Source organism: Hyperoodon ampullatus, assembly GCF_949752795.1.
Source record: "Hyperoodon ampullatus genome assembly, chromosome: 14".
Classification (NCBI taxonomy): Eukaryota; Metazoa; Chordata; class Mammalia; order Artiodactyla; family Ziphiidae; genus Hyperoodon; species Hyperoodon ampullatus.
In genome coordinates, this window is record NC_136927.1 from 83,382,116 (window position 1) to 83,524,228 (window position 142,113).

Consider the following 142,113-nt stretch of genomic DNA (forward strand, 5'->3'; position numbering starts at 1 on the left):
GGACCGTTTTCACCATGTCCAGCCCCTGGCAGTTCCCTTAGATGTCCCCCGTCCAAAGTCAGAATCAGCCAGAAACATCAGTGCTTAAGCCGGGGACTCTGACAGGGACGTCGGCCACGATGTCAGTGCTGGGAGCGAGCCCTGGGTCTCCGTAACTACCCCAGCCAGGAGCGAAGTCCCAGCCCAAAGTCCCAGCCCGCCATGGGATTCAACCCCACACGGCTGACTCTGCATGTGGGTGCTTGGCAGCTGGAGCCCGAAGGGAAGTGGGCGCAGAGACTGTGGGGTTCCCAGGGCACCCGATCTTCCTGGAGCCTGACCGGGGCCCCCAAGGAATCCAAGGTGCAGCCCCGCTGTGATGGCCTCATCGGGGGGTCACAGACTCCCTTCACAGGCGCGAGGGCACAGGACCGTCTGGGAACATGGACAGGGATGCGGGAGGAGGCAGGACCACCTGGGACCACGCACGGTGACGGGGCCGTGGGCTTTAGGAGCTCACTGTCCAGTGGAGGGAGCAGGTGCTGAGCTGAGTCCCTCTCTTCCATCCAGGGGGGAGGTCGGATGGATGAGGGACCCTGTTACAGACAAGGGAAGCACCTCGGAGGGTCACCAGCACACTCGCCGCTCTGCCTTATGCGTCATACAGGGCCTCGAGGAGCAGCCTGCTCTCTGCTTCTGGACTGACTTTTCCTTCTTCAATAAACAAACAGCTGTCACTTCTCTGTGTCAGGCCTGTTCGGGCACATCAGGTGTCTGGGACCCCTGGACCCACACAGCGGCCTGCGAGGCTGGTGCAGGCGGGAAACCAGACACAGAGAGGCTGTGTGCTTGCCCACAGCTGCCCAGCCTGGGAGAGGGTTTGAACTGCCGAGGCAGCTCCGGGGCAAAGCCCCTGCCCTTGGGTCAAGGTGGAGAAGGAGGCCTCAATTTATCTTGCTGCCCTGGGTCCTGCAGAAGGCAGAGGGCAGAGGGCAGGAGCTGCTTATTCTGGGTTCTGGGCCCCTGGCTTAGTAAGACGCGAGTCATCGAGTCCAGCCAACCACAGCTCGCGTCAGCTCCCAGGGAGGAGGCTGCTGAATGCTGATTCCCGGGGCCACACTCATCCTACACCTCTTGGTTGGGGGCTCTGGAGCCAGCACTTCTGTGGAGTCCACACTGGGGTCTGAGGATGGTCGATACAGCCCGGGCCCCTGGTGGGGTTGCCCCTGGGGAAAACAGCAAATGCCTTGGGCGAAACCCCTAGAAACCCATAAAGTGTGGGGTGGAGTTTATAAGACAGAGAAATAAATATTGACTCAGGGAACAACCCAGGAAGGCTTCCTGGTGGAGTTGGAGGTTGGGTGGGACCTTAACAGTTGAGTTTAGTGGGCAGAGTTGAAGGAGGGCATCCAGGTGGAAGGCACTGCCCAGGCAAAGCCTTGGCGGCTGGAAAGGGTGACCCTACACTGGAGTAATCAGGTCTGGGGAGCCCATGAGGGAGGCGGTGTAGGAAGTGAAGCCTAGTGGTGAGGCCATATCTTGAGAGGCCCTGAAGGGCAGGCTAATCGTCCAGGTTTCCAGCCACACTGGACATCAGTCACCTGCGGGAGTTCATTCATTCATTTATGAAATACATACACATTGTGTCCCTACTCGAAAGCCAGACATAGTTCTTGAAACTGAGGGGACAGCGGACAAACTGACAGACGAGACCTCTGCCCTGGTGGGGTGAAAGAGTTGTCCAGGGAGAGAGACTGAAATGAAAGGAACAGGGAAGTAAAATGATGGCCGATTACTCTGGGTGCTTAAATGGAAATTGCTCAGTGGGTGTGACAGAGAGGGCCTGGGTGACAGGGAGGGGGCCTCTCTGAAGAGGGGACCCTCTAAGACCTGGAAGATGAGCCAGCCAGAAGAGACAGAGAAAGGAAGCCAGAGGGAGTGTGTGTGCAAAGTCCCTGAGGCAGGAGGACTGCAGTTAATTCGAGGCTGGTGAGATTGGGGCTAGGGAGGGAGACAGGAGGACGTCAGGAGATGAAGCTAAGGGGCGGACAGGGCCAGATTCCGAGGCCCCGCCCAGACCTGCTGGCCTAAATTCTCATAGGTGGGGGGCTGGGAGGCTACCTGTGCGGACACATGGACTTTGCTGGACCATAAGATGTCATGTGAGCGGGAGACAGAGACACAGAGACAGAGAGAGGAAATCAGAAGGATACAGAGAGAGACGGGCAGAGAGAGACAAGAGCTCTTAGGGCTCTAGGCGCGCATATGATATGATACCTACAAGAATGAGGGGGTCGGAGAGGGCTGGGAAGGGGCCAGAGCAGATGGGGCCCCCTGCAGGAACTGAACACAAAGGCACCCGAAGGTCACTTTGAGGACACACACCTCTGGGCGGATGGGATAGATGTGCAGGGTTGTCACCCTTGCTCTGCAGAAGAACTGCCCAACTTGGGGGTGGCGGGTCCACAGAGATGAGGTGGGGATCTTAGAGTCTGAGCTCTGGACCTCAGGAACCAGTCCTGACCCTAGGCGTCCCAGCTTAGTTGAGGCAGAGAAGTGGGTCCCATGACCCCCTGTCTCACTGCCCAGTTAATTCCAAACTTGGGCTCATTTTGCAGAAAAAAGATCGGGGGTGCCACCTGGTGGCCAGAGCCATGGCCATGGCCCGCGTCAGGGCCTACAGTGTCCGGGGGCCCAGGAGTCTCTATGACAGATGTTTATAGTTACGCAATTAATGCACGTGCCCTGCAGGTAAAGTCGAAGACCCAGACAAAGTCAAAAGAAACTGACCACCTGGGATTTCAGCCAGAGAGAGCCTTTCTTCACATGTACACTGACTTCCTTCAATCTCTTTCCCATGCATCCAGACATTTTTTAATCCAAAAAGTGCATCACACCCCACCCAGAGCTCTGGGACCTGCTGGGATTGTCCCTATGCACCACTAGATGCTGGATCTCTTTCCATGTCACTGAAGGTTCTTTCACAACATAACTTGAGCTGCTGTACACACCCTCTGGGTGTGGCCAGGGCGTGACTCAGGCTGGCTGAGCACTGTAGGTTGGATTTATTGGAGCAAAGTGAGTTTTCCAGAGTTTTTTGGTTTTGTTGTTGCTTCCCTTGAGGGAGATTGAAACTTCAAAGCCCTCGGCTCTGTGATGAGAAGGGGGTTTTGACAAATCCACATTCGGATACAAACCTCATGGCTCTGGGGACCAGGCCCACCCAGCCTCCCAGCGTCACTCCGAGTTACCTCACGACCCACCCCAGGCTCCTCGCAGAGTTGGAGGGTCCTGACGCACAATGGGACCAGTCTGGGCCAGTCAGACCTGGATTTGATCTTGCTTTCCTGGACCTCAGTTTCCTCATCTGTGCAATGGGCAAAATCTCAGTTTGTCCATTTCATAGAGCTGTTGTGAGTGTTAAACAGCCTTCGTCTGTGTGGAGGGACAGTTCCTAGGCCTGTGTTCAAATGTAGATTCACGGGCTGTGGGTCGGGCAAACTCTGGGACAGCCCAGCCTGTCCTCTCCCTCTGCAGAGGGGTCGGATACCTCCTACCCCTGAGTGACAGATGTCATTAAGTCACAGCAGGTTAGACCCACTGTTTGCCGTCACTGTGGCCGTGGCCTTGTGGGGAGCCGTGAGCACAGGGATGACAGCAGCCACTTCCACGGATGTCCACGGAATGCTCACTGCGTGCTAGGCCCTGCCACGGATTCTCTGTTAACCCCCTGCTTTGCAGATGGGGAAACGAGGCTCAGGGAGCCTGCACAACAGTTCCAGGGCCAAGCCTCTGGTGAGAGTCTGAGCCCTGACGGGGCCCAGGCCTGGCTGTCCCTCGCTGGGCAGGAGGAGGTGATGCTGCCCAGTGGCCCCGAGGTGTGGTGTGTGTGTGTGTGTGTGTGTGATGTGTGTGTGAGTGATGTGTGTGTGATGTGTATATGTGTGTGTGTGATGTGTGTGTGTGTGATGTGTGTGTGTGATGTGTGTGTATGTGAAGTGTGTGTGTGATGTGTGTGTGTGATGTGTGTGTGTGATGTGTGTGTGTGATGTGTGTGTATGTGAAGTGTGTGTGTGATGTGTGTGTGTGATGTGTGTGTGTGATGTGTATGTGTGTGTGTGTGTGATGGTGGGCAGGGGCTGCCCTGTCAGGAGGTCCCCCCTCTGTCCTGGACACTGAGCTGTGTGTGCACTGGAGGGTCAGGCTGCTGAGGTCACAGTTCAGAGGGTGAAGCCGCTGCCTGCTGGGCCTGAGCAGGACTCAGTAGGGGCAGTTCAGGTTCTGACCATCCTATCCAAACTGATGTCAGATTAAAACTAGGGAGTCAGAGAGGGAAGATGGGGTCTGGGGGGGGCAACATGGCAGGGGGGCGGCCTTTGAGATGTGGGCAGCTCCGGAGGTCGTGTGGCAAAGGGCACCGTTACCAACGGCACTGACACAGGGACTCCTGGTTCCTGTGAGGCAGACACTGATTTCATCCTGCAAACCATCTTGAGAGCGGGGAACTATGATCATCCCATTTTACACATGTGGAAACTGAGGCACAGGCAGACTAGATATCTGCCCAGAGTCACACAGCAGGAAATGGTGGGACTGAACTTCGAACTGGGGTGGCCCTGAGCTTGTTCTCTTCAGCCCTACACTGTCGCAGAGACCCGGGGGGCATCCACCTGCGTGGTGGGCCTGCGTGAGGACAGGGGGTCTGACTGCGCTCAGATGGGGTCCTGTTCCACTCGCCATCGGGGGCCCCCAACCCCATACACCCTCCCAGATCAAGACATTGCCCAAACATGATGTGGGCCTTCCACGCATGAAGGTTTTCTTTTACATCCAAAGGGAATATCTTATCCCATTTTGTCCCCTGGATTCAATCCTGGCTGTATGACCTTAGGCAAGTAGCTTAACCTCTCTGTGCCTCAGTATTTTCACCATGTGAAATGGGTTGAGAATCCCTTTCTTCACAGGCTGGATGGAAGGATGAAGTGACTTAGTACAAGTGGGAGTTCCACAAACATCAGGGCTCAGGGCTGCAATGCTGCAGGCAAGGTCCCTGGGACTCCTGCAGGAGCTGGTCTGGGGTCTTCTGGGGGTGGGTCCCAGCTTACAGGGGGTGTTCCTCTTGAGGGAAGAAAATCAGCTCTTGTGGACACTGGGTTTCTGACTTTGGGTTGCTGGCATCCGTGGGAAGGGAGGGCAGTGCAGGAACTTGACCTGGGGTCTGTGGACAGGCTTAGGGTGCAGTGCAGAGCCCCAGAACCCTAGGGGAAATGCCGTAGGTCTGGCCACTTTGGTGGGAGGGAATGGTCCCATCCTGCCTGGCCCCAGACTGGGACCCTGGAAGTTCACAAGCCCTGCCTGGTGAAGGGCTATATCCAGCCAGCAGGTGGCGCTCGGACCAAAGCTGTGAGAGGCTAAGCCCCGAATCCTCCACTGCAGGCTCACAGGCTGAGGTCGGCTGGGACCTGGGACCTGGGACCTGGGACCTGGCTGGGAACGGGCTTGGGGCTCCTCTCCCCACAGACGCTCTCCTGCCACAGAGACCAGCCAGAAGGTGGTGCTGGGTGGGGGGTTTCTGGGGTCCCAGCTATGGCTGTGGTCCATTGGTGTCCTGGGTGTGTCCACCTGGAGCCAGGCAGGGACATCTCAGCCCCCAGGGGGCTCCTTGGGATCATGGAGGAGCTTTAAAAAATACCGCTGCCCAGGCCCCTCTCCCAGAGACTGTCATCAATCGATCTGGGCTGGACCAGGACTTAGCATTTGTCAGACGCTCTGAGGGCTGAGAATCACTGTGCCAGATACCCTTTCATCCTCCCGAGGAACTTCATGGAGAGGGTGCTGTCCTTATCTCTGCCCATCTCACAGAGGAGGAAACTGAGGCTCAGGGGTGATGGGACTTACCTGAGGTTACGCTCAGGTTACACCCAGGGCTGCAATGCTAAGCCCCACTCATCACCGATGCAGGCTTTCTCAACCTGGCACCGCTGACATTGGGGTCCTGACAATTCTTTGCTGTGGGGCGGTGCTGCCTAGCGGAGGGGGAGGCAGAATACAGTCCCACCCCCACCCCACAATGATGTCCAAGCCCTAATCCCCAGAAGCTATGAGTATGTCACCTTTCATAGTGAACCAGGCTTTGTGGTCGTGATTACGGATTTGAGGGGAGATTATCCTAGATTGGCGGGGTAGGCGGAGAGGAGAGTAATCACAAGCGTTCTTAGAAGAGGGAGGAAAGAGGACGGGGGTGGAGGGGAGATTGGAAGATGTGATGCTGCTCAGTCTGGGGACAGAGGAAGGGGCCACGAGCTGGGAAATCAGGTGCCTCTGGAAGCTGGAAAAGGCAGGGGAGCAATTCTCTGCTGCACCTCCGGAGGAACCAGCTCTGACCACACCTTGATTTTAGCCTGCTGAGGTCGTGTGGGACTTCCGACCTCCAGGACTGGAAGATGCTAAGTTTATGTTGTTTTAAACCACTCATGTGCAGCAATTTGTTACAGCAGCAACAGGAGACTACTTCCCCTGCCCGGTAACAACCAAGTCTCCAGACATGCCACTTGTCTGCAGGATGGGAGCATGTGGGTAGAATGGGCCCCAGTGGGGAACCACTGAACTACTTATTCTTTACTGAGTTCTTCCCACGTGTGGCCCAGCCTTCGGAGGCCCCCATACCGTCTAGCACTCTCGCACACCTGAGCTGTGTGCCCTTAATCGCCTCCCTGGCCCATTCTGCAGATGAAATGGCTGAGGCTCAGAGCCTTTAAATGGGCAGTGAGGGATGGGGGTCGCACAGATAGGACAGTGAAACAGATTCCCCTTTAGAATCTCGCAGCCTCCTTCCCAGACTCTGCGTCCCTGCACCCTCATGCCTCCCACCAGTGGGCGGAGCTGGGTCTGTCTCCCCGAGGCGATGCCAGGCCTTTCGGGGGCTCTGCAGCCCAGGTAAGGGGCAGCCCGGCCCTCACGCCCACTGTCTGACACCCCTGATCTCTGGGCTTTGTGGCCTTTTCCCAGCTGGGCCGCTTCTCCAGCAGCTGGTGGAGACTCAGATGAAGGAGGCAAAGGCCATAGAGTCTCAGGTCGGGGTGGGAAAGAGAATGTGCAGGTGGGTCAAAAAATGTGGGCCAGGCAGTGAGAGCCAGGATGCCTTCACCTCTCCCACCATGGACGTGAGCACATTTGACTCCACATTAGCCAATCAGAGCACTCCATTCTCCCTGATTGGTCCAAGGATCAGCTTGTGATCCATGCTCATCGGCGTTTGATCCATGCTCAACCAATCAGAATCCTCCCTGGGACATTCTACCTGTTGTGTCTGGCTTGAAGAATTCTCTTTCTGCTGGGGTTGCTAAGCTGACAGGCTGTAAGTCTTGGGTGGCTGGCAGCCATCTGGAAAGAGTCTCTCAGAGAGATGGAGAGAAAAGGCCTGAAAATACTGCTTGGGCCCCTGGATCCAGCCATTCCTGAAGCTAGTTATCTCTTGATTTCCCAGTTGCATGAGTAAATAGATTCCCCTTTTAGGTTTCTGTCATTTGCAGCCCAAATGCTCCTGGATTTCTCCCTAGACTCTTTTTCTTGCTCTAAGCCTCTAACCTTGGCTGTCTGCTAAAGCCCCACAGGTGAGGGGTCCTGTCTAAGCTTACTCTGAGAGGAGTAGAGAGGCTGGGATAAGAAAATAGAATTGCAGGGTGTGGAGAAAAGGGAGCCCTCTTGCACTGTTGGTGGGAATGTAAATTGGTACAGCCACTATGGAGAACAGTATGGAGGTTCCTTAAGAAACTAAACATAGAGCTACCATATGATCCAGCAAACCCACTCCTGGGTATATACCTGGAGAAAACCATAATTCAAAAAGATACATGCACCCCAATGTTCATTGCAGCACTATTTACAATAGCCAGGACTTGGAAACAACTTAAATGTCCATCAACAAAGGAATGGATAAAGAAGATGTGGTACACATATACAATGGAATATTACTCAGCCATTAAAAAAACTGAAATAACACCATTTACAGCAACATGGATGAATCTAGAGATTGTCATATAGAGTGAAGTAAGTCAGACAGAGAAAGACAAATATCATATGATATTGCTTATATGTGGAATCTAAAAAAAGGGTACAAATGAACTTATCTACAAAACAGAAATAGAGTTACAGGTGTAGAAAACAAACTTGTGGTTTCCACGGGGTAAGAGGGGGGAATGGATAAACTGGGAGGTTGGGATGGACATATACACACGACTGTATAGAAAATACATAACTAATAAGGACCTACTGTACAGCACAGGGAACTCTACTCAATATTCTTTAATGGCCTATATGGGAAAAGAATCTAAAAAAGAGTGGAGATATATATGTACATATATAAACTGATTCATTTTGATGTATACCTGAAACTAACACAACATTGTAAATCAACTATACTCCAATAAAAATTTTTTTAAAAAGAAAAAGAAAATAGAATTGCATTTGTGAGCAGGTCATGGTGCTTTTGGAAAATCACTTCCAACTCATGTAGCAAATTCCTCCTCCCCCATCCCCACCCCGACCCCATCCAACTCCAGGGATGGCAAGTTCTGTGTGCACAGGTATCAGTGCAGAAAGGGGGGACGGTGGATGAGCTAGTGAGGGCAAAATATTGGGGGGATGGATGGACTTAATCATTCTTTGCTTTTAATGGTAGCTAGTTAATTTCCTTCCTGAAGAGACCAGCTTTGACCTTCACCTCCAGCCCCTATTAACTGCCAGCAATGCTTTGTCAGTGTGTTTATGACAAATTAATTATACAGAGAGGGGAAATCTCGCAGGAAAATTGAGTGTTCTGGCTTGGGCTGCAGGTGGGAGCTGAAGCTGCGTTCTGAGATGCATTTTGATGGCCCACTGATACGGGCCTGGTTAACCACAGACCTTGGGCAAACTTTGAGGCAAGCAGTTAGTTTTCGGCTCACCCCAGAGGGCAGACAATGCCAGAAGCAAGGAGTCAAACCTGATTTCAAGCCCCTTACACCATGTGGCACGTCTGCGAACTGGATATCCCAGGCAGGAGGGATTTGGGGGCCCCAGGTCACGGTGGCGGCCGAGATAACTTTGCCTCCTGTAGGCTGGGCCATTCCAGCCCATTGGACAAAACCCTTCCTTCTCTGTAATGAACCCAACTTCCTCGTTGCATGGACTTGCCCAGTTTCTCCTGGAATATTTGCGCAGGTGGAGCCGTGCTTGTCCAGAGCTCAGCATCAAGTCCAAACTCCTCGCCAGCCAAACTCTCACTTGCATTTTCTTTGCATTGGGCTTTCTAGCAACACCCAAACTGCTGTGCTGCTATAAGTCTTCTTGTTCTGACCATCATGCCTTTGACCAGGCGGAGCCCCTGCCTAGAACACCATTCCCAGTCCAACTTCCTCCCTCTGCCAGATGTTGAAGAATGAGCTCAAGAGCTTTCTCCTTCCCCGGGAAGCCTCCTGGGCCCTCGGGACAGTGTCTGCGTTGCTGTTCTGCACTCCTTTAATTCCCCGTGATCGTTCCTGCTCAGGACTCACTGCCCACATCCCAGGCCGCCTCTCCCGCTGACTGAACCGCTCCCCAAGGGCAGGGCTTGGCCTTCCTCTCTCTGTAGCCCAAGGGCATGGTACTCAGGAGGTGGTCAGTGGAGGGGCTGGTCCAGCGTACACTGGAGGTTCAAGAGTGAAAGGACAGGGCCTCTGTGCCTAGTGAACTCACTGGCCAGTGCTTGGGGAGATGCAGCCGACTTCTGAGGTTCTTACCTGTCTGGTGGTATCCCTTTTCTGGCAACTTTAGAGAATGACCCATCCCTAGCCCTCCAGGACGAGGTAGGAAGGTTCTAGAAAGGTCAGGTGGTAAAGTGGTCAGGTGGCCAAGATGGGCCTTGAGGAAGTCAGGTCCTGAGTGACGGGCAGGGAATGGGTGGCCCTGATAGACGGTGGGCCCGGGAAGGTGACCCCCTGGCAGGCAGCTCCTGCCACCAGCAGCCCTGCCCTGGCCCCATGCCGGGCCCAGCCCAAATGTGGATGCACGCTGGCCACGTGTCAGGAGGCGAGAAGGTCATAAACGGCCCTGAAGGCAGCAGGGAGCTCCCTGGCTCCCAGGCCCTTCCTGCGCGAGTCCGCCTACAGGCTGCTTTTGCTCTGAGTCCCACCCTCCAGGGACACTGGCTCTGCGATGCTGTCGCTCAGCAGGTGTCTTCTGCACTTCTGGGACCCCTGCTTTTCGAGCGTCATAGCCGCTAGCTCTTCTGAGATGAGCGTCTCAGCGTTGACGGGGGCAGCCTGACTGCTGCCGGGAGGGACCTCGCTTCTGGATCGTGCAGCTCTGGAGGGAGGCTCTAGGGAAGAGATGGGGCCCCAGGAACACGTGAGCCGCCTCCCCTCGAATTACCGAATAGCCAAGGCGATTTGCTTCACCGGGACTGAGGCTGCTGCCCCGGACGCAGGCTTCCCCGGTGGGTGACCTTGTGTCCCCATCTCCGTGGCCCCGTCCTTTCTCCCCTGGACCGTTGCTCCCGCTTCCTCAGCCCCCTTTGCTTTCCCCCGATTGTCTTCAGCCAGACCTTTAAATCGTGCCCCACATGAAGTTGCCCCTGGTTGAACCCTCCAGGCCTCGCCAGGTCACTTCAGGTAAGATCTGGACCTTTCTTCTGGGCTTCCCGGCACAGAGAGGCCCGGCCTTGCCCACCAGACCTACTCCCTGCCGCTCCCTGGGCTCGTGTGTGTGTGTGATTCTGGACGTCACCCTTCTTCCCACTGCGGGGCCTTTGCACTTGCTGTTCCCTCCTCTGGCAATGCTGTTCCCACATCTGTGCTTGGCCGGCTTCTCCTTCCCCACAGGCCTGGGCTTAGATGTCACCTCCTCCTGGAGCTTCTCTGGCGGCCTGGCTAAGGCAGCTCCTCTCCGTCACGGCACTGCCCAGCCACCGCCCCAGGTTTTATAGTTTTTTATAGTGTTGGTCTTAAAAGCCTCAAAAGGCTTGGTTTGTCACTGTCTCTATTCCCTATACTGGACTCTGGCCCCTGTGAGTGGGGAGTATTTGTCTGTCTGTGCTCTTAGCTGTATCTCCGGGGGAGGGAGCGTTTGAGGGCGGGAGTGTGGCCTGAGTGGGTGCATGAATGAATGGACGACTTCTTCCTAATCATTGAAACGGGGAAGAAGCGTAAGGTGGCTACAGCATTATTCTTTTTTTTTTTTTGCGGTATGCGGGCCTCTCACTGCTGTGGCCTCTCCCGTTGCGGAGCACAGGCTCCGGACGTGCAGGCTCAGCGGCCATGGCTCACGGGCCCAGCCGCTCCACGGCATGTGGGATCTTCCCGGACCGGGGCACGAACCCGTGTCCCCTGCATCGGCAGGCGGACTCTCAACCACTGCGCCACCAGGGAAGCCCTACAGCATTATTTGGGGGAAAGAATCAGTGAAGCGGGTGACTGAGAATCGAGGGGGGATCATGTTCCAGAAGTTTCCAGGGAGGCCCAGCTTCACGGGCATGTGGCCTGGGCAGTCACACAGGCCCGTTCTGAGGGGCCTGTGCTCAGTTCACTGCTCTGCTGTCTTTGTCTTGAAATTCTTACTAAGTTTTGAACAAGGAGCCTTGCTTTTTCTGGTTGCACTGGGCACCACAAGTCACGTCACTGGTCCGGTCCAGGTGTCCCAGCAGTGAGGGGAGCGCATCCAGGCCTCACTCCAACTCGGGAGCCACAGGCTAGTCTAATCACCCTCATTTTACAAACGGGGAAACAGAGGCTCCAAGCTGAGTGAAAGGTTAGGAGGACCCCACACGTTCTACCCTAGAGCCCCCGCTCCTGCTACGACCCTCTCCTGTCTCCCCGACTCCAGAAATGGGAGGCTCGTGACTGTTGAATAAATGAATGAATGAGGGAGGGAAAGAGGACACACAGGGGTGTCCCAGGCTCACCTGCGCTCCCTCCTGGCTCGCCAGCCCTTGCGACTCCTGTGGGATCAGCCGCCCCTGGGTTGACAGTCATCTTGTTGTTGTTGCCTACGGTGGTGTCCTCCAGGAAGTACGAGCGAATGTGGACTCTCTGGGCCGTGCTCCCTTCGGAGTGAGGTCCTGGTTCGGGGATTTGAAGTTTGATGGAAGCTTCCGGGCCGGTACCCAGGACAGAGACTGCAGGTCAGCCAAAGAGAGATGCCGGGGGGGCGGGGGGGGAGGTGGACGGTGAGAGCAGCTGGACGGTGGGTCTGGCCCCCAGCCTGGTTCTCAGGTCCTCCATGGCTGACTGTCCCCCTGGAACCTCCCCTCAGTGGCCCGTGCCGTGCTCTGTCGCCGGCGGACGCGTGGCCTCACACGGCGTCTCTGCACGTGCCTTTCACCTGCTGGGGCCGCCGGCTCCCTCGGCCCCCGGCTCTGCCAGCTTGGGTGGCCCTCCTCCTGCAGCCCAGCCCAGCTGACCTGGTCCTCTGGGCCTCCCCTGGGACTCAGCCCCTCCCCCCACTGCCTCCTGCTTCCCGCCTCTCTGCTGCCTTCTTCCTGGCAGCTCTGGAACACCCTCTCCATCTTTGGTTAGAATCTCCCTGTGGCCCCCAGCCCGGCCCCCAGCCGCAGCTGTCTCGCCCTTGCCTCTCCCGGCCAAACGTCAGGAAAGAAATGCCCGCGCTCCGTCCCCCTCCTTCCATTCCCCGTGCCCCTTCTGTCCCCTTAGGTCACCACTGACCCCTTGTTGCTGGACCCTGCAGCCCTCCCTTGATCTCACCAGCCTCGCCTCCTCTGGAAACCCGTCCCCTGGCGTCCCTGCTTCTCCTCCTCTCTCTCAGGCCTCTCTGCTGTGATCCCACCCCCCAGCCTGTCTCTCGATGACCAGTGCCAGGGAAGACGCGGCCTGGGAGCTCTGGTCACTGGTGACAGCACCTAGGTGGCTCCTTAGATGCCTGTCCAGTTCCAGTCCAGTCGTCTCCTTTGTCCCCGTTTCAGCTGGCCCAGGAAATGATCCCTGCCCATTGTACAGATGAGGAAACTGAGGTTTCCTGAAGGGGGTAGTAGGGAATGGGAACCCAGGTGCTAACTCTAAAAGAGCCCCCTGCTCTAGAGCCTCCTGGTGGGAGGGAAAGAATTTCCCATCATGCCTCGCTCCCCACAAGGACTGGCTCAAGTTCCATCTATAGCGAGGAGCTGAATGCAGTGGGGTGGGGGTGGGGTGGCAGCCTGTTCTCCAGTTACCTGGGGGGCTGCCACAGGCGCTGTGGGCAGGGCCCTTGGCTGGGTTGCCGTGAAGACTCATCTCGTTGCCGTGTCCCATCTGTACATGTCTGAGCACAGAATTCGCCATCCGGATGTCCTGGGGCCCCCAGGATCCAGCCAGGGGACCCTGAGTTGAGGGATCAGTGGGTGCCACTGGAGGGGGGTAGAGGGGAGCCGTGGAGCCTGGCAGGGGACACAGAAGTATGACCCCTGACCCCCATCCTCTGACCCACCCCACCTCCTACCCCGCCCCCCCCAACACACACACACTAAGTCCTGGCTGCACAGAGGAGACAGGCTTCTGGAGTCTTTCTGGACACCATCAGACTGGGAGTGATTACTTCAGGGTCTGGATTGGAGAGCAGGTGGACCGGCAGAACAGGTAGCGTGGGGTTCCGGGGTTTTTACCATTGGTGCCTGGGGTGTCACTGGGGCATTGAAAACCCAGACAATGAGCACATCCTCTGCTTCCTAGCTGTTCTCAATCCTCTGGGCCCATCAGGAGAAGGTCTCCTTTGGGGTTAACTTGCTGTTGACATGGAGCCCTCAGAGCTTCTGACATTGTTTTATTTTCTCAGCATTTATTTTTAAGGTAACCTTCGTAGTTTTCAAGGTAATGCTGTAAAAGTTTACTTCAAAGTTAATTTGAGTAGAATAAAAAGTAAACCATCTAGCAACATGGCGTAAAGAATCAGCCATGGGCGTGGCCAAAATTAGGGAGGTGGAGCTCAGAGGACCAAAGCTGGGGAAAGGTTGATCTAGATTCTAGAATGAAGTTCCTCATTTCACAGTTGGGGAAACTGAGGCCTGGAGCAGGGAAGGGCTCTCTCGAGGTCACAGGGAGCGTTCCAACTTTGGGGCCAGCGCTCTCACTCACGCCCCATGGCTGGACTGATGGGTGACCCTGTGCCCTCTCCCTACAGTGCCCGCCACAGAGCAGCCACCATTTGCTTACTGTATTTCACCAAAGCTTGGATGCACCCATACGATGCATCCCAGTTTCTGAGATGTTAACACATGGGAAAAAAGAGTGTCTCGGGACAAACAGAATGCTACAACGACCCCTTGTGACATCCTAGTGAGGAAGAGTGAACTGAGTTTTTTCTTGTGGGAAAATATTGGGTCCCCATGAAAATGAGGCAAAAGATGTCGGCAGGAAGGGAAAGCAGGAGAGGTTTGATCCAGGCACAGGGAGGGACATCCTTATTCCTGAGAAAGCCAGAAAGGACCTTGGAGATCTGAAAGCTGCCCTTTCTCCCTGGAAGGTTGAATGCCCCCCACTCCCTGCCCCCACCCAGATGGAGCAGATGCCCCGACAGGTCCCTTCTCCTGGACATTTCAGAGGACTCACCATTTTCCCCAGAGGCCATTCGTCTCACTATGACATTCTCGTGTCCAATCTGGATGCCTTTGGAGTTCTTAATGGAAATGCGGCTGTTTGGTCCATTATGACTGATCACGTTGATTGGATTTTGCTGGTAAATAACTGGGGTGGACGGATTTCCAGAACCTTCTGCAAAATAGCATTCCACTCAATCCCTTTGTATCTCTCTAGGAGTCAGAAGTTCCAAATTCTACTTGGCAGCATCAAAATCTCCTGGGGAGCTGGTTAAAATACAGATTCCCAGGGGCCCACCCTGGGGTTCTGAGTCAGTAGGTCCAAGGCTGGCCCCAGGGAGTGGAGTGTTTACCAAACACTGCAGGTATCATAGACGAGCCTTGCTTGGACTTTGTCCCGCAGGCCACCCTACCCCTGTGTCCTCTGCCACCCTGGGAGGATGGCAGGTGCCTTGCTGCTTGCCCACCCTCTGTACCTCTCACTGCGAGGAACCCACAGCCCTAACCATTGCTTCAGGGTCCTCTCTTCCTTTAGGGAAGGATGCAAGGTGGCCGTCCACAGGCTGTTTCTGGCCATGGGATAAGCTTTGCTCGACTCACAAGGCATTTTTAAGAATTTGGATTTGTCACCAGTGTTTAACATCCAGCCTAGGATGCTGAGACCCTCCTTGGGTACCATAAGCAGGCGTGTCAGCCCCACGTGGGCTCCACACACGGGTCCACATTCCCACCTTCGTGAGCCCTTGGCTCTTGTGCCTTTGTGAGCCCCTACATCCATAAAAAATATTTAAAATTACATTTTATGACTGCGTTGGGATACAGACAAATATAATCTCGGCTAGAGTCATGATTAGCTGTTCATTGTTACTATAATGCTCATTTATTTCTTCTGATTTTAAGAGAAACTAGAGCATTTTTGTGACCCCCTAAAAGCACCCTGGGCTCTAGGCCCGGTACCTGCTGCATGTAATGGGTACGTCGGTTCTGGGACGCTACCCTGTGGGTATCTGGGCTCAGCCTGGCCCACCCCTTCAGCAGCCTTAAAAATCCAAGGCGGGCAAAGTGCTTACAGAAGACTGTCAGCAAACTCAGGCTGAGACCTGCGCCCCAGGACTGCTACAGTCAGGGGTGGGCCACACCTCCAGGAAGCCCTCCCTGGTTACTCCTGCCAGCACGCCCCTCCCTCCTGGAGCCCTCTTCCGGGGATGGGTCAGCAAGACCACAGCAAGCTTCTGACGGGGTGGGGCAGGCCAAGAGCTTAGCGGGAGCCCAGCCAGGACCCGGTGTTGGGCGTTACGCTTTCTCTTCACAGCTCTGCCCTCTGCCCTGTCCAGGTGTGGGCGGCAGGTAAAGGGCCTACCTGGTCGATAAATAGCCCAAGAGTTTGATTTCTGGTCTAAGTCCAGGAGGTGCTTGTTCCTCATCGCGTACAAGTCTGGGTTGACTTCCTTCGCCGTCTTCATGCCCAGGGCCTGGGCAATGATCAGGGCTCTATGGGGCCCATGGGCTTCCAGAAACTGGAAGATCTCTTCCTCTGGGAGGCAGGACAGCAAGTAGTTAAGGAGGACCCTGGAGGCTGAATCTGCTCCCCTGCTTACCAGCTGTGTGACCTGGGACAGACGCAGCTTCTGTGCCCATTTTCCTCATCTGTAAAATGGGCATAATTATAATGGACCACAGAGGTTGTTCTGGGGGTTGGGGATGTTCGTCAAGGGCTCTGAACAGTGTCTGGCACATGCTAGGTGCACAGTGATTGCCAACTACCCATCAAATGGTTTCTCAGCCGTTCAGCTTCTTTCACCGAAAGACAGAGTCTTGCCCCCGAACACTTTGTGGGGACCTGTTAGTGGGTGGCCCATGGCCCCTGAACAATTGTAACTTCTCGAGTGGCCAAGGAGAGTTTGGGGTCAGAGGGAACAGGAGCTGAAAGGAAACGAGATGCTTACGCCGCTGACTGAGCTCAGGGCCAGGCTTCCGGGGAATTGCAACTGCATCTTTCTTCGGCCTCTCTGCTGGGAAGAAAGACGGTCGGGGTCAGCCGAGCAGGAGAGGGGGTGGGGACCCTACCAGACAGAGGTGGGCTGCTCCGCAGAACGCCCTAGCGCATGGACGCTCCAAACTCGGAAGGAACTCAGCTTCAAAGCCCGCCCCGCTCCCTTCCAGCTGTGTGACTTGGGGCTGTGGGGGAGACTATCTACTCCCTCTGGGGTTGCGTGCGGGCTAGGGGACCCCCGGGCACCGCAGCAGAACTAGAAACGCGGATCTCGTGTGATGCTACGGCTCTTCTATTATTATCATATCGTTACTGCCATCCTCATCATTATTAATGTTTTGCTGAGCACCTACTACATACTGGCACCAGGCTCAGCCCTTTGCATCAAATCCTCTCGCAACCCTACAAAGCAGCCCTACTGTTACCTCCATCGGCCAGAAAAAGAAATCAAGATGCAGTGAGGATACATCATGTGTCCCCAAGGGCAGAGCCTATATTTGAACCCAGGCCCAAATCTGGGCTAGGCCGTTGCCAGGACTGCTCGTGCTGGGTCCAACACCTGCCCCCTCCAACTGCCTCTGTCCCGGGATGGCAGGTTACCCAGCTCTGCGGGAAGCACTTCTTTGGTCCCACCATCGGCCAAGCACCACGTCGCGGGGCCTACGAGCCGGACTCCCTTTGACTCCTTCTTCATCTTGTGGAGGACCTGGTTGAGTGTCTTCTTGGGCACTTGGCATTTCTTTACCAGCTGGGCAGTCTTCACAGGGGAGCCAGAGTCCCTCAGCACCTCCAAGATCCTCTGCTCAAGGTCTGGGGGAGGGAGACAGGGACAGAGAGAGAACTGAGTCCCCCAGCTACCCAGCCCGGGCTGGCGGCCCCCCAGGAGAGGGATCCTGGGCAGAGGCAGGGACTGAGGTCTGAGCAGACATCCACCAGCATCTCTGTTCAGGGAGGGGCATGTGGGCTGCTCAGAAATGACCTTGGCTGGACAGCCTGGTGGCCAGAGGCGGTGCCAAGCCTTCCGAGCGTCCCCCACCTGAGTGAGTGCCGGAGGGCAGGTGGGAACACTCAGCTCTCAGACATCCTCAGAGAGAGGGGAGTGGAGGCGGCAGGATGCTGGAGGGGGGGAGCAGAGCACAGGAGGGAGGGGAGGGGTGAGGAGTGAGACCCACTCCGGTGTTCTCCATCCCCCATCCTCCTCCTCCCAGTGGAATCTGCCCCCGCTCTTGGGCTCACAATCCACTTGGGCGATGTTACTATTCATCCCCAGCAGAAACCCAACATCCGCTCAGAAACGGATCTTTCACCCTGATGCCCAATCCCGGAGTCCTAGCAACACTGTCCCTGGCTGTCTCGAATCCTCTCTTCTCCTTTCGCTGCCTCTGCCTCCTAGTCCTTGTCACCACCATCTCCCGGATGACAGCAACGCCACCAACTCCCGGTTCTGCCAGCCTCATCTTCACCCACCCTCAGCTTCCCTTCAAGGGCCAACCTGTCTGCATTCCCTTCAGACGCACTCACCCCTGGGCCTTTGCACATGCTCTTCCCTCTGTTAGGAGCAATATTCCCTCCCTCCACCTGTCCAACGGATACTTCACCTCAGGTCTTGCTCAGACTCCATCGTTGGGAGGCTGTCCTGGATGCCCTGAGTGGGTGGGGTGCTGGTTGTGTGTGGGTCCCCTGCAGAGTGTCCCCAAGGATCTCCTGCTGTGATTGCCAGGTTCAGTGTAGTGGTTCAGTGTCTAGCATGGGGCCGGGCACACAGTAGGGTCTCAGGAAATAGCATTTGAATGAAGGACTGATGGAGTGAAAAAGTGAGTGTACACTACTGGGTAGGTGTTTGCCCAGATGACCTGGGCAAGGGATGAGTAGCTCCTCCGGGGTCTCTGTTTCCCCACCTGAGTTAATGGTCCTAAGCAGGATGCCTCGAGGCTCAACGAGGAACTTTCCAAACGGCCCCTACTCCTCCCAGACAGGCTCCCATAAACCCAAGCCAGATGCCCTGCGGGGAGTGAGAGAACTGGTCAGACACAGGGCCTGCAGCGCCAGGAGCTGGGGAGAGGAAATGTCTGCCCTGAGAACCCTGAGGGAAATGCAAAGCAGGGCCCTTCTTGGGAAGACCTAGGTCCCCTTCCAGGGCAGCAACCCAATCCTTTACCTTCTGGATTTTTCCTGGATTCCTAGTGGGCGGCACTAGCGGGGGAAGGGACAACCCATTTGCCAACTCTGCGCTGGGCACTGTGGCCTTGCCCTTGTGGTCGGAATGTTTGCATCCTTCTGGGCGCAGGTGATGTGCAATTAGAACACGTGGGGTCACCCACCCCTTCACCCACCAAACTACCCCTCAACCGGGATACCCGTCCAACCCACTGTGGCTTTGCCTAGTTTTAAAAAGAGTTTTGATTCTTAAAAAACCTGCCCCAGGGGGAGCCTCTTCCTCCTCCTCCAGTGCCCTGACCCCAAAGGGGAAATGGGGTCCATGCAGTGAAGGCGGGGCTGGCGTCACCTGCTGAGTCTTCAGGCTGGTGAACTGGAAGTTGTGAAACGGATGAGATGTAAGTGACACGTCGGTTAAAAGGAAAATCTGCCGGGGGGCAAGTTAAATTCAGTTACCGAGTGCCCCTGACATGTCTCACTGGGGAAGTACAACAGGAGCTTGGGAACCAGCCTGGGGTCCTGGGTCACACCCAGTCGGCACCCCTCCCCAGCACACCCTATTTTCCTGGTTTTGAGCCCCAGCTCTGCCACCTACTAGCTATGTGACCTCTCTGGGCCTCAGTTTCTCAATCTGTGAAATGGTGATAATAGTAGCTACTTCAGAGATTGTGGTGAGGATTAACTAGCTCACAATCACAAAACAAAGACAAACAAAAAGCGTCCCAGCCCACAGCCCTCATGCTTTCAGTGGGGACCCTAGAAAAGAGCACTGCTCAATAACAGTTAACTTGCATCATGTGCTTCCAGGAACAGAGTGCTATGCGAGGAACGAATGCAGCAGGAGGAAAACCACATACATGCACTTGCCCCTCTTAGCAGACAACTTCTGTTGTTCCTCAAAATGAGTGTGAAGACGGGTGTTAAGGCCCCAGGCTCTGCCGTGGTCCCCTGAGTCATTTCACCTGCAAGCCTCAGTGAGCTCACACGTAAGATGGAAACCTCATCGGGCTTGCACCTGCGGGTTATTGCAAAATGCACACGAAGCATGTTGCAAGAGCGGGTTATTGCAAAATGCACACGAAGCATGTTGCAAGATGCCTGGGCTGAGCAAGGCTCTGAACCTGATGCAATGCCCTCTCTCCCTCTTTCTTACTACTTTTGTGCTTTCAGATACTGTCCTCTCGTGGCTGTAATCTGGACCAAGAAAAAGAACCAGAAAAAAGGTGCAAGTCCCACCCGGGCACTCCCACTGTTCCTTAGAAGGAAGAACGTACCTGCGTCTCCTGGGTTGGCAGGGGCCTCAGCCATGCTGGAAGCAGCTGCTGGGAGCCCAGGTGACCTGAGGGCAGCGGCAGGCTCCCCGACCCCGTGGCCTGGAGAAGGTGGGCCCGGTCGAGGCTGGGTGTGCTTTTGTGGTCCTGGCGGTGCTTCTGGCAGCTGTGGAGTTATTCCAGCTTCACCCAGCCGGCTGTCAGCTGTTCACACCCACCGGAAACAGATGCCTAGTCACCCCAAGCTGATCAGATTCTGGAGAAAAAGAAAATGAAACTTCTGTGTGTGGCTTTTGAAGGAAACGAAATCGAAAACGGAATGATAAACAAGATACAGTTAGGCCTCCAGCTAGATGTTAGCAGGGAACGGCTGAGCTGGGCAAGACCAGTGCTTGCTCTGGGGCCAGGGGACTTCCCACCGCTGCCCGCCCTGAGCCCCACACTCAGGCCAAGACACCTGGGTGGGTGGATGGGTGGGTGCCTGCGTTTGTGCATATCAAAACAACAACCCTCTTTGATGAGTACTTACTATGTGCTCTCCAATCTCGTGTGCCCCTGAATCATGTCCAGGGTAGGGGCTAGTACTGGCCTCTTTTCTTAGGAAACTGAAGCTTGGGTCAGTGAGGTCACTTGTCCAAGGCCACAGAGATGCTTGAGTTCTAACTCAGCCCCACCATTTACTGTCTGTGGCGCCTTGAGCAAGGTATTTAACCTAGTTATGCCTCAGTTTTCTCATCTGTGAAATGGGCTAATACAAGTAGCAACCTCAGGAGGTGGCAGAGAGGACTAAAAGGGTTAATTCATGCCTTCTACAGCCATGAACACAGCTGGACACCCACTTACCTGTTTCTGGAAGAAGGATGCATCACTTTTGTAAATTCTCAAAGGGGCCATTGACACCCCCCCTGCCCCAAGCAGTTCAGAGCCACTGTTCTGGTCCAGGTAATAGAACGGTAAACTGAGGTCTACAGAGGTGAACGGCTTTGTGTGAGGCAGCCCAGAGTGTCAAGATCTCAACCCTGGAAGCCCCTGGGCCTGGGGTTCCAGCTGCAGAAGCTGGGGAGGGGGTGCCAGGCCCAGGCTCCCAGGGGGACACCATCCCTAGCATTTCTGCAAAGGGAGGAGCTCAGGAACAAGTATAGCCATGGAAAGGGCCCCGGAGACTTGACTCAAAGCTGTCCTCGCAGAGCAAGCAGGAAAAATCCTGATGCCCAGTCCACACGCAGACCACTTAAACCCCAATCTCGGGAGGCAGGGCCGAGAGTCCCAGGTGATTTCATTCCAACCAAAGGGGGAGTGTTGGACAACTCAATAAAAACAGGAAGCCACGATGATGCTTTTGTTCCTTCTTTAATGTAAAACCAAAGAAACGTGTATCTCTATGTAAACTGACAGTCTTAATTTTAAATGCGAAGTAATTGGCTGTGTTGAGGGAGATTGTGGGGCGCCCTCCGGGCTCTTGCGGAGCCCCTGCGGGAGGCTGGGAGGCGCCGTGCCTGGACTAGCCACTAGGTGGCGCCCGCTCACCAGCCTGCGCCCCGGCTTCCCTCGTCCGTTCCCTCTGATTTAGGGGGGGCCTTTCACCCGTCCCCCACCCTAGAAAAAACCCAACTCCATCTGTCTGTACCCGAGCTTCTCCCCATTCCCCATGCCTCTCCTACACGTCTTAGTATGGACACCCCGACCTAGGCCTTGACTTGGGTGCCTGGTGGGCTTGCAGGTCCGGCTGAGGAACTCAAGCTCGATCTGGGGGTCAACTTTGCTTCTGGCCCGTGTCTGTCTGGACATGTTTGGATGGCCCTTTCCGGTGCCCCTCTGTCCCCATCACCCCCTCCCTAGCTGTGTGTCACTACGTCCCTGAGCCTTGGTTTCTTTAATTATAAAACAAAGATAATAGATAAGAAAAAGCATGTTTATCTGACCTTTAGTTGGTGTTCACAAAATTTGCAACATTTAGAAAATGTGATGTGATGGATCTCCATAACTCCATAATATAACTTTTAGACATTAGGGGGGAAAAAAAAGCAAGAGAGAAAGAGAAAGAAAAAACAATTTAATGTGGGTGGGCTCCATCTTCCATAGCATTCTGTGGCACATTTGGAATTCATGGAAGCCATGAACCTGCTGTGAGCAAGCATCTCACCACACTGAGTGGGGTTCTCACTTTTAAAGTTTTAATTAGCTTGTATTTCCTCTTCTCAGTTTAACAGACTTTCAAGATAATTTTTTTTTTTTTTTTGCAGTATGCGGGCCTCTCATTGTTGCGGCCTCTCCCGTTGCGGAGCACAGGCTCCGGACGCGCAGGCCCAGCGGCCATGGCTCACAGGCCCAGCCACTCCGCGGCATGTGGGATCCTCCCAGACCGGGGCATGAACCCGTGTCCCCTGCATCGGCAGGCGGACTCTTAACCACTGCGCCACCAGGGAAGCCCTCAAGATAATTTTGACCATGAGGTTTGTCTTTAACGGCAATATCAGTGGCTTAAACGATACAGAAACTTGTGCCTCTCTCCTAAAACAGTCTGGTAGGCAGTCCAGGTGTGGTGTGGCACACCATAGTGTTGAGACCCAGGCCCCTTCTATCTTGTTGCTCTGCCATTTGTGGCCTTACGTTCTAAGATGGCTGCTCAAGCTCCAGCCATCACAACTGCATTCCTTACAGCAGGAAGGAGGCAAGGGAAGAAGAGTAGGTACCTCTCCTTTAAGAATACTCACAAGTTGCACAGACATTCCCCTGACATCCATCAGTCCCATGGCCCAGCAAGGGAGGCTAGGAAAGATCTTTATTCTGGACCACCATGCACCGAGCTAAAATTAGGGGATCAATTAACTTCCAAATAGGTGACAACAGTTATCAGAGGATACTTAGCTGTCCCTGCCATTGCAAGGCTCTGTTTTCCCCCCAAGAATGGAACAAGGAAACCTCCTCTATGCCTTGAATTATATCTGTTCTCCGGAGCTTATGTATTGAGCAGGTCCGGGGCTGAGTTCAAAGATAGTTCCCACACTCTCAGAGACTCCCGTCCAGCATGCAAGACAAAAGGGGAGGGCTTCCCTGGTGGCACAGTGGTTGAGAATCTGCCTGCCAATGCAGGGGACACAGGTTCGAGCCCTGGTCTGGGAAGATCCCACATGCCGTGGAGCAACTAGGCCCGTGAGCCACAACTACTGAGCCTGCGCGTCTGGAGCTTGTGTTCCACAACGAGAGGCCACAACAGTGAGAGGCCTGCGCACTGCGATGAAGAGTGGCCCCTGCTCACCGCAACTAGAGAAAGTCCACGCACAGAAACGAAGACCCAACACAGCCAAAATTAAATAAATAAAAAAAAAAAAAAAAAAAAAAAAGACAAAAGGAGAGAGGAAGGGAGACAGGGACTCTGGTGACCCCCGACTCTGCCTGGGAAGGACCTCAAAGCCCCCAGGAGTTCCAAGATGGCGCTACTGCCTGCTGGGGCTCAGATCCCTTTTTGCCTTGGAAAGCACACTCCTTTTTCATGGCTTGTGTTTTTCTGGAAACTATTAGAACTCTCCGCCCAAACCAGATGATAATTACACGTTACTGATCTCTAGTCTTTAAATTTCTCTCTCTCTCTCTTTTACAAGAGAGATATTTTTACTGCACATTGTGTTGGCAAAACCCAGTCTCCTTTCTACCCGACAGCCTGGATGTTATGATTACGGTTCCTCTGCGAATTCACCTCGGGGGGGGGAGGGAGTGGAAAGGTCTGAAGGCACCAGATGGGGACAATAATGTGTCTTTGGCCAGGGGCAAAGGGCAGAGAACCACAGATGGCCAGAGACAGGGACTGCACAAGGTCACAAGAGCTACCAGCGGAGGGTGAGGGGCAAAGACCCAACCAGGGGCTGGAGTGGGCAGCGGGTCCTCAGTGCAGCCCCCAAAGGCATCTGCCTGGGCTCCGTTCACTGACCAGGGCAGAGCTCAGGGAGCCTCCTTGGGTCATCACGCCGGGTAGACCTGGGGTTCTGATCCCTGGGCCCCGATCTCGTACCTCTGAGCCTTGAGCCGGTCACTACTCTTTCTGAGCCTCCCTTTCTCCTTTTGTAAAAGGGGATCACAGCAGCTCCACCCTGGGTTTGTGGCAAAGCGAATCCGAGATCTTGCTCCGGAAGGTCCCAGCAGAGCACCGCGCACGTAGCATGTGCTCAATAAACAGGAGCTCTCGTATCTTCATGGTGTGACCCACCTGCCCCTCTCTGAGTGACAAGCAGTCCCATTCACTCATCTGGTCTTGCACTAACTCATTCCTTGTGCTCCTTTATCCCAGGCGAAGTGCTGGAGCCAGTGGGGGGGGCGGGGTGGGTTGAAGGCGCTGGGGGGGAGAAAGCCTCGACCCCCCCGCTAGTTCCTTTTCTGTCGGCTGCAGAAAAGGCCACACTACCCAGTCGAGGGATTGACGGGTGACTCAGGCCAAGTCCTGGGTCCCCTCCCCCAACTCCCAGCAGTGCTGGCTGTTAAAGGGGAGCTGGGCAGGGGTCACGTGAGTCGGGGAGCTGGGCAGGGGCCAGGGCATCGAAGGCCGTGATCGAAACTTGTGATCTTCCCTCGGGGCAAAGGAAGAGTTCTTGGAAGATTTTCACCCAAGGTGGGTTGGGGATTGGGAGAGGTCACCAGGGGTGCCAGAGAGCGTTGGCAGGAGGTTGACGGGGGAGAGCGGCTGTGGCCACAAGGAGGCTGTGTGGAGTCCAGGGGAGGGACCTGTGGCCAGCATCAGGCTGCTTTCACACCCTTCCTTCCCCCACTAACTCTTTTTAGAAGTCCTTCCCCACATCCCCCAAAATAGATGGAAATGAATTCACAACTAACTTTTATTTTTATAATCAAAAGATTTTTTGATAGTGCTGCTTCCAAAATTCTTTGCTTACAAGAAATTCATTTAATTACAATTGGCCACAATTCCTCCACCGAGGGTCCAGTATTCTTGGGAATTCTTGCACAATGAAGAGATCTCACCTATAAATTTGTTTCAAATATAATGAAGTATAACGAAAACATTTTGATGACTAAATGGAACAGTTAATGAACTTGACATAATGTTATGTCTTCTAGATGTTTAATTAAACATTTATGGATTCTGATTTTGCAAGGCTTTTCCCCCATATTTTGGAGTTCATTTTCAAAAGCTCTTGAAGCATCTGTAGGCCTGAGGTGCTAAGACTATCTACACCTAGAAGATAAAATGGGGAAAGGAAGAGAGACAGATTGCGAGGGCAGGATTCCTGGTCTTTTGGGGATCGTGGCCCAAGGTGAGTTGTGGCCAGGGTGTTGTCAAGTATGGGGTAGAAGATGGGGCACCAGCAGAATACTTTTATGAGTTAATTCGTGATTTCTTTTAATTTTAAATGGGTAACGTCCTCTAAAATTTGACCCGAAGATGTTTCTTAAAAGACTTATCAACTGGATAGCAACTGTTTTATTTAGAGCTTACTATGGACCCTAATTCCAGTGCTTTACATTATTTTATTCACTTCTTCCAACAATCCGACAAGTAATATTAAATCTACATTTTAATATTAAATCTGAAGAAAACTGAGGTACAGAAAGATTACTAAGTAAACTGGGCAAGATCATGGAGCCAGTGGGTGAAATTGATGGAGTTGAAACCCACGCTATCAAGCCCTAGAAGCCAAGCTCTTAGCAATTATTTCTATTGTTATGAACAGGTATGTTGTCATCCTGCCACAGGATAAGGAGCAGCGCTTTCTATGCTGGACAACTTAGTGCTGCCTGCTGTGACGTACCAGATCTAGCAGGAAAAAGGTTGATACTTTATTCTTTTTTCTAAAGTTTCTTTGACTGAGTGTGCCTGTCTTAGTCAGCTTAGCTGCTGTAACAAAATACCATAGACCAAGTGGCTTAAACGACAAATATGTATCTCTCAGTTCTGGAGGCTGGAAGTCCAAGGTCATTGGAAGATTTGGTGTCTGGTGAGATCCACCTCCTGGTTCTTAGATGCCTGTCTTCTCTCTGTGTCCTCAGATGGTGGGGATGAGGGGGAGCGAGCCCTCTCATGACTCTTATAAGGTGCCGAATCCCATCACGGTGGCTCCACCCTCACGACCTCATTTAATCCTAATCACCTCCCAAAGGCCCCACCTCCTAACACCGTCTCGTTGTGGGGTAGGGTTTCAACACTGAATTTGCTGGCGGGGGGACCCAAATATTCAGTTCCTAACAGTGTCCATATGAGCAGAGCCCTGTCCTAAGTCCTCTGAGACACAGAAACCTAAGTTAGTAGAAAAGAGTCCAATGTTTAAGATTTTTGTTCTCATTAACGATTTTTATATTGATTGACTGAAATGCTATTTTGGCTATATTGAGTTAAAAACAGGACTTGGTGACTGTATGTCCACACCTGAGCGGACACACAGGAGCCCCTCCGTGCCTTCCTCACAGGGAGCTCTTCTCTCCAAGGTGCTCTGATCTCTCACTTCACCCACCACCACTTTAGAGTTTGTTGTCTGAGGCTGGGTGCCCCAGAAGAACACTCTGAGGCACAGAGTTGAGTGCGAGTAGTTATTTGGGAGGTGATGCTAGGAAACCCTGGGGGTGGGGTGGGGACCTGGGACAGGGGAAGGATGGGCTAATCGAGGGCTTCGCCATCAAGCAAGCCCCCTGGCGGCACCTGGGGTTCAGTGCCGCAGGGAGTGCTAGGAATGCTGGGAGCATGGGGAACATCTTCTCAGGGCTCCCCACTGAGGCTGAGGGAGCTGGGGTGCTTACCCTCCACTCCCATCACTGAAGGAGGCTGTTCCCAACTGTGTCAATCCCCCAGCCTCTCTGGCCTGCAGCATGGTGGGCAGCTGGACCCACATGAAAGAAATGGAAAAGGCCAAGGAGATGTGATGGGGATAGCGATGGCATTTGCTATAGTTCTCTGCACAAGTAACTTCTCGTGGGACTGAGGCCCAAGGGTTAACTAGCTGGAGAGGGACAAGGGGTGGATTTGAATCCAGATCAAATGATCACAGAGCTGGGCCCTGAGTCCATCCTTTGCAGCTTCCCCTGCATTTGCCCACACCTGTAAAGAGCAGGAAGGAATCTAACTCCATGAATTTTAAAAATTCATTTTTACATTTGCTCACTCAATCAAGTTAGATGCTTTTAAAGGCAAATTTAATTATTTTGAGCTCAATAAAAGCCTTTTAATAAGCTGAACATCATGGTTTCAGTGTTTTGCTTTCAGGGTTATCAGTCATGGCAAGGAGGGGCCACAGAGGGGAAGGGAGAGTGGGGGTTGGGGGCGTGCGGCAGGGGGAGGGGCAGCCCGCACACATGGGCCTGAACACACACATACTCACACACACACATGCATGGGTGGATATTTATTTTAAACTTTTATTTGCACATTTAAACCCATCATTTATTCCAAATCGTTTAATTGTGAAGATTTTATAATATTTTGTTTTATTTTTAGAAACAGTTCTTTTACTTCGAGACAACTGTACAACGTGTTAAAGAAAATGCGATGCTGATTTGGCACAGACTTCCTGTGTGTTCTGTCTCCCCCGTTTGGCTCACACATCCTTCCTCACTCTGAACGTTCCATCTATGCCCGCAACTGAGACAGGAAGCCAGACACACATGCTGAAATAATTTCAACAAATATCAACTTTAAACCAACTTAAAGTAGTCAAAATGGCAGGGCTGGTTCAGGCACCACGGCCTTCCCCAGCTTGGTGCAAAGGAGGCAGCGCAGACTACACATGGCAAAAGTGTTGCTGTGTTTATAAAAAGCTTTCTGTTTTCATTATTAATGCCTTTATTGTCCAGTGTATTGGCACCTTCTGGTTTTGGCTGTCCAGCACCCAGCCCCCTTCTTCTGGCACAGTCACTCCAATTTTCCTTTGGTGAGCCACCTCACCCTCTTCTCAATCCACATGGATGGGAGGAAGCTGACCCCACCCCTAGGTCCAAAGCAGGCATGAGACTCAAACCAGGCCAATCAGAGCACTCTCTTCTTTTGGCTGTAGTGATTGGCTCAGGGATGGGCACATGACCTGAGCCAGCCAAAGGGATTCTATTCTGGGACTTGTGATAGAAGATTGAGAGCTAATTTCTTCCCACTTGACTTAGAGCTGTCAGGAAATGAACCTGGAGAAAAGGTGGCGGGAGAGGAGGATCTGCTTGAAAGGGAAATCAGTAGAGATGAGCAGTTTGATGGAGACAGACACCTTCCTAACATCATGGTGTGCACATCTGGACCTGGAGGGCATGTGATCTGGCCCAGCTCCCAACCAGTTACAAGAGTCAATGATTCCCTTTTCTGCTGAAGTCAGTCTCAGTTGGTTTGGGTCATTTGTTATATAAAGAATTAACAAGAACATACACTTTTATCAGACAAAAGACTAAAATCTGGATGAATTGATTCAAGGCTACTTGGTGGACATCTAGGAATGGAAAGCATTTTTGAGGAGGATAGAGAGGGAGAGAATCCTTTTGCCATGTGCTTGGCATGTGGCCTCTGCTTTTTCACCCTCAGTTTGAACCACTGTGTTCTGTAAAAACATTAATGTTAGGAGCTTCTTTCTTTTATCCTGATGAAATAATATCACCTGTGTACTGAGACGTATGCCTGAGCTGTTCATCACAAGATAGTTTATAAAGGTGAAGGAATTATAAACAACCTGGATGTCCAACCAAAGGGGACCAGTTAAGTAAATTAGGAAATCTGTACAATAGAATTCTCTGAAGCTATGAAAAAAATGCCATACAGAACTGTATTTATGGATAAAGAAAAGTGTTTATAGTATATTAAGGAAAGATGTTTATAAAGCTAGAGGATGATTCCATTTTTAAACATATGTGATTACCTATAACATAGAAAAATGCCTAGAGAGAGTATGGATTATCTCTTAGCAATACATAGGTGATTTGTATTCTATATTTTCTACAATATAATTTGTATAACTTGTATTCTATAATTTTCTACATTTTCTACAATAAATGTAGATTACCTGTGTATCTTGTCTGATGGGGCTGCCATAACAAAATACCACAGAAGACAGGGGGCTGGGGGCTTAAAGAACAGAAACTAATTTTGTCACAGTTCTGGAGGCTGGAAGTCTGAGATCAGTATACCAACCTGGTTGGGTTCTGGTGGGAACTGTCTTCTTGACTTACACATGGCTGATTTTCAACTGTGTCTTCTGATGGTTGAGAGAGAGAAAGAGAGAGAGAAAGAGGGAGAGAGAGCATGGGGTGGGGGCTTGGGAGAGTTCTCTGGTATCTTTTCTTCTAAGGGCACTAATCCCATCATGGGGGCTGCACCCTCATGATCTCACCTAAACTTAATTACCTCTCAAAGGCCCCATTTCCAAATACCAACACATTGGGGGTTAGAGATTCAACATATGAATTTGGGGGACACAATTCAGTCCATAGAACAGTGTAATAAAAAATAATAACAAAACTCAGTTCTTTATATTGAATGGGACTTTGCATGCAATGAACAATATCCACATAGTCACAACAATGTAAACAGCATTTACTGAATTTCAGTTTTAGGATCAACTCACAGATAACGCACAGAGGACTGAATTATGCTATGGGCAGAATAGAAATGTCACTCACCTTGATAAGTTGGAAGTAAAAACGGAGAGAACACAGGTAGAAAGGAAGTGGAAGGAGGTTGGGAAGAGGGGGTGAGCTGAAGACCAGCCAGGCCAGGGGTACAGTCTCCTCAACTTGCCAGGTGGGGAGTCCAGAAACACTGTCCCCATAGAGGGAACACAAAACAGAGGTGTAGATAACAGTATTGAAGTCATAAAGACAATCATAAAAGGAACCCAAGTAAGAACATTTCTATATTGGGAAGTAGGGAGGCGTGTCAATGTGCTAAATCCTTGTCTGTCAAAGCAGGAAGTCAGTAGGTAACATCTTGACTTTGGGAAACCGCAGGCTAGAGGTAGAAGATTATTGTTTTGGAGATGAAGTAGTCATTCTCAGAAGGAAGAGGTATAAGAACGGTTGTTGCCTCCAAGGACTGGGCTGTGGGTTTGGAAAAGACGGGGCAAGAGGCTGTTGCTTTGGACCTGCTGTTTTACTTTGATAAGAATGTAAAATATACACAATAAAAAAACAAAAAACAAAAAAACAACCACCTCCCAGCCTGTTACAGACTATGAGGGACAGCGTCCTGCTGATCTTAGTGGGCCTCTCAGCAAGAACCACGGGGCAGGACTCACCTCCCAGGCCTGTTTCCCGGAAGAAACCAGGACTCAGGTTGGTACAACAATCCATGTTTGCAGGACCTTGAAGGGAGGGGAGGTGGAACAGGTGAAGCCCAGGGGAGTTTTTCAGGACAGTGAATCTCTTGTGTATGATACTGTAATGGTGGATACATGACACTATGCATTTGTCAAAACTTTACAACACAAAGGATGAACCTTGGTGTATGTAAATTAAAAAACATTTAGGAGGTCAGAGGATCCCAGGATGGAAAGCAGAATGTGACAAGACACTGTAACTGTCTTACAAACATGTGTCACTGCCTCAGGGAAAGGGGTTGGGGGAAAGGGTACTGACCTAAGTATCTTTGGAAATATATGACCCTTGATATGATGTGATGAGAAGGGCACTTTACCTCTGGGTTCTTCTCCCCAAAACCCATCACCCCAGTCTAAGCTATGAGAAAAACCTCAGACAAATTCCAATACAGGGACATCCTACAAAATAAATACCTGACTAGGGCTCCCAACTGTCAAGGTCATCAAAAACAAGGAAAGTCTGAGGAACTGTCAGAGCCCAGAGAAGCCTCAGGAGTTGTGATGACTAAATGTCATGTGGTGTCCTGGATGGGGTCCTGGACCAGGAAAAGGATGTTAGGGAAAAGCTAAGGAAATCTGAATAAAGTTTAGACTTTAGTTAATGATACTATATCAACATTGATTAATTCATTGTAACAAATATATCACACTGGTATAAGATGTTAATAATGGGTGAAACTGGGTGGATGGAAAGCCCACTATTTTCTCAATTTTTCCATAAACATAAAAATGTTCTAAAACTAAAGCTTATTTTTTAAGGTTTATTTTTTTTAAAAAAAGATACAAAGAAGAATGAGATTCTTTTTTATCTTTGAGTGTGATGCCTGGAGCTGCAGCAGCCATCTTGCAGCCACGTGGGGTTCTAAAGCAGAGATCAGAAAACTTTTCTGTAATGGGCCAAAGAGTAAATATTTTAGGCTTCGTGGACCATTTGGTCTCTGTCGCAACTGCTCAACTTTATCGTTATTGCACAAAAGTAGCCGTAGATGATGTGTAACTAAGCTGGTGGGGCTCTGTGCCAATAAAACTTTATTTACAAAACCAGACAGCTGGGGATTTGGTCCATGGGTCCTAGGAGAGTACAGGAGGCACTGGCTCTGGGTGATGGGGATGGTGGGTGATGGGGAAGACCAGTTGGCCTGTTGATTTTTAGGTAACTGCTGAGGCCCTGGGCTCACAAAGAGCTACCTAAGGCTGCCCCCCGCTACTCCATCTCAGTGTCAGACCTGCGGGAGGCCAGTCAGGGGCTCTTCCCATCACCTGCAGCACACACCAGCCTGGAGGCTGCGGAGGGAGGACGGGGTCTTTCCTGTCAGCCTGTGTCCCTGGCACGGGCGTACAGAGGATGTGAAATACCTGCTCATCAGATCGGCTCTAAAGGAAACTTACGCCCTTCTCTTGGTCACATGATTATCTTCCTGGTGTTTCTAACCGCGCTGGGCTTCTCCGTGCCCCCACTCCCACCCAGCCAGGGGCTCAACCTCCCCTCCAGGGCATGGTTTTGCCAGGCTGCGCAGGTGCCCTGCCGAGCGCCCTCGCGGCCTCTGCTCACACAAGCGCCTGGTTCGGACTCTGCTGTCCTCGCCTTCCTTCCTCACAACCTTGAGCTCCAAATCCAGCCTTCACAAACCTCTCCCAGCTCCTGACAGCACACTCTCCTTGCTCTCACCATACTGGGCTGTGGTCCCAGGCTGCGAGTCTGTCTCTAGAACCAGAAGATGAGTTCTTTGAGGTCAGGGTTGGGTCTGATGCGCCAGCATCCCTCAGCAAGGCTCAGAAAATGTCGGGGGAGTGAGTGCAAAGTGAGGCCTCCTGAAAGGAGATGCCACCTTCGTTCAGAATTTAGCATTGTGCTTGGAACCTAGTAGATGCTCAATAAGTATTAGCTGTAGCGATGTCAGTTGTTATTCTGGACCCATATGGCGATTTCTGCTTGAGCTAAACTCAAAGTGGGGCAGGGGTGTCATCTTTTTGGTGAGAACCGCAACTCCCCTCTCCAGTGGGGAAAAGCTCTGTTCCGACCGACCCCACCACCTGGGGAGGTGGTGTAGTCTGTGTGCTCAGCCCAGGACCTGCAAACTCATCCAGAATCTTCGAGGGACATTCAGTTATATGAAAACTGTCCCAGGGAGCCTGTTACTAATGAGAGTGGCTAATATTTGTGTCTGCCCCTTTGGCACCCTTTGGCATTATTGAATCAGACATCACCTCACAGGCACTGCTGTCAACCCATTCTACAGACCAGGTGACTGAGGGTCAGCAAGGGGAGTGACTGCCGGTAAGAGGCACTCAGGTCCTGGAGCCAGGCCAGGGCAGAACACCACGGTCCCTGCTCTCACCAGCCAAGAGCAATGAGCTCTTCTGGTGTCTCCCCAGTTCTCTGTAACCTTTTCACCAGAGAGGGGAGCAGGTAAGGCAGACGTGTGTCAGGTTCTGCCCCAATCACAGGGCTCTATGGTCCAGAAGCTTACAAGACCCAGGAATGAGGCCAAACAGTGTTCATCCCTGGGCATCAGCTCTGTTTTGGCTGATTTGAAAAAAAAAAAAAAAATCCTTGACCAGACATGAAAAATGGTTCAATTTAGAGAAACAAGAATTTCTGTAGCGGGCACTGTGAGTGTCCCACCCAGACCCTCGGGATCCCGTTCCCTGCTTCCATGTGGGTCACTGCTAAGGGCTGGCATCTGGGGATGTTTTCAGAGGGACACCCTGGGGCCTGGGGAACCCCTCTCTGCCCCGCTCTCAGGCAGGAAGAGCCAGGAGCCTGCCTCTCCCGGGTGCAATCTGCATCCCAGAGCTTCCCACAGACTCCCTGAGGATCAGCCTGAGGCTGGGACTTGGCCTAAAACAGTCCCCCTCGCACTTCTCCTCCTCTGTCCTTTTCCCAGCTCCCTTCACTGTCTCCCCTGGGAGCAGAACTTTGATACATCCCTTCACACAAGTCCACGTCTCTGAAAGGGCCCCATTTAAGAGAGTTTCTTGCAGCCCTTACCAGAGCTTTCATCATGCCACGGTGGATGATATCCCAAGTGGGGGGAGAAGTATGCAGTATTTTGCAAACTCTTTTACCCCAATGTCACCCAATGCACCCCCTGCCTGTGCAAGTGTTTTCACTGGGCTCCCTGAATGCTGCCTGAATTAAAACAGAGAGGTTGATGGAATTGCTCAAGGCCACACAGCAGCTCCGAGGGATTGCTTCCCTCCCACTAAAGGCATCCAAGTGTTGGTGCTGAGGGCGGTGGGGTGGTAGGGGGAAAGCAACGCAGCCCAAGAAAGCGAAAGAGCCTCGTTCCAAAGAATTGTAAAATTTATTGTATAAGTATTGCAGCTTTTCAGAATGTCATCATTGCCACTAATGATTATTGATACACAACAAGCGATTTCATCAGGCCTGTGGATTGGCATCCAAATACAGAGTCTTATGCAGCAGCAACGCGGGCGCCGCACCCAGCGTGCCACGGAGAGTTTACATACGTGTAACTTGAACAAAAATTGGGAAACAGGGCTGCGAAAGAGAGCGGTTCCAACGCCAAGGGAGCAACGTGAAAGCGTCACCATCAGCACAACCACCATGGAACCAGGCAGGCAAACGAGAACGCAGCAGGTCCTTCTGAGCTCTATGGTACAGCAGAATTTGAAGCGCAGTTTCCGGAAAACCAAACAAAACGAAACATTTTCTCTCCTTTGTCATCAGGATGTTTTATGGATCTGGAAGCTTGGTGTTGCATGTCGAAACGAAAATTCTCTGAAAAGTACAATTCACAGAGCAGACAGACAAGGACTGGGAATGGTTCGGTCCTTGCCCTGCCCCGGTGTTTGCTAGCCGTGGGGAGGTGTCGCTCTCAGCTCCTGGCCCAAACACGGGGACGTGGACGGCTCTTAGGGCACTTTGCTAAGTCCGCCTGTGTAGACCTGGGCTTGGCGGGGGAAGGAGTTTTCCTCCGGAGGAAATGTGATGATGGACAAGCAGGGAAACAATGAGAGGCTTCGAGGAAGCCAAGCTCTGCCACCTCCTCTGAGCCCAGCCTGGTCCCCCTCCAACCAGCCACTGCCAAGGGCCGCCCCCACCAACCAACTTTCTACTGAAAAAAGGGGGCCTCCCGAGGGATGCTCAAAGGCTTTTCGAAGGTAAGGACACGACAGCCAACACCTAGAGGAAGGAGTGTACCCTCAGGGCTCTGGGTCCAGCAGAGAAACCAAGAGCTTTGCAGAAACACACCCCATGGTTTTCTTGGGAGGTGCCCTGGCCTTGACGAGCTGCTCCACCATGGACTTCTGCAACTGTCATCCGCTAGGCAAGGAACGCAGGGACGATGCGGCGGCCTTGAGGCCTGGACTGCCACCCTGGGGCGTAATGGGGGCCTGGGGAGCGTGCTCTGCCCTCAAGCCAGCTGAGGTCAGTAACCCCCTCACCAGCTTCCTTCTTCTACCTCGCTGCTCATATGGCAAAGGCAGACCGCACCACCCAGCAATGAGACTCAAGGTTTGGTTCGAGGACCCCGGGAACACTTAGGCCTGGCTTTCGTCTGCTGCTATGCTACTCACACAAACAAGGTCCACGTCTAGGTTTGTGACTCAGGTGGGAGATAAACGAGTACTGACAAGAGGCTGGAGGGGCAGGAGGGGTGGCCTGACCCAAGGGAGGCACATCCAGGGTGGAGGGCGGGTGGGCGGGACACGGCACGAGGCGATGGGGATGTTTTTAAAGAAGCAGTAGCCCTCTGTCCACCACGAGCGGGAAGGCCGGGCCCGGGTGAGCAGGGCGCTGTCCAGGAACGCCGCTGCCGGGGGACAAAAGGGGTCAACCGCTTTCTCAGTAAGGCACTAGGGAGACGCTTCGCATAAAGGAACGATACTTTTTTTTTTTTTTTAAGAACTTTATCTATAAATGTGTCCCTGTACCTTTCAGGACAAACTCTATGATGTCTCTGCATGAATGACCTTTTCAAAGGATCTTTGAGAGAGAAGCAAAGGTTAGGCTGAAGACCCCACGGAGAGGCAGGTTTTATTGTCAAGGTACCAGAACTTCCTGCCAGGCTGGTGAGCGGACACTCAGACACCTCGGTCATCTATTGGTCACCATGGTCTTAAAAGGTACGTATAGAAATAGAGCTCAAATGATCAGAACTTCAAAACTATTTTCGAGTTTTTTTCAAGTAATAAAAAAGCTGTTTAAAATCAATACTTATTGCCTCTTATACCTTTCTCTTATGTTAACCAGCTAGTTGGCATTCTGCCGAAGATGAAAAGACACCTCCGTGGGACGCAGGGGGCAGGGTGGCCTGCTCTCCTGCTAAGGGCGTCACCCCATGGAGTATTAGCCCACCCTTGGTGGGAGGGAGGACTCCGACTCCACTCTCTCCCCGCCTTCTCTACTTGCACACACACACGCCACCAGCAAGGGGTCCCGCCGACATCTACTCAGTAAAACCCTGGTAAACAAGAGTTGTGTCTGATGAAGACGCTTATGAAAACACAGATACATAAACACATCAAAAACGATGGTTTCCACGGGGAAGGGAATGAAATGCGAAAGAGAGGAGAAGGGAAAGAATTCTGCTTCTACAACCTAAAGCTCGAGTTCGCGTTGGTTTGACTGTCTTTCTCATTTTAACCCTTTTGCAGTGTCCTGGGAGAAACCTGGGCATGTCACTTTTTCATCTCTGGTCTTCTGGTTATGGGCCTGTTACGTGAGAATCAATACATAAAGACAGGGATGAGGTCACATTGCTAGTCCTTTGGGCCTTTCCTATATGCCAGTGGGCTGCACCCACCTCAGCCGGTAGAGCCTGGAGCCAGCTGAATCACCAAAGCATCCTGCACGCACGAGCCACCTAACCGCCTCTGGTGTGGCCCTGGCAAGGCAGGCAGGGGGCAGGGAGCACCTTAGCGAGCCCCTTCCTACAGGGACCTTCGTGGTTCAGAAAAGAGGAGAAAATACTAAGATTCCTTCAGTAACAGTTTATCTTCATTTTGGGAAGAGCAAAGCCCACCTCCTGGAACTTGGGGCCTCGAGTAACTTTCCTATTTTCTTTGCGATCCAAAGGCTGTCCTGGCCCAGAGGGGAAAAAATGCGTCTCCTTCGGGAGGGAATGTATAACGAGGTAATAACCTATCACTAGACAGAAGCTTCCACTCTGCAGGAAATCAGCCCCTCTGGGAGCCTCTCTCCAGACTCAGCGTGGAGCCCACCCTCTGCCTGACGTCCACCGTGAAATTCCAACATTTCTCCCTTAAAAGTCTCGACAGACGTTGATAGAAGTTTCCATCAAACAAGCACTGACATATTTATATTAAAAAATAGTGCAAAAGCTCAACATTTATATAAATAACTCTAAACCCCTGCTTTGTAGTTTTTTTTCTTTACAAGGTAATAACACACTTTCTGAGTTGGCACTCAAAAATGGCCATTTTTTTTTCTCTTCTAGTTCAGAAAACAACTTTTTTTTTTGTAATAGGCCTCTTCTAATACAAAAATACTCCTGCCCTCGCACATACAGTTTCTCTTATTTTATATATATTTATATTTATATAATATTGCAGATCTTTAAACAAAGGTTTTGTGCAAATATGTCTTTAAAGTTAAGTGAAATCATCATAAACAAACAAAAGAAAGTAAGCATTCACGCACGCAGCTCAACTAGAAACAGAAAAGACTAGTGTAGAATTTTTTTTCCTCTTTTGCCTTCAAGACACAGCTCAACAAAGAAACATGGTTTTTTTTGCAAGCTTTTTTAGCTTGTGCATTCAGACCAGACAGAACATGTAAATATTTATACACAGAGAGGTGGGGAGAGGATGGTCATGCGTCGCAGTTTCCTGTGTGTCGCCCCATCCTCCTCTCTCTTTTCTTTCAAGAAGTGCGGAGTGTTTTGCTGTTTTACCTACTGCGGCCCCGGCCCTGGCCCCCCGGGACTCCTAGAGGGGGTGTCCCTTCTGTTTATCCTTCTCTTTGCTCCAGGCCGCTGTGCTCTCCAGGGGGGCGATGTGTGCGGGGTGCAGCCGGGTCCCCTCCAGCAAGGAGGCCGGCCCGCTGCTCTGCTGGTGCTGGAAGGTGGAGGCCCCGGGGTAGTGGCCGATGACCTCGCTGTAGGTGGGGGGCGGCCCCTCCATGCGCCCACCGCCCCCGTAGCACGTGGCGCTGATGCCCGAGTTACTGCTGGGAGGGCAGGGGCCGCCCAGCATGGCACTGTCCATCAGGTCGCTGTCGAAGATGGTTCTGTTTGGGGGCGCGCGCACCGACTCCCGGTTCAGCTCCAGCTGCTGCTCGGGGTCCCGCAGCTGGAGAGTGCAGGGGCCCTGGTAGGGCGGGGGCTCCTCCCCGTCCGACAGCGAGATGGTGGGCGGCAGGTCGATCTCGTGCTGCAGGTATGGGTAGGTGGGCTGGAAGCGGTGGAAGCGGTCCCGCTGGGCGAAGGCGGGCACGGCCAGGCGGTCGGTGGGCCGGGGCGGGGCGTAGACCTGCGGCTGGAGGGGAAGAGCAGAGTGAGGGTCCCCCAGCGGCAGGGCCCTTGTGACTCTGCTCTCTGGGGAAAGGGAGAGACAGCCGCCGGGTGGCGGGGGGAAGGAGCCAAGCCCAGGGTCCAGCCCCCTGATGACTGGCGAGCCCTGGTGTGTGAACATCGTCACACAGTTGGAAGAGGGCAGCCTTTGTCCTTCGGTGTCGCAGATACTGAGGGCTGCTCCCTGGGGGTGGGGAGCGTATGATGTCCCAGTAGGGACGATCCCAGCAACCAAGGAGGATTCTTCAGAGAAGGGAAGGTGTGGGCTTCCTGTAGCCACTCTACTAGCAGGGGAGGAGCCTCCGGTCCGGATTAGGGGAGATACTGGGCAGGGGGCCTTCGGCGTCCACTACAGCAGCCTTGCGGGGGCAGGCGGGTGGGGGGAGGGTAGCGGTGGAGGGGAGGCGGCGCCGGGTCTCACCTCCGGGATTCCACTGCCTGACACCGTGCTCTCCGAGGGCCAGAGGCATCCTTCCTGTATGGGGAGGAAGAGGACAGGGTCAGCGGGACGGGCAGAGGTGGGAGAGCCTGGCGTGGACTCTGAGAGCCTCCGCTCGGCATGAGATGCTGCACCCATCCCCCTCTTCAGCCCCACTGCAGTGACCCCAGCCCGGGCCTGGACGTTTCTCTTGGACATGACACAATCGCCTAGTCGCTGATCTCCCGGCTCCCGAGGCTGCCCCCCGAAAATGCATCCTCCGAACTCACACTTTCCAAAACATACATCTGATTCGTGGGTCCCTCCTTCTCAAAACCCTCCAGCAGGCTTCCGTGGGCCTTAGAACACATCCAAATGAACTGGTGAACCGGCTCCTAAGAAAGCCTAGGTACTTGCTGTGCGACCTCGGTCAAGTTACTGCATCTGAAAACGTGCATAACTGCAGTATCTGTCGAAGAACTGAAGGAGGCGAACATGCAAAGCCCCTGGGGTGCACGCGACCCTCGGTGAGCCTAGGACAGTGCTGGGTGCCACCACCACTCTCCCTCCTGTCACGCTGACCCGCAATTTAGTGCATGGAAGTGCTAACTGTGCACCACAGGGCCTTTGCATTGGCTGCCCCACTGCACAGCTGGCTCCTTCTCGCTTTTCAAGTCCAGTGCCCACCGCAGGCTTTCTCTAGCACCATTATCTAAAGGGCCTTCTCCCATTAAACATCCCGTCATCTGCTTATTTCCTTCAAAGCATCTGTCATATCTGTAATCACCTTGTCCGTGTATTTACTTAGTACTTACTATAGTCTGTCTTGCCCCCGTTATTGGGGACCCAGTTTATAGATGAAGAAATACAGGAGAGTTAATCATGCAATCATGCAGCACCACTTCTGTTCCCGTGATACGCATGGATAGGCCCGGGCCTATGGGGAGGGATGCCTTCCTTCCTTTAATTTTATAATTTTATTGAGATGTAACTGACATATAATCAACTGTACATATTCAAAGCATACAATTTGGTTGTTTTGGCATAGGTATATAGCAGGAGTCCATCACCACAATCAAGATAATGAACATATCTATCACCCCAGAGTTTTTTGGGGGACATGTTTTCTTGAGGGTTCCCTTGTAAGGTGATTCTCACCAGCAGTCTGGGGAGGAATTGCCTGGAGGGCTGCAATTTCCTACACGGCCACTAGGGGAGCTCTGTGTCTCTCAAAACTGTTCCATCAGGAAAGCACTTAGCCCCACAAAGACTCACTGGGGTCTAGTTTATTCCAGGCGTGGGGATACAGCGGGCAGACATACACTATTACTGTTAAAATGGTCATCAAGGACCATTCTGTTACTGATATTAGGAACGCCTTGGTGCCAGGCACTGTGCTATGCTCTTTAAAGCACTAACTCAACTCTTCCGACAAAACCTGCAAGGCTGAGGTCGGGTGGCTAAGCCGAGCTGGTCCAGCTGGTAGGGGGCAGTGCTGGGATCCAAACCCTGCCCACCTCCTCCAGAATCATTCGGGCTCAAGCCGACCCTGGCAGGCTCTGTGACCCCCAGTCGGGCCCCTGGCACAGTCCATGTGAGCACCAGGAAGCAGATGGGGGGACATCCACCTGCTCCCCATTCAAGTCGGGAGTCCTGGGGAGGGGTGCAAGCAGCCAAGGTCAGCTGGGATACATGTGACCCAGACGGGCCCCTGCCTAAAACCCCCCTAGGAGGCCCTCTGTTCGAGGTCCCCACAACGTCTTCCCACCACTGCCCACCCCCCAGCCCTCCGTCGAGCCCTAGCCCGGGGAGTCTCTACCCACAGTGCTTAGGAAAATACCAGTCACTGCTTGGGAGGCCCCACCGTAGACCCCAGAATCACTTCCATCCTTGTCACCTGACTACCCCCAACTTGTGCACCTGGAGGTCACCTCCTCCAGGGAGGCCTCCAGGAACCTCTCAGCTGCCGGATGCCCCTCCCCAGGCTCCCACAGCATCTCAGCTCCTGTATCAGCCTGGTCCTGCTGTGAGGAACCCGCAGTCCAGCTGGCTGCACTGCATCTGCCCACAGGCCATGTCTTAACTCACCTTGTTCTCTAATTCAGTGAATGGCCCTGACGCCTTTCCAGGTGCCAGTGCCCACAGGGCTGTCCCTGGCAGCTCCTTCTCTCACCCCCGCTCCACTCCCCGACACCTCCTTCTCTTTCTGAAAGCTTCCTTGGAGAGTTCGTCCAGCTGCCCATGGCTTCCCCATCTAGATCAGGGGTCCGCAAACTGGCTCCATACAGGGCCAGACGGTCTGTGACACCACCCAGAAGGCTGCTGCAGGGCAACTGCAGCCACGGAAGAGACCATGGGAATGAGACCAGAAACCTGATTCACAGAGTGGGGACCCAGCCCTGGTCTATCTAGACCTGGATGACTCCCGCCCTGCCTTCAGCTGCAGACGCCGAGCCACAGTCTGAACCCCTGCAGTATTTTCTAGCTTCTCTGGGAGCAGCATCAGGCGGGGAAGTGAGGTCCCAGGGCCACAGGGCTTTACCTGCACCTGAGCCCCACCCTCTGACAGATGAGGAAATGAACTCCCAGAGGTTCTCCCTGAAAAGGGGCCACGGCAGGACAGCCATGCCAGGGGTGGGCCCAGCCCCAAGCAGAGGAGGCTGCGTTTGGGTCTCTCTGGGAGGTCATGGGCCCCCGAGACTCCTCAGACACGCCCTGTCTGGCAGGGGCCCCAGGGGAGCCACCACACGTACTTCAGGTCTAATAAGCCTCCATGTTTACCCAGCTGGGCATCCCCGGGGCCCGTGCAGGTGGCTGGTAGAAGTCGGCTGGGGGCAGGGGGGACTTTCTTTTAACCTCAGATGTTCAGGAACCAGAGCCCAAATCGTGACCTCCATCTGGGCATGAAGTCCCAGTGCTGCCCACAGGGCTGTCCCCCCTATGGTGGCAAGGGTCCTTCACACCGGAACCTCTGCCATCTCCCCAGCTCCCTCAGCTAACTTCACCCTCCCTGTGACCATGCAGGGTAAGAAGGAGAAAGGCTCGCTCCACCCATTTTACAGACGCACACACTGAGGCTCAGAGGGGGTAGGATGCCCCACCCTGGAGCACGGCTACCAGGCTGATGTCTTCTCATTTGTCCAAAGCTTGCCCCAGCATCCGAGGTGGGACAAAACGGGTCATGGGCTCTTCAAGCTGTCGCTTAGAAGCTGTGTGGCCCTAGGCAAATGTTCCCACCTCTCTGAGCCCCAGTTTCTCCTCTGTAAAATGTGGGAGGGATTACTGAGCATGGATGTGGCAGTGCAGCTGGTGGCACTGTCACTCAGGCAACAGCGACAGCAAATAAACACGCAGGTAAGCCCTGCAGGAAGCTGCCAAGTGTCCTCCGGACACACTGGGCCTCGGGTTTGGGCCACCCAGTGTTCCCGTCAGAGGGACCAGAGCGGATGCTCCTTGCCCTGGCAACCTGGTGACATACTGAGGCCTGACGCAAGCGGAGATGCCCAAATTTGCTAGGGACAGGCCTGCCAGCCTGACTCAGCTCAGTCCCACAGACTCTGGGCACCAGCGCCGGCCCCAGGCGTCCCCCAGAGCCGGGAGGCCATGCCCGCTGCCGCTTCCCCCCAGCGCCCAGTGAACACGGGCTCAGAGAGGTGCTCCCTGCCCAGCCCCGGGGCCGCCCACGGGCCCCCCCTCTCCATGTCACCTGCAGCCCGTCCCTCAGACAGCTACTCCCGTCCAGGTTGTTAAATTACACCTCACAGGCGTGGAGATGGAAACTGTTTAGTGATGGACTCTGCACCGCCCCTGGTCCATCTGCTGAGGAACACGGAGCGGCAGGCAGGGGCGGCACCGAAGGTGCAGGTGAATGAGGGGAACGTGGGTGCTCAGGTCCGGAGGAGGGCGAGGTCCCAAACCGCTGGGAGCTGCTCCATCCGCCCCAGTTTGTGGAGCTTTGTGGGGAGATGCCTGGGTTTCCAGAACGGCCAACAGGGCACACAATTCTAGTAACACATCAAACTGCAGTTCTGTAGGGACAGCAAGGACCGTGCCGCCTCTGTCGTTCTCACCCTTCCGCACTCACCCCCTCTGCACCCCACCCTTGTTTCTCCCTTCAGAGCTCGGCCTCAGGGGCTCACCTCGACTGTCCTGGGTTAACCAGCCACTCCGGGATTCCCGGTGATTCCTTTCAGCTTCCTTTGGAGCAACCGGCACTCCTGTCTGTCTACATCCAGCCCATCAGGCAGCAACCCCCTGCAACCTGCTCGAAGCTATCTACCCCCCAATGCCTGGGAGGGTTCTAGACACACAGAGGGTGCTCAGTAGATGTCTGTCCAATGGATGGATGGATGGATGGATCTGGGGACCAAAGCCCCACCGCATGGACTGGTCCACGGGCGCCCTTCCATCTGGGTCACTGCCTATACCTAGAAGCCCTCCCCCTCCCCCTCCCCCCAGACTGTCTCCCTGCCGTCCGTTCCTGTGAGCACCCGACCCTGACACTGTGGGCACTTGATCAGGGGCGTCCGCGGGCCCCCCGGAAGCTCAGGGAGGGCAGACACTCACCGAGGACAGGGCGTCTTCCCTCCTCCTGCCCTGGCTGTGCCGGCCAATGAAGGAGCGAGCGGACAGTTTGTAATGGCTCAGCAGACACGTGATCACCACCACCATCACCATCACCACCACCACGATGATGGTGATCTCAACGAACTCCAGCTCCGCTGCAAGACCAAGGGGACACGTGAGACCAAGGGGACACGTGAGACCAAGGGGACACGTGAGACCTCGGGGCCCCGGTGCAGGCGGAGGCTCAGGGCATCTGAGCATCCACACACCCCCCGACACATGCACACCTGATACACAAAACCCCCAGCACCCCTACACACCCACACACACCCCAACACAAACGAACACAGATAACACACCCACGTACAGACACATCTATCACACACACGAGACGCACGAAGACACACCACCCTCCACGGGACAGAGTGTGTGCCGGCCACCGCCGGGAAGAGGCCTCAGAAAAACCACATTCCGGGCGGCTGCAAACACTGCAGCTCTCATTTCTTTTTTTCGGGTTTGTTTTGTTTTTCCCCCAGAAGGCGGAAAAACCCTCAAGTGCTGGAAAAGGAAGGAGGTTATTTTGATCCTGCCGGAGTCGGGTGGTTTCTGCTGACTCGAGCGGGTCCGTGTCGGGCGGCGCGGCAGCTGGCCGTGCCCGGTGCCAGCAGAGTCCCCAGCAGCGGCGGGCGAGATGCCGGGGCCCTGGGCAGGGACAGGGCGGCAGAGGGGGCGCAGCCGGCCTCCCCCCGCCTGAGGCCGCCCACGGACGACCCGGAAGGCCCCCCCTCCCCCGCTAACAAGCAATTAGCGGAGGGCTCCCCGGGGCCACAGGTTCAAGCTCAGGGCCACTGACTCAGCTCTTCTTCGCCCCGGAGAGACGCAAGGAAGCTGGGGAGCGGGGGCGGGCCGCAGGTGGGGACTGGAAGGCGGGCGGAGCGCGGCGGGCCGTGTCGCTCGTGGGTCGCTCAAGCGGGGCCCTGCCAAACCCGGCGAGGGCCAGCCCTCCTGCCCCCAGCCTCGGTGTCCCGCGGGAGATCGGTGCATCCCGGTGGGCGTCCGTGCTGGTACAGCCGCGGAAGCTCCTCCACATGCAGCCCGCCCGCACGTCCTCTCCGACGCCCCGGCCACCCCTACTCTCCCCCTGGGCTCTGCAGGACGCCCACCTTCCTCCACCACGTCAAGCCTTTGCCCAGCTGTGCCAATGTCTGCCTGAGGCCATCAGTGAGTCGGGTTAGTCTAACCCCCAGGGGACACGTGGCAATGTCTGGGGACACTAGTGGCTTGTTACAAATGGGGGCGCTCCTGGAACCGAGAGGGCGGGGCCAGGGTGCTGCTTAATATCCTACAGGGCACAGGGAACCCCGCGACAAAGAGTGTGCCGGGGCTGAGGACCTCTGTTCGGGGCTGAGCGTACACACGGGTACTTTGTATCATCCCGTCTTGCAGGTGGGGGGACTCAGGTTCAGGCCTAGTGACAGACTCGTGTAGCCCCAGGGCCCAGCGCTGGTGGCTGCCCCCGCTCGACCACCCACTGGACGGCCGCCTCTGCACCCGGGAATTCGATCTGGAGCCTGGGCCCTGGCTCCGGCCCGTGTGGAGCTGCATCCCTCCCTCGCCTTGGGGGGCCCAGGAAGGAGGAGGCAGTAGCCAGGGACTTTGGTGAGACCTTCCCGGGCCCCAGAAGGCCGTGCCCCACCTAGCGGGGAATCGGACAAGCCTCAAACCCTCTGAGGGGCTCCTTCGCTTTCCCGCCAGGAGGACGGCAGGGCCTGGGTTGGGCAAAGGCCAGGTCTCTGGCATCAGCCCTGATCACTGCGGCCACACCTCTCGCCTCCCCAGACGGGCTGGTCCAGGGCCCGTCCGCTAGGGCCCGGGATAAAGCTGCCCATTCAGGAGACACAGAGGCTGGCTTTGTGCAACACCCACGGCCCCCCTCAGAGAGGCCTGCACCCGCTCCCCCCAGGCCGTGCACTCTTCACCCTGCCGGGGACCTGGGGGGGCACCTCTCTGCCCCTCCCCCTGCCATCTCCAGGCGCCCTGCCCGCCCGGGCCTGCAGGAAAGGAGGTGTGCGTTGCCTCTGTCTCTGTCCCCGGCCCCGGCGGCCTGCAGGGCCCTGGCCAGACCTCTGCCCTCCTCCCGGTGTTGCCCAGCAGCAGAGGCAACAGGGCTGGTAGGGCCTGAAAGAGAGCCATGGATGAGGCCCCAGCAGGCTGAGCAGGTGTGAACAAACCTCACAGCTCTCCCGACCCCAAAAGGGCAGGAGGACCTGATTTCTGGGGGTCGGGGCCCAGAGTGAAGCGTCACCCCCAGGAAGGAGCCAAGGGTGCTGAAAGCGCCAATGTGACCCCCCTGGTCCCTGGGACACAGCCTTGTGCACATCCACCTGGGAGAAGAGAGGGGAAAACGCTCAGAAAAAGAGAAACCACGCATCATTTCTAGGCTCTATTCTGGAAGCCAAAGGCCTGGGGTCTTGGCCAGAGGAGGAGGGAGACTCCTGCAGGCTCCCAAGACCCCTCGGCAGGTCCCCAAGGGGACCCCCAGGCTGGCTCTGGGACCCTGACTCGCTGAACCCATCCCAACTTCCCTGTGTGGAGGAGGAGGTGGTGCGAGGGTGACATGCCCGGCACGCAGGGAGCACTCCCTCAAGGTGACCACGGATAGTGGGGGGCTCTGCAGCACTCCAGCCACGGCAAAACAAGGACGGCCCGAACCCGTAAACCTGAATAGAGAGGGTCGAGCAGGACCGAGCTGGGTATTCCGGGCCGTGCAGACACGGACTTGGGGGGGGGAATGAGGGGTGCAGGAGAGGCCCCCCCCGGTTGGCAGGTGATTCACCCCAACCCATGAGGCAGAGAACACCCTGGGCTGGGTGTTTTGACCTTGGCCATGAGGTGAGGGGACTCTGGTCCCGCCCACAGCACCACAGTGAACTTTCACCCTCAGGGTGCTCCTTCCGGGAGACACTGCCTCGGGTGACAGGAATCCACCTCTCCGGGAAGTGCATTGGAAAGGACCTGCTGGGAACGGTGGCAAACTGGGGACCTGAGGGCACTCGCATGCACAGTCCCCTGCCCCCACTCAAAGGAACGGAGCTGCAGGCAGCCACCCTCACTACACAGGCTGTACTGTCTACTTGGCCCCAAGCTCCACCTGGGCCCCCATTCTGCTTGACAGCATCTGCCTGGCCCCTGTGGGCAGCCTGGGTTTCAGCATTCGTACCCGACTCCTCCATCCTGCTCCCACAGCAGGCATCACTAATCGAGCAGGAGCTCCTCCTCACCAGGTCCACAGGGCACTCTAGACAGGCACTGCTAGTTGAAAGCCCAGCGGACCAAACAGGACAGCCCCCAGGCAGGCTGGCCCAGTGCGGTCACACCTCCCCATCTCCCCAGAACTGCCTGGGCCTTAACACCGGCAACACATTCTAGAGTTCTGAAAGTACCGAGCAGGCCAAAGCCTGCAGGATGGGCAGCTTCGGGAGTTCCAGCCAAGAGAGGAGCCCCCAAGATGTGGAGCCACACCGATCCTGCTGGACATGCGGCCAAGTGCCCAGCACAGTGGTGGAAAGCGTGGGTCCAACCACTGCCCCCCACTCAGCTCAAGTCTCCTGTGACCATGGGACTCACAGCAAAGCCTGGTCACAGACAAAGGGAGACTAGAGCAAGAGGAGATGGCGGGCTGGTCCACAGCCCAAGCTCCCCGTTGCCGTGGCGACTACTCACTGGGACGACAGTCAGGATGCTAATGTGTACGACACACGCACGGCCCTGCTTGGAGCCCGCCTCCCCCAAGTCTGTGAGGTGCCAGCCATCACCACTGCCATTTTGCAGATGGGCAAACCGAGGCATAGGGAGAAATTGCTCTAGATCAAAGGGCAGGGCCGGTCCCTCAGGGAGCAAGAAGGGGAGACTCTGCTAAATTCTCCCAGCGTTCCCAAAGCACCTGTTAGTTTCCCCTTCCCACACTGGGAATACCTCTGAGGATGCCCAGTCCTGTCTTCCTGCATCTGCCAGCTACTAGCTGTGTGACCCTGGGCATATGCACCCCTGTGAGTCCCGGGGGGATGAAATAATAGATGTCAAGAGCTCAGGACGGGGCAGAAAACAGCATGTGATCCTGTCACAATTCCCAACATGCCTTTGGGGACAACAGGCACCCCTCACCCAGGCCGATGCCCTGGAAACGCTGAGCACGCCTCACGGGCCTCTGCCCCAGGGTCAGTCCAGAAAGATCACCCAGGGTGGCGGCTGGACTTCTGGGCACCGGTCTCTGCTCCAAGGACCTGCGCCGAGGACAGGAGCCTTTGGGGAGGAAACATCACATTTCCCTCATTCTGTTCTGGGCATCAAGTCCGCGCGCTGTTGGGGGGTGGGGGTGGGGGAGAGGTCCTGCCATTTTTCTTCATAACCTCCCCCTTGGGGTGGGTGATGGATGCGGCAGGCTCTTGGGGGTGGCCAAGCCCATCTTCCACGTGCAAAGTAAGGTCATTCTAATTTGAGTGTCTTCTTTCCTCGTGAATAATTTCAAATTAACAGGTTCGTCTGCCTCATTGGAGCGGCCTGACCCTCCTTTTGTCTTCTCCTCCAGAGACAGACGCAGTCACGTCGAGACATGTGCATGGGCATCTCTGATCCTCTCCCAGCCCCTGTGACACTAGTGAGAGAGGCAGCATCGCCGAGAGCCCCCTCAAGGCCAGGCACAGCCCGAATACCTATGGGCATCATCTTACTGAACCCTCACCAGCGTTCTGTGAAGTAGATACTAACATGACCCCCGCCGTCAACTTTACAGATGGGGAAACTGAGGCTGGGGGAGGGGAGGTGACTGGTCAGAGGCCACACAGCCCAAGAGAGCCCAGGCCCCCAAGCCCATACTTTCAGGGCCAGGTTAGGCTGATGCCCCACACCCAGCGGTCCTGAGTGCCATGGCCCCAGAATGTCGGGAACAGTGTGGGTTCAAGCCAGGCACTTGTGTGGAGTGGGCCTGGTCGCCAGGCCGGATCAGGACTGCTGGAGCATCACTTGTCACGTGTCCTCGAAGCCAGTATCATGGCCAGCAGTAACCACCTCCCCACCAGCATGGAGGAAAGTCACAGGATGGTTAGAAGGACCTCGTGCCAGGCACTCAGGGCGGCTCTGGGCACCTCCCACGAAACTGCATAAAGATACAGCTGCGTTCTCCTCTGCTGCTACCTGAGCGCCAAGCACCCGCCCAGGACAGGCCCTTCCCTCTTCCTTCCCACAAACCCCCAAGGGGCAGCATCGTCGGTCAGACCAAGAGTCAGAGAACAGTCCTGACTCCGAGGCTTCCTCCTCCGGCACCTGGGGGAGCCAGGACGCGCTCTTAGAATGAGATTTTTAAAATAAAATTAAACTGAATAAAAATTCAAGTCAGGCTTTGAAAGGAAGCCAACTGTATCAAAATAGTCCTCAAACTCTCAACCAGACTTGTGACATAGGAAGAATATACAGGATCACACGTGTGACCCGGGGATACTATCACATTAAATATAACCCGGCAGGTTTCGATGCGATAGGCAGCCTGTGGTTTCCACTGGCGACCACATCGCAGGTGCTGCTGATGCCCTGTGGTTTGGTGTCCGCGGTCCTGTTCGGGCTGGTTAAGGTAAAGATGCAGTTCTTTTGCATCCAAGCTGACGGTCCCCTGTTCTTGGTGATGGAGCCACAACGTGAACCAAACGCAGGAGCCTTGGTTCAAACCCCTGTCCGGCCACTTCCCAGCTGTAAGTGGGGCTGGTGGAGAATTCACCATGTGATGTGGGCACGACTGTCACTGGGTTCCCAGTTAATAATCGGGGCGGCAGCCCGGTGCTGGAGCTCTTTTCTCCTCCCTTGGCTGGAGAGCTGGGCCAGAGTCCACCCAACTCCTGCCAGCCCACGGGAGGTCTCCAGACCAGACGGCTCTCCCCCCTCCCCCGCCGCCTGCCCCCATCACGTCTGCTCCGGGCGGCGGGGCAGCCAGCGTGCTTCCTGGTTAACAAGCAGCCCGTGCAGGCAGCCCTGTCTGGCCTCCCGGCCGTACGCCGAGGAATTAGGAATTGGCACTGTCTGAAATTTATGAAAATCTAATCTCGTTAGGCCTGCCTGGATGCGACGGGCCGGGGCAGGGCTCATTGTCATTCAGAGGAGCCCTAGCCTGCCTGGGGTTCCTGCCACATCATGTGCGGCCCCTTCTCCACCACTGCATTTGAATAAGAACCCAGCTCCTTCCCCCGCTGGAATTTCAAATAAAATTGAACCAGACGTCAAAGGAATAACTTTCTGATCGCTCCTGGTGCCGTTTCAAACACCCCTGACGCACCTTTATGTCTTAGGGTAAGACCATCTGTAAGTAAAAAATGGATCTTTCTCTTAAGGTTTGGCAGGTGGGCAGCAAATCTAGGCCAGTTTTCTCTTTTTTAAAGACAGACCACACCGCTTACCCAGCACCTACTCTGGGCCAAGCACACGGCCGGGCTCTGGGCACCCGATACCGGAACACATAACCGTGAGATACTATCTGCTGTTGTCTGGTGTTGCGGGTTAGGGGCAAACAAGTTCTAGGCTGGCTGGGGCGGGGGGACCCGGCCTTGCACAGGGGCCTGGGGCTCCCCGCATTGCTGCTCATGGAAGAATTTAGGGTACAGACTCAGAACACGAGGTCTGCCCCCAAGATTCCTGGGTCCGCATCCCAACTTTACCACTTACACTGTGACCTTCAGTATATCACTAGTGTCCTCATCTGGTGGCGGCGGGGGGGAGAGGGATCACCCAGTCCCCACTTCACGTGGCTGTGGTGAGAACTACATGAGTTAATTGGAGCCACAGACTCAGGATGACAGCACCTCTGCAGGAAGACCACCTGGGAAGCCTCATTACGGGGAACCAAGAACTCCAGGCCCTGGGCCACACCTATCCCCTGCCCCTAGCAGACCTGAGCTGTGGAATCCACAGTAGCTGGAGAAGGCCCATCAAAGCGGGCCCCTCTGCCAGTGCGGTAGCTGATGGGCGGTGCAAGCTGGGGGCATCTCCGCAGAGCAAAATAACAATCTCTCAGAACTTCCAAGAGAGAACCTTTGAGCAAGCAAATCACTTCCTGGGTATTTATCTCCAGTGCATTTCTCCTGGGACTCTCTCCCTTTCGCTGTCTCTGCTCTAATAAGAGTTCTGTTCTGTGTTCTGTAAAAGGTCCCAACACAGCCCACCTGAGGGCCTTTGCATGTGCCTCTCCCTCTGCCTGGAATGATCTTTCCCCACATCCATGTGCTTGCTCCCTCCTTGCCTTCTGGTCCCTGTTCCAATGTCACTTCCTCAGGAAGCACCCCTGAGCATCCTGTCTGAACCAGTGCCTGCCCCAGTCCCCAGGACCCCGTGTCCCGTGCCGGCTTCACTCTTCTCTGCAGCTCTAATCAGAGGCCACATGTGGCCTGTCTAACCGCTTATTTCCTGCCTCTCCCTCCTCGAATGCCAGTGTCCAGTGACCCTGTGAGCATTCTGTGTCCCCAGCACCTTTCCCAGAGCAGACGCACAATAAATGTGTGGAATAAAGGATCGCAGTGCTCTCAGGTAAACAGAGGAGGGTCAGGAAGGCCCACTGCAGGTTTGCACGAGAAGGGAGAATCACTGGGAATCACTTAAACGTCCCTCCAAGGGGTCGACGCAACCAGGAAGGCACGGCCAGCAGATCTGTGGGCACTGACACGAAAAGATGCCCCACGAGAAAGAGGAGAAGCCACCAGATAGGACGAGCCCATCTTTGTTTAGAAAAGCACAAACGTGTATTTTAAAACAAAAGCGAATCTTGCGATAAATACACATGCCCGTGATTACATGCGTCTACACAGACCAGGGGACAGGTGTGGTTACCCTGGTGGGTGCCCGAGAGGGGACGGCCCCTTCCTTGTAACACACACTCCTGCATACTCAGCACTGTTGAGCATGTGTAATTACATTCATAATAAAAGAGAAAAACAAAGATGTAAGAAGCATCTGTCAGTATCCAAACAGGCAGCCGCTCCCCGTAATGGGGCTTCCCAGGTGTCTCCTGGCAGAGGTGCTGTCATCCTGGGTCTGGCAGCAGGTCTGGGTCAAGCCTCTCAGCCTGGGATTGAGGGCCGTGGAGCCCAGGCATCGGGTAGCCTCTGACTGTTACTGGGAGAGTAGGTGCTGCACTGAGATTGCCCTTGGTGGGGCAGGGAAGGGCCTGATGGCCCCTCCAGGTGGCCCCGGCTGAGGAGCCCAAGGTGATACCCAGGTGCCAGGTGGTCATCTAGTCCCCGGGCCTGGCCTCCCCTCACCTGGAGAGGGGAGATGCACGTGGATGAATGCGCAGCTTGCCCTGTGAGACTGTGGCTCCCTGTCTCTCCCCAACACTGGCTGGACTGACGGCCTCTCCAGGGATGAAAGTGTGTGGTGTTGTAGAGCGAATGGGACGACAGGGGATGGTCCACGCTCCCACCTGAGCCACACCCTCTGCCCGACCACTTCCAGCCTTTCCCCGCCCAGCTGACCCTTTCCCCCACTTCCCTCTCCCCACCTGGATTGCACCTGTGCACACGTGCATGCATGAACACGCACGCGCGCACACACACACACACACACACACACACACGCACCTCCCTGCTGGGCTTCCCCCCCACGCCCCGCCCCCCGAGCTCCCAAGCATGTGGGCATCAGTCTCTCAACTCTTACACTCATCTCCTCTAGTCTAGAGCATCACAGGATGGGAGAACCGGATGCAGCTCTACAGCCCCTCACAGCTGCAGCCTAACAGAGAAGGTCCACTCTAGTCACTCCCAGTGGCGGTGGAAGCATCCGGAAGCCCAGGGGACCCTACAGTCAAGGTTCATTAATTAGACAATAAATACAGGGCCAGGTTTAAAGGGTGTTGATGGTAAATCATTAGCCCCACATATCCTGCTTATGTGTGCGTCTCCTTTTAACTAGTAAGACACCTTGTCCTGGTTACAGGCGAACTGCCTTCTTGTACCCGAGTGGCAGAAGCGTGCGGAGCCTCACTCATTTCTGGGGCTTCACCCCACACATCCCAAAGTCACCTTTTGGGAGGTGGCCTGGGAAGGGGCTGCAGCTGGGCGATGGGTGAGCCCCGGGTCTCAAAGTACATGTGGGAACGGGGTGGTGAAATCAACTCCAGGGAGAGCAGAAGGCCTGTATAATCACTTTAGAACCTCGTGATTAAATGCTCCTTCAATAAGAAGAGACAAAGCAGTGCCTTTTACCTTTCTTGCTATTATCCAAATGGAAAGAACTAATGGGACTTGCTTTTTTCTATTGTCACTGATATCGAACGTCTTTAAACACTCACTGTCAGCAAAATAGCAATCACCGTTCGCGAGTTATCGGCAGGATGGAGTGAAGCTGCGGAGAGAGAGCCGTTTCTGTCAATGGACAAGGAGGTGCAGTGGAAAGTTATTTGAAATAAATGAAATGCGTTTTGCTAATTGAGGGGAGGAGGCGTGGGTGAGTGAGCTGTCCATGGTGGCAGTGTCAATGGCCATAATCACTTCGGAGGGCACCATGGCAGTGCCTACCAAAATCTGAAATGCATACTACCTTTCCGCCCAGCAATCTTAACTTCCAGGATGGTATCCAACAGAAAAATGCGCAGAAGGACCTGAGAGCATATACGTATAAGGACACCTCTGCAGGGTTTTTGGTAAACGTGAACAACCAGAGACCATCCAATCCCACTAGACAAACACTGGTGTGTGTATAAATATATAAATATATATATATATCACTATCGAATACAATGGGGCCACTAGAAAGATACATAAATCTATAGTGGGGTTTCCCAACCTTGATACTACTGACGTTTTGAGCTGGATAATTCTCTGTGGTGTGGTCTGTGCATTGTAGGATATTTAGCCACATCCGTGGCCTCTACCCACTAGATACCAGTAGCACCATCACTGCCAAGTTGTGACAACCAAAACGTCTGCAGACATAGCCCAATGTCCCCTGGGGGGGGCAGAATCACCCCTGGCTGAGAACGGCTGATCTATAGGTCAGATGGTGGCTGGCTGTTTGCAATTACTGCTGAGCAGAAATAATGAAGCTGGAACAGTATATATAACATGGACCCATTTTTATAGCAAAAATGAGGATAAAAATCAAATTGTTCGCGATGGCTACTTCTGAAAGAGGGAGTCTATCCTTTTTACTTTTTGTATGCCTATATTGCTTGTATCTTTATAACAAGCATTTAATTTAATCAATCTTAATTAACATACGAAAGAGACTCAGGCGCGTGTGTGCCCGTGTGTGCCCGTGTGTGTGTGTGTGTGTGTGTGTGTGTGTGAGAGAGTTTCAGCATGCGGTGACAACGCGACGCACGCTTGCCCTCACCACTCAGGAGTCACCGTGTGCTCCTTGGAAACCAGCAGATGTTTCTCTCAATTACCAATTTTCAAGGGCCTGGTGTTTCCCAACATGAGCTCCTAGGGGCTTGGAGGGCAGCGCCAGGAGAGGGGAAGTGAATGCGGCTCCGTTTCCAAGCCTCTCGGACAAAGAGTTCAGCTCTGAATCAGCCTACAATGCGGCCGGTATTGAGCCGCTTCTCAATAGCTCCTCCATCAACCCGACCCCGTGCTGGAGGCTTCAGGGTCGGCGAGGTCCGCTCCGTCAGGAGGGAGCTCAGTGCTGGCCGTGGGTGCCCCTTCCTTTAGGACCGTGAAGGGCCCAGCCATTCTGGGTCTCCACCAGGGCAGCGGCAGGAGATGCGGTGATGGCCAAGGTCAGACGTCAGGAGAGGCTGGAGAAGCGATAAGAGCAGGACAGGCTCCCCTGTACCCTCGGGCTCCCAGGAACTGAGTTTGATTCCGCAGACACCTAGAGTGGCATCAGCAGGAGCCCTGGAGCTGGCCTGCCTAGATCCAAACCCCAGCTCTACCTATGGCCAAACACGTGACCTGAGGACGTAATTTCATCTTCTGCGCCTCAGTTTCCTCATCTAGAGAAGCAGGGCACCAGCAGCATCCAGCCTAAGCCATGCAGGTGAATGGGGTGGCTGAATCTGTATCCAGTGCCCGGAGCGTGTCAAGTGGCCCGTAAACATCAGTTGTCATTCACGAGGGCTACTTGCTCCGCTCTCCTACTTACATTGCTAATTGCCTCCTGATTGCCTACAAGATCCTCTCAGCCAACAGCATCCCTGCTGCCCTATGAGCAGAATCTCCGCTTCCCTTCTGCTGGGCCTTTGCCCAGGGTGGTCCACCTTCCTGGGATGCCCCCTCTCCTCCTCCTAATCCGGCTTCTGAGCCCAGTTCCAACTACCCCAGCCCCCGCGGTCCCTTCCTTCTCTGGTTTTCTCTGGCAGTTTTAAGCTCTCCCATATCACTGGTGGTTAATTTTATAAATAGCAACCAGGACATCCGCTATGACTTCCAAGAAAATGTATGTCATGACTTAGGCTTCCCTTGGTCTGTGTCTTATGGCCACTGGCAGTCTGTCCACACCACCAGGATGCTGTCTCCTTGTCCTGCAGCTTCCTCACAGCCAGCATAAGACTGGCAAGCAGGAGCCTTTCTGCCCAGTCTTTGGTGGTGGTGGGGGGCGCACTCCTCTTCAACCCTCAAAGCCCACCTGTGGCTGTCCCAGAGCAACTTTTACATCCTATTATGGTGCCAGGCCCAGGCCATTGCCCTGTGGGATTCCCAGCTCCAAGGAAGAGGGAATCCCCTTTTCTGGTCTCTCACTGGTGTCTGGCCCACCACGGTGCTCAGGCAGCAAAGAAACTTGTATTGGTCAATACATAGCCAAAAAGCAAGGAGACTGGAACCTCCAGAGCAGTGCAGGGGCTTGCGGTGTAGACCTGGATGTACCAGGCTCATAGCAAACCCTAAAGTGATAGCTACTATGGGGGCTGGTGCTAATAGATCAACTTACAAGGAGTGGCCGTTCTCACCTGCCTTCCCAAATCCTCTGCTTGGAGCAGAAGGGTACCTTGTGTTACGGACTGAATGTGTGTTCCCCAAAAATACTATGTTAAAGTCCTAACCCCCCAAGTGTGGCTATATTTGGGGATGGGGCCTCCGAAAAAGCAATTAAGGATAAATGGTACCATACGGGTGGGGCCCTGGTCCTATAGGATTAGTGTTCTTATAAGACACACCAGTGGGGATTCCCTGGTGGTCCAGGGGTTAGGACTCGGAGCTTTCACTGCTGGGGCCTGGGGTCAATCCCTGGCCAGGGAACTAGGATCCTGCAAGCCGTGCAGTGTGGCCAAAAAAAAAGAGACACCAGAGAGCTCACCTTCTCTCTCCGCACACACACACCAAGGAAAGGCCATGTGAGGACACAGCAAGAAGGTGGCCCGTCTACCAGCAAGGAAGGAAGCCCTCACCAGAACCCAATTTACTGGCACCTTGAATAGTAGGAGCTGATGTAGGGAAACCAACTACAAGCCGTGGAGGCAGGGAACCTGCCCTGGGTGGGGAGGTGGGGACGGGCCTATGGAGACACAAGTGCACCCACGGGGACAGAAGCACAGCCAGCAGCCTGCCCACAATCCCCCAGGGCGCGTGGGATTTTATTTTCCAGGAGGGACGTTCTCTTCTGTCATCTACATCCAACCCCAGGGACTCTTCAGTCCCACTCGTTCATTCCAGGGCGCACGTTCACTGTGCACCTACTATGTGCCAGGCCCTGCGCCAGGCCCCGGGGATTCAGAGCCAGGCCCCGGGAGCTGAGGATATCCAGGGCGGTAAATAAATCCTGCTCTCTGTGGCGAAAGGATTCGAACCTGTGCCCTCAGGAACCTGGGTGGATTTATTTCTGGGACAGGAAATCAATGGTCTGGATTCTCCCAAGGCCGTTCTAACAACACACGCATACAACAGGTGTGGCCCCCACTCCCCGTGTTTCCTGGGTCCGAGTTTTCATCTCATGGAGCTTTCCCAGCAGTTCCAGGCTTAGTCTTATGGTCCCCCTATTACAGGGACAGGGAATCTGAGGCTCAGGGAGGGACATGCCCACACTCACACAGGTTTCCACGCGGGGACTGGTGTCCTAACCGTCACCTTCTCCCGACAAGAAGCTCAACACAAAGCCACACCACACACCGCTGCCTCCTGGCAGCCCCAGGCTGAAGTGGTCCCTCACTCTCTCTCACCTCCTCTTGTCTCGTAGAAGGAGTGGCAGCCGGCAGAGGCCGAGTCCGTCAGGAGCCAGACTGGGCTGCAAGGTGACACGCGTGCCAACGTGCTGGCCTGGTGCCTCACCTCGATGTGGGCCTCGGGTCCCGAGAAAGAGCCCTGGCCCAGGAGTTTATTTACAGGTTTCAGGGGGCGGGGGCGGGGGCTCTAGGAAACAAGGCTGGACACACTGACAGTCGGCCACTGCATGGATTCCCTGGCTGAGCAGGGCCCACGGCCAGGAAGAGCTCGGGTGGGGGAAGTGACGTCACCACGGCAGGACCCCCCTTCCCCCAGCAGGTGGGAGCCCCAGCGTCTGTCTCCGCCTCTCTCCGAGGGCCTGCGAGTCTGGGTCTGTCTGAGGGCGTCTGTGTGTCTGTCTCGCATCGTTGACTGTCTGCTTTCGTATGGCCTTCTCTCGGGCTGTTTGTCTTTCTGGGTGTCTCACGCACGCGCACGTGTGTGTGTGTGACTGTCTGGGGTCTAAATCTGTCCAGTCTTTCCCTGCGACTCTTCTGAGTCCCTTCCTCTCTCCTTTTCAGGAGACAAGCAAAGCAAATTCCCAGAGGGCAGTTACAAGCCTCCCAGACGCCAGCTGCCTCTCCCGGTCCCCACCCCACGGGTGAGGCTATTCCAGCACTTGGTATCATTTCCTTTTGAACATCTTCCAGCAGCAGAAAATCCCAAACAATGGAAAGACCAAGGTTCCGGTATCATTTCCTTTTGAACATCTTCCAGCAGCAGAAAATCCCAAACAATGGAAAGACCAAGGTTCCGAACAGCTGTTCTCTGAGGGAAGCAGAGCTCACGATGGGGACCGAGATGGGGACATAGCAAAGCCGTGGGAGACAAGCGGCCCGGCTCTGGATTTGAGTCCGGGAGCTACCACTTCCCGTATGTGTGACCTTGGGTGGCTACGTGGCCCCCTTTGCTCTGTTTCCCCATCGTAAAGCATGGATCAGTAACAGTATCACCTCCCAGGATCGCGGAGGATGAACTGAGCTAGTAGATGTGGACCTACTATGTGCCAGGCCCTGCGCCAGGCCCCGGGAATTCAGAGCCAGGCCCTCCCAACACGAACCGGTACACAGCAAGTGCATACTAAATGGTGGCCGTCATTAGATTAAAAGGCAGGCAGCCCCACCTGACCAGGTGTGAGGGACACGAGAGCGTCCGCACATGCTCGTCAGCGATCCGGAGTGACGGATGCTGAGCAGACAAGTTCACGCTGTGGGACAACAACGAGCGTGGACAGAGGGAGGAGAGCAGAAGGCAGGAAGGACAGAGAAACCAGGAAAGTCACCAGGAGACGGACCCCCAGGGGAGCCCAAGGCCCAGGTCCAGAGGCTCGAGGGGGTGGCCGCCGGGGGTCCTCTTCCTGCCCTCACGGCGCATCAGATGCAGATCCAGCCACGGGGAGACTCCGCCCTACACTGTGCTCCACAGGGAGCCCACCACCCTCACGGGGAGCCTGCGGGGGTCTCCCCAGGCTGAGGCTGGAGGAGACTTAGGGGTCCTCCCTCAAGAGCAAAGGGTTTGCCTATGGGTTCTCTCTCATCTCCCTGCTTCCTCCACTGCACGCTGACACCCCTCCCCAGTCTACTCTGTGCCCAGCAGCCAGAGCAATCTTTAAAAAACACCAACTGAATCCCTGACTCACGCTCAGATTAAAGCCCCGCAACGCCCACTCAACCTCATTTCTGAACCTCTGGTCTCCTTCCCGTGCTCACCACACTCCAGCCATGCTGGCCTTTTTCCTATTCTCACCCCAGGACCTTTGCATGTGCAATTCTGTCCTGGGATGTTTCATGTTCCCACTTCAGGGAGGCCTCCCGGTCATCCTATCCCCAATGCACTCACCTCCCACCACACTCTGCATCTCCTGATGGCCTGTCTTGGCCATGAGGGGCAACATAGTGCACAGTTAGGAGCCCGGATTATCCACTCTGTCCCACGGCTCTCTGTGGCTCTTTATCTGCATCTGCAGTGAGGGGCGTTGCAAAGGATAGCCCCCTCTCACTGGCCTGCTTGAGGACTGTAATGTACCTGGAGAGTGCCTGGCATGTAGCATAGCACCGTGTAAGAGTAACTATCTTCTTTATTGATTTGATGGCTGTTTATTGCTGATTTCACCTCAGCAGCAAGAAAGCTCCATGCAAAGGCCCTTGTTTACCCTGCCCTCACTGAATCCCTGGAGGGTAACACCATGCTTGGCACCATACACTGCCTTCAATTAATATTTGAAGGAGGAAGGAATTCATGTCCAAGGTCCACTTGCCGGGACTCACATCTCTCCCCACAGGCCAGAGGATGGATGGGTGTTGCTGAAAAGTGGAGGGTCTTTCACAAAACGAAATATGCAACTACCATACGACCCAGCAATTACGCTCCTGGGCTCTTAGCCCAGAGAAACGAAAACTTACGTTCACACAAAAACCTGTGCGTGAATGTTCACAGGGGCTTTATTTGTAACAGCCCCAAACTGGAAGCAGCCCAGATGCTCTTCGGCAGGTGAGTGGTCAAACGAACTGGGGTACCTCCGTGGCACAGAAACAACGGAAAGGAATGAACTGCTGATACACAAAATGACCTGGGTGGCTCTTCGGAGTCATGTCAAGGGAAAAAAAGCCCATCTCAAAAGGTTACATACTGTATGATTCCATTTATCTAACAGTCTCAAAATGACAAAATTATAGAGATGAACAGACTACTGGTTGCCAGTGGTTCATCTGATAAAATTGCATAGAACTAAGCATGCACACAGGTACACACAAACGCACGTGCACAAACACACTCACTCAAATGAGTGCATGAGAATGGGGAAAATGGGAGCAAGGTCAATGGATGGTCCTGAATGCCGATTCCTGGCTGGGATACTGGGCCATCGCCATAGAAGACGTTAGCACTGGGGGAAGCCGGGGGACGTGTATAAGAGCTCTCCCTGTATCATTTCTTACAACTGCATGCGAATCTATGATTATCTCAAAATAAAAAGTTTAAAAAGAAAAGTGAGGCGTATGGGGGGGCCCTGTCTCTTGGGGCCCTACATCACCCTGGCAGAGGGCAATGCCAGCTGCTTCAAGCGATCCCTGGGGCACGCACGGCCCAGGTCTGGTGCTGGGAGGATGGCTTGCTTCGGGGGGAGGGTAAGAGCCGAAACAGAAGCCCCCCCGCCCCCCTGCCCCGGCCTCCCTCCGTCTCCCGCTCACAGCATCTGCCATCTGGCTGCTGCAGCCAGCCAAACGAAACCATCTCTCGGCTGTCATCTCTCAACTTGCAGGTCTGGCTCCCAGGTTTGAAGATTAAATTCTAAACATGCCGTTTAAAATTTAGAAGTGAAGAAAGAAGATTTTAAGTAACCTCTAATCATTGTCTTCCCCCACCCCGCAGCAGAGAGCAAAGCACCACCTACATCTGTCCCAGAGGGAGAGAGAGCAGCTTGGTTTCCCCAAAGTATCACCACATCCCCAATACAACCCAATAACCCCAATACGACAGGTCAAAGCATCAGGTATCCCCAAGGTAAAGCATCATTGTTAAGTATCAACATGTCGCCGATGACGAAGTGACTGCAAACTGCTGCCAGTCTCCATCTAGGGCACAGAAGAGTCAGGAGCCGCAGGGATCTTCAAACAACACGGGCATCTTGGGAGACACCTGAGCGTCCTCTCAAATACTGCTCACCTGTCTTCTCAGGAAACCTGACCGGAACCGGAATTGACCTGTGATGAGCGCTGGTCCCTCCGCATCTGGGGGTCCAGGCCAGCCCTGTGCTAGCTCAGGAGAAGCAATGCCTGCTCCCACGGGGCTCAAGTCGACTGGGGAGGGACCAAAGCTGAGCTATAAATATGCAGATAAGCACCAACAGCTAAGGGTGTTTAGGAAGACAGCACGAGAGGGTGATGAGGGAGTGCCCAGGAAGGTGGGGCTCCTTGGATGGGGAGTCAGGGACCCATCTCTGAGGAGGTGGCCTTCAAGCCAAGACCTGAGAGATGAGGCGAGCTGGGGGAAGAACACTCCTGGCTTAATGAATGTCCAGTGCAAATGCCCTGAGGCAGGAACGTCTGCCACATTCCAGGGGAAGAAAGAAGACTGATGCCTCTGGGCCACGGAGTGAGGGCATGAAGTGGAGTGAGCTGCTCTGGGGCCTCGCAAAGTACATGAGACTCTCTGGGGTGCCTGGGTGTGTGTGTGCAAGCAGAAGCAGCACAGAATGTGTGAGTTTTGAAACGATTCACTTTCCAGCGTGATTTTCCGAACATGGTCACACATCAGAATCGCCGTGGAAGCTCCTTAAACGCAGCACACGGCCCCCACGTCCACGACGGAGTTGACATCTTCCAGTGCTGCGTTCAGGGACCTGCAGGATTTGGTGTGTTTTACAATCACCCTGCTGTGGATTAGTCGATTTCTATCAGGCTTTTCACTCCTTTAGTGGAGGATCCACTTGTTCACATAAACTCTTACACTCAAGTCCCGGATGTAAAAGCAAATGCCGGAGCCTAATATTTAAACTAATTAAGGTGAAAAGGAGAGGAAGGGGTGGACACCTGGGACCTTGAGGGGTTCAGAGAACCCTGAAGTGACTGGGGTCAGGAACGAGGCTCGGCAGAATACAAGCCTGCGAGAGGCTGGGCCTCTGGGGAAGGCAGCAGCGTGGAAACCCCCAACATGGGTCAGAAACAAAAAGGATGGACCAGAGAGGGCAAGACACTTGCTCAGAGTCACAGAGCTACCTGGGCAAGGCCGGAGGGGCCGGCGCCAGCCTCCCAATCCCTTGGATACCAGCCGCCCACACCGGCATTACCTGGTGGGGGTCAGCACAACGCACCATGACCCTGCCTGTCTTTTCCAGGTGGCATGTGGAGACTGCCTCACGGTCACCGAAAGCCCCAGGGAGCCTGGTTGGACGAGTGAACGGGAGGCATGACTTCTGCCCATCAGACACACCAGTTACGATGGCTTGGCTGGGCTGTGCTACAAGCTCTAAGTGCATTCTATCGTTCAAGGCTCCCAACCAGCCACCGACAGGATGCCCTGTCAGCGCCTAATCTGACAGATGAGGAGACGGACTGCCAGCCTGCCCACACTCACACGGCCTCCTCAAGGGCAGGCCCTGAGGGTACAGGTAGCGGTTCTCCCTGGGGACGGTTTTGTCCACCGGGGGACACCTGGTAATGCCTGCAGACATTGTGGTCGTCCCACCTGGAAGGGGGTCCTGCTAGCATCTAGTGGGTAAAGGGACCAGGGATGCAGCTAAACATCCTACAACACACAGGACAGCGCCCACAGAAAGGGATTATCCTGCTCCAGTGCCACTAGTGCCGAGGTTGAGAAAGTCTGGACGATAGGTAATATGTCAAGCACGGTGCCTGGTACATAAAACCTGCTCCCTAAACAGCAGTCAGGCAACACGAGAGTCCTCATTAGGCTCAGGACGGAGACAGCGGCAAGGACTTAAGTTACACACGGCTGTTTTAAAGAGGATCAACAGCCCAGTCTAAACCTCTGATGTGAAAGCAGACAAATGAGGGAAAAGCACTTGTTCACTGAACACTTGGATTGTAAATTTCTGAAGGTTGGAGCTGCAGCAGCTCCCTGATCACAGATACATCTCCTGTCCCAGGCACACAGTAGGTGCTTCAAAAATGCTTGTGAAAGGAGTAAATGAGTGAAAATGAGGGAAAGCAGCCCCTGCGTTGTTTACAGGCCCTTCTCTGGAGGAATGAGAAGGAACCAACCATGGGCGGGGCCCAGACCAGTGATAAAGGGCATTTCTGGAACGGGATGTCAATCTGCAGGAAAAACAGGGTTCTATGACAACTTCTGGCTTCTGAGTTTCGTGCAAACAGCAGTCACTATCTGAGAGCCCTTTTGCCCAAACACAAAGACCATAAGCTTAGGGGCCTCAAAGAAACACAGTGTCTTCACTCAGTCTTTACAGGCAGCTGCAATGTCCCGGGTGACCTGGGGGGTAGCCTCCAGATGCAAAGCGGGGCCCTCTGACTGGCTGGGAAGATGGCCCTGTGCATGGCCACCTTCACGACCAGTTCTCCTGGGCCTCGAGACCCTACTCATCCACCCCAGGTTCTACCACCGACAGGGGTAAGGCTGTGTCCAGGCCCACAGCAAAGGGTGCTGTGAGTGATTAATGATGTCTGCCCCAGGTGCCGGCAGGACAGACAAGCGATGTGTGTGTTTCCACTTCTGGTGGTTACGAGAAAGCCTGCCTCACTGGGTTCCACCATGCCCTCCAAACCAGCTGCCTGTGTGAGGCCCAGAAGTCACCCTGACCCTTGCATGGGCCTCCTTTCTGCCAGGGCAACAAGGGGCAGTGTGCAAGCTGCCCAGAGCCCCCACCCGACAGTTTGCAGGTGAGCACGAGAGAGAAGCTATCCACGTTTTCTCTTCCTGGGCTACAATGGTAGGAATACTAAGGGACCCGCCGCACCAGGGTGGTCCCAGCAACGAGAAGGGAAGGGGTCCTGCCAGATCTTCCGCTTTTTAGAACACAATTTTTATTCTGAGATAACTACAGATTCACATACTATAGACAGGTCTGCCTACACCTTCGTCCAGGTGTCCCCAGTGGTTACCATCCTGCAGAAATGCATCATTTGTGGCTCTCCCAGGTGAATCAGAAACTTCCCCACTTTTTGGTCAACGCTCGTTTTTCAGGCGAGGGGACTGAACCCCATCTCTCCCTCCACCAGGTGCCACGGCCAGCAGACCCCCCATTTTTTTTTTTTTCGGTACGCGGGTCTCTCACTGCTGTGGCCTCTCCCGTTGCGGAGCACAGGCTCCGGACGCGCAGGCTCAGCGGCCATGGCTCACGGGCCCAGCCGCTCCGCGGCATGTGGGATCCTCCCGGACCGGGGCACGAACCCGCGTCCCCTGCATCGGCAGGCGGGCTCCCAACCACTGCGCCACCAGGGAAGCCCCCCCCCCCCACATCTTCCCATTGCTGGCTGGGTCTCATCCCTCAAATCTCAGCATGTGTGTCAGCCCCTCTGAGAGGCCTCTCAGCTCCCACCCAGCACACGCCCCCAGGCACAGTCACGTGACCCTGGCATTACCAGCGCCTGAAACTACTGTCTGCTCCCCCGTGAGCGCCTGAGCTCCGCGAGGACTGGCACAGATCCGTTTTGGTCACCACTGTCCCTCACCAGCTGCCTCAGTGGCGCACAGTAGGAGCTCGACCATCTGATGGATGAACACACACAGCCAATTCCCCAAACCCTGGGACCACCCTCTTTCCCTCCATGAACTGCAGGTACGCAGACACCGTGTCATGTTTAGCTGGGGGTTACGGTACCCGGAAGGCTGCAGTTGGGAATGAATGCTTGAGCAGAATCTGAACAAACCGGGTCACTTCTGTACCCTGCCCCTGAGCCAGGAGACCAGCGCCACCATCAATGCATCACATGATCTTGGGCAAGCTGTTTCTCTCTGAGCCTCAGTGTTCTCATCCATAAAATGGGGAAATGATACCCAAGTTACCCTGCAAACCTAAGCACGAACTCCCCACTGATAGAGGCCCAGGTCCTGGGTCTTCCTGGAGTGTCGGAGGTGCCAGCTGCCTGCCCAGAGGGGTCCCCCAAGACCAGCCTCCAACTGCCCCTCCTGACAAAGAGGTGCAAACAGTGACAGGAAAGCAGGGCTCCTCAGCGAACAGCCCGCTCTGAGAAGACCCGCTGATGGGGTGAAGCACAGCTGCTCCGACTGGCTGGCACCCCCAATCCTCCATTAAAAAAATCCCTGCCAAGCACCCACTGCCTGCAAGAGTCAGTGTTCCCAGTCGCCAGCAGAAACCAACTTCTCCTGGAAGAAGAAAGGTTCAATTGATGAGCTATAAATATTTCTGCTAAATGCTGCCGGGGAGTTGGGCCCTCTGGATGAGCAGGCCCCACTGAAAAGGAAGGCGGCCACCAGATTTGTTTCGAATTATGAAAATAGATGTTGTCTCCCTACCACATCTGTTTTGCCTGACAAATGAGCAGCAAATCGCCTCCTAAATAAGGCAGCACACCAAGGCCGTCTTGAAACTGCAGCTTCCCCAAGAAGAAAAAAACAAGGCCAGGCCTCCCAGATCTGAGACTGAGACACGAGACTCTTTTCAATCTCATCTCTCAAGCTGCAGGCTCTTGGGGCATCTGTGCCACGCACATCCTTAAGCTCGGCTTTCAAAGCTCACATCTCCCTGTGTGAACTGAAGCTGCTTGTATTAGAGGGAATGGGGATCCCGCTGCTCTTTAAAAGGAAAAAGAAGACCAGGAGACATATGATCAAGTATAAAAAAAAAATGCAAAAAAAAAAAAAAGTCCCCCCAAACTCAAGCCAAGAGTGCATTTTTGATGTGCTGAAAAAGGCCAATTTTTGGAGTGAACATCAATACGGGTGGCACACGTTTCTCTGTGCCACGATGGCTTGGTGACTGGGTTAATATAATCATTTTCCTTTAATTACTCCAAGACAGACCCAATTACAGCACAGACACGTCTGCCAGCCTGAGGATATTTAATAGCCCATCCTTCTTAAGGACCATTCCTGCTCCGGAGCTTGGAGCAGGGAGCACGGTCAGCAGTGCATCTGCACGCAGTACAAACCTGGCGATGCTGTCCTGGGCTCTCTCTTTTCATTTTAAAAAAGGTCCCTGACCTTCACTTTGGACTTTTCTCCTTCAAGACGTACGTTATAGTAATGTGGGAGCGGGGAGAGACCCCAATGACTGTGGAACTCAAAATATTACAATTCAGTCACAAATCAGAACTGATAGATCTGGACTTAACAGAATTTCAGGTTAAGGTGATGACCAGGACAGGCTTGGAAGCCCCCAGTACTCCAGTTCTCCTTCGCCCGTCGTTCAGCTGCCCGCACAAAGCCGGTAATAAACCAGTGCCGGGGTACAATGGGAGTAGCAGTGTCACAGGCCCCTCTGCCTGTGGGTTTTGTCTGTTTGGGGGAAGAAATGAAAGGATCGGGCCGAGAAGCCCGGAGTGTTTTGAGTACTTTATCTCCCATCTCCTGCGGATGAAATGTCCAGTCCCCCCACCACTCAAGGAAGTAGATGGATATGCTGGATTTGCTTGGCCTGGCAGAAATGAGATGCAGTTCAGGGATCCCAAGAGGCATCTGGTCAGCCGGACACCTCCACCCCCTCCCCACCTTTTGTGCCCCCTACCATGTAAAACCCAGAGGGCCGATTGATGACCGCGGGGCGGAGGGTGGAAATTTATGGCTTTGCAGCCAGGTCAACAGCGATGACGATAGTTTTTTGGGGGGCACGCTGTGGCGTTTGGCTGGGGAGGCAGGCAGGGAGGCAGCGCAGCCCTGTCTCCGTCCTACATTCCCCGGCTCCAGACGGGAGGTCTGGTGTCTGCTTCCCTCCGGGCCGAAGCCTAACGTATAGCTGGACTGCAACGCAACTCGGACTTCCTAACGCCAGGGCCTCGCGGCTGCCCCCAAGGGGAGGGGAGTTTGAGAAGGACCAACCCCCGCGCCCCGCCTCCAAGCCCAACTTGCACTGCAGGGTCGGGAAACTGCCCAGAGCACCCACTCTCCCGTCCTGGCAGGACAACGCCTGTTTGCAGGTTCAGGTCCTGCAGGGCTGGCGATGGGTGTCTGGGGGCCGGGGACCCTCCAGCCGCACAGGCTGTTCACTGAGGCAACAATCACCTAGTTGCTATGTAAAGGAGATTAATGAATGCATCTATTTCGAATAACTAAAACCTAGGACCCCATTCAAGTTGCCCTGATATTTTCATCCTTAAAAAGCTAACTTCTGGTGTTTCGTTTTATTAGTCTATGCCTGTATGTTTCCTTTTGTTAGTCTATGCCCCGGGGGCGGGGGAAGGAATGCCGAAGAGTGATAAGAAGAGGGGAAAGTTGGGGGAAGGGATGGGAGGGGTCTCGGCCCACCCTTCCGAGAGGAGAAAACCTGGATGCCACTTTCTCTCTTTTTTTTTGGTGGCGGTATAAAATTAGCACAGTCAAGTAAATGTGTTATAAACACAAAGACGCTGCCAGAAGGCGAAGTGCCTTAAGTTAAGGGAGGGAAGATGGCGGGAGAAGGTTCTGGGCAGGGGGAGGGCAGTCAGATGGTGGGGGGCGGGGAGCTCTGCAACCTTGCTACTCAGTGTCCCGTAACCAGAGGGAAAAGCCATTTCCCTGCGAACGTACATCTGCAGGGCGTCTAGACAGTCATAAAGAGGACAATTAAAGAAAGAAAAAAGCCGCAAGCTCCCGTCACCCCTCACCTCCCCTCGCCAGGGCACCGGCTGCAACCCGCTCACTGCCCAAACCGGCGAAAAATTATAAAAACAAGAAGAGCCAGCGTGGGTGCCGGGGAGGCCGGGGCAGTCTGGGCCGAAAACAGTTTATGAGCAAGTGTTTGGAAATTCTGCTTTAAATAAGCCGGTAAATGAATTCAACCTTGTCAGATCTCTCTCCCTCACGCAGACCAAATATCCCGCTGGCGTGCTGTCTAGACACAGATAACAAAGGACTTTTTACGGCGGCCCAGAGACGCGCTGACAAAGTCGCCATTTAAAGACGCAGTATTGCTTTCTCCGTCGAAACCATTTGTCAGATGGACTTCAATGAAAATGCTAAGTTAATGGTCTGTTTGGGGGTCTGCCGGTGGACGGGGCGGGGAGGGGCTTGGGCCGCCCCGGAGAAATAGAAAACACATCACCTCTGATTGGGCCGCCCTCCAGGTTGCCTGGAGAAGAGGACGGTACGGGGCCCACCGGCACAGAATTCTCGCTCTTCCTGTTCTAAGCAGCCGGCGGCTAAAATGTTGCTAACACCCAGGCTGGGCAGGGTTACATTAAAAAGCATGGGCGGGGGCTGTGGGTGGGATGAGAACTCGTCTCCACCTGCCTCTGGGTGGGGGGAGACACCGAGAATAAACGGGGAGGAGGAATTTGGGGAGGAGGAATTTGGGGAGGAGGAATTTGGTGTCACCTCCAACCGTGCGTTTTGCAGGAGCGGCCCTTGCCTCTGTTGTAGAGTCGCGGCAAAACAGGCAAAACGTCCTCCCTTCCCAGGCAGGGACGGTGTCGGGGGTGGGCCGGCCTCAGGGGTGCCTCCTTTGGACGCGTTCGGTGTACCCCAAGCGCCCCCAAAACCAGAGGATGTGCCTCTACTCGGCCAGGTCAGGTCAGAGGGAGGAGAAACCGCACCCAAGCTCGTGGGCTCCAGCCCAGGGCGTGTGCAGGACCTGGGGCGCCCAGGCGGGGCGGGTCCCCGACATGGGGTCTCCGGTCTCTTCAATTCAGATTTGCCAACTTCTAGAGGAAGGCCTGGTGCCCACTGGTGCCCACTGGTGCCCAGCGCGGGGTCATTCTTTCCATCCACCCTCACTGCCTTCTCTGCCAGGGTGCTGGGTTTCTGTGCCCTCTCTCAAACGTGCGGAGTCCAGACCCAGGAGCCAGACGGACACAGAGCAAACCCCAGCTCCACCGCTTTCAGGCTACGCGGCCCAAAGCAGGTTGCCTCTCTGAGCCTGTTTCCCCACCTGTGCAGCGGGGTCCTGGCCACCTGCCCAGAAGGGCTGTCGTGAGGATTAAATGCCCCCGCCACTGGCCCAGCATCCTGCAGGCCCAGTCCCAGGTGCGGGCCTCGCTGCCCTCACCTGTGAAGTGGGTACCGGCCTCCTTCACACGCCGGGAGGAGGAGAAAGTGAGGACACAAGGCACACGGTCCGTAAACAAAACACCGCCAGGACTGGGAGGCTCACCAATGAAAGCTGTCCACACTGTCCACTGGGGAGGTCAGCGTGCCGATGCCATAACGCCTCAGCAGCCTCCCACGCTGGTCCTTACAGGGACCCCGATTCCCTCAAATAAAGGGGGGATTGATTGTGGGCTATATGTCAGAGGACTAATGAATGGAGTGTTTCCTCCCTTTTTTGGTTTTGGTTTCCAGACTCATTTTTAAGAACTGCTTTTCCAGAGGCTGCTTCTCCCACAGTGAACAGCCCACAGGCTCCGCCGTCTGTAGGCAGAATCTCTGGTTTCACCCAGACACACGGATGTGGAGGTTCTGCAAGACATCCACTGCCGCGGGGGATATGACGCCGGGGTTTAGAACGGTATTCTCTTTGGTCAAGGGGTTCAACCGAGACAACGGGAAATGGGAGCCCATGGTCTCTTGTGCCTGGGACAGGCCTGAAGCTCTGGAAGGATGGCAGAGGCCGGCTGGGTCAGCACGGCCATTTAACAGCTGGACCCCAAGGCCAGGGCCACTGGGGATGCGACTTGCCCAGGTGACCCAGCCAGGACTAGAAAGAACCCAGATACTTCTGCACTGGTGAGTCCCTCCTACACACACCTGCTTCCACTCTCATCTGGCAACCACAGCAGACATTACTAATCAATGATGGCACATTCCCCGAGCCCAGTGCAGGCCTCTGGGAGCCTCCTGTCCCCAGTGTCCCAGGAAGTAAGTGAAATGTTTTCTGCCAACTCTTTTCCAAACACAGTCGTGGGGAGTCTTTGACCTGAAAGGAAATGATAAAATACGGGCAGGAACTAGGAGACCTCCTGCAGGACCAGGTCCAGGGCAGCTGGGAGGACCACTGATGGGCTGGGCCCCCAGGATCATCACAAACACCCACAGAGATGTCCAGCCTCTCTCCACACCTTTGCCCACACGGGCTCCTACTCTGCCTACCTCTCTCCACCCTGTTCTGCTTTCCCAAACTCATCTCAGACCCCCAGGGCCTCCTAGAAGGCTCCTGAGAGGCTGGAGCAGCTCTCTCCACCAGTGGAGGAAAAGTGTCCAGGGGCGGAAACCAAGTTCTCCTCACCAGGCTCAGGGACAGCCTCTGTCCCTGACCATCCCGGGTCCTGCGTCCCTCTGTCTTGCCCTCAGCTCTGAGCACCTTGAGGTCAGCCTAGTGGTCCAGGTCCTTCTGTAACCTCTGTCTTCACCATAAACTTGAGCCCATCCTCCCTCTCTTTACACCCGGTCCGACCGTCATCCCTGGTATCATGGACCTCGGCAGGACCGCCCCTCGCTGCCCCCGCTGCCTCAAGCCCGTTCTCCACTCTGCAGCTGGAGATGGGCGTCCACTGGACCCTGTCACCCGCCCCCCTCCCCTGCTCTAAACCCTTGCAGGGCTCCCCAGTACCCAAACTCCCCTGGAACCAGGCGAGATCAGACCCCATCCTCCCCGCTCTAACGGCACCCCCTTCACCCATCAGCTCCAGCCACCATGGTGGCTTTGAAGGTCCCAAAGGCACTGCACACTTTTTCTGGCTTCAGCAGGAAATCTTCATCCCTGAGATGAAATCCTGCTTCTCCTTCCCCAAGGCTGGGCCAACAGGTACTGTGGCCTGAGTGGGTGATGAGCGCCATGTGGCACCCTGATTCTGGGGGCTTCTCCCCAGCACAGCAGAGCTGGGAGGGGACTCCTGGTGAGAACACGCCGTTCAGAGAGGGCAAGCGACTGGCGACATCACACAGCACCAAGTCCTGGCCCGAGCCGAGCCCCACTGGCCTGACTCCCATCCTGGGCATGTCGCCCCCACCCCAGCCCCAGGCCTCCACGGCTGAGGCTACCTCCCAGTGCCATCCTCCACTCAAAAATACTTCTCCTCCTAACTGCGATGGCCTCTGCCCAGGCTGCCTCCTGCCTCTGAATTCCCCAGGGGAGGGGGCTCATTCCAACAATGTCACAATCACCAACAGCAAGAGGGATGGCACTCACTTGGTGCCAGGCAGGGAATGCGGACAATCTCATGTGTGTCCCCATTTCACAGATGAGGCAACCGAGGCTCTAAGTGGTTACAGACTTCGCTAGCCAAGAACCAGGACTAGAACCTGAGCTTCAAACTGGAGGTTCTGCATCTCTCCTCAGCCAGTGCCAGCTCCCAGGCAACGAGCTTCCTGTCACCAAAGGCCACAGGACAAGGTGGCTTTGGGCTCCCATCTTAGTGATGTTTTGGTCGGCCCCACCCTTGACGAAGCACCCAGACATCGGGAGCACCCCGAGCAGGTGGCGGCTGGAGGCTGGGGGATGTGGTATGGCTGTGTCTCTTCCCACGGGGTTTCTTGGGCCCAGGCTGGGCCAAGCACTGCCCTTGGGATCTGGCTGGCAGCCTGGCCCAGATCTCCTGGCATGGGCCACAGGGCTTTATTTAGACAGCGTCCACTGGGCAGCTTCAGGCGCACAGGTCCAAGTGGGCGTAGCTCCATCGGGTTTCATGGTGCGTCTCTGCCGAGAGCTGCCCCCATCATTATAAATCGGTGCATGTTTTGCTGGGAGGCTGGTCACTGGCCGAGCAGGGGAGACAATGGGCTGCCTCCTTTGAAATGGGTGTCTCTTCACCCACCCCCACCCCTTTCTTCTTTCGGGGAAGATTTCTTCCTGCCTCGGCCCAAATCCCACTCTCTGGGGCCTCTCCCCAACCCCTGACCCTCCAGAACAAAAGGGAGCGTGAGCGTCTAGACCGCCAGTCTGAATGTGAGAAGGGGGCATTGTATGACCAGGACGGAGGCCTGGCCTCCCAGGCGGAAAGGTTGGGGCGTGGGGAGGGCCCGACACCTCTCGGGTCCCCTACGTTCGCTGCCTGTCCCTCCTGGGACGGAGATGTGGCCAGAGCCCAGCCCCGAGGATCCAGCCTGGGTGGCTGCCAAGGCTGGACACGCCATCTCCAAACTAAATGCAGGGAATTCCTTAGCCTGTCACTAAAAAATTAATTCACTCAAGGAGCTAATTCACAGGAAGGCCTCGGAGCAGTGCCTGAATCCAGGCGTGGCCATAAATGTCAGTTGTTTATCATGATCCGTTTAGAAGCTTCACGTGTATTCTGGGCTGAGGGGACCAGGGTGGAGAGTCCCCAGCAGGGACCCTGGCACCTTCCGGCATCTGGAAGGCCTTGCTCCGAGTAGGGGAGGGGACGTGTTCCTGGACACCTGGGTGGTGAACACTGGCTGTGTGACTCCAGGTTCCTGCTCACCCTCTCTGGGCCTCTGAGACACCTTGTCTGTAAAAAGAGGCTCGAATAAGATCTGTGGTTTTTCAGACCACGTTTCACCAGCAAGGACCTTCAGTTCAATGAAAGTCTGACTCAGGAGCTTTGCGATATCGAATGGATACAGAAGCAGCACTATTTGGCCGATGTGAGCCCCAGAGGTGAGAGGCTGCATCTCCCATAGCAGCTAAGGCCCACCGGGCACTGGTCCGGCCTCTCCAATGGCCATCAGCCCATTTTACAGAGGTGAAGGTGCAGGCTGCTGTCCAGGCAGCCAGCATTAGCAGGAGGTCCCCAGGCGGGCCTCAGACCCCATGTCTCAGGGGGGAGACGAGGCATAGGCAAGCTGGAGGGGACGTCTCCCTCCCCCTCGCAAAAAACGCTGCAGGGGAGGAGGCTGCACCCATCCCTCCAACCACTGCTACCTGCCCTCATCAGCCTGCAGTGCAGATGCCTGGAAACAGACCTGCAGAGTAAACTCATCTCCACGTGATGGGGCTGCGGGCATTTACACTTTTGTCTTTGTCATTTATCAAATTCTTTGAATTTTTCTTAAATAAGGAGCACATATCACTTTTTTCTATCAGAAGAACCAAGCTATTTTCACTGTGAAATCAGCATTATCTCTTTAGGGCTGGTATACATTGCTCTGGGCGTTCCGAGGGGTCCTTCTGGAAATACAAGCAGAAGCTTGAAAAACAAGCACACAGGTTAGCCCTGTGACTCCACGGCCTGGCATCTATCTGTTCTAGGAAACCTCAGAGAGGGGACAAAGGCTTCAAGGCCAGCCCTGACCCACTAGATCCCCTGGGGATGGGCCCTGGATGCCAGCATTGCTGGGGCCCCAGCTGATAAGAATCTAGGACTCTGCCTTCTTGAATCTGTATCTCCTACAAGAAAACCTATAAAAATGCTGATTCCTGGCCCACCCCAGGTTTCTGGATCAGTGCCCCAGAGGGAAAGTCGCAAAGTTCCTCTTTTTCAGCTCCATATCTGAGTTAAGAACAAATGCATGTGATAAAACGGGCTGCATTGGTCCCACAGGATAACCCCAGTTTACAAGGCTGATGGAAAAGCAGAGGAAACAGAGAAAGACGGTCCCGGCCTCCCGGCCCCCCGGCCCGCCTCTCCCTTTTCCTGTGGGACTTTGGAAAAGCTGTTACACTTGCATTGGTTTCCTTACTTCCTGTCTGCCCCACTCAAGTGAGTCTGCCTTTTTCATGGCTGTGAACTTCCAGAGCACATAGTAGGTGCTCAGTAAATGTGTCAAATGAACTCACGAATGAAGGAATGAAATACTCAGGCAAACTACCCATCCGTAAGGTTCCTAAATGCGCACGAAATTACAGATGACACACCCACCCCATCCAGCCTTCCAGCACCCCTAGGATGGGCCAAGGGCTCTTGCATCCACAGATGGATGCCCCACAGATGCCCTGAGTGGGGCACTGGTCAGGAGCCCTGGGCAGGCTCTGTAGGGGAAGGGGCGGATTCAGGAAGGTCAAGGTCCCCAGCGGTGCTGCAGGGCTGAGTCATCAAGGGTCTCTGGGCCGGTAGACGCGAAGGTGAAGGAGGTACTGGGGGAGCCCAGGCTGGCAGGCCCACGGGCAGGGTCTGGAGAGGCCCCCCTTGAGGCAGCAGCTCCTCCCATCCCCCAGAACTCCTCTCCTGGTCCCTCAGGGGTGGGGGAAGGGCGAACTTTTCCCCCAAAGAAATCACTCCTCTGCCGTGGAAAACTAAAAGGTCAGAGTGGAGATGGGCAGATGCCCACACCCTCCACCCTCCCAGAGCAGGGAAGAAACCGGCCCGAGGCTGCAGAGCAAGCTGGGGCCAGGTCCACGTCTCCTGGTCTAGGTTTTGTCCCTGACACACATACAACACAGGGGCCCAGACTCACTCACCTCGCTGGTGCCGCCCCGACTGCACGGCGGCGGACAACTGTGCCTCTCCTTCCTCTGGCGAATGGGGTGAACACAACCCTGAGTGTGCCTGGGAGGGGCTGGTACCTGTAATCTCACGGGAGAAACCTCTCCCTGGGTAGAACTCCTACTCATGCCTCAAGGTCCTGTCTAACTTTTCCCACCGGAGCCAAGGGCTTCCACGTCACTCTCCCCTCCCTTCTCACAGGCAGGTCCTGGGGCTGGTGTAGCCATCTCTCCCTCAATACTGGCCACGTCTTAAACCACAGAAGAGGCTGCATTTCCGAAGCATCTACGAGGCACCCATCACTTGGCTAAGCATGTCTTCTCTCCTGTAATCCTCACCACCCCCATTGTGCAGAGGAGGAAGCAGAAGCTCCGAGAGCGGGAGCTGCCCCAAGGACCCTCTCCTACGCTGCGGCGGTCAGACCCATGCCTTCCGCTCCTTGGGTCTGGGTCCTCAGTGACCACTCACTCCCTGCACGCTGGGCCTGGCCTCACCAAGGACTCCAAATGCTGCTGCTGCCGCTTCAGGGCAGATCCGATGTGCCCGTGGAATCATGGGGGCGCGGCGGATAACCACGGGGCGGCCAGGAGAAAGGGCCTGGGCCTGCCCCCCAGAAGCCCCCTCCTCTGCTCGCTCAGAGAAGCCCGGTCTCCACCAGGCTTGTGGCCGGCAGGGGATGACATGGCCACTCCTGGCCGCAGGAGGAATTCCTCGAGGGCTGAGGCTGCCAGATGCAGCAGAGGCAGGACGGCTCTCCCACGCCGGCTGGCACCGCTAGCCCGGCACCCACTGGCAGGGTGGCCTGCGGAAGCCTGGAGTCTGGGGCCCCTCTGTCCACTGCCGCCTCACCTGGACACTCTCCAGGGTGGAGGGAAAAGGCCGAGCTCTGGGAGCCCCAGGCCACCATCCCTCCTTCCTAGTGCTGACCGGCAAGGATCTCTGATGAGATCCACAAGGGGCCATAACTGTCCCTTGGCCGAGCCCGTAGCCCACACGGATAAGTAAGCGGAGCTGAAGCCAGGCTGCTGGGGTTCAGGTCCCGGCCCTGCCCCTCAGCAGCCACAAGCCCGAAGCCTGGTGCCCTCTCGACCTCAGCACGTGTGCGTCTGTACACGGGGACTAATGATCGTCCTCCTGCCTGCCAGGGGCGCCGGGAGGATCCCACATCACAGGGAGAGTCCCGGGCCGCGTTCCTGGGGACACAGTGCGGCTGCCTAAGTGCTGTAACTCTTAGCACTAGTTTTCCGCTTTCACGCTTGGTCATAATCAACTGTTGATTTAGTCCTTGCTGTGGTTTGAGGTCTCGGGGGAAATGGTCAAAGCAACATCTACCCAGAGGGGAATCAGGGCCCAAAGAGGCAGCACAAAGGCCAGATGGGGCCCGAAGCAGCGGTACCACGCCGGCCGTGCTCACCTGTGAGCGGGCCGGGTGCCTCCGCCCCTGCGTTCCCGCCCAGGGGCCAGGACATACGGATGCCCGCCCGCTGCACGCCAGGATCTTTCACATTCCAGCCAAGCTGCAATGCCTCTGTGAGCTGCAATAAAAATTCCTAGACAGGTAGTCAGGGACGAGGCGGGCCCCAGATGAGCAGGGAGGGCAGGGACCAGGGCCGTGTGCTCTCCGCTGCCCCACGGGTAGGGTCAGTGGGTTCAAGGAGCCACCTGCTTGCCCTTTCCTCTCAGTTCTTTAGGACCAGACCCAGGCCCAGGATCTGAGACCTGGGGTCCGGGTGCGGGAAGGTCTCTGAGTCAGGGGCTCTCTGGGAAGAAGCCTAGCTCACATTCCAGCTAGAGCAGCCTGACAGGGTCGGGCCCCCAGGGAGCCTTGACACCACTAAGAGGCTCAATTCTAGTCTCACGTGGGGTCTTCAAACAGCCCCCGCCGCCGTCTGTCACATGCAAACTGTTTTTTTTCTTTTTTTAACACTGATTGATTGATTGATTTTTTTCTATTTTTTTGGCCGCAACACGTAGCAAGGCGGGATCTTGGTTCCCCGACCAGGGATGGAACCCACGCCTCCTGAAGTGGAAGCGTGGAGTCTTAACCACTGGACCGCTAGGGGATTTCCACATGCAAACTCTTTGGAAAATAGTAGAAATAAGCACAGCTCTGCCAAACCCCAAGCCAGACAGGTGGCAGAACTTCCCCCAACGATGGGATGTGTCCCAGCAGTGACCAGGTGATGCTGGGGGCGTCTCAGCCAGAGGGCAGAGTGTCCAGCAGATGGCAGGGGCCCATCAGGAGCCCACACCCCCAGCGAGGCCCCTGCCGGAGCTGGACCCACCGGGCCCTGCGCTTCCCTTTCTTCCCACTGCGTCTCCCTCTCCCCAGAGCCAAAAAGGTGCGCATTAGGAGGCTACGTAATAAATCACAGATCTATTCTGCAAAACATCAAATCATTTCAGGCAGCGTAGGGCAATTAAGTTAAGGAGATTTTTCCCATTACAAAGAAAGAACCTAGAAATCTTGATTCAAACACACACCGAGACCAGGATGACACACAGCTGTGCGGGGCAGGTTGTGGACACCCCGGCCCCAGGACACTCCTTTGCAAACCACGTGGCGGCCCTGAGATCTGGTGGGGCAATGGGTTTGCTTCTCCCTACTAGCACCTTCCTGAGGATAAAGCTGGAGCCCGTCACCTGCCAGAAGCTGCTCGGAGCTGTCTGTCTGGGGGAAGGATGAGAGTTTCCCCTCCATCCATAACTCTCTACCCATGAACCTTCCCCTCGGGTTCCCGCCCATGACGCGACCCCGTGACCTAAATCTCATTAGAACTGAGTTGACCCCGACCTTCAAACGGCCGGGTGACCTTAGAGGGGCAAAGAGCAAAGTGCTTCTACTCTGCAGGAGGTGCCGTGAGTCTGTAATTGCTTATTAAAGACCCCCGAGGACTCCTTGGGGCGCGCATCTTAAACATCACATCAACAAGCCTTCCTGACCTTTGCCATTTCCAAATACCCCATTAAAGGAATTTAAATTCCTTGATATTTTTAAAAAATAAATACTCAGGGCTTCCCTGGTGGCGCAGTGGTTGAGGGTCCGCCTGCCGATGCAGGGGACACGGGTTCGTGCCCCGGTCCGGGAGGATCCCACGTGCCACGGAGCGGCTGGGCCCGTGAGCCATGGCCGCTGAGCCTGCGCGTCCGGAGCCTGTGCTCCGCAACGGGAGAGGCCACAGCAGTGAGAGGCCCGTGTACCACAAAAAAAAAAAAAAAAAAAAAATTCAATTGACTCAGTTTTACTACTTAGCCTTGTTTTAGACAATACTCATGAAATCAATGATGTGCTGTTTTTGCTTGTTCCGTTCTTCCTTATTTACATTTAACATACATTAACCTAAGAATATAACTATTAAACATGAAATACCCGTCCACATGCTATCTAAAATTTTCTCATGGGCTGCCAGTTTGCTTTGGGTCTGTCGATTTCTTTGAACTTACAAGGTCAGGTGGTTATGACCCAAGTGGTGTCAAGGGTTCCAGATCCAGCTCGGCCAATTGTCTGCGGGTGCCGTTGGGCAAGTGACTTCTGTCCTCTGAGCCTCAGTCTGCCTGTCTGAAAAACAGATCTAGTAACGGCAGCTCCTGCAAAACTGCATGTAGCGCGGTGCCTGGCATTCACTAAATACCTGGAGTGAGCTATGTGTTGTCACACACAGCCCCCAAAATTCAGAACACTTACTAACATCTCCATTTTACAGATGAAGCACTGAGGCCTGGCGGCCACAAAGCTGCTAAGTGACGTAGCCACGATTCTGAACTGGCACTCTGCCTCTGAAGCCACTCTGCGGGTATCCTTTTCTTCTTCAGGGAATGCTCGCGTCCCCGTGTCGGACACCCCGTCTGCCAGCTCCACACTCTCCAGTGAGGCATGCCCCAAGCCCCAGGACATACAGCTCCATCCCGAGGTCCAAGCCATCCGTCAGCTGGCAGGAACTCAGCCTGGGTGCTCTCTGCTTGAGTAACCACCTCCCCCAGACATGATTCATACCTGTCTGGGGTCACCCACATCCTCATTCCCTGCAAAGGAATGCGGGCCAGGTGAGGCGGGCTGGCGGGCTGGCATCAGTGGCTGGCGGGGCCGTGCCAGGTGGCGGCAGAGGTGTAGCCTGCTGTTTCCAAAGCCTCTGCCACCACCCTGAGTCTCCCTGGCTAGGGCTGGACAGATGCCCAGGCCCCAAGTGCCCGTTTATGGGGCTCAGATTCAGGTTATAAAACCTCTTCCCCACGAAGGCGCCTGGAATTCCACCCTTAGATAGTCATTCCTCTGGGTCCACATGCCCCTTTTACGGGGCTTTTCCCTGTTTGAATGGCAGCCCTGTGGTTCATCCACACAACTGAATGCCGCTCAGAAATAAGAAGGAATCACTACTGAGACACACAACACGGATGGATCTCAAAGTCAGGAGGCTGAGTGAAAGAAGCCACACAAAAAGAGTGAACAGACAGGGGCTTCCCTGGTGGCGCAGTGGCTGAGAGTCCGCCTGCCGATGCAGGGGACACGGGTTCGTGCCCCGGTCCGGGAGGATCCCACATGCCGCAGAGCAGCTGGGCCTGTGAGCCATGGCCACTGAGCCTGCGTGTCTGGAGCCTGTGCTCCACAACAGGAGAGGCCACAACAGTGAGAGGCCCGTGTACCGCAAAAAAAAAAAAAAAAAAAGAGTGAACATACAGTGTGACTCCATTTATGCAAAGTTCTCCACTCAGAAAATTTAATCTCTGAGATTAAATTTCAGTCTCTGAGATTCTGTGCTTGAATCTGCAGTGACTGCCTCGGTGAGGGGCAGGGTGGGGCAGGTACAGCCTGGGAGGGGCCGCGGGCCGGGTGCCGAGACGGAAGGTCCCTCGTCTCCATCTGGGCACTGGTAACATGCACAGACACGTGCCAAAACTCATCACAGTGCACCCTGACGTCTGTGCACTTTCTGTCTATGAATTATACCTCAACAGACACATCACAGCAGGGGAAGTGCAGGTTCCAGGAGGAAGTTTAACGACTGAAGGGAGGGGAAGGGACAGCTGGTGGGGTCTGACTGGGCCTTTGCAGGGCCTTCCTTCTCACAAGAGCCTCAGGGTTCAACGAAGCCCTCTTTACAGAGAACAGAATTAAGAAGGGAGGGGCTTCCCTGGTGGCGCAGTGGTTGGGAGTCCGCCTGCCGATGCAGGGGACACGGGTTCGCGCCCCGGTCCGGGAAGATGCCACATGCCGCGGAGCGGCTGGGCCCATAAGCTATGGCTGCTGAGCCTGCACGTCCGGATCCTATGCTCCGCAACGGGAGAGGCTGCAGCAGTGAGGCGCGCGTACCGCCAAAAAAAAAAAAAAAAAAAAAAAATTAAGAAGGGAGGGGAAGGAAAGAAATGGCAGGGGAGAGGTAAGAGCAGGGCTCATCGGGGGCTTCAGTGATGAGAAAATCTTGTGTCTGGAACATTCCGCCTTCAACTGCAAGCCCACCGGTGCCCTATTCCCGCCTCTGTGTGATTCTCCCTTCCAGCCCCTGGGAAAGGTACCCTTCAAGGAGAGACGTGCCACCCCTGGTGAAGCAGAAAGCCACACGTTGGGAGCCAAGAACCCAGAAGGCAAAGGTAGGGGCAGCTCAAGCTGAAGGGTGGGTTTAAGGCGTGTCCGGCAGCCACAGGGAGCAGAAGAGGAAGCCAGGACGCTGGGTGCCCAGCCTGATCCTGGTGAAACCGGGTGTCCCTACCATTCCCTGAACTAGACGGTATAACCTACAGGCCCCAGGCGGCCACTCCACCCACCAGACCCCAGGCCATCCCCCTGCACCGCAGCTGGCAGAGGCCTCAAGGGTCGCTCGGCCACTCGAGCACATGGCCTGGAAGGACAGGACAGGCGCTGGAAGATGAGGCCGACGCCAGGGCTCACGGGCCCCGCGGTCCTGCTGCCCAGCGCACAGTGACGCGTGCAAGCGTGAGCTCCGGCCTGGCTCGCACGGAGTCCCGCCGGCCTGCTGTCCTTACGATGACGACGTTATTGGTGGCAGCGCTCTGATTAGCCACAGAAAGGTTTCAGGCTGAAAACTGGCCCGGATTTCCTCCTTTCCCTCGACTGAATCTCAGTTTCTCCATCTGTAGGCACGGGGTGGGGGCCAGCCCAGCGGGGCTTAACCCCAGCCGCACCCTGGAATTAGCCGGGGAGCTTTAAGAAGCCCCACTCCTGCCTTGGGGTGCGCCTGAGGGTCAGGGTTGCAGACCCTCCGGGGCTTCCATGTCTAGCAGGATGGAGAAAGGCTGTTGAGAAGGAGGCTGGAGAGGGACCTCAGTCCTAATGCTCTCTGGACTCTCTCATCGCGCCCTCTCCCGAGGCACCCCTCTTGGGGAGCCCAGGCCCTGCCCAGCGCCCCATAGGTCACCATGACCCTTTTCTCCCGTCGGCTGCAACCCGACACGGGACGGATTCCTGCTCGCCCTGGCACGGAGCCCCGGGATCGTCGCCGGTGACCATTCCAAGGGGAGCGTGTGCAGGAGGGCTGAACAGGACGCAGGCCCAGCTGCGAAAGCCCGAGGGCAAAGGCGGAGAGGCCTGGAGTCGGCCACGCCTTACACGGGTGACAGGCGGTTCTGAAGCCAGGGGGACGGCGGGCAAAGCACAGACTTTGGAGTCCCGCAGCCCAAGTTCAAATCCTACTCTGCTCCTGGCTGGTGATCTCCGCCCCCTGGCACGTGCCTTAGCTCCGCTTCCTCCTGTGCCAACGGGGTTGCCCCGAGGGCGTACACGGTGCTTGGTGAGCGTCTGTGACTGCTGGCAGGAATGGCCGGGGTTCGAAAAGCCACAATGCCACTAAGGCAATCATCAAGGAAACAGACAAAGTTGCTGGACACTGGGGGCTCACTGCCCGAATACTGACGGCCCAGCTTCTCTCCTTTCTTCCTCTTCTTCCTGAAGCCCACCCCCACTCACCTGGGTCTATTCCAGGAGAGGGTTCAGAGCTCATTCTCACTAGACTGCAAAAGAACGCCGCAACATGCATCCCAGGTAAAAATGGAGGCTTCTGTGACATTTGAGTTGGTGACCCCGATTTTAAAGAAAGACAGATGAAGTAATATTGGGGGGCTGAGAGTAACATGGGTAGGGGGCTTACTCCAGATCTCACCATGAATGAGCCCAGAGGATTGGGAGGGACCCAGGCCTGACAGCTGAAGCCGGGGCCTGGGTCATATCAAAGTGGTGGCACAGCCTTAGAACTCATAGTAGGGACTTGTCCCCGACTCGTCAGACAGCCCCAGGGCCTCCATGTGACATAACGAGCAGATGGGGAGTCCCGGTGGCTGCATGCAGGAGCAGTCCCTCCCCTCCCAGGAGTTCTGCAGCCCTTGCCACTGTCCCATGCTGGGATCGATTAGCAATGTCTGTCACGGGCAGCAAGGGGAGTGCTGGCTCAAATGCCATGCGCTCATCCCTGATCCCCACTTTGAAAGTCACAAAGTGGCTCCATAAGTACCAGCTAAATTCTCCTCTAACTAAAGAGTTATAGGAGCTGGGGATCCACAGATACCCGAGCCAGGACCTTATTCAGTGATGTGGAGGACAGGATACAGTGGAGCAAGTCACACAGATGGAGAATCAACCAGACTAGGAGACTTCAGAAGGGAAATGGCCACAGGAAGAAATATTCCTTAACTAAACATAAGCAACTTCTGGATTATGCACTTGCAGGCAGGGCCTAGATTTATGTGGATGATTGGAAGTTGGGCTCATAATTACACCTCTGCGCCATGTAGCAGGCGACTCTAATTACCCTCTAGATGGGAGGACGGTGACAATTTTATTTAGGGCGAAAAGTAACTAATAAAATTAGACAAAATTAGCAGCTCCACGTGTAAGTCCCCACACACTACAGATTAATGCAGAGACTTGACAACTGCAAACATCTAAGACAAATGAGAGGGGACGGGAGTGGTCCCTGACCCTTAAGCCTGGATATTTGAACTATCCCGTGGTGAACCTAGTGGATAGACTTTTTTAAAAGGCAATGTTCTCTGCATTTGTGGCTTTTGGGTTGAAACTCTGCTCTAGGTTTGACTGGGGGTGTCCCTACATGTCAGCCTGCTCAGAGATTGGGATCCACAAACACAGGAGAGATACACCCGAGACAGGAGTGCATTTAGCTGTGGTCCATCAGGACGACCGACAGCAGCAAATGGTGGGGTGTTCAAAGGGCTGGTCGGTGTTATTTCATCGGTTAGACTCACCGATGTAATTGACACCCTTTCCATCATGTCGATACAGCCACCTCTTTCTCCCATACCATAAACAGATTAGAAAAAATTGTTTCCCCTGTGGCTGTGACCCCCATCGGCTGCTCAACTCAGCCCCGTATGAATCATTCCTGGCTCACCGCGACTGGGTCCTGAAATGACTGGACAATAACGGGGCAGCACAGACACCAATAAATGAATCATGCCTTCCACAAGACCAAACCTTTGGCTTTTACAGACACCAATTTACAAAGTAGAAAGGAAAGAACAAAGAAATTACTCAGGGTGTTTGCGCAAAGTTGATTCATAGGTTTACAGAATTATTACCAACTAAATTATTTTCAGGAAGGCAATCAGACCCGTGACCAGCTACAGGACCTCAGCCTGAATTCTCAGACTTGGGAATTCGCAAACTGGGGCAAGGGCAGATACCAAATTCCTGCAGGGCTCCCCAGGCTGAAGGGACCCTCCCTGCCTCCTTCACTTTCTACTTCCTTTTCGAGGGTTATTTAAGACCTTGATGAAGTCTTTCTGTGTAGTCACGTGAGCTATGTAAAGGAAGTAAGCATGTACGCACTTAGTTTTACTAAACGTCTTGGTATTGACTTTTATTTTTTATTCCTGAAGTGCAGCAACCATAATAGGCCACACAGATTCTCCCTTCTGTGATGGGGATTTTGAAATACATTACCTACAACCACCAGACTCTTCCACCATCTCTCAACTGACGTCCACTGGGGGGATATCAGAGCAAAGCTACTCTACCTGCTATAAAGCTTAGGCAGATGAAGAAACAGTGCTTGCTATGGCCACGTGCAAATTCTGAGCCTCCCCAATGGAAATGTGGCCTCTGGGACGAATCACCCCACAGGGCTTGGGTTGACGCTTGTTGGCCAGGCATTTGAATATTATAGGGCAGCCTTAGCACAGTCTGAAAGCATCCCCGTCGAGAATGTCTGACCCTGGTGGGCAAAGTGACATAAGCGAGAACAAAACTGAGCTCACGCCTGGCTGACGCTCTGGGGCAGCCCCACTTACCAGCAGCTGCCTGGACCCTCTCGGGGAAAGCGAGGCAAGGGGGGTGGCGGGGCCGTCTTGTAGCTCGGGGAAGCTACTTCAGATGAGCAGTCAGCAACCAGGTACCCAAGACCAGCGGGGCTGAGAAAACCTCTTCTGGGAAAGGGCAGTTTGCTTTGCCCAAAATGTGCAGGAAAACTGACTGAGCTGCTCGTTTCTATTGCTTCTGAGGACAGAGCCTGGGAACCCTGATTTCACCTCCCTGGGGGAGCCCAGGGCAAAGCACACCTGCAGGGGGATGGGGATGTGGCTCCCGCAGTGGCCTCCAGTCGGGGGACCTCAGAGAGGTCTCCTAGCCTTGGGTGGAATGCACACGTCTTAAAATATTCTGCATATTTTATATTATAAATATAAGTCTATATATGTTTGTATTTTTTATACCCAATGATATGTGGTTTTACATGTTAAAGCACATATTTCTGTATTCTTAACCACTGACACCCACACAGATCCGCAGCTGGATCTGTCACTTTTGCCCGCAACCGCAAAGCCAGGGATGGAAACATCAGCTCCTGCAGACCTTAAGGACCGACAGAGACCCTCCTATCCCTGAAGCGTGACAGCGATGATAGAAGGTGACAGATCAAATGCCAGCAGTTACAGGACCTCAGTGCATGCTCCCAGCAGCCACGGGGGTGATGAAGGAACACCATAAATCCACTCTTTCACTCACTGCTTCATTGTTTACTGAACATCTACTCTGTGCCAAGATCCTGCAAAAGTTGTACGCATCCTAAGTAGAACCTGGCACAGCTGCCCCCAGCCCCATCACCACCGAAGTCCATATTAGGGATAGAAGATATGGGACCGTTTCCCCAAACATCGAAGGCAAGTTGGTGTCCTGAACTCATATGACTGTTCAGTGGTTTAAGTTGTATCTGTCCAGCCCCGGGGAGCCCAGCGCTGGTGCCAGGCGTGGGGCACCAGGAGACGTTTCCAGAGGGCAGTGTAACTTTAAGAGCTGTGGCTCAAGGAAGCCAGAAGCGAACTTTACCCAACATTCAGATCCCAGAGCCCCTGGGATTTTACACGTGTTACCAAATAATTAAAATCCTCTTTTCTGCCAGGAGAACCACTTCCCAAAGCCACCGAATGCAATAATAAATGACTCTAGTTAAAATACATCTGAAGGTAAAGAAAATCAGACTCCACATTTCCCAATGCTTTCAACATCCTACAAGTGCATCGCAGAGGCACCGATTCTAAGCCAAGTGACCACCCCCTTCCTCCCCGCTCCCACTCCAGTGAAAAACAAACACATATCGGACTTTGCGGAACGTCAAGAAGATCCGATCACCACCTGGTTACCTCGGAAGGTGAGTCACAGTAGCTGCCTAACTCCTGGCAAACTGTGGGTCTCACTGTCACATCCGAGCGGACGCCAGCTCCACTGGGGGTGACAAATGGATAGAGCAATCAAAAAACACTCCAAGTCTGAAACAACTGTGTGCAGAAAAGAGTCGCCCTAGAAATCCCCCTTTTGGAGGCGAGGGGCGGGCCCGGCGATGCACCTGCGTCATTTCTAAGCTCTTAGTGGCACTAAAGTGACACTGAAGAGACCCCTCTCTGCGTGGGTTTCGGTACCTGCCGCCGAGGGGGAGGTGGGGAGGAGGCTGAGGCACAGCTTCCTGCCCCAAACAGTGGAAAGGGCACTGGAGCATTCAAAATGTTTTGTGCCCGAGGTGCTCTTCATTGCTGGGCAATTGTCTTGACAAGCTATGCAGCAGGTGTTAATGTCCTCTCTGTTTTGCAGAGGGGCAAGCGGGAAAGCTTAGGAGGGACCCCCGAAAGGATGGTTTTCCACGTCTATATCCTGACCACCTCCCGTCCTGCCTGGAGTCTTCTAGGAGCCTGCCGGCCCGCCCTGCCCACTTCCTTGCCCCTCATACACAAGGTACCAACCAGGCTCGGGGATATAATGAACAAAATGGACCCCAACCTCTCAGCGACCAGAGGGAAGAGAGACGACACAACTCATTACACAATATTCAATGCCGCGTGATAGGTCTGGAAAGAGACCCACAGGGTGCTCTTGGAGCCCAAACACAATGACCAGTCTGGGAGCCCGGGGGCCTCCCCGAAAGAGGCTTTGAGGTCGCCCCTGTTTCGGTTTCCTCTCCGCCCTCCTCCCCGAAATGAACTCATTTTCTTGTCCCCGTCCTTACTAGAACGGCAGCCCTCGGAGGGTAGGTTTATCTATGTAGCTGTCCCCTGATGTTCTGCGGTGCCCAGAACAGCACTTGGAACAGCACCCTCGGTGCAGGATGAAGTGCTGAATTACTCAGCACCTACGGGATGTTCTGCCCCTCGTAGGTCCCCCATGAAGTCTAGATCTTCATCATCTCACCCTGGCCAGAAGGCTGGCAGTGCTCCCCGGACGGCCTGGAAATCCTAGGAAGGCTAAGCTATGGTCCCTCCAGGAACAGCCCTGGGCCACTTAGCAAGCCCCTGCCCCGGGATCGGATGGTGGCGGTTTGGGGGCGCAGGAAGGAGCAGGAGACAGAGACAGCCTGATGCGGGGACACATGTCTGGGGGAGACCTTTCCATTGAAAGTCAGCCAGTGTGCTGTCCGACTGCACGCTCTGAGAGTTGTTAGTGCTTTTCCCTGATGAATGGGAGTCGGTGTGGTGTCACGGGGAAGAAATCACGGGAGCATGGGCTGTGGGGTCAGGGAGCGGAGGTGTGAGTCCCAACAGAGCATCAGTTCCTGGCTGTGTGACCCGGAGCAAGTGTCTTGCCCTCTCTGATCCCGTTTTTGCATCTGCAAATTGGTGATAGCAACAGCCCTCTCACAGAGTTGTTTTGAAGATTGAGAAAAATGCGTCACTAGTGCCTGGCACATAATAAGCTCTTCATATCCAACTAGGAAAGGGAGTGGAAACAAAAACCCAGCAGTCACCCTGGAAACAGAAGACAGAAGCTGTTCTGTGGCTCCTGGAAAGCCTGGGGATGCCCCAAACCTTTCTCAGCCCACCCCAGGGTGCTGAAGCCCCTGCTCCTCTCGGCAAGCCATTCTGGGACCTTTCCCGGCTTGGTGACAGACACCTCTACCAGTGCCTGACAAGGCCCTGGCAAGACCCCGCGATGTCAGGGTTTGGTTTTGTGGTGCCACCCAAAGGGAAGTGAAGTCGACGTGACTTCATGGAGGGTCCAGCCCACCTGGGGAGGTGGAAGGGCAGGAGCGAAGACGCCGGTGCTCAGAGGTGGAGAAGGGAAACCCACCGGGGAAGAAAAGATCAGGGCCTCTTTTTGATGGTTCACCCTCCACCCCTGTACCCTGACTTGTTAAAAATGGAAATGAATTTTCAAAGTGAGAGCCTCAAACCATTCGGAGTTTCTGGGCTGTGTGCTCCCAACCGTCTTAGGAATGGACCCAGTGGGGTATCTGGTGTCAGGGTGGTGCTGACTTCTTCATGGCCACATACCCTCCACCCCCAGAGCCCAGTCTCTGCCTCCAAAGCAGGCTCTGGATTCCAGTGACCCAGCGGGGGACCCTAAGAGATGTCTGGGCCTTCCTGGGCCAAGGGGTGGACGTGCTGGAGGTTTGCCAACCAGGGACAAGGAAACTCACACAAATATTCAATGACCTCCACTTTCAAGGTCATGGTACCCACATGGGCCTGTTCGTTCCAACATCCCCAACGAGTGCCGGCACCCCAGCCCCAGGGTGGAGGAACCCTCTTCTGAAGTCCTTCTCAACAGGCAGAGTGCCAGAGTGTGACCGCTAGGGGACGGGACAAGTGGGTCATTGGGCCTAGTCCACCCCACTGTCACCACCAACTCCCATGAACGCAGAGCCGTGCACACACCAGGCCACACTCCCCGAGAATCATCTTTGAATCCTCCCGACACCCCAGCACACCAGAGCTGCTGTCCTACAGGTGGGCCAAGTGACAGTGAAAGGTGACACAGCCAGCAAGTCTGGGAGTGGGGCAGAACTTCCATCCCTCTGGCCCTGGGTCACACTCTTAACCCACTTCAGCCCTCGGGAGAGAGGACCTGCGAGCAGGTGAGAAAAGAAGGAACTGCCAGTACTTAAAATCCAGGAGTTCTACAACAAAACCTAGCTGTCCAGGTCCCTGAAACTGAGAGGTCTGGCCTCACAGGGCCCACGTGACAACGGCAAGCCCAGTGGCAGTGGTCCCTTTAGGCAGGACTTCCATCCACCATTCTCTGCAGCGCCCCCTCCCCCAAAACAGAGGACACTGAGTTTGCCACCCTGAACCATGCTCTGCTGGCCTCTGGAAGGCCCGGAGCAGTGGGGTACGTTCTCTCTGCTCCTCAGGCACACAAAGAGGAGGGGGCACGTGGCACCTGTGGCGCCCAGCCCCACCCCTAACCAAGCATCTTCACACGCACACACGCAGGTATGCACGCGACACCTTTTAAAAAGCACAGAACGTGTCCTCGGCCTTGATCTCCCCGCAGCACGTGTGCCATACAAGAGCCCAAGGCTGGCAGGAGTACAGTCTCCAAGACTCAGTGCGTCAGAGCTCTTTCTCTCTGCGCGGGACCCCAGGTGCCAAGCTGCCTGCCAACTTCTCTCTGGGTGATGACACCTGGAGACAAGGCCACACGGGCCCTCTGGCTTGGGGCCCCCCACCCGTGCCCTCCTCTCCAACACTTCCTTATGTTTTAACAACTGACCAAACCATGGATGTTTAAAAACCCTGAGACAAGGTGGGGCAGGTACGTGGAGGTGGTACCTGGGCACACCTGAGCTGGCCGCTCCGGGGTTACTGGGGCTCAAGTGCATCTCACTGTCCCCAAGGTAAGCAGCCCCTGCCATCCCGCCCCACCAGCCTCCTCTCCCAGGCAGCCTCACACACAGCTCCATCTCCCTTCCTCTCTTTCAAAGGGAGAGTGCATACATTTGCACAACTTATAGGGGAGAGAGTATGTGTGTGCGTACTTTTTTCCTTTGTATTTGTCTCACATGCCCAGAAGAAGCTGTAACCATTCCCAACCTCGAGAGAAGCTGGCCGGAAAGGTAGAAAGGGGTAGCAGCTGAGTGTGTGAGCCCATACGTGTGCATGTGTGTTGGCATGGGTGTGTGTGCACACGCATGTGTGTGCCTGTGTATGCGTGTGTGCACAAAAGCCATTAGTTATTCTGTGTCTTGACAAACACTAAGCTCACCCCTGCCCGCAGGACGTGCTGGGCGGTGTAGCTGGCTTAACCCAGACTTCCTGGGAAGCTGTGGCCAACGGCCTGACCTGAGATCCAGTCAAAACTCAGCCTCCTACGGCACCTCAACCTAAAACCCGGACAGTCAGAAAACGTGTGGGTTAAAAGTCCCAGCTGAGAGGGTCCACGGGGGTAAACGCTGGTGCCGGCTGGATGTCCATCGTTTAACCGGAAACCTGAAATATCAGCTCTCAAGGGTGCCCGAGTCTTTCCTCCTAATAAATGCAAATCCAAGGCGAAACCCGGAAATTTCATCAAGAAGGAGCCCCAATCCTCCCTGCGTGGCACACAAGAGGCGCTCAATAAAGGCTAAGTGGATGAGTGGCAGGTGTCACCTTGGGCGTTTACAGGGGCAGATTTTGGAAAGGAACGGAGGATCGTCTTCTCTCCACTGAGATCTGCCCTCCCGCCCCCTCCCGCCCCCTCCCACCCCCTTGGAAAAACCAGTAACTGATTAAAACGGTAGTTCTCAGCCAGGGACAATGTGCCCCTCAGAGGGCATCTGGCAAAGTCTGGAGACATTTTTGGTTGTTGCAACTTGCTGGGGGGAGTACAACCCTCTTCCTGACACCTAGAGGGTAGAGACGGGGATGCTGCTAAATAGCCAACACACAAGACAACCTTCCCTTCCCTCCCAACAGGGACTTATCTGGCCCAGGCGTCCTAGTGCCAAGGGTGACATACCCTGGATTCCAGTGTTACACATGCACAGCACATGTGCCAGACAAACCACCAGAAAATTGGGTTCCTATGAGCTTCTGAGTCTCTAGTGCGTGGGGATATTTGTTTGGAATCGGAGGAGAGGTCGGAGAAGAGGAATCCGAGGCTCAATGGCTCCGGTTGTGTTAAAAAAACAAAGCCACCACCATAGACACTGTCTGCAGAGGTGCAGGGCGCAGCCAGGGCAGGGGCACCTCCCAGGACCCTCCAGAAATGCTGCCACAAGAGCCAACAGCTGTCTGGCCCTACAATTCGGTCTGTCCAGAAAGCACAGTTAGCATCTGTCTGCCCCCAAAAGTCTCAAGCAGAAGCTGGAGGAGAAAGACAGGGGGTAATTTCTAAGAGATGCAGCAGAACTGAAAAGAGGTCAAAGAAGGCCAAGAAAAATGCACATGTGTGTGCCAAGAGGAATCCTTTCCTCAAAAGTTGCCACATCGAACTCCCTGGCTGTCATCTCCGGTGGGCTGTCACTTGAACTGGTTGTTTTCCATTCCCAGAACCCTGGCTCTTTTCCAGAATGGTGTATTTTTCCATGGGGTGAGTTCTGAGAACAGCAAAGTCCCATCTGACAGCAGCCCACACCCCTCGACCCTCAGGAAAGATGGGGGCCCCTAGAGAGTCTTGGCAGTGTCTTGTCAAAGTGAAGACCATCCCAGGTATCTGGCTTCCTCAGGGCCAACCCAGTTCCCATTCTTCCAGGTGCAAAGGAGATGTTGCTGATTTCCTCCAGCCCCCAAGTTCAAGGTGGACCTACTCTGGGGCCCCTGTTCCATTTTCAAGATGGTGTGTGCGTTCCATGAGAAATAACCCTGGGTCTGAGTCAAGCATCGCTTGGGGACCTGGGACAAGGCTTTCCATTGCCACTTGCCCTCATCTATAAATCGAGGGTATGAACCCCGAGTTTGCCAACGGTCCACCCAGGTCTGATATTTGGGGCCACTGAAGACCACACCAAGGACCCAGCACTATTCAAGGGGCAGGAAGCCATTTCCGGCACTGATGCCTCCAGCCAGGCTTTGGAGAGCAGAGGTCTCGTCTTGAAAGACGGTAGAGTTTTTTATTTCAACCATCACGGTCTCGTTTTTCAGATGAGGAAACTGAGGCCCACGGGGCTTAACGGACCTACCAAGGGCAATCTCTTCTTTTCTAAAAGAGGAGCCACCTGGACACTGCCCTGCAGACCAACTCCAAATCCAACGTTTAATGTTCTACTGGAACCCCCAGCTCAGATCATGAGAAATGCACAGCGACCACTGCCCATTTCTTTTCTTCCTTCCATTTTCCCTTCCCTCCTTCCTTCCTTATTTTTGTATAAAGAAACTCCGGGCCTTTAAAGCGTCCTCATCAGACTGTTTCCGGGAAATCTGATTAGCACTCGCAACAAACTGTTATATTATACCTGCGCTTTAAAGACCGCTTCCCTCCCTGCCCTGGGCTTTCTTCCAGGAAGTAGAGGGCCGTGTGTAAAAAATACACTGAGCATGATGACTAATGGGCCACCTCAGGGCCAGCTGGAGCAGGCCAGGGTTCCAGGCACTAATAACCTCAAGGGTCCCACTCAGATGCTGAAGCACACCGGTCAAAACAGGCATCGGACTTAACGGCCTCTTGGTGTCGGTCAAAATATTGTCAGGGCTGACTAGCCCAAGAAGGCACAGAAATAAAAATGAATTTTTTAAAAAGTCCTGAACACAAAGAAAGAAGAGCAGAATGTCCGGCCACGCTCAGCCCTCATAATGGATAAGTTCAACCTGACAATGTGGACCGGGGTGCGGGGAGTTCCCTAAGGCAGTTTTACAGGAGAGGGAGAATAAGGCACCAACAGTACTTGAGCACCAATCCACTTAGCACCCGCGAGACTCTCCAAACATGTGCGAACATATTTTAATAATATCCTCCTGCATTTCATTAGCCTCCCGAGTTCACAAAGGGCCTTTGGGAAGCAATCTGGTTTAATGCAACTCAATTCCGCAAACGCTGGCTCTGGGCAGGTTCTCCTGGCATCTCGCTGGCCTGGCAAGAGGCAGCTGCGGGGGGGCGGGGGTGGTGGTGAGGGAGAGCAAGGCTTTCAATTCCAGGACTGGAGGGAGTGGGGACCGGCAGATGGAAGGACCCACCACCAACGCCAGCCAGCCTGCCCCAGCAGGGCCGGTCATGGGCTATTTTTACCCCTTGCGCCTCACTGTACAGGCTATGGGGTCGAAAACTGTGGCAGCCGCCTGCGGAAACTGGCTTATGAGTCACCCAGTGACTGCCCTCGCTCGGTGGCGGCTGCCTCTGGACTCCTGGTCCCAGATGGAAGAAGGCTGGCCCCAGCAGGGAAGGGCTGTGTGCCACCCTCGCCTGGGGAGATTAGGGGAGACCATGGGGACACTGAAGCTCAGAGAGACAAGAGGTCTCCAAAGGGTGGGCTGGGGGAGGGGATATAGTCTAGAAGGCAGTCCCCTGGGGGGTGCCAGTCAAATGCCCATCCACCCCAGTGTTCACCCGGGTGGGCTATGTGTGACGGATGTCCAGGCGTATTTGTCTCAACTTCTCCGAGCACAGGGCGAGTCAGCGCCAAGCTTCAAACACTCCCTTCCCCACCCTTGGTCCACTTCCCCCTTTCAGAGCAAGGCAGTCCCAAACACAGACAGCCCCAAACTTTGACTCATTTGTAACCACCGTCCCAGCCAGACTGAGCCAAGCTGTCCAGACAGAGGCTATTTATAGGTGCGTCGGGGACACAGACAATCACACAATGACACACACTCAGGATCCACGTTCGCCAGACCCGCCAGCGCTGAGCCCTGGATTCAGACACCCGGACACAAATGGTCCCCAGACCCCCAGAGAGATGCACACACTCAAGAGAGGCACCCAGACCCGGACACAGAGAGACCCAGAGACCCAAGAAGACTCGGGCACACACACTCCTGGGGCAGCCCGCGAGCCAGACACACAGACATAGAGAGAGGGACGCCGAGACCTAGACCGAGACACCCAGACACGCACACTCCACAGACGTACGGAAACCCACTCACACAGACCGAGACCCACAGAGCCACGCACACTCCAGACACACACCCGGAGCCCCAGGCACCGCGCAGGCCAGACGGTGTCTCACACGCCTGACACCCCGCTACCCCCAAGCCAAAGTTGATAAAGAGCCGGCCTAATTGCTCCGTCGCGACTGCCCTTTAGGGAAATAAAATGGAAACTTCACGGATCCACCCGCCCCAGCCCTCCCGCGCGGGGCGCCCCGCCGCCCTCTGCGCAGCTCGGCCCCGGGTCCGAGTCCTGGCGGGCGGGGCGCGGGCAGCGGGGGCCGTGCCAGGCTCGCAGCGCCGCGGGACAAAGCCGGGACGGCCGCCAGCTGCCGCGAGCCGGGAGGGCGCGCCCCGGGCGCGGCGGGCGCAGCCGGGGCGCGGGGCGCACGGCCCGAGGGGGCGCGCACGGCCCAGGCCCCCGCCCGCATTTGCGCCTCGACTCGGGGTCCGAGCCTGACGGGGCCTCCGGGGAGGGGGGCGCGGGGTCACTCACTGATCTCCATGCTCTGGAACAAAGAGCGTTTGCAGTTGCACGTGCAGGAGACATTGGGCTGCCCGGCGGCGGCTGCGGCGGTGCTGTTGACCCCCATCAAGCGGTGCATGGACGGCGCGGTGGCGCGGCGCGGGGCGCAGAGGGCTCGGGGGCGGCCGGGGGGGGCTCCGGCCGGCGCCCGGCGCTCGGGCCCCGCATGCAGGAGGCGCGCGGCGGGGAAGGCGCGCCCCGGCTCGCCGGGCTCGGGGCGCCGCCAAGTTCCCGGGGCGCCGCGGGACTCAGTGCTCGGGGCCGCGCTCCCCTGCGCCCCCCGGCTGCCCCTCCGCAGCCCCGGGGGCGTCGGCAGTGCCCGCGGGTGGCGTCCGGGAAATGGGCTGGCAGCCGGGGCGCGCGCTGCCGCCGGGGCTGAGCCTCCGCTGCTGGCTTCCCCCAGCCGAGCGCCTCCTCCTCCTCCGCCGCCGCCGCCGCCGCCGCCTCCTCCTCATTCAAGTCCAAGGAGATCGGGTTTCGCTCCGAGACCGCGGTCGGAGGCAGGCAGACGGTCTGACGTCAGCGCTAGACGGGGCTGCCGGTTCCCACCGCGCGGGGGCCGGGGAGGGGGCGCGCGCTGCGCCAATCCCCGCCGAGGTTCCCCCGCACCCCTTCCCCGGGCCGCGGGGCGGGGTGACGGGGAAGGGGGCGGGCTCTTAAAGGGCCAGAGCAAGGCGGCCCGCGTAGACCCAGGACCCGCGCGGCGAAGGAAGGGCGCAGCGTCCCCTCCCCTACGGGGGTCAGTTAGGAAGCTCTGCCCGGCACAGACCAGGCCCGGGGCAGCGGGATTGGGTCCCAGCCATTGCGGGTGCGTTCCTCCCAACCCGGCCCCCGGGGTCCTTGACCGAGGCTTTGCGGGGGAAGCTTGCCCCCCACCCCCCAGAGAAGCACGATGTCCCTGGGACTCGGGGCAGGGGAAATTACGGGAAGAGGGGAGCCCTCCAGGTTACCCATTACCTGATTTCGCAGTAAGCTCCCCGACTCCAGATCTGCAGCCCCAGGAGGCCCCAAGCCCACTGCGCCCCCCGCGCACTTTAACCCGACCGAGAGGAGGTAGACTGGGGAAAACTGGAACTCGCGTGGGCACGCCCCGGACGGCTCCGAGAAACGCCCGGGAGCCCTTGTCATGTAAATACGTGTCCGGGACTCGTAACTTCCCAGCCGGCGGGGCCCGGAGCAAATCCACACCCAACAGTCTGCTGCCCCAGGGGCCACAGGCTGGGGGGTGGGGCGGGGAAGGGGCACGGCTCGGGAGTTCTAAAGACGGGGGAGGAAGTGCGGGGGTGTACTTTTATTTCAAGTTTTAATTACAGAAGTGCTGCAAGAACACATTCTCCTGGAATTAAAAAGATATTAAAGTATTACGTAAGAGGCCTCCCTCCCTGGCCCATCTCCACATCCTCTCAGCAATTCGGTGTGTCCTCTCCTAGACCCTGCCCGAAGTCTCCATTTATTTAACAAGTACTTATTTACCGTGCGCCAGAAACTTACCAACATGAACGCAATGTGACGCCTACTCTGAGGGGCAGGAATATTATTATTCCCATTTTACAGACACGGAAAGTGGCCAAGGGGGTCACTTGCTTAGGGTCACACAATGGAAGAGTCTAAGCTGAACCCAGGTCAGCTCCCCACCCTGGCCCCCGCCCAAATATTTTTAGTTCTTTAAATATCTACATATCCCTGTAATGCCTGGAGTTTTCCTAATGAGCAGAGACAACTTTTGCATTCGGGTGGGGTAGGTTTTAAAAGTTATTGGCATTTCCTTTTAATAGACTGGAACCAGAGCTGTATCTTGCAGAACTCACTGAAAGCCGCCAGCCCAAAAAGTGGTGAGGCCTCTTCCCCAACGGGGCACAGTGATGCCTCTTGCTTTCTTAGGAGGGCAGGCCCAGAAACTTTTTCTAGAGGGTTCAAGCTCAGGAGTGATTGACTGGTGAGGGAGCCAAGCCCAGGGGCCAGGAAGGGGGGAAGCGCTCAGGGCCTACGGTGGAGGGCGCCCCTGCCATGGGCTGGGCAGTCTCAGCCCCTACCTTAAGGAGGGGTCGATCTCACCAGCAGGTCCCAGGAAGGAACGGGGGAGGTCTGGCTGCAATTTGACCTCAGCAGCTTGGAGGAAAAGCTGGAGAGTCAGGAACATGCCTTGGGGGTCCCTGAAATTGTTATCAGGGCCTGGGGATGACCTTGAATCCCGCTCATTCCCCAAAGGAGACCACCAGCCTTGCCCCTCATTTCAGCCATTCCTTCATTCATTCAATCAACAGACTTTCACTGAGCTCTAGCTAGCCCTGAGTGCCAGGAACTCAGTGAGGCCAGGGGCAGCCCCTGCGCTCCTGAATTCTCTTGCAGCTGATCTGGCCTGTCTGGCAGCAAGAATCACACACCGTTGATTGTTTTGGAAATGAGGCAACATTTTACACAATTCAGGTTAAACTGCCAGCAGGCAAAAATAACCAGTTAATTCAGCGGATTAAAAAACAAACCCACTACATTGACCTCTGGTTCATCTGTCTGGAACAACAGCACTGGTCACATTTAATGAGCACCTACAATGTGACCCCACTGTTTCGATGGTGACACCTGGGACTAGTTAGTGGTCTCCGTCCTGGCTCCAAAGTTAGTTCTGCCTGGAAGCCTAAGGCAGGGTCTCAGTATGGTGGTGGCAACGGCACCTCCAAGGACGAGAGGGACACAGTCATGTGACCTTGCTGAGTATCTTCACTTCTCTGACCTCAGTGTCCTCCTCTTCAAAGTGGGGATGCTAAAGGTGACTTTGCCTGGGGTGATTGTGAGGGGGTGAGGGAGGCAGTGCCTGGAAAGTGCATAAGGAGAGGGCTGAATGTATAGTAGCAGTTATGCTATTTAATCTTCCTGGAACCCCGGCCGGGAGGCTCTGGCATTATGTTGTGTTCACTTTTGCAGACGAGGATATTGACAATTGGAGAGCCTTCCCACAATGACAGGGCCCCTGGCTGAGTGGGTAGCAGGAAAGGACAAAGATGCTTTGGAAGAAGCATACACTTGACTACCCACACTCATGGGAGGCTTCACGTGTGCCTAGGGCTGCCAGATACATGTGAATGTCAGATAAACCATGAACAATTTTTAGTATAAGTGTATCTTGTGCGGTATTTGAGACTTACTTATACCAGAAATTTATGTGTTGCTTACCTGAAATTTAATTTTAACTTGATGTCTTGTGTTTTTATTCGCTAAATCTGGCAACCCTATGTGTGCCAGGCATGACCCTCTGTGGTGCTGGGAACGCAGTGATGGGGGGTCAGAGCGCGCTGTCAGGCTGGGCACGGGAAGGGGTGATATGGGCTGAGACGGGAGAGCTCACTCTGTTGGCAGTGCGGGTACGGGGAGGTGGCCCACCTCTGCTGGGCCAGCCTGAGTCCGTGGGAAGGAGACCGAAAGTCAGGGAAAGACATTTCCTTCCTTCGCTCAGTAAATGTTGTGCCTCTATTCAGTGCCAGGCTCTGTGCTGGGTACTACACACAGGGCAGCAACCAAAACAAACTCCCTACCCTCCTGTGACATCGTGGGAGTCAGGAGAGACTAGAGAGAGGCCCGAAGACCCGTAGCTAAACTAGGTTACTTCAGACACAATAATGATGAGCTAGAGGTCGGGTTGCTGATCAGGGCAGCCCACTCCGAGGAGGTGGTGTTTCATTCAACTCATATTTACCGAGCATCTTCCTAGGGCCCTCCTGGGGCTTGGATTCTTGCGGGTGAGACAGACAACAGATGTGTAAACATGTAAGTCCAAGCGGTGGTTTCAGAGGGACAAGAGTTGGAAAGAAACAAAGGGACCCGGCCTGGATGCAGCTGGAGCCCAAGGGGTCAGGTGGCCCCTCTGGGGAGGTGGGACGGCAGGGAGGGAGCCCCAGGCTGGGGGCAGCACATGGCCAGGCCAGAGCCCTTGGTGGAAGAGGAACTAGAGGAAATCTGGGACTTGGAATACATTTCCCAACCCGGTTACAGGTCGTGGGATTGTGAAATGGGTGTGTGTCCCCAGACGACCGCTGGCACAGGCCTTTCTGGGCCTCCAGACAGCACATGCTGCTGTCTGCCCCGAGCAGGGGTTGGATCTGCCACAGGGGGATCTTTAGATAGAAACGTTGTGGTCCAGCCCCGTAATGAGGCCTTGCCCCTGCCAGTGCCTGCCGTCTGGGCTGCACTGCTGGCTGGCTTCATGGGTGTGCAGCCCAGGCAGACGCCATGGCCCCAGGCTCCAAAGGGCCCCTTGCTTGGTTTGATGTTCTATTGTCACCATCTTGAAATTCTTCATAATTAATAGTTTTTGAACAATGGGCCCTGCAAATCCTGCAGACGGTCCTGCTCAGGTTCCAGGCCCTCGTCGGCAGCCAGTCAGGGACCAGGGAAACCAGCGTGGGTTTTGGTTGTGGTCGAGGGTGGCTGGCCGTGTCCTGACTGTGCTCGCTGGGGCCTGCTTTGACAGCGGCCAGTGGGGACAAGGCAGACCCCGGCCTGTGAGGTCCAGCCCTGCCCCCTCACCTCATGCCATCCCCAGGCCTGCGGGACACAGCTGCCTTTTCAGAAACAGTCTCTGGTGGCCTGAAGTGGTTTAACCACTTCTTCTCCCGACTCACCACTTTTGGAAACCCCTTCCGCTGAGTCACTTTTTCCCCCAGCTCCTCCAGCCCCCAGTGCTCCTGGTGCTTTCATGGGCCTGTTGATCTTCCCAAGTTAGCATTTTTGGACTTTGTGCTTTTATTATTTTTTGTCTTGTTTTGCTTTTAAACACTAGTAAGAGCTAATGTTTATTGGACACTGCCTGTGTGCCAGGCCCTGTTCTAGCCACTTCATATTTGTACATTTAATCATTCAACAAATGTGCATCGGGATCCTGTAGGGAACCAGGGCTCAGCTCATTGGATCCCCACGTCAGCCCTGTGAGATACAAGCTAATAGTGTGTCCATTGGACAGATGGGGACACTGAGGCTCCAGAACCCATGAACGAGGTGCAGCAGGATATGAATGCAGAGCCCCAGAGCCCGTGGGCTGACCTCAGCAAACGGTGTTTCCACTCCCCTGCACCATCCTCGCAGTCTCTGCCTGGGTCTGCCTTGCCTTTCCCACTGGTCCTGGGCTCCAGAGAGGCTTCCCCAGCTCCACCATTTGCCCAACTGCTTGGTGATTTCTGTCTGTAAAACCTTGCCTTCGAAGACCAAGAGCAGCTGACCTCTGCAGGGGCATCTCCGGGCACCTGCTGCCCCGTAGATGACCTCGGCAGCTACCTCACCTCACGGAAGCCACATCTCCTCTACTGCTCAGCGGGGCAGGAACAGGATTTCATAGGGTGGGGTGGGGAGAGCGTTTCAAGGCCTCAACACAGTGACCAGAAGCATCAGACACATGTTTGCGTGTTCACCGTCTGTCTCCACTTGAGTGGTAACCCCACGGGGCCGGACAGTCTGGCTTGTCCCCCATGCATCCCTGGTGAGTGCATTGAGCAGGGCCTGGCATGCAGCGGGCACTTGGCAAAACCTCCGTGGAGTAAATGAGTGGCACTCGCACACGTACACAGATAAGTCACACTTGGGGCCACCTTCCTGCCTGGCTGACAGTCCTGTCTTCCTGGCTGGCTCACTCGCTCCACTTCCGGTCTCCATGTGCTCTCCTAATGACCAGCTTCTAAGTATCCAGAAGCCAGAGACCTGGGCAGTGCCTACCAAGCACAAGTGCTTGCCTCGTACCAGAACCAGATCCAGAAGTCGTAACCGTAAAGATGCGAGGAGTGTGTGTATGTGTGTGTGTGCATATATGTGTTGCACGTGTGTGGGCTGTATCCTGAGACACGCTTGTGCTGTGGGGAGGGGTGCTGATGCAGGAGCTTAGCTCCTGGACAGATGTCACATGGTTGAGCTCTCAGCAACAAGCAAAGGAGCCCTGCTAAACTGGTCACAGATGCCACCAGGGAGTCACCTCCTTCTCTCCTGTGTAGTTTCTCATTTCCATCAGGGAACTGGTTTCTACAGAGAAGACAGGGCTTTGAGACCAAGGCAGGGAGATGAGGGGGTGGACCGAAGGAAAGGACGGAAGGAAACATTTCAGCTAAATCCTGTCTTCTGACAGATGGGTAAACCGAGGCCCAGGCAGGGACGTGCCTTGGCCAAGGTCAAGCTGCTGGAGAAAGACCAAGCTGAGCCAGCACCCTGCTCCTGACTCCCGGTGCAGGCCCTGCAGGGTCTTTGGTTACCTTAAGTAGCTTAGGATGCAGACTTTCCTGCCACAGGCTGAGCCTGAGAGGGGTTTGGAAGATTCCAGATGTTCAGCTCATGTCTGAAACACGTCCAGAAACAACTGTTTGTCATTGAAGCTGATTTCATGGACCAGAAATACTGGGGCAGAAATGTTCTGTGTCTCTGTTCTCATGAACGATACATTTTACTGTTGTCAGAAGTGAGCAATAATGTAAAACTGTGATACTTGGTGGCATAAAAGGCACTTGTGCCAGCCTGGGCAGTGGCACTCTGCTGCTGGCATTAGGGGGGCTGGTGAAGAAGGAGGTGGGTATGAGGGTACAGGCCAGGCTAGTCGCAGAGGGTGCAGGGAGGGCTGCGTCCGCCTGGCTGGGCTGGGCCAGCGACGGGCACCATACCTGGCACACAGAGACTGTTCCACACTGCAGCCGTGGCAAGCCAGGCTCTGCCTTTGTAGAGTTTACCCTCTGGGGGCTCAATCATTCAGTGATTCGTTTCTCAAATGCTGAATTCTGCATGCCAAAACCTGGGGTCACACAAGTATAGGCCACCACTTCTAACTGCATGGCCTTGATTGGGAAAGTTACTTAATGACTCCCGGCCTCAGTTTCATCATCTTTAAAATGGAGATCATCAAGGAACTTAGAGTGCTATTGGGAGGATTAAATAAGAAAACTCCTGTAAGGCAGGTAGCATAGGGCCTGGCTAGGAAGAAGCTCTTGAAAAAAGTTCATTATTGTTATTACTGCACGCTCTGTGCTGCAGGAGCTCCCTGTTCCACACAAAACACAAATGAACCCTAGAAATCCCCTCCTTCCCTTTGGAGAAGTTAGCCCAAATTGTAATTTTTAAATAAATTTGTGAGTTGCTTTGTTCAGTGTCTCTTGCTGGACTGTGCCCTGCGTGTCCCGTGTTTGGTCCCAGGAACAGATGCTCAGATGTCCCCAGGGCCTCCAGAATGCCAGACAGGAACTGTTGGAGTCCAGAGGAATGGGGCATCATGGTACCCCAGCAGTACCCACCCCCCAGGGGTGTGGCACCCAGCATACACTCTCTGCCTTCTGTCTGCAGTCCCTGTGCTGGAGCTGGAGGTACAACCTCTTCCTCTTTGCACAGAGAGCCCTGGGATCAGATAAGTGGTTCGGGAACACAGAGCTGGCTTCAGAGGTGATGAAACTGGCGCAGCATTTTTGAAAGAGGCGTGGGCTACACGTCTCCTTCTTTGCTGTATCCACAGCTCCTAGCAGCAACTGGCAGGTATAATTGCTCAGTATGTACCTGCTGAATGAATGAATGCAAGACAATTTTGCAATGTGCCTTAAAGGACGAGTGTCCTCACCCTCTGGTTCCATTTCTACAACATATTTTAAGGAAATAATCAGAGAACTGATTTTTAAGGAAAAGAATATTTATTTTCATTTGGAAAAGCAAAATTCAATGAAATTAAGAAAAATATAGGGGATTGCTTGAATAAAGAAGGTCAAAGATAATGCAACTATTTAAAAACACGTTTTCAAAGATTATTTGACGATACAGAGAGAAGTCCTTCATGAAGTAAAGTTTAAATAGGCTTCAGAACTGATCCGAATTTTGTACAAATACAATTATATTATTGGAAAAAAAATGAAACGATAACTGCCAAAATGTTAACAGTGGTTAGTTTTGTGTAATGGATTAAATGAAACGTATATTTCTCTTATACTGTTTGTTGTAGCTTTTACAATGAACGTTAATAAAAAAAAAAAAAATTAAAGGCTACTTAAAGGTGTCTCTGAAGCAACTCTCGCGTCTTCTCCCCTGCGGCTCCTTTAACGCCAGTCAAGACGCGGAAGAGGCGGGGGTGCCAGACACCACTGACGTCAGAAGCAGCCCAAAATGACACAGCGGAAGAGCCAATCCCAAGTTTGCATTCTGGGAGCTGCCATTCGATTGGACACAAGTGCGGGCGGCTTCGCCCAATGGCAGAAGAGGGGCAGGAGCCCGGCGGCAGCGTGGGTTTTAAATCCACATGGTGGCGGAAGGGCGGGGCGGCAGCGGCGGCTGCGCCTTTGGGGAGAGAGTCCTCTCCCCTGGAGGGTGTGCGTGGGTGCCATCCTCCACGCCTCCTGCGTCCTGGGCCAGGTGATCAGCCTCACCGCACCTGTTTGTATCAGCAGGTACTACCGTATAGGGTCTTGTGAGTATCCAGTGGCATTCGTTCATCGGACTGATGTTTGCTAGCCTCTACTGTGTGCCAAGCAGGGCCTGGTGGGGGTAAGGTAGAACCCACGAGAGATACCCTGAGAATCCACGCTCCTGTGTAACGACCAGCAAGTGTCTTACCGTTACCTCCACCCTGCTGGGCTCTCTAGCGCTAAAGCTGCTCCTCTCCCAAGATGTGAGTTTCCCAGGGGAGTAAGTGATGGGGATACCGTGTGCCTTGTGAAAGGTCTGCCCCATAGTTCATGTTCAACATGTACTTGTGGAATAATTTTTTCAAAGACCGATTTTTAGCGCAGGGCTTGCCAGGTAGTAGGTTTGATAAATGGTAGCTGTTTGTGCAATAAAGAACAATAGCTAGTATTGATTAAACGCCGATTGTGTGCAAGGCGCTCTGGGCACTTGCCATGTATTACCTCATTTAATAGTCACAAGATGACATATCGAACTTAATAGTCACAAGATTCAAGTCTTCCCTAATTTAAGAGTTACAACAAGCAGGTTAAGTACCATTATTATTCCCATTTCACAGATGTGGAAACCGAGGCAGGAGGCAGAGGGAGGCCAGGTAACTTTTCCAAGATCCTGTAGCTAGGAGGTGGTGGGGTTAGATTCAAGAGGCCTTGGTCTTAACCACTGCCTTATCCTAATATTTATCCAGTACTTGTTTTTCTTTTCTAAGAAAATTCTCGTAAATCAGCCCTGTGCTCCTGGGAATCCAGAGAAAAGGGAGGAATCAGGTGGGTGTGGCACAGCCAGGTGAGCTGGAGTCCTGCCACCCACCACATTGCCCAGCTCTGCTGGGTAGCCGAGGTCAAAGAGGGGTGAACAGAGAGGCTGCCACTGGGGCATGCCAGGCCCTGTGCTGGGCTGGGCCAGGGGTACATTGATGGGCATGACAGATCCATCCCTGCCCTCATGGGGCTGGCAGTCTAAACCAGCAACCACTAACTGGTGACCTGTGGGCAGCCTGCGGAAGTGTTTTAGGTTTTGACTGCCTAATGTTTACAATGTTTCTAAACTTTTTAGCATAAGTCGCCACAGTCCCCACCCCTCCCTATTGTATCACACATGCCTACCTTTACTCAAGTGTCCCTGCCAGCACCTGAGTGTCTCTGTCCCCTGGTTTAACCATGAAGGAAGCCCCCAGGTGGGGCCAGGCACCTGAAGACCAGCCTCCTCAGGGGTGGCACTCAGGTGAGTGCTCTGGCATTCTTTACCTTGCCTCCTGTCTGCATTTAAAATCCCAGAATCTCCACCTTGAGCCCTGAAGTCCTGCACCTCCCAAAGCTGAAAGCCCCTCCACTGGTCCCTGATGTTGTGCAGCCCTCGCTGGAATATCTGAAAACTCTGGTGGTGGATGCCAACTCTGACTCATTTAAACCTGGATTCAAATCTCAGCTTCACTGCTAACCAGCTGAGTGATGCTCGACCATAAAAACTTGCTTCCATTTCCTCCTCTGCAGAATGGGGATAACGATGGTCCCTCCTCTCAGGGTTATTTCAGAGAGTCAGATGATGCAGGGAAGATGCTTGGCACACAGGCACTCATCAAACGGGCTGCTGATCTTTCTTTGGGAGGCACTGGCACCGGCAGGAAGTTCTTTCTTACATCAAGCTGAGGTCCAGTTGCTCTGTAACTTCCATAACTTCATGCCCTTGCCACCAAAAATGTGCTTCTGTTTCCATAGAATAGCCCTTCAGAAATTGAGGACCCAGCTACACATCACGGCTTCCCATTCAAGACCGGCTGCATAATTTGTGGAGCCCAGTGCAAACGAAAAATGTAGGGCTCCCGGTTCAAAAATTAGTAAGAATGTCAAGGTGGTGACAGCAGAGTTCAGAGCCCCTTCTGAGGGCAGAGTCCCATGTGACTGCCCATGTCACACCCCATGGATGGGCCCTGCTCCCATGGGTGGTCTTTGGCCCTGTAATGTCCTCCAGAACCGCATGTTGCTGGAAGAGGTCTGCCTGGACCAGGACGGAATGAGGAGGGTTTCCAGCTGGGCCCAGGGAAAGGCACCTGCTCCATGGTCTACACCTCCTCGGGAGTCCTGGTTCACAGATCCTACCCTGCCGCCTGCCCTACAGCCGCTGGCACTCTCCGCACTCGACTTTTTGTCTGTCAGTGTTAACATATATCTAGAATGAAGTGCACAGGTCCAAAATCTATAGCTGGATGACGTTTTATGTCGTATACACCTATGTAACCACCACCCACCAGTCTAGAAAGTTCCCTCCAGTCCCTTCCCGGTTACTACCCACCACACCCAGTTGCAGGTGGCCATCATTCTAGCTTCTTTCACCGCGGATTTGCTTCTCCTGTTCTTGAACATTATATAAACAGGATCCTACAGTACGTGCTGTTTGTGTCTGACCTTCTCCCTCCCTGTTAACTCTGGGAGCCTCATCCTCGTCGCTCTACTCGTGGTTTGTTCCTTTGCGTTGCTCTGTAGCATTCGTGATGCACCACGATTCTCCTGTGGATCCTCCTGTTCATTTTGGTTGTTTCCAGCTGTTGGCCGTTGCAGGCAGGGCTGCCGCGGGTGTTCTGGAACTATCTCGGCGTGCTCACCGTGCATGTGCACTCATTATCCTGGGGTCACTGCCAGGAGTGGGGCTTTGGGTCAGAGGTCAGCCTGTGTTTGGCTTTAGTGGATATTGCCAAAGTCTCCAGAGGCGGCGGTACCAGTGTGCACTCCTGCCAGCAATCCTGTGAGCCTTGCTGGTCTTTCACAGCCTCACCGACACTCACCATTGCCACTGTTTTAATTGCAGCTATTCTGGTGATGTCACTCTTGACTTTTGGGACTGACTTAAGGAAGCCGAGTGCCGCAACTCACACCTGCTGTTCCTTCCTGACCGCTGGCGAGATCTTGAACCCTGGACTTTCACACACCAGCCCTGGAGCTCCCCCCGCCTTGGGGTCACTTGCAAATTTCACAAGCATGGACTTCATCTAAGTGACTGATGAAACTCTGAACAGGACAGACCTCAGTGCAGGGAGAGCCCCGGCTTCCTCCTGGACACTTCCCTCCCCAACTGGGTCTCGAGTCTTTGATCTCCTCTGACGTGATCATCGTGCACTTCATTTCCACACCTTGAGCAGGAAGGTATCCGATCTTTTTAAAGTCACACAATCTATTTAAGAACATCTTTGGAAGGGAGAAGAGGGGGCAGAGCAGATGTTAACTGTACACAGTGATTGTAGGTTGCAGCCAAACGTATGAATGATTAAAATACGCAAAAGGATGCATCTCAGAAACACATCAATGATAATGCCCAGCCCTTATAGCACATTCAGTATGGGAGGCCCTGTTCTGGGGGCCTGGAGCATCTCAATGTGAACTTCCCAGGGAGGTTGATTTTATTGTTTTTTAATTTTAATTTTTTAAATTAAAAAAAATTTTATTGGAGTATAGTTGATTTACAATGTTGTGTGTGTTTCTGCTGTACAGCAAAGTGAATCAGTTGTACATATACATATATCCACTCTTTTTTTAGATTCTTTCCCCATATAGGCCATTACAGAGTATTGAATAGAGTTTCCTGGGCTATACAGTAGTTCCTTATTAGTTATCTATTTCATATATAGTAGTGTGTATATGTCAATCCCAATCCCGGGCAGGTTGATTTTATCACCCCATTTTACAGATAGGAAAACTGAGGCTTGGAAGTTGTAGCTTGCCTGCGGTTCCACAGCTGGCGAAGGATGGATTTGAACCCGAGTCCGTCTGTCCCCAGAGCCTCAGCTGTGGACCCTCCTCCCATACTGCTCCAGAGAAGACCTTCCTTAAACGCTGGCTGGGTTCTGATAGACCCCAGTCAACAGCAGACGTTGGGAACTGGCCACCCACTGGATGTGTCTTGCTTGATCTACAGAGCACTTTAAATTTTTAACATTAGTTGCTGACTTAATGAGGAAATTTCACCTTAACAAATCTGCATTTCTGATAAATCAAAAGATCAGACCATACGGGGTGGGAGCTGAGTAGGTGCTGTGTCCTGGGGGTGAGGACCTCAGGCCTAGCTTGCCTCATTTTCCCCACTCCCCACTTTCCCAGCCTGGCCTGAGAGCATCACCACAGGCTGTCTGTCGGGTCTACTGATGGAAAATGGAAGTGACCTTTATTCCGAGTGGACCTTTGCCAACTCCTGGGAATCACTTTCTTTTCCGGGCCTTTGAGGCAGGGCCTCTCACAGATCTGTTCTAGAATGTGACTGGGGGGCATTCCAGGACGGTCATTTGATTAGGAAAGCCAACCATGCACCTTGTTGAAAATCATGTCACTTGACCATCCACTCTTTGCAGATGTGATGAAATTAAGGATCTTGAGATAGGGCGATTAGCCAGGGTTATTCAGGTGGGCCCAAGGCAATCACAGGTATCACAAGAGGCAGAGGGAGAGTTGATACACACAGATAAGGCATGTGACCTCAGAGGCAGAGATCGGAGTGATTCCGACACAAGCCATGGCACAGCGACAGCCACCAGAAGCTGGAAGAGGCAGGAATGCATTTGCCAGGAGGCTCTGGAGGGAGCGTGGCGCTGAGACCCTTTGATTTCGGCCCTGTGATACTGATTGCAGACTTCTGGCCTCCAGAACTGTGAGAGTAAGAATTTCTGTTGTTTGAAGCTACCAAGTTTGTGATAATTTGTTTGGGCAGCCCCAGGAACTGAATGTGGAAGGTCTGGAATGCTGTTTTTCCAATGTCTGGACCACACGGCTCCCCAGTCATCAGCCGCTGTGGGCAACGGTAAGGGAGACGCAAAAGGGTCCTTGTCTTTTTGGGGCTGCAAACGACCGAAATTTATTTTCTTATGGTTTTGGAGGCCAGAAGTCCAAAACCAGGGTGTCAGTAGTGTTGGTTCCTTCTAGGGGCTCTGAGGGGCCTCTCTTCCAGCTTCCGGTGGCTGCCGGCAACCCTTGCCATCCTTGGTTTATAGATGCCACGCCAATCTCTTCTGTCCTTCTTATAAGGACACCAGTCATTGGATTTAGGGCCCACCCTAATCTAGTAGGACCTCATCTTAGCCAATGAGATCTGAAGCAGCCTTATTTCCAAATATGGTCACATTCTGAGACCATCTGAGACCAGGTGAACACGAATTTTGGGGCTGCCATTCAACCCGGTACCACCCTGTTCTCCAGGAGGTCCAGTCCTCGGTTTCTGAAACGGAACATAAGTTGCAGTGGATAGGCATGTTTCATTCAGGGCTCCCTTTCCTGGAAAAGGTGTGCTCGAATCCACGGCGTGTTGATGGCTCCCTAGGAAAGCCTCTGTAAGTTCGCTTCGAAGAACTCAAGTACGACCAAAACACCTACCAGAATTTCCCTGTTCCTTCATCTCATTCGTTCATCCATGTTCAGGCCTCTGCTGATTTGGTTCGGAGCAGAACAGACGCGGTCTCTGACCTCTTGCAGCCTGTGGTCCAGCGATCAGAAAGGACACCTGAGCCCCCTGACTCTGCTCATGCCTCTGAGAGCAGATGTTGTCAGGGAAACAGGCAAAACCACAAATGCCCATTCTGGACCAGATTTCAACTCTTACCCCTTCTCTCCTCACCCAAAGCCTGACAAAGCAATCCGATTCCAAACACATTGCCCCTGCATGAGATGATCACATTTCTCCCACCTTAGGTTGAATCTCTGGGACAGATGAGGCCTCCTGCCAGCCAGGGCCTTCAGGAGCCCTGGCTGAGGAGAGCCACCTGGCAGGGGCAGCTGAAATCTTTGGACGCTTCCTCTTGTATTTTCACATCCCTGCCTGTGGCACTCAAGCTGCCCGTGACCTGCCCCGTCACCTGCCCTGCCTGGTTTCCTCCCACTGCTTCTTGCTCCATATCCAAAGCTGCATGACCTTGGACATGACACCTCCCGACCCACCCCAGCCCAGGGCCTTTGCTCGTGCTGTTCCCTCTGCTGAGAATGGTCTTCTCACGGCCAGTTCTGTCTCGTCGTTCAGGGCTCAGCTCAAGTGTCACCTCCTCTTGGAAGCCTCCCCCTGGCCTCCTGCAGTGTCCTACCCCATCGCCCTGTTTCTTTCCCTTGGGCCCCTAGCAAGTACCCCTGACTACGAATGTGTGTATTTGTTTGCTGTTCATGTCTTTGCCTCACAAACTATAAGCGCTGCAAAGACGGGGGCCTGTCTGGCTTGTTTGCTGCATGACCCCAGCTTCCTGCCTGGCACAAAGAAAGCTCAGCAGAGCTGCTGAATGAACGTGTGTCAGATGAACTCGTGCCTTCTCCCCAGGAGGCAAACTGGCCTCGGAGATGTCCGAGCCTGCTGCGTTCTCCTGTGGGGTGGGTCATCAGGTGCCCCGTTTAGGCTGCCGTTTGCTTTGGCTGCTTTCGTGAGGTATCAGGGTTCAAAGCGACCGAGGCAGCCTGATTGGGGGGATGGGAAACACCTATCTGAGGTCAGCAGGGCCTCATGGGCCCCTCCGGCAGGGACCAGCCTCACCTGTTAGTTCAGGAGCCAACCAACAGCCAAACTGCTTTCTTGGTTTGACATTTGGGGGACTTTTTTTGGGTTCTGCAAGGACAGGTGGCCCAGGCTTCCTTTTCCTGGAGGGTCTGGTTCCTTCTGGGGAAGGTCTCAGTGGGTCAGTGTAGAAGCCACACTGAGTCTGCCTGCAGGGCCCCTCAGTGCCCCTGGGTTCATGGCCAAGGACAGCCTGGCACTCTGGCTTGTGGGTCCTGACATCTTTAGTCAAATGGACTCAGGAGGGAGGGAGAGAGAAGGGCAGATGGCGTCGTGGAAAGAGCATGGGGTCTGCCATTGGGTGGCTGGCTTACAGCCACGGCAATAATGACAGTGAATTCAGTCTGAGTCCCTGCGACGTGCTAAGCACCATTCTCAGGTCTCTACCTGAGATCTATCACAAGATCCTTACAAGAATCCTGCGACGTGGGTCCCCATTTTACAGACACGGGATCTGATGAATGGAAGGACTCAGATTTGGAATTAGAAGCTAAGCCTGGGCTCGGGGAGGGGAGGATGATGAAGGCAGCAGCAACAACTCCAGCAGAAATAGTGACACCCACGATGCCGCAGCCCCAGCCAGGGTAGCGGCCACTGACGAGCCTGGCTCTGAGCCGAGCCCTGTGTGAAGAGCCGCCTGCAGCTCCTTTCTACAGCCTTCCAGCAGTTTCCCGCGGGCAGCACAGCACAAGGGGCAGGGTGCTGTTAGAGATAAGCCTGCCAGCTTGCTCAACAGCCCCGGGCGGCGGTTATTTTTATCTCCATTTTGCAGATGAGAGAACTGAGGCTCAGAGGAATGAGTTTGTCCAGTGATGGTCCCTCTCAGGGCTAGGGACTGCTTCTGGTCTGGGATGACATTTCCATCAGGCCACTGTGAAATGAGACCAACAGGGAGATGTGTGAACTTTTTGCAGAGATAAGTCTGCTTTCCATTTTGTTGATATTAAAGAGTTCTTTCTCCGATGAGGTGATGTTGACAGCAGAAAGTAACTTGCAAAATGTTCTTTGTTGGCAATTTAAAAATTACTAAGCAGGGACTTCCCTGGCGGTCCATTGGTTAAGACTGTGCACTACTATTGCAGGGGTATGGGTTTGATCCCTGGTCGGGGAACTAAGATCCTGCACCCAAATAAATAAACAATAAAAGGTACTAACCTATGGTGGTCTCCTCACATGCCCTTTAAAAAAGTATACCAGCCCATGAGTTCTGCCCATGGGGGAGCCCACCTCTCCAGGTCACCCCACCCAAGTACCCAGGTCTGGGTGGATCCACACGGCTCTGCCGCCCATTAGCCCAGAAACACCTTTCCCACCTTTCTTGGCCTCATCAGGAGCACGGAATATTGCAAGGACCCACCCTGGCGAGTTATGGAGAAACTGGGATGAGGTGAGCTTGGAAAAATCCCATTTCCTGGCTTCACGCTAGTGCAATTTCAGGATCCAAGTGCCTGAGGGTAGGTTTAGAGATGCTGAAATTGACCCATGGAAGAGGAACTCAGAGGGAGGGGAGAAGCAAGTATGTTTGTCCTAAAGGAGGCCTGTGGGGTGGAGACTGTGGGGGTAAACGTGGAAGGAGAGAGCTTACATTTCCAGTTTAAAAAACAAACAAACAAAAACCCTTAAGAACATATCAATATATGTGCACAACTGGGTGAAATGTCCCCATGCTGGAAATAAATAAGAATATTTATTCTTATTCAGAGCACCATGGTGGGCTCTGGGGAAATACCAGGCTGGGGGAAGCCATGGGGAGGGGTTGAAGTGGTCAGTCCAGCCCCGGGGTGGGGGCAGCTTGCTGGGTGCCAGGGTCTTATCACAGCTTCACTTGTCTGAAACTGGATCACCTCAACCCCCTCCGTGGGACTGGTTTCCTGAGAGCTGGACCCAACCGGCTAAGGTCCTGGGGCAAATTGCTTCACCTCTCTGGGCTCAGTTAGCTCATCTGTAAAATGGGTGGGAAAATAAAAATGATTCCCTGGGATATAGGGGTGTGAGGCTGAGATTCAGTGCTGGTTCCCCTCCCCTGGCGGGAAGGAGGGGACCGCATTTCCTGTGTGGCCCTTCCTGGCACCCTGCACAGGGGTCGGGGGCACACAGGGTCAGGGGGCACACGGGCCCCTCACTGAGGAGGAGGAGGGCAGCTTCTGGTGTCAATTCACAGAATCCGAGTTCTGGTCTAGACTCAGGCTTAGATTGGCAGCTGCGGGGCCTCCCCTCCTAGGGGTGTTAAGAGGTGAAAATGTGGTCCCCTCTGTGCCCCTGATTTGTAAATAAGAGACTTTGTTGTGTTTCTCGCTGTATCCCAGAGTCTGGCTGTGTATGCCAGTGCCTGGCGCATCGTAGATGCTCAATGAAATAAGCAAGTTAAAAATTCACTGTGGTTCCTCTAGACCAGGGCGGCAAACTACACAGCCCGTGGCCAAATCCAGCCTGCCGCCTGTATTTGAGCTGAGAGTGGTATTTACATTTTTAAAAGGTTAAAAGACAAAAAGAGAAATATTCTATGACACATGAAAACTCTATGAAATTCAAGCCTCTGTGTCCATCGATAAAGTTTTATTGGAACACAGACATGCCCATCGTTTACGAGTCATCTGTGGCAGCTTTCCTGCTACAAGGACAGGGGTAAGTAGTTGCGACAAACCTCAGGGCCTGCACGACCTAATACATTTACTCTCTGGTCCTTTAAGAAAAAAGTTTGCCGACCCCTGGTCTAGACATTGGGTCTCAACTTCCACTGAACACCGGGGGAACTTTCATAACGCTGAGGCCCAGGGCCCAGCCTCAGATCCCGACTGGTCCAGGGAGTGGCCTGGGCATAGGGATGTTTAAGAGCTCCCAGAGGGTTCTGATGGGCAGCCAGGGCCGAGAGCACTGCTTTAGGTGCTGGCCGTTAATTAATACTCCTCTTTTTTGCTGTCGATACAGCGCAGAGCATGCATAGAGAATCAGAACGCCGAGGCAAGACCAGGGCCAGCTCCCCAGGGAGAGACTGAGACCTGGGGCAGGGAGCAGAGCAGGCCTGTCTGAGGGCCATCTCCCTGGGCTCCAGCCAGGGTGGGCACGGGGGGATGCCGGCTCAGGGATGCGCCTCCTCGGCTGGCCAAGAGCGCATCTAATGGTGGCCCCTCTCCGCGTGCTGCATGCTGGCCGCCTGTGCCGGCTATTCTGGAAGTGATGAAAGTGGCTTCTAGATTTAGGGCCTCACTCTGTGCCAACACCCCGGACCGCCTTATGAAGTGGGAACATCTTCCCTTTTGCTGAACAGAGAAGGCAACGTCTCAGAGGCTGGGGGAGGTCAAATGATACGTTTACAAGCTGTCCTAGGGTCAGGATTTGAATTCAGACCAGTCTGGCTCCAGGGTCCACTTCGTCAGGCACTGCACTGTCCTGCCGTCAGGATGAAGAGAGAGTGAGGCACTCGTCTGTCCCAGGAGCCTGGGGTGGCTGGTTTTTAAAATGATGAGCGATCCTGACAGCAGCGGTGGCAGCGACAATGTCCCGTGGCTTCTTTCTTGCAATTCTTTTATTTTTGGCCTGAGACAGCTAATGCGTGGCCAACGTATCCAGGGAAACCAGGATGCTTGGAGCAAGCTGTACCAAATCTCCATGCTAAAACCATCAGACGGCTAATTCGGGCCTCTCCAGTTATTTATTTATTTTTAGACCCCTGTGTATCATTTTACACATCCTCCTGACCAACGCGACCGTCAGACACACGCGTTCAGGGCATGTGACAATGTGCCTGTTCTTTTGGGGTGGGGGGGGCTGGTGCTCTCTCTTCCTCGTTTGTGAGCTTCCCAAGGGAGGCGTGAGCTGGCCTAGGTCTCCCTCTGCTGCATCTTCTCACCTCACAGCGGCAGATCCAGAATTTCAACCCCTGGAGGTCTGCCTCTAGACTGGGATTTATCAGTGTTGTCGCTATTGACATTTGGGGCCAGAAAACTCTCTGTCCTGGGGGGCGCACCACCTCTCCCCCATTCCTTGATCCATGAATCTGGGATCCCTCTGACACCTCCCTTCTCTCCCTTGACCCCCATGTCCCATCCATTGGCAGATCCTGGGGTTTTACCTCTATTTTAAACAATAACTTTATTGAGGCATTGTTGACAGACAATAAACTACACGTATTTGGAATGTGCGAGTTGACCAGTTTTGACCTAGGGACATACCCACGAAACCATCCTCGCAATCACGATACCGAGCATCTCTGTCACTACCCAGAAGTTTCCCTGTGCCCCCGGCCATCTCTCTCGCCCCCTCCCACAAAGCAGCCACTGATCTGCTTCTATCACCATAGATTACTTTGCATTTTCTAGAGTTTTATATAAATGGAATCATACAGTATGTGCTTTTTTGGGTCTGGCTTTTTTCACTCAACATAATTAGCCTGAGATTTGGGCATGTCGCAGTGTGTAGCAATAGTTCATTGCTTTTTATCTTTGTGTAGTATTCCGTTGTGTGGATAGACCCCAGCTCCATTCACCTGCCTATCAACCTACCTCTTTTTTACAATGAAATTATTTGCTGACGTATAATATACATACAGAAAAGTGCACAAATCCTGTGTGACCAGATGGGTGAATTTTCATGGTGGACACGCCCTTGCAACTAACATGCAGATAGAGAAGCAGGAAAAGAGCAGCAGCTCGGAAACCCCGTGCCCGTTCGAGTCCCTGCCTCCCATCAAAGGGGGCCCCCAGCCTGTTTCTAACACATAGATTAAGCTGATGGTTCTGGAGCTTCATGTGAATGGATCATACAAGATGTTCTTTTCTGTGTATCTGGCTTCTTCACTCAACATTATGATTGAGACGTCGTCCTTGTCTTGTGTCGGCAGTTTGTTCTTCTGTTGCTGAGTAGCCCTCCGATGTGTGTTTATCCCTTCTCCTGTGAGGCCCGCGGGAGCTGTTTCCAGTATTTGGCCGTAATGAATAATGCATCTACGGACAGTTTTGCACGTATGAATCTCTTTCCTCCCTCCCTCCCTCCCTCCCCCCTTTTTTTCTCTCTTTCTCTCTGCCTCTTTGGCCATGACCCACTTGAGGGATGAGACTATATCTTACTTACCTTTGTAGCTTGGTGCCAAGAGTCACAGACCCTGGGCTATGCTATGCGGAGGGTGGGCTGTCTCCACTGGACGGGAGAGCATCACGTGTGAAGGGACCGACCCTTGCTATTGGGGCCAGGAGTCCTGGAGGTGGGTCCTGGCTGTGTTCTGACCCAGGAGAGCTGAAATGCAGGGTGGGGCACTTCAATTTAGGGACAGAGATTTGGTGCAGAACATCTGGGGTTATGAAAGAGGAACTTGGGGTTAGGTCCTTGTCTTCACCTATCTGGTCTTGTAGGGTTGTTCGCAGGGTGTCCCTGGGTTTGCTGTGCAGGCCTTTCCAGCAGAAGGTACGGGTATATGCCCAGCTCTCTACCGATGACGTCCGCGGGAGGGGCACCAGGTAAAAGAAAGGACATCCAGTAAATTCACATTTCCGTTCAACAATGAATAATTTATTAGTATAAATATGCCCCAAATATTACAGAGGACATACTTATACTACAAAATTCATTGTTCCACTGAAATCCAAACTTGACTGGGCATCATGTATTTTATTTCCTAAATCAGACGCCCCTATCTAGCAAAGCTGAGTTGGGTGAATGAATTACCGAGTATGTTTTAGTTCTCTATTACTGCATAAGAAATCACCATAAACTTCACAGTGTAAAACAATCCACATTCACTGTGTAATGTATAAAATAGATAACTAACAAGGATATATTGTAGAGTACAGGGAATGACCGCCATTAGCTTGTAATAACTTTTAGTGGAGTATAATCTGTAAAAATACTGAATCACAATGCTGTACACCTGAAACTCATATAATATTGTAAATCAACTATACTTAAAAAAAACAGTCCACATTCATCATCTCACAGTTGCTGTGGGTCAGGACACCAGGCATGGCTTAGCTGGCCTCTGCTTCAGGATCTCATCTGGCTGAGATCACGGTACTAACGGGCTGTGGTCTCACCTGAAGTCAGGGTATGAGGCTGGAACTACCAAACGTAAGGTAGATAGATAGTGGGAAGCAGCCGCAGAGCACAGGGAGATCAGCTCGGTGCTTTGTGACCGCCTGGAGGGGTGGGACGGGGAGGGTGGGAGGGAGGGAGATGCATGAGGGAGGGGATGTGGGAACAGATGTATATGTATGACTGATTCACTTTGTTATAAAGCAGAAACTAATAAAAAATAAAAATAAAATTAAAAAAAAAAAAGAATCAGCTTCCACACTCCCTCAGGCTATTGGTGGAATTGATTCCCTTGTGGCTGTAGGACTCACGGCCATTTGCTTCTTCAAAGGCAGTGAGGAAGCCAAGCGTCCAGAGGGAGTCTGGCAGCAAGACGGTCCTTACAGCATAATGTAAGCGTGGGAGTGACACGCCGTCAGCTTTGCCGTGTGCCATGAGGTGATCACAGGGGTGACACCCCACACCCTTGAGTGTCACTGGGGGAATGGTTGAATAAGTGTGGTCCCTCCAGACTCTAGAGCAAGGGCAGCGATCATAGAGAAGGCTTTGATTCCTATCTGTGGGTCTAGAGAGGTGCCCACGATTTATCTTGAAGTACAGAAAGCAAGTTGTACACTTTTCAAAATGAAAAGAGCTAAATCGGTTTTTGCATCTCCACCCGCCCCCAATTATAAAAGCAATACATGCTCATGGCAAAAAATAGAGAAAACAGAAAATTATAAGGAGAAAGAAAGTGGAAAGATTCCAAAATCTTACTGCCCAGAAACAAACACTACTTCTAACATTTTGATGCATTTTCTTCCAATCTCATTTCTATGCATATTTGCACACATGGGGATATATATGTATTTAATATATATATTTAAATACATATTGAAGCAAAAATAGACTTGCACTACGAGTGCTGTTGAGTGGCTTGCTTTTTTCTACTTAGCTGTCACAGCTTTCCATGCTAATGAACATAGATTTCTCATCATCTTTCATGGTGGCAGAGCATCCAGGTTTGGGTGTAGTATTTGTGATTTGAGCAATCCCCGGTGGATGGACATTTAGGTTGTTTCTGGTTTTTCATTACAGTGTACGTGATGCTGCAGAGAGCACCCCTGAGCATCCTCCTCTGTGTAACTGTCTGATTTTTGCCTTGGGATAAATTCCCATCAGTGGAGCATGAGGGCGAATCTGGGCTCTTCCCTTCACCAACCGTTTTATCTGGGACACGTTCCTTAACCTCTCGGTGCCTCTGTCTCCTCATCTGTAAAATGGGAATTAGAACTGAATGCACCTCCTGGAGCTGCTGGGAGGGGTCCATGAGTTGGAAAGTGCTTAGGACTGCTGTTGGCTGGCCCCTCGGGGAAGCCAGGACAGCTTGGATTTGCTAGTGGGAAGGGATTCTGGGGACCTTGGTACCTGCTGAGAAGCGGAGAATCATGATGACATAGTGATGGCTCACACTGTGTGTGTACCCCACACAGGGCACTGTTCTAACCCTTACAGACTCATCTAATGCCCAGACGAGCCCGGGAGCTGGGCACTGTTTCCCGTTTACAGCTGAGGAAGATGAACGACAGAGAGGGGGACTCAAGACTCAGCAGTGGTGTGGTTCTGGAGCTTCGATGTCCACCATGGAGGATCTCTTATCACGATGCTGGAGGGGGCGCGAGGGTTAGAGGGAAGAACCCCTGAGGTCAGAGGAGCCTGGGTTCAAATTCCGACTCTGCCTTTTTAATGGGGCTGGGGGCTGAGCGCTGAGTGGCTGAATGAGTGTTCATGGAGAGGGTGATGGAGGTGGGAGGAGACAGACAGCAAAGGAGCAAACAAGCAAATGACACCAAGTGATGGCAGATCCTGGCACTCCTGGGGAGATGAGAAGGGAATGGGGGCAGGGGAGGGACCTGCTTTGGATTTGCAGGTCTGGGAGGGCTTCCCTGGGGTTGAGGCCTCTGTGCTGAGGCCAGAAAGACCAGACGTGAAGGAGCTCTTTTTGGAAAGAGGCTGGGGTGCAAGGAACAGTCTGGCCCGTTAAGGACAAGACCTTGGTGAGTTTGAGAAACTAGAGAGGCATGTTCTGGAGCAAGAGGAAGGAGGGAACCCGTGCTCTTCGCATCACTGTTTTAACTCAGAGAAAACCAAAGCACAAGGAGATAAGCGGCTTGTCCAAGTTCACAGGGCTGGGCTTCCAGCACAGATGGTCCTCTGCCCGAGTCTGTGCCCTCAACGAGTCCTGTCTGAATACTCGAGAGAAGCCCAAATCCTGATTTTTATGTGAAATGTCCTGATATGTACATTTTAGCAACCAGTTTAAAAAAAATTAAAATAAGTTATACAGGGATCCGAATACATTTGGGGGCAAGACCAAGTGTATTCTGCCATCCCCTCTCGGGACCTCTGCCCCCTAAGCTAACAGTGCAGACGACACTTGTCCCTACCTTGTAGGATAGTTACAGGTCGGTCATGGTCATCTGAGTGAGAGCTCCAGGAGGGGGCTGTGTCCTGCAGCCCAGGCTGAGTTTCCACTCATGAAATATGGTCCCTATGGCCTTACTCCCCACCACCTTGTCGGTGACCTTGAAGAGGTCAAGTTTGTAGAATAGCCCTGCTTTTGTTCAGAAAACAAGAGTGGAAACAATTGGTTCCTCGATGTGCTTTCAGCCTTCACTTTGCCCAGGGGTGTGCTTCATGCATTTAAATACTCCTTGGTAACATTCAAGGGGCACCTCCTGCATCACCCAGCAATCCCAGTGGGAGGCATGCATCCTCCTGCCACAGACGCCCAGGGACCTGGGTGTGAGACCTGGAAGCATCGTTTGAAAAGTCAAACTTGGAAATGACCTAAATGCCCTACAAAAGGGAACTGAGTACGTAACAGTACAACTGCATGGGGATACCGGGGAGCTATCCACAAGGGCGGGGCTGGAGTCGGGCTCTGCAAACTGCAGCCTGAGGGCTAGGGATGGTGCTCCGCTTGTTTCTGTAAATAAAGTTTTATTGGAACACACCATTTATTTACTTATTTTCTATGGCTACTTTCAAGCTATAATGGCAGAGATGAGTAGCTGCCATGGAGACCAGATGACCTGCAAAGCCTACAGTATTTACTATTTGACCATTTTCAGAAAAACTGCTACATCAATAAACATCAGGGTGGAAGCCTCTCCAGGACTTACTGTCACATGAGAAAAATACCTAAATAGGGGTGGAGATGTACCACAGCATACACAGGAGGATTTCAGTTCTGTAAAGAACAGCGAAAGAACAGTGAAACAAAAAATTCTAGAAATACGCATGCAGATGTATTTTATAGGTGCACTAAAGTCTGAAAGGGTACACCCCAATCTGCTGACAATGTTACCTCTGGAATTTAAGAGGTCGTGTACTTTACTGAGCGTTAACTAGGTACTAAGCACTGTGCTGAAGGCACAGAGTCTCTCACTTAATTTTACAACATGACCAGGAGGTAGGTGCTATCCTGATGCCCTTTTTACGGATGAGAAAATGAAGGCACAGAGAGGTGAAGTCACTTGGCCAAGGTCACACAGCTCTCGAGTAGCAGAGCTGGGATTCGAGTGCGGAGGAGAAGGGCAAACACTTTTTACTTTATAAAAGTGTATATCGTTGGGCAAGCATGAGAAAAATAAAAACGTGATGTGGTTTTTACACGATTCCAATCACGTACCCTTTTGATCTCAGGCCCTCTCCTACCTCCCAGCGTGTTCTTCTCTGAGTGGTGATTTTTTTCGGAAGGTCTCCTGGAAGGATCCCAGGCCTGCTCGAGTGAAGGGGGAATGACTGGGAAGCAGCTGGGTAGGGGACAGATTCTGAGACCCCAGGTAGCAGCGCCCCCCCTGCTTTTAGTTCGGGACCTACCAAGCTGAGGACACATGTTTGCACGGAAGCTGAGCACGCAACTGTTCTGCTCAGATTTTCCAAGGCATTGCGTTTCATGAGTGCGATCAAATGGTGACATTTCGGAGTACAAGTGGTGGGGTTGTTGTTAATACTGATTTAATGGTGCTAAAATGATTAAGCATGGCAGGCTTTTAGACAACGAGGTTCATAAAAGGTGTTAATAACCTCTTAAGTGCCTGGATAATATTCCTGCCTGTCATAAACTGCTCCCAGTTAGGTCTCCTTGCTTCTCTTTACCCAAGGAATGAGTGAGGAGTTGCCTGGAGGGCTAGATGGAGCCTTCTGGAGCCTTCTGGGGCAGAGAGGAGGTGTGCCCATTGGGAAAAATAAGTAGCAAGGGCGGGGAGGTATGCATGCATATTCGTACCTGACATGGGAGAGATTTTCAGGGAGAGCAATCTGGTCAAGGAAACACCAAGACTATGGTTAAGGGGGTGGGGGTGTGGGCTCTGGGGTCCAAGAGGGCCACATCCTCTCGGATAGATGCACAACGGAGATAGATGCACAACCCATTGGGCTGTGCTCAGCCGCCAAACCCAGACGGCGGCCCTGGAGTGCTGAGCGTTAGCACCTGGGCCGCTGCATTAGGAGCTGGCTCTGCTGCACACTCGCGTTGTGGTCAGTGTGGGCAGCTGGCCTTCCTCTGTGTGTGCACGAGTGCAAAATGCAAACGCCCAACCCCTCGTGCCTAGGTTCTTAAGAGTTTCAAGATGGCAATAACCTCTCCCAGCCGGGGGCCTGTGGGACCGGGCGGATTTCTTTCCCCTGACTCTGCTCTCCGCTCTGTGTCCTTAGTGTCCCCACCGATAAAACAGCCTGAGACAAATATGTAATTTAAAATTTAGTAATCACATTAGAAAAGTAAAAAGAAACAGGTGACATTAATTTTAACGATATACTTAAAATTATGTATAACCTGATATATCCAAAATCTTATCATTCTGACATGTAAGCAAATAAAAGAATATCATTGAGATATTTTATACTACTTTTTCGTAACAACCAGTGGAAACCCAGCAAGTATTTTACACTGACGGTTCATCTCATTTTGGACCAGCCATGTTTCAAATCTCACAGGGCTTGTAGCATCGGACCACGCAGATCCAGGCAAAGGGGCCCCCATGGCACCTGGAACAAGGCAAGTGCTCATCGACTTCAGACCAGGGTCCATTTCTTCCTGTGCCTCGGTATCTTCAGTCCCCGAGTGGTCACCGCCATAGGAGTCTGGCGGGGCTGTTGGCGATGCAGAGCGCGCGGCCCGGTGGCCGGGGGTCCACCGCTGCCATCGATGGAACCACTGCCTGGCCACGTGGCAGCCGGGGGACCTCGGGCCTGCCTCATTCCCACCCCTCAGCTCAGTGCGAGGAGGGCACCTGCTGACCGCACACTTCCCGGGGCTGCGTGGGGAGGACCGGCCCCGGTGCAGGCTCAGTGGACGTCAGCCACGGCTGCTGCTTGTACATCTTTGTTTCCTTGTCTGCAACCCTGGCACCTTGTGTGTGGGCCCCAGAGGCCCCATCTGAGAATGGATGGGATGAAAGTGTTCTCCTGACTTGGCGGTGTTAAGACTCCTGGGAAGTGTCATTATCCCTCTTGTATTTTCGGCTTCTAGAACACGCCCCCCGCCCTGTGGACGGTAGGCGCTGAATAAGTGTTAGTTAAATAACTAAATGAACTAATGCATGAATACATGAATGTCCGTGAGAAGGGGGGCATTGTGTAGTTGTTTGGGGTTTGAAGCTACAGTTGAAGCCCTGCTGGGCGGAGGGGCCTGAGGGGGGAAAAGTGCAGATCTGGGACTCTGGGTGGGGACTCTGAGGCCCCTCCTGCCTTTGTCTGTTGGGCTCATGGTCTCTGCTCGGTGAGGTCCCTTTGGGCCGACTCCCAGGGCCCAGAGCTGCTCTTCTCAGGGTCTGGCTCGGCTCCACCGAGGGGCTGCAGCCTCCGTGGGGTGGGGCTCTGGGTAGACCAGATGGCCTGTCTCCCCCAGGCTCCGAGCTGAGGTCCTCTGGGTGGAGCCTGCAGTATGGCCTGCGGATGCCCTCAGCACAGAGCCCTGCAACACTCCTCCTCCACGAGCCAGGCCTGTTTGCTCCTAATGCATTTGGATTTCCAGATGGGATCATTTTAGCAATACTGCACTTTTATATCGTTGAAGGGGAAAGATAAAAAGGCAGTGCTTTCCTGCCTGCCCTTTCTCCCAAGCTCTGCAAGGATGACATCAGACCACTGGCCTCGCCAGGGGTCCACGTCCTGCAGCCAGAGGAAGAAAGTCCTGGGGGAGGGGGAGGAGTACACCCGCCTCCCCACTTCCTGGGAAGGAAAATAAACTTGTAAATGTTGAAAATAAGTCGCGTGCCAGTGTTCTGCACGCCTTGCTTGTCTGCTCTTCCCGGCCATAGTTTTTCTCATCTCTGGGTACTGCTTACACTGTTACTTCACCTGTTTCTTTAAAACAACTTACTTAAAAGTTTTTTTTAATAGAATTTTTTATATTGAATTAGACAAACATTTGTATCTATGGAAAATTTTAAATACATACAAAAGTAGCCTAAATAAAATAATACAAGGTGCCCACAATATATAATACATAAAATATAAACTATATTGCAAGATAATATATTAGGTATAATTAATATAGGGTCTAGTTATATAAGTATTTATTATATAATTGATAATATTTTAATATATTATATATAATTTATAATATACTATATTAGATGGTATATTAAAATTTTAAATAAATTTTATATAAAATTATAGATAAACATATTTTGAATTATACTTATTACAATATACTACCCATTAGCTAGCTTCAAAAAACTTCAGCTCATGGCCCATCTTGTTTCTTCTATACTTTGACTCAGAGTCTGCCCCCACTCCAGATTATTTTGAAGCAAATCCTAGACATCATGTCATTTCATCCATAAATATTTCAGTACCTGACTCTAAAACATTCGACTTTTAAAACTGAGTTTATCTTTTTTTTTTTTTTTTTTTTTTTTTTGTGGTATGTGGGCCTCTCACTGTTGTGGCCTTTCCCGTTGCGGAGCACAGGCTCCGGACGCGCAGGCTCAGCGGCCATAGCTCACGGGCCCAGCCGCTCCGCGGCACGTGGGATCCTCCCAGACCGGGGCACGAACCCGCGTCCCCTGCATCGGCAGGCGGACTCTCAACCTCTGCGCCACCAGGGAAGCCCTTAAAACTGAGTTTATCTTAAAAGCGAACTCTTGTATCACAACCTGAAAAGGAAAATTTGGGTCACTCTCCATAAAGATGGAAAGATAAACACAAAGAGAACAGATCAGTGTCATAAACTTCTAGGTGGTGCTAGCCTGCTCTCTTGGCCCCAGAGGGAGCCTAGTAAGGGCTAGGGGGTGTTAAAGACAAGCCACAAGCTAGTACCCCACAGAGACTTTCTCTGTGACAGATCTCACTGGAAAAGATGAAAGAGAATGGAAAGGCAAGAGCCCTTTCTGTGTAGTTTGTTAATTGATGCTGGGTCTGAGGACCCCTAAGAGCCTCCTGAGGGATGCAGGCCATGCCTAGGCGGCACTGCCGTAGGCCGTGGGCGACCAGAGGCAGGCGGGCTGTCAGGGAGATGCTGCCGCTGAGACGTGAAGGGCCTGGGCCTTGCAAGAGGCCCACCTGGGTTCCCATCCTAGGATATCCCTTCCTGAGCATGTGACCTTGGGCATGGGACAAACTCTCAGGCCTCAGTTTCTTCATCAGTAGAATGGGGGCAAGAATAGCTCATATCCCACATGGTTGTCGTGAGGCTCAAATGAGATGTTTCAGGCAAAGTGTTTGGAGCAGCGATGGGCAGAGTAAAATCTCAATAAATAGAAGCTGTTATTATTATTCTTATTGTTGTTATTGATTTTGTTATAATTTGCAGGTAAGTATGCCACCCCTATCAATTCCTGAGTGGGTCCCGGTGGGGGTAAGGGTATCCCTGATGGTGGAATCTCGTCCCTTGCCCCTCAGGCATTTGGCTCCTGAATGCCTGAAACCTCGTGTGACCGACATCTGGGGCACTCATGAACCCCCTGAGCCCAGCCTGCAAGCCCGTGAGTCACTTCTGTCTACTGGGGAGAACCAACGAGCCCAGAAAACATCCAGACTCCCATGGGCGTCCCCAGCTGCCTGCTCCTGGCATGAGCCACGCCACCCCCCCTCACCGTCCCTGCCAGACAGTTGGGCAGACTGCCAGGTCCGCGATTCACACCCGGGATGGCAGCAGACAGCCCCCACTGGGCTGGGCTGCATGCATGTGTGTTGCTTTCTCTCCCCTCTCCTCGGCTGGGTTGTTTTGCTCTGGGCTGCAAATTCATTTTTAGATCCCAGCCTCCTCCCTCCCTCATCTCCCACTTCTATTCTTGGAAAGCAAACTGGGATGTGCTTGGGCTTTGCAGTGAAGTCAGACAGAAGTTTGCCCACGTGCTCCGGCCCCCTGAGATTTGGAGTTAATTAAAAAGGGGGCTTTGAGTGGCAGGTTCAGTGGCCAGAAACGCAGCTGGCTGGCGCTGACTCTGCGGGTCAGATGGCTGCTCTGGGCGTCCCCGGCCTCCCAGGGCCTGGCAGGGTGATGCTCCTGGGATGGGGCTGCCCTGCCCGGACAGGTTGAGTTGACCATGTATGTTGGTTAAATATGAAATCTTCCAGCACGTTGGGCTGCTGAGAGATTTTTAATTAGATAAATACACTTTAAAGAGTTTGGGAGGAGGGTGGCCTTCAGGAACCCAAGCTGGCTGAAATGCACTGTGTCTGTGGAAGGAAGCTGACCTTCCTCAAGGCCAACCTGGCAGCAGACGTGGGGGAGGAAAGGTGGGAAGAGATGAGAGGAGAGAGGGAGAAACGTACGGGAGGAAGAGGGATTTGGGGACCCCTGGGGGACAGCGTGAGTACCCGGAAGGCCAGGCAGCCCAGTGGGAGGGTAAGGGTCTGGATTGAGGAGCCAGACATCAAGGGTTCAAAATCCCAGCTCTGCCAGTTTCCAGCTGTGTGACCTTGGCAAGTCACTTAACCTCTCTGTGCCTCCATTTTCCTATCTGTAAAATTGGAACATCGATCATAATAGTACTCCTCTTTAAGTTAAGACAAATAAAGTGTTTCAGCAACAACTGGCACAAAGTGGTGATTATTAATTAATCTGGGTTTATTATTATTATAAAGAGCAGGGAAAAGAGGGAAAAGAGAAGCAGGGGATCCCATGTCTATAGGCATTCAGTCTTGGCCCAGCAAATCCCAATGGCATTGGACGGAGGAAGGAGAGGCAGGTCCTACTGGGACTTAGTCCTCTTGGATGAGAAGCAGGTGAGACCAAGCAGAGGGGCTCCCTCTAGGGCAGTTCCTCCATTGACTCAGGGAGATACAACAGCCTCTGAGAACTCAGATGCCTCCTTTTCCAGGAAGCCTTCCCTGACTGCCAGCTCCATTTAGCTGCCCTCCTCTATCCTTCTGCTGCCCCAGGCTCCCCTTTTAGCACACATCATGACGTATGGTGATGTCTCTCTCTCTCTCTTTTTGATATTTATTTATTTACTTACTTATTTGGTTGTGCCGGGTCTTAGTTGCAGCATGTGGGCTCCTTAGCTACAGCTCATGGGCTCCTTAGTTGCAGCATGAGAACTCTTAGTTGTGGCATGCATGTGGGATCTAGTTCCCTGACCAGGGACTGAACCCAGGCCCCCTGCATTGGGAGCGTGCAGTCTTAACCACTGTACTACCAAGGAAATCCCTGTATGGTGATGTCTCTTGTTTAAAGCTGTAAACTTTCCCTAAAACATCTTCATAAGTATTTTGCAAACATTCTTATGATAAAAGATAAAAAAAAAATCCAGAAACATCCGGAGTAAAATGAGGCAGTCTCGCCCCACCCAATCCTATACCTCTCCTTACAGTTTGGTGTGTGTCTTTCCTGACCTTCAGGAGGGTGATCGTGAGTGTGTGTATATGTATCATTTTGTTTTGTCTATAAAAGTGGTTGTACTATGCATATTAAGCAAAACAAGTAAATTTGAAAACAATGTCTTGGCGTGTTTCCATGGCACTGCTTATCTAACTTATTCCTTTATTTTTAATTTTTATAAATATTTCCCTTGAACCTATGATACAGACACATAGTAAAAAAAAATTGTGCAAAATGATAGAAAGTGAAAATGATGTGTCTCTCCATTTCCTGACCATGTCCCCAGCCCCGCTTTCCCTACCCCAGAAGCAAGCCTGCTACTAATTTCCTATGCATCCTCCTGGACAGTCTGTGCATGTAGAAGCAGTGACTGTAACTACGTCCCTCTTTTCTTGGTACTCTGTTCTACCCCTTGCTTATTTTCACTTAACTCTGCACCTCGAATGATCTTCCTTACCAGTACATCATACAGCTGCCTCATTCTTTCTGACAGGCGCATAGTATTCCGTTATGTAGACGGGCATAAGTTATCTAACACTCTAGTGATGGGCATGGAGGTTTCAACACACGTCACTAAATGCTCTGACATTCCTCCCACTGAGAGGTAAGGTCTACGTCCCCTCCCTTGAAGGTGGGTGGCCTTGTGACTGCCTCAACCAATAGAGTATGGCAGGAGTGATACTATCTGACTACATGGTGGGTTAGAAGTGCCCATAGTGCTTCTGCCTGGTTTGCCTGGGCTCTGAGGCTGCCATGCTCTGAGGAAGCCCAAGCCACGTGGAGAGGTCCAGTGAAGGTGCTCTGGCTCCCCTCTGAGCCCAGGCTACGAATTACTCCAGCCTGGGTGTCCGTCACGTGAGTAAAGAGGCCTCCAGAAGATGCTCTGGCTATTTGAGTCTTCTCAGCGGAGTCCCGGGACATAGTGGAGCAGAAACAACTAATCCCTGCTGTGTCCTGTCTGAGTTTCTGACCCACAAATTGTTAGCAAAGTAAAATGGTTTTAAGCCGCTGGATTTTGGGTAATGTTTTACTCAAATTATAATAATACATAATCAGAATAATGTAATAATAATAAATAATCAGAACAATGTGTTTTTATGTGTCCTTGCCTTCCAAATAGTCAGCCTCCTCTGGGATTCCTCAGAACAGGGATTGTCTCATTGATTTTTAAAAACAGAGGGAAAATTCACATAATATAAAATTAACCATTTTCATCCTACAATTCAGCAGCGTTTCATACATTCACAATGTTGTACAACCACAACCCCTAACATGTTCCAAAACATTTTCATCACCCCCAAAAGAAAGCCGTGCCTATGAGGCACTCACTCCCCATTTCTCCCTCCCCCGTCCCCCAGCCCCTGGCGACCACCAGTCTACTTTCTGTCACTATGGATTTGCCAGTTCTGGGCATTTCACGTCAGTGGAATCGTACAATATGTGGTCTTTGGTGGCTGGCTTCTTTGACTTGGTATAATGTGTTTGAGGGTCTTCCACATTGTAGCCTGGGTCGGTACTTTATAACTTTTTGAGACTGAATAATATTCCACCGTATAGATACACCACGTTTTGCTTATCTATTCATCTCCCGATGGTCGTTTAGGTTGTTTCCACCTTTTGGCTATCGTGACTAATGTGGTTTTGAACGTCTGTACACATTATATTTGAGTCCCTGTTTCAGTTCTTTTGGGTATACCCTTAGGAGTGGAGTTACTGGGTCCTGTGGTAATTCTATGTTTAACTTCTTGAGGAATCACCAGCCCTGTTTTTCACACCAGTTGAATTATTTTACATTACCACCAGTGCTGCGTACGAATTCTGATTTCTCCACATCCTCACCAACATTTGTTCTTGTCCATTTATCTGATTCTAGCCATCCTAGTGGGAGTAAAGTGGTGTCTCACTGTGGTTTTGGTTTGCACTAACCTAATGACTACCGACATGGAGCATCTTTTCATGTGCTCACTGGCTATTTGCATACCTACCTTGGAGAAGTGACTAATTTTGCATCTGCGGCGCCTCCTACAGACACTGGTACGGACTCAGACTCCACGCCTCTCAGCTGAATGGAAGGATGGGGGCATAAACCAGGGCTCTTCTTGGTCCTCTGTCCACGCTGGGTTCCTTGTAGTTATGCATCTTCCTGCGGCTCCATGCGTCCAGTGAAGCAGTTGGACGCCCTCACGTTCCAGGGTGGGCGAGTCTTGTTACAGGGCCATCTGCCCTTGATCCCAGACTCTGTGAGGGCACCTCGGTTAACGCAGAGAGCCCGCTTTGCTTGCCAACCCCCAGGCCACAGCGTGGGGCTCTTCCAACGCTGCTGGATCCCACCAGGGTCGGGGTCAGCTGTGGGTTGGTCTGGGACTGTGAAACAAGAGGAGAAATTCCTCTCACCCCCCCGAGGAGGGCGGACTGGAGCCGGAGGCCCAAGGTGGGCTCTACAGAGCTTGTTGGCTTCCTGGGAGAGAATTGCAGCTCGAGATGTGGTCCACCCCCTGCCGCAGCACCTGTGTTGGGTGGGAGCCCTGAGCTGCTGTGTGTGTGTGTGTGTGTGTGTGTGTGTGTGTGTGTAGGGGGCGCAGCTCCCTGGGAGATGGGAGTGAGGAAGGGGGAGATGAGGAGCTGGAGAGAGGAGTGATGGTGGTGATGCCGGGGTTCTCTGCCGGGGGAGGGCTTGGGAATGACGAGGGGGCCCTAGGAGACAGATGGCTAGAGCGGCCACATCTATTTTTTAAGTACTTTCTGAGATCTAACAAACCTAGAGTAAACTTAATTACTCTTATTTGTACAGCTTGATGAAATTGTACGTGAGTGTCCATTGTATAAGCCACTCGCAGAACCCAGAAGACTCCCTCAAGCCCATCTGGCAGCGACCCCTCCCTAGATAACCACTGCTCTGATGGAATCACCCTTGGTTAGTTTTGCCTGTTCTTGAACTTCTTGTACATGGAACCACATGCTCCCTGGGCACTTTTTTGTGTCTAGTTTCTTTTGCTCAACACAATGTTTTGGAGATGTGTTCCTGTGTCTGCACGTGGGATTGCGCCTCCCTCCCTCCCTCCCTCCCTCCCTCCTTCCTTCCTTCCTTCTTCTTGTTCTACAGCAGTGGTTCTCAGTTGGGGGTGATTTAGCCCCCGGGGGACATTTGACAATGTCTGGAGACATTTTTGATGGCCACAACTGGGGAGAGCATGCTACTAACAACTAGTGGGTAGAGGACAATACAAAGGACAGCCCCCGTAATAAAGAAAAATCTACCTCAGAATGTCAGCGGTGCCAAAGCTGGAAGCCCTGCTCTACCGTGTTTCACTGTATGAGTAGATTACAGTTTATTTATCCCCCCTGCTGTTGATGGGCATTTGGGTCATTTCCAGCTCTAACAAATGGTGCTGCTCTGAGTACCTGGCACACATCTTTGGTGCATTGTGGTGCATTTGTCCCAGGCGTGTTCCTGGGAGTGGAATTGTTGGCAGGTGAAGGCTTAGCTTCAGTGGATCCTGCGAAGCACTTCTCCGAAGTGGCCGTGCATCCTCACCCTCGTATGGAGCTCCAGTTACCCCATGTTCTCGTCAACACTTGGTGGTGTCTGTCCTTTTCATTTTAGCCATTCGGTGGCTGGGCCATTGCACATTGCACATGAAACACATTGCACATTGTGTTTCAATGTGCAAGCTTTTGTCCCAGACACCTGGGCTGCAGGCATGTGTCATTTTTTGGCCACCCGGAGTCTGAACCCCTCTCTTACATTTAGGGACCCCCTTTGTTATACTTCTTGGTGGGAGGCCAAGCCCACTTCCCACGTCCAGGCTCTACAGGTCACTTTTCCACCCTCTCTTTCAACTAAATTGTGGTTATTTAATCCTCCAAACATCCCTGTGTGGTAGATCCTAATGGCTCCCAGTATGGGCTTGTGAGATGAATAAGGGTGTTTCTGGTCTTAGGTCATCCTCTTAGCCATCACTGGTCTCCCACTCTCCATTATACTTGAAGAGGTTGACGGTCAACTAGGCCCCCACGGACTATAAGTTCTTGAGGTCAGGCCCTAAGTCTGTTTTCTTCAGTGAGGAATATCACCATGCCTGCACAGAGTAGTTGCTCAATAAATCTTTGTTAAATGATGGAAAGAAACAGGTTAACAGCGTGCATACAAATGGAAAGTCTGAAAAAGAAGACTTTAAAAATGAGACTTATTATCTGACGTAATAGGAAGTCCAGAGGGAGGGCTTCAGGCATGTTGTGATCAAGGCTCTGCCTCCATGTGCTGCAAGTCTCTTGGCTCTGCCCTCCTCCATGTGTTTGCTTTGTTCTCAGGCTGGCTTCCCTCACGTCACAAGACGCTGCCAGCAGCAGCAGGCTTCCTTGTTCATAACCACCTATACATATAAGCCTCCCTTTTCTTGGGTCTTATTGGGTTAACTTAAATCCCATGCCCCTTATTTAAACAGGAGTATTTGCCTAGGCATTTCTATGAGCTGACTGGCTAAACGGAACCAACTCCTAGCAAGAGAGATGAGATTACCATGACTGGCTTAGGTCGGTTAATCAGGGACCTGCCAATTACTACATCTGGGAGGGAGTCAGCTTTTCCCCAGTTACAGAGGTGCCTGTGAGAGTTAGATACCTGAACAAAATTAAAATTTTGGGGGGAAAGAAGGAAGGGGCAATGGTTATTTGTAGGCAACCAATAGCATCACCGTATTACTTTGTCCTGTCTCTCATTACCAAGCAAGAATAAAACCAACATTCATCCATTCATTCAAATAATCAAGTGAAAGCCTGTGTTAGTTATCTAGTGCTATGTAACAAATGTCCCCAAAACTTAGTGACTTAAAACAATAACCATTTTTTTCATCTCACAGTGTCCATGGTCACCCTGAGCTGGTAGGTCTGGTTCAGGGTCCTTCCTGAGGTTGCACGCAGGATGCTGGCTGGGGCTGTGCCATCTGAAGGCTTGACCAGGGCTGCACGCAGGATGCTGGCTGGGGCTGTGCCATCTGAAGGCTTGACCAGGGCCACAGTACCTGCTTCCAGGTTGGCTCACACAACGGAGGTGGGCACAGGCCTCAGTTCTTGCCAGCTGGACCTCTTTGTAGGACTATTCCAGTGTCCTCAGGACATGGCAGCATCTTATCCCAGACTGAGTCATCCGAGGAAGAGCAAGGAGGATGCTGCAGTGCCTTTTGTGCCCTGGTAACTTCCTCTATGTTCCAGCTGTTAGAAGCAAGTCACTAAATCCAGCCATCACTCCACGGAGAGGAATGCAGCTCCACCTCTTGAAGGAGGGAGAACTTGTGGACATACTTTAAAGCCACAAGACTCTTCACTTGTCAACTCTCTCCATGCTGAAGTCTATGGAGCAGACCTGCATGTTCTTGGTGTTGGCACACACATCCAGCCTTCACACAAGCCCAGCACTTCCTCTGGGCCGAGGGGCTTTCTGCCACAGCTCACCTCTGCTGAATTAGACCCTCCACGGGGTCTCCCAGGAGAGTTTGTCACGCATGTTCGCCAAAAGGCCAGCTCTCCTCTCCAGTAGGGAACTCTTGCTTGCAGGAAAGCACTGGAGAAATCCTTTAACGAAGTACTTCCCCTTCCCCAGTGATTTTCACGTTGATCCCCACACCTTCCTCGGAGGAGGCATTGTCACCGTTACCAAAGAAAGTGGGAAACAGGTGAGATGGCCCACCCAGGGGCCCCTGGTCTGTGTGACACTAAGCCCATGCCCTCCCTCTTACGTCAGTTCTTGGTTAGGGGAAAATCTCCTAGAAGATTTGAACTTGTTGATTCAAAGTAGTGTTGTTATATTTCTGACCTCAGGGGGTCGAGAGGGGACAGGTCACTCATGGACCATCTTCCATATTTAAACAACGTTGACAGCAACTACTGCTTGTTAAGGGTTTATGTTGTACGACATCCTGTGAGACCATCTTCCTGCATCATCTCATCTGGTCCTCACGGCAGTGGTCCAGGGAGGTAGGGATTTCTAGAACCACCTCCGCCCGCGTCAGAGAAGGAGAAACTGAGTCTCAAAGGCATCAGGTGATAAGCCCACGGCATTGCAGCTACTGAATTCTCTCCACGTCGCCTTGGACCCAAGCCCCGTGCTTCTAACTGCAGATCAACAAACGCCGACTCCAGTTCATGGCCCGTCATCCCCGAGGCGGCCTCGTCACCCATCAGCTGGAGCTGTGACTTGATGCCGATTGACAGCATTAGCAGGATGCAGATGAGCGGAAAGCAGCGGGAAAGCACTTGCTTGTCAGCCTGAGGGTGCGTATTCAAGCAGCTCACAGGCAACGAGAGAGAGGGTGCCTTCGTTCACCTCATCTATATTAATGATGTCACTGACAGGCCGAAGGGGGAAATGATACATCTTTCCTCCTGGTTTTCCATGGAGCACCCAGTGATCCAGTTCATCTCGGCAAGAAGCAGGGGTTCCAAGCTCACAGGGAGAGACAGGCGTGCTGTGGCTGGACTGCGCGTCCAGAATGGCCAGGAACAACCAGTGCTGCGCTGTGTGCATTTGGGAGCTTAGCCTGTGTCTTTGGCTTCATTCTGCATCTACAGACCCGATGACCACCCCTCCCCGCCCCCAGCCCTGACATCTCTCCTAAGTTCTAAACCGACACTGCCCAATGGAACAGTTTGACAACAAAAATGTTCTTTCTCCTCTGATACCGTAGCTACCAGCCAGCGAGGCTACTGAGAACTTGCAGCTGAGAATCTGAATTTTTAGTTTCATATAATGTTAAGTCACTTACCTGTAAGTGTAAACAGCCACGTGTGCCTAGGGGCGGCCGTGTTGCAGAGTGGCGTCCCTGACCTTCCTTTTCAACTACCTGGACCTACGCAAGGATACACGTGAACATGATTTATTAGGGACGCGCTCCCAGGAGGAATCGGGATGAATAGGGGCAGTAGTTCAGGCAGGAGAAGACGCCAAGCAAGGCGAAAAGGTGCAGCCCCAGGGGAGGACCAGCCGCTGATCCTTGGGAGTCTGGCGTGTAAATCGTGCCTCTGAGCTTGTCCTGTTTGGAGGCGCAGAGCTGGACTTTTGTCCCCCTGCACCGGCCAGGCATTGGTGATGATTTGTTGCATAGGGGACCGTAACGTCCAGGCAGTCTGGCTCCAGTGGCCCAGGGGAAGTGCGCTGTGGAGATGCCACAGGTAACAGAAGCGGCGCAAGGTGTCCCCAGGGGTCAGCAGGGCACTGACAAATCCCTCACTTAACTACAGCTGATCCCTCACCTGAGGTCCCACGCCCTTGAAACTCTGTGTCCAAATGTGAACTCGCCTTCTGTGTTCATTTTCTGTGGCTGACGTAACAACTTGCCACAAACTCAGTGGCTTAAAACAGCACGCATTCATTATCTTACAGTTCTGGAGGGCAGAAGTCCCACAAGGGCCTCAGTGGGTTAAAATCAAGGTGTCGGCAGGGCTGCATCTCTTTCTGGAGGCTTTCGGAGAGAAGCCATTTCTTGCCTTTTCCGGCTTCTAGAGGTCACTGCCCTACTGGGTCCATGGCGCTTCCTCCATCTTCAAAGCTGGCAGTGACAGCTGGGGCCCTGCTCAAGCTGCATCTGTTGGCCTCTTCCATCATCTTAACTTTCTGACCCAGCTAAGAGAGGTCCCCTGGTTTTCAGGTCCCTGTGATTGGCCTGGGCCCACCCAGCTAATGCAGGCTGCTCTCTCCAGCTGTGGTCTGGGCCCCTCATCACATCTACAAGGTCTCTTTTCCCACGTGAGTTGACACAGTCCAGGAGCTGAGGGTTAAGGTGCAGGCATCTTTGAAGGGGCCATTATTCGGCTGGCTACCTTATCTAAGCCCCCACGGTATTGTCTGCTGTCTTCCCTTTCGTGGTGAATGTCCTCATGGTGTTTGAGCCAGAGACCTGGGTGTCATCGACCTCCTCCAGGCACCCCACATGCAATCCAGGCCCCAACCCCACTCATCCTACCTCCTAAAAAGCCCTCAAATCAGTGCACTTTTCTTGATCCTCACTCCCTCTGTCCTGGTCTTGCCTGAATGGCTATAAGATTCCCCTAACAGGTCCTGGCACCTTTCAATCTTCTCTTCAGACAGCATCCAGGATGACCTATTTAACATGAATATCAGGGTGTATCTATCAGAATAGGCTGGGTTATGCTGTGGTAACAAACAGTCCCAGAATTGCAGTGATTTAATATGACAAAGGGTTATTCCTCACTTACCTTGGCCATGAACCAAGGAACGCAGGCAGCCTCTAGAAGTTGAAAAGGGGAAGAAAACAGATCTCCCCTTAGAGCCTTCAGGAGCACAGCCCCTGCTGACCGAATTTAGACTCCTGACTTAGAGAACTGTGAGATAATAACTGTGTGTTTTTTAAGGCACAAAGTTTGTGGGAATTTGTTTTTTGTTTGTTTGTTTTTGGTCATGCTGCGAGGCTTATGGGGATCTTAGTTTCCTGACCAGAGTTCGAACCTGCGCCCTTGGCAGTGAAGGTGCTGAGTCCTAACCACTGGACCACCAGGGAATTCCCGGGAATTTATTAAATCATAAAGAATGAATACACCTGGATATAATGAATGTTAAATTTTGAAGATTCTAAGATTTTGTTATTTTTATCCAGTGAGTGCTGTTTCTTGTGTTTTAGCAAGCAGTGATGTTGGCCAAATTTGAACTTCAAATTCTGTATCTGGGGTGGCAATTCCGGCCCTATTCACAGCTTTATCTTACCTGGGCTGCTTTGGGTCTGCTCCAGGAGTGGTCAGGGGTCTGTCAGAGGTGAGGGTAGACAGAACTGGGGGGATTTCCTGTGAATCTTTCCCGTCCAGGAGTCCCCTGCTCTCATCAACAGTCATGGTTTACCAGCTTCCGTTTTCTGGTTTCTTGGTCCAGAGAGACCGAGTCCCCCTGGTGTCCTGTTGCCTTGTGGCTGCACCGTGCCACCTGCACTTAGCCTCAGGCCAAAAGCTGCAAAGACAAGCACTTGCATCAGGCTCTGGTTTTATTATTGGGTTCTGTGAGGGACTCGTTCAGTCCTCACCAGGAGTGGAAGTCCTCTGGTTGAATTTTGGGGTCTTTTTTTTTTTTGCGGTACGCGGGCCTCTCACTGTTGTGGCCTCTCCCATTGTGGAGCACAGGCTCCAGATGCACAGGTTCAGAGGCCATGGCTCACGGGCTCAGCTGCTCTGCGGCATGTGGGATCTTCCCGGACCGGGGCACGAACCCGTGTCCCCTGCATCGGCAGGCGGACGCTCAACCACTGTGCCACCAGGGAAGCCCTTGGGATCCTTTGAGTGAGTGTCCTTTTATCTCCTACCTGGTTCTTAGAAGACAGATGTTTCCAGCACTGGTTTCTAGCTGGTTCTCTTACTTCCTAATCTGTTTCCTAATCTGTAAGCCCTAGGCCACTGGGCCATTGGGTAAATGAGAAAATATGTGTATTTTTACAGTGCTGGGCCCAAGGCTGATCTCATGTTTATCTTCACAAACATCTCTCTGTTGCTCGTGGAAGAACACAAAGCTGGTGCTGGCCAGTTTTTCAAGCCCCGTCAGTTCTTCCATATTAACTCTGGAAAAGGCATCTTTCTTTCCTGCCAGGAAAATAAAACTTAAAAAAAAAATGATGCATTGCAGTAATTCAGAATTTGTTGTAATTCAGAATTTCCACCCTTTATTTCCCCAAACCAGCTCTGCTAAGTAGACACTGCTCCTGAGTCCTTATCCACGCAAACAAGGGGCGCTGGACTGCCCGCTGGTGTGCAGCAAAACTGAGACCCCCATGCAGGACACCACGGTGACAGGATCAGGCCTTGGGCCTGTGTGGGCTTTCACTCGACCTTTGCGGCCCTGGTCCATTTGTGTTTTGCACACTTGTTCACTGAGTATCCAGTGTGCCGGTCACTGTGCAGGGTGCCAGGGTCACAGCAACAAACAAGGCAGACACGATCCTGCCTGTATAGATGGACATCTGGTCAGAGATCTGGACATGAGTCCGAGCATCACATCGCCACGTGTAAACCACAGATGTCCGAAGGGTATGGACGGGGCGGGAGCTGTGTGCGCAGAAGACAGGAACTTGATTTGCTCAGGGAGGCTGGTGGGCTGCCTGGGGAAGTAACATTTCAGCTGAGGTCTTAAGGATGAGTGGAATTTAACAAGGATGAGGCCAAGTGGGAGGAGGCTGGACCAGCCTGTGCACAGGCCCTGTGGTGGGTGGGGCATGGTAACTTCCAGAACAGACATGGGGAGAGGTGCTGCAAGGGGGATGGGGAGGGTTCGTTAAAAGGTGTGCAATACGGTTGAGATTTAGGAAATAAAACTACAGGATGCACAGTTACATTTGAATTTCAGGTAAATGCCAAATACCCTTGGAAACATATAAGTATATCCCAAGTATTGTATTGGACATACTTATACTAAAATTTATTGGTTATTTATCTGAAATTCTAATTAAACTGGGTGTCCAGTATTTTATCTGGCAGCCCTACCTGCAGGGCCTTGCAGACCACGCAAGGAACTTGTTCTCACACCAGGAGGATAGAAGCCAGGAGCAGCATGACCCAGGCCGGGTGATGAGGTCAGCTGGCCGCCGCGGGAGTGCAGATGGAGTGCGCCAGGGTGGGGGGAGGCGAGGGGAGGCCGCTGCAGTGTCCAGGCGAGACCCTCCCTGGCGGCCGGGGCTTGTATCGGGAAGCTTCTCACAGCCACCTCTGCTCCGGGGACCAGAAGTCACTGGAGAAGAAACCTCCCTGTGTCTGCTGTTTTTCTCCGCCAGCTGTTTGGGAGGGCAGCGGTGCAATGCCACAGGGCGGTTACTCACGGGTCGTCAGGATGCAGCAGGGAGGACCCGAGAGGCCAGGCCAGGACCCTCGCCTCACGCCCCTAACAGCCATCACCCTGCTCATCACCCCTCCCCACCCCACAAAGAGCTGCAGCTGCTAGGCCCAGGCAAACACCTTACACCCAGTTTGTTTTCATAATTAAAAAATGAGTCATCCACCCCAAGCAAGAGTACGCTGAGGGCCTGTCCCCAGGCTGGGTGGGGTGTCTCTCCCTGAGGCTACCCTAGTCAAAGTCAGCCTCCTGTCTGCACGATCCCCCTCATTCAAATGCATGAACCTTGGGCTTCCTTGGTGGCGCAGTGGTTAAGGGTCCGCCTGCCAATGCAGGGGACACGGGTTTGTGCCCCGGTCCGGGAAGATCCCACATGCCGCAGAGCGGCTGGGCCTGTGAGCCATGGCCACTGAGCCTGCGCGTCCGGAGCCTGTGCTCCGCAACGGGAGAGGCCACAACAGTGAGAGGCCTGCGTACCGCAAAAACAAACAAACAAACAAACCAAAAAACAAACGCAAGAACCTTAAAGGCTTTCGAGCCAGGCAGTCCCGTGCTCGGGTCCTGACTCCTGACATCTAATTTTTTCATCGTTTTGAGACTCATTTTCCTCGTTTCTAAGATGAGAATAACGTTAGTGCCTCATTCATGAAGCTGTTTCAGGATTAAATGATACAGTTTATGAAAAGTCTCCGGATACGGGAGGTACTCAGTCACTCTCCTCTGCCTCTTTCCCTCCCTCATCAGAGGCCTGGGAAGCTGTGGGTCTACAGCAGGGGGTCAGCCTTCATTTCCTGTGAAAGGCCAGAGAGCGAATATTCAGGCTTGGTGCCACTTGGTCTCAGTTGGTCAGTGGCCCTGCTCTGGTGGCTGCACCTGACCACACAGCCACAGAGACAGGCGGGCAAAGGGCGCAGAGGCTTCCTCCTGCACCTCCCAAGCCTGAGGACTCCCATTCTTGGACGCGCTTTGTAAGATTATAAACGGCCATGTTCCTGTGAGTTTGCTTCAGGCCTGGCTCCTTAGAAGCTGGTCCTGAGGCAGGGCTTTGGCCTGCACGATTCTGCTCTCTGAGGGAAGGGGGAGAGGGCGCAGGATGGGTGGCGGTTGGTGAACAAGGGTGTGGCCTCAGCCGGAGTCCGGCCGCAGCCTGAGCCCACGGGGAGCCCTGGCGTGTATTGCATGACAGACTTGGCCTCCCTTGAGGCAAGGGACTGGCCCTTCGTCCCGCTTCAGTCAGGTTTTGGTTGCAGGTTGCTGACCCCTTGTGAAAGGTGTCACATCTGTATCAGGGGTTAACTGGGAACCATTAACAGCCAGCCCCTACCCACAGCAGCTGGGGGATGGATGCCCCTAGCCAGTGATGGGGGTCAGGGCCGAGGAGCAGCCATCATACTGACACTCCCATCATCACCATCATTACTGCCACCAGCACTACCACCACCACCTTTGCCATCATCACCATCATCATCATTATCACCATCACCACCTTCACCATCACCATCATCATCACCATCATCACCATCATCATCATCACCACCTTCACCATCATCATCATCATCACCATCATCACCACCTTCACCATCATCATCATCATCACCACCACCATCTTCACCATCATCATCATCATCACCACCTTCACCATCATCATCATCATCACCATCATCGCCTTCACCATCATCATCATCATCACCATCACCACCTTCACCATCATCATCATCATCACCATCACCACCTTCACCATCATCATCATCATCATCACCACCTTCACCATCATCATCATCATCACCATCACCGCCTTCACCATCATCATCATCACCATCACCACCTTCACCATCATCATCATCATCACCACCTTCACCATCATCATCATCATCATCACCATCACCGCCTTCACCATCATCATCATCATCACCATCACCACCTTCACCATCATCATCATCATCATCACCACCTTCACCATCATCATCATCATCACCATCACCGCCTTCACCATCATCATCATCACCATCACCACCTTCACCATCATCATCATCATCACCACCTTCACCATCATCATCATCATCATCACCATCACCGCCTTCACCATCATCATCATCATCACCATCACCACCTTCACCATCATCATCACCATCACCACCTTCACCATCATCATCATCATCATCACCATCACCAGCTTCACCATCATCATCATCACCATCACCACCTTCACCATCATCATCATCATCATCACCATCACCACCTTCACCATCATCATCATCACCATCACCACCATCATCATCACCATCACCACCTTCACCATCATCATCATCACCATCACCACCTTCACCATCACCATCACCATCATCACCATCACCACCATCAGCAGCAGCATAGTATCAGCATCACTGCCTTCACCATCATCGCCATCATCATCATCACCACTCTCATTATCATCATCCAGTATTTCATTCGAGGCTCTCAGAGCCCATGATGCAGCTGAATAGCTGGAGTTATTATCCAATTTAACATGGTGCAGGAATGGCCCTGGGAGTTTATGATGAGCTGAGGGTCCTGTGGAGGCATTTGGGGGAAGCTGGGACCTCCACCTGGTTTCCCAGCTCCTGGATGAGAGCTGTGGTCATCTCCCCACTGCACTCAGGAGGTCAGGGAGGCTTGAACATTTGCCTCCTGGCCCCTGGGTGCCAGGCCCCTCTTCACCGAGACCTGTTTTATTCGAGGAGCTAAAGCACCGGGACAGGAGGGGGATGGTGAGACACAAAGACAGTAACCGACAGCGACATACAACCAGGGGCGATCTCTGGAGGGGCACTTATCTACCCGCACACCCTGGACACTTGTCTCTGCCTCCCTGGGACTCAGTCTCCCCCATCTGTTTGGGTGAGACGCTGTCCAGATCATCTCCCGGGTGGTGGGAGGTGGCCACGGTGGGCTCCTGTCGATGTCTTTTCTATATAGAAATGGAACAGGGAAGGGAGGAAGATGCTGGCCATGCACCGTGAGTGTGTGTGTGGGGGCGGTGGGCACTTCAGACAACAGGTCTTCTCTGTGACCTGGGCTCTTGGGGGCCTGCAGAGGTCACGAGCCCCCTCAGCAGGACCCCCGAGGAGCACAGGCCTGGGGCTGAGTGGGCAGCAGGGACCCCTGTGATTCCCATCGCCCGGGCAAGTGTGGAACTATTTGGACGAGCGTGGGGAAAGCGGGACCCTCTCCCGCTGTGGCTGGAGTGAAACGGGCACAGCCAATGTGGGAAGCAACGCAGAAGATGCTGGGAAAAGTAAAAATGCCAAATCGACAGCCCGCAATCACAGCTATAAGGCTGAAGGCCTCGGAGCCCGGCTCTGCCCCAGGCTGATCTCAGGGACCCTGGTGGGCGGACACAGAGCCCAGGGGGATGGTAGCCCCCTGGGATGATACAGCTCAGACTGAAACCCTTGGAGACTCATGTCGTGTCACTGCCAGGCTTGCGACCCTCCAGAGGCTCCTGAGGGCACTTGGGGTCAAATGCGAACTGTTCACTGCAGCCTGCAAGGACCTTCCCTCGAATTGCACGTCGCTCTCCCCATTACCCGCCCCCCAACCCCGCTCACATCCCTGCACCGCGGCCCCCTTTTCTTCTCTCAGCACATTCAGCACACTCGCACCCCAGGGCCTTTGCACTTGCCGCCCCCCTCTGCCGGGAGTGCTCTCTTCCAGCTCTCTCTCTGTCTGTCACCTTCCCGTAGTCTGGGTCTCAAATCTCCCCTCACCCCAGGGCCTCCTTCTTGGAAGAACCCTCCCACCCCACCCCGCCCATCAACCGCGCCTCTTAATCATCAGACATCCTCTTGCTCAGCCTCTCCTGCCCCAGACTGAGCGGGTGGGGGCAGGGAGCCTGCCCACCGGCCCTCTGTCTCCCAGGTCTCCCCCTTCTGCATGGTGCCAGGTGCTCAGTCAGTGATGGCTGAGCTAACCTCCCGAGTAGGGGCTGTAGCAGGGGGTCCCGCAGGGCACCGGGCCAGGCTGGACGCGGGTCCCTGGGTCCTGCTCTGCTCACGTCGTGTGACTCCGGCCAGACTGGACCTAACCCCTCTGGGCCTGTGGTGACAGGAACCCCAGCTCTCCAGACGTCTGGGGCTGGTGGCAGAAATAATTAGCTTAATTGAAAGAAACTGAACCCTGAAGAGAAGACGGGGTCGCTGGGAGCAGGGGGACATTCACCTAGTCTGTGGCTCCCACTGGAATTATGGTTTCTCCCTCTGGAATGTTGTCCCCCATCCTGGCTTCGTCCTCCATCCTCTGGGGCATTGTCTGGCCGGCTCACCGAGGCCACAGGCCTCAGGCACCCCGGCCTGTGGGGGAGATGTCCCTCTCCTTCCCTTCCTTTCCCCAAGGGGCTGTTGGTCCAGGGTGGATAAGCATTTGCAAATACCTTCCAGAATGAAGCCCAATCCGTGCTGACAAGTGGAACGTGGGCGCCAGCTGGGGGCCAGGCCCGTGGCAAAAGTCATGACCCCCATGACCCCGGAGGCTCAGAGAGGTGAGGGGACCTGCTCCACGTCACACAGCCTGGGGGACTGGATTTCAACCCAGTCTATGCGACTCCAGACACTTTCCTCTGCTCAGGACTGAGTGTGGGGAGGCAAAGGGGAATGAGACCCAGGTTGGTCCTTAAGGGGTTCCTGGCCTGAGGGGTGTTTGTGAAACCTCAGATGCTCTGAACGTGAGCTGGCTTTCGTGGCTCAGACTTGCAACGGGGAGGTAAGACCGGGAGTGGAGGGGACGCCAGGAAAGAACAGATTTGCTCTGTCGGGATGTTGCTCCGAAGAAGGGGCTGCTTTTCTGGAAAGTTCCACACTGGCCCCACAAACTCCCTCTGTTGGTCGCCAGTGGCAGAAGAAGACAGAGCCTGTGCTCCACTCTGCACAGCTGCGTGAACTGGGGTGGTTTCTGTGCCCCTCTGGGCCTCAGTTTTCTCATCTGAAAAGTGGGTATCATAACGCAAGAACCTCCCAGCTTGAGGACAGCTTGCCGAGTGTAAAACTTCCGGGGTTCAGAGCAGGTGCTCAGTAAGTGTGGGTCATGTGAGGATGGAGTGGAGATGGAGCCTGGATGCACAATGACTCAGTCCTTGGTCAGTGGAGAGGGAAGAAAGGGACAAGTCAAAGGGGAAACGGAGAGACCTTGGGGGCCCAGGAGCTGGTGGTGGGAGGGGAGACCCGGTGTCCAGATGGCAGAGCTGGGAGGTGATGATTCACTTCTGAGGCAGGAGGCTCGGGGGCTGTTTGACTCCAGGCCTAACTGGTCCAAATATATGATTTCGTGCACAACTCAGCGCCCCGGGGCCTGGGGGTGGACAGAGGAACGATGCTCAGGGACTTGCTGCCAGCAGGTGGGTGGGCTGTGCCGGGGTGGGAAGGGGAGTGGGCTTCTCTTCTTTCCCCGAGGCTCCCAGGGGGGCCCTCACTCAGCCTGGCTGAGGTGGGGAGAATGTGCCCCCCTGACATTCCCCCTCACCAAAGTCAAGGCTTTCCAGGGAAAGAAAGCCCACCCCTCCCAGCCAGGTGAGTCGGTACCCTGGACCAGCCTCGAGCAGCATGTGTAACAATAGCTGACACCATGGTCACACTCTCTTTTATTTGTTTTATTCCAGTTAGTCAGCGCTCCCAACCCACCCCTCCCGCAGCGATTCAGTGTTGGTGTGTGTCCTCTTGTTGTTCTGTGTGTGTGTGTTTTATTTTATGGAAATGATAGAAGTCTGTGGATCTCACCGTTTCTTCTGTTTTCTCAGCATCCTGCTGTAAAGCGCATCCATGCTGCTACGTGTACTTCCGGGCTGCTGCTTCTAAATGCTTCCTGTCTAGCCGTGGATTTCATCCCCCACAGAGGATGCCAGCTGGGCGCCAGGGGCCCTGCACCGAGGCAGTGATGAAAAACTCATTCATTCTCTGGACTTTGGCGAGCATTTCTTTGACATTTACACCCAGAATCCAGAATTGCTGAAATTGCCATAAAGTGTACTGGATACTGCGTGCCCCCGGCCATCCTTGTGTACCCCTCCAGCCCTCCGCTGCCTTTTAAATTCTTGGCAGACTTTGCCGTCGTCTGCATAGCTCTCACGGCTGGTGGATGTTTACATCTCTTCCTGGGCTTATCAGCTTTTGAGTCTCCTTGTCTGCAAATTGCCTGTTCATATCTTTTGTCCATTTTCCCTTTGGGGTTTCTCGCTTTTTTTTTGTTGGTTTGCCGGAGCTCCTCGTTTGCTCACCACCGGAGACTGAACACTTGTGGGGCGGGGCTCTGGTCTGCTCTGCTCACGGCTGCGTTCTCGGCACCGTGCAGGCAGCCCGGGCGCACAGTTGGTGCTTCATGAGCGCGCGGTGAGATGAGCGAATGAGCCTGCGACGGCGGGGACGCGTGGCGGGTCCCAGGGCCGGTGCTCATCAGATGTGAATGCTTACTGCCTGCCCCCCCGGGGGCCCCACTGTCCCTCACGTGTAATGTCCCTCCTCCTTTCCTGGGCTGCAGTGAGAAGCAGTTGAGGTGACGGGGTGGCAATTTGGAAAGGGCGTGTTGCTGTGCACACTCAGGGCGCCGTCCTTGGGCTCCGAGCCCTTTCTTGGGGGCAGCGCTGCCTCCCACCTGGGGGTACCTGTGAGCCTTACCTGCGGAGCTGTGACTTGTGAGTGTAACAGCGCAAAGCCGGGGGGGAACCCCAGCCCCGTCTCCCCAGTGCTTTTTGCAGCTGATATAAGCTCGAAGAAAGTGACCAAGTGCATGAGATCAGATGCATAAAATGCAAAACAGAAGTTTCATTTGATCTGTGATGGGAAAGAGAAAAATCTCAACAGTTTTGTGGAGATGGGAAGAAAACCTAGCAAGAGCAGTTAGCGCTAACTCAGCTGATAAGGATGCTTCAGTCACAGCTTCAGCGAAGAGACCTCCCGCAGCCCAAAAGCAAGTCACTGAGCCCTGCCCGCCCCCAGATTACTCGCTCAGAAATTTTGGTTGCCTGTAGGATGGGAAAGCTGTCTCTGGGTTTCTGGCCTGAGAGAAGTGAGCACCAGTAACCCGGGGACAGCCTCAATGTGCCTAGAAGGGCCTGACGACGCCCCTCCCTGCTCTGGCCCAGCAGGGAAGCCGCGAGGGTGCCTTCTCAGCCCAGCTGGCTGGGGCTCGGCCCAGGCAAGAGAAAGGTTACAGGAGGAAACACTGACATTAAAGCACAGCAAGGAAACAGTGAAGGTAGAAGTGTGTCCTGGCACAAGTGCAGGGCTGCAGGGTGGCTGGGAGGAAGCGTGAGCAGCTGCCTAGGGCCCAGGAGATGCCTGCTGTGTGACTGTCCCGGGCTCAGGGATGCCTGTCTCCCCCCATGGAAACCAAATCAGGAAAGTCGCAGTCCGTCCCCACTCATGTACCCCTCCCTGGATCCACCCATCTGCCCATCCAGCCACACTCTGGGGAGAGGCGGTGAGGATGTTTGTGGCGGGAGAAGAGGACACTGGCACGGCGTCTAGTAGCTGGCGCAAAGCAGGTGAGCCCAGGGGACACGGAGGCCTGGGGAAAGGGCCCACTCTTTCTTTGCCCTGTCGCTCCCTTTCCCAAACACTGAGCCTGTCTGTTCATTCATTCGACTTTCATTCATTCATTGGGCACCTGCCACCGCCCCACCCACCTATAGGCACTGTGCTACGCCTCAGGGGCACCGAGTGAGGCTGACACCCTGCCCTGACCTCAAGTACTTACGTCATAGCAGGCAAGATGAATAAACAGGTCAAGCACCTACAATTATTGCAGGTTGAGGTAAGTGCTTTGCAGGAAACAAACAAGCAAACGTGTGTACATGGGGGTGTGGGAAGCCATCGCTAGAGAGGGGGCTTGGGAAAGGCTTCCCTGAAGCGATGAGGATGAGCATCTCTGAGGACATCTGGAAACAGAGTGCTCGATCCATGGGAACAGCACGTGCAAAGGCCCTGGGGTGGGAAAGTTGCTTGGGACCCTCAAGGAGCTGAGAGAGGGCCTTGCAGGGAGTGCGTGCTCAGCCAGCATCAGCGTGTAGAACCCACAGTGGTGAATCCAGCCATCATTTCCCAGGTAGCCCCCACCTCTTCTCTCCCCACCACATGGAGCCATTTTCTCCTTGGGAGCATGGCTTAAAGGTTTCCCAAAACATCATTAACATTCAACGAAGGGAAACCGTCAGGCTGTCTTGCAGGAAGACCCTGGACAACTTGCCAGTTTTCAACTGGAGATAATTAAATCGTGCATTTACAATGGACCCCCCAGGGCCAAGCATGCTTTTCTCTTCCCTTCTGGTTTGTGGCCTGCGATATGGAGAGGGAAGTGGGTTTGCCCCCAGGAGAAAGAAGGGAAAGCAAAACATTCCCCAGCAGAGAAAAACAAAAGAATCCTGACGAGCAAGGAGTCAGGCTCTGAGCCTTGAATTGATCTTTTTATCAGCAGGAAAATGCTGTCAGTCATCAGGGATGGGGTGTGTCACATTCCCATTTTGAGAAACTTTGCCCCAGGCCTCTCCTCTGAGAACAGCATGGCTCCCGAGGCCCAGGAGCTCTTGCATAGGATCGAGTGTTCAGCATTTGGTAGACAAGAGCTGAGGGCTTTGTTTATACTCTTTTCATCCCCCAAAGGCTCCACAAGGGAAGTTCTAGTCCATTTTACAGATGAGGAAGCTGAGGCTCAGAGAGGTAAAGGAACTTCTCCAAACCACAGACTTAAGTGCTACAGCCAAGGTGCAAACCCTGATTTTGCCAGCTTCAGACCCAGGCTCTGGCCCTTCTCTGTGATTCTCCCGTGTGTTCCCAAAATAAAGGCATGAGTCCTGGGCGCTGGGTTGAGCTTGAGGCTGAGCCCAGCACATGCAGCCCCATCATGGGTTACTTGTCCGTCCCTGCCAGCTTCCTCTGTGAGCACCTGGGAGCAATTCTTCTGAGGAATAAGACTGGGGAGCCTCCTAGGGCACAACTTGTGTGAGTGGGAGTTCAGGAATGGCTTGATCAGGCCTCCAGGGACGGCCT

At 53.7% G+C, this 142,113-nt stretch overlaps 2 protein-coding genes across 3 annotated transcripts; both read right to left on the minus strand.

Moving 5' to 3' along the window:
- Nucleotides 1–10,100: 10,100 nt before the first annotated feature.
- ZBP1 (Z-DNA binding protein 1) lies at nucleotides 10,101–20,046 on the minus strand (the record flags this gene model as incomplete). Its single annotated transcript, XM_079719759.1, has 8 exons — nucleotides 19,943–20,046; nucleotides 17,112–17,321; nucleotides 16,465–16,527; nucleotides 15,879–16,052; nucleotides 14,532–14,693; nucleotides 13,160–13,363; nucleotides 11,897–12,109; nucleotides 10,101–10,315 (listed from the first exon to the last, which is right to left on the minus strand). The coding sequence occupies exons 1-8, from the start codon at nucleotides 19,974–19,976 to the stop codon at nucleotides 10,101–10,103; spliced, it is 1,275 nt and encodes a 424-aa protein (XP_079575885.1). The 5' UTR covers nucleotides 19,977–20,046.
- Nucleotides 20,047–36,223: 16,177 nt separating this feature from the next.
- Nucleotides 36,224–92,519, minus strand: PMEPA1 (prostate transmembrane protein, androgen induced 1). Of its 2 annotated transcripts, none has more exons than XM_079719985.1 (4): nucleotides 92,484–92,519; nucleotides 42,712–42,866; nucleotides 38,149–38,202; nucleotides 36,224–37,692 (listed from the first exon to the last, which is right to left on the minus strand). In XM_079719985.1, exons 2-4 carry the CDS (start codon nucleotides 42,820–42,822, stop codon nucleotides 37,144–37,146), a joined length of 714 nt encoding a protein of 237 aa, XP_079576111.1. In that variant the 5' UTR covers nucleotides 42,823–42,866; nucleotides 92,484–92,519; the 3' UTR covers nucleotides 36,224–37,143. The 2 variants fall into 2 exon arrangements, with proteins under 2 accessions (XP_079576111.1, XP_079576110.1); XM_079719984.1 differs by lacking the exon at nucleotides 92,484–92,519 and adding an exon at nucleotides 91,497–91,743.
- Nucleotides 92,520–142,113: the final 49,594 nt, after the last annotated feature.

Bases quoted from the DNA above. Each gene is read 5' to 3' on its own strand.
- PMEPA1 (XM_079719984.1), bottom strand. From the start codon at position 91,605: ATGCACCGCTTGATGGGGGTCAACAGCACCGCCGCAGCCGCCGCCGGG. The intron at 42,867-91,496 runs GTGAGTGACCCC...TTGGTCTTGCAG, and splicing joins GTTCCAGAGCATGGAGATCA to CGGAGCTGGAGTTCGTTGAG. The intron at 37,693-38,148 runs GTGAGACCCGGC...CTTCCCCTCCAG, and splicing joins CAGGCAGTGGAATCCCGGAG to CCGCAGGTCTACGCCCCGCC.